This window comes from Podarcis raffonei, chromosome 18 (genome assembly GCF_027172205.1).
Source record: "Podarcis raffonei isolate rPodRaf1 chromosome 18, rPodRaf1.pri, whole genome shotgun sequence".
In the NCBI taxonomy this organism is placed as follows: domain Eukaryota; kingdom Metazoa; phylum Chordata; class Lepidosauria; order Squamata; family Lacertidae; genus Podarcis; species Podarcis raffonei.
Window position 1 is genome coordinate 6,873,763 of NC_070619.1, and position 102,276 is coordinate 6,976,038.

At 46.6% G+C, this 102,276-nt stretch overlaps 2 protein-coding genes across 3 annotated transcripts; one reads left to right on the plus strand and one right to left on the minus strand.

The window, feature by feature from the left end:
• Nucleotides 1-2,355: 2,355 nt before the first annotated feature.
• Nucleotides 2,356-35,280, minus strand: ATCAY (ATCAY kinesin light chain interacting caytaxin). The gene is made up of 13 exons (XM_053372753.1): nucleotides 35,174-35,280; nucleotides 32,679-32,813; nucleotides 26,717-26,775; nucleotides 23,896-24,120; nucleotides 22,351-22,536; nucleotides 20,053-20,155; nucleotides 18,103-18,234; nucleotides 15,523-15,609; nucleotides 13,034-13,132; nucleotides 11,439-11,474; nucleotides 11,273-11,308; nucleotides 6,066-6,098; nucleotides 2,356-5,307 (listed from the first exon to the last, which is right to left on the minus strand). The coding sequence occupies exons 2-13, from the start codon at nucleotides 32,753-32,755 to the stop codon at nucleotides 5,298-5,300; spliced, it is 1,083 nt and encodes a 360-aa protein (XP_053228728.1). The 5' UTR covers nucleotides 32,756-32,813; nucleotides 35,174-35,280; the 3' UTR covers nucleotides 2,356-5,297.
• A 4,738-nt stretch (nucleotides 35,281-40,018) lies between these two features.
• Nucleotides 40,019-64,226, plus strand: LOC128405790 (radial spoke head protein 3 homolog B-like). 2 transcript variants are annotated; one of them, XR_008328356.1, is made up of 10 exons: nucleotides 40,019-40,208; nucleotides 43,165-43,252; nucleotides 44,209-44,350; nucleotides 46,721-46,866; nucleotides 48,075-48,278; nucleotides 50,849-51,011; nucleotides 55,403-55,489; nucleotides 56,225-56,622; nucleotides 61,603-62,600; nucleotides 62,776-64,226. XR_008328356.1 is itself a non-coding variant. In XM_053372746.1 (9 exons), the coding sequence occupies exons 1-8, from the start codon at nucleotides 40,075-40,077 to the stop codon at nucleotides 56,599-56,601; spliced, it is 1,341 nt and encodes a 446-aa protein (XP_053228721.1). In that variant the 5' UTR covers nucleotides 40,019-40,074; the 3' UTR covers nucleotides 56,602-56,622; nucleotides 61,603-64,226. The 2 variants fall into 2 exon arrangements, 1 of the variants encoding a protein (XP_053228721.1); XM_053372746.1 differs by having other exon boundaries at nucleotides 61,603-64,226.
• Nucleotides 64,227-102,276: the final 38,050 nt, after the last annotated feature.

Sequence of the window (102,276 nt, forward strand, 5' to 3'; positions counted from 1 at the left end):
ATAATGGCATGCTCTATTACAAGGAATATACAAAAAGAAAAACCCCACATATATTTACATTTGTAAATGTCGAACATTGATTTTTTTCTCTCTCCTCTGACATATACATCACACCTGTAAGCAAAAGTCTTTGAGGCAAGAGGAAGAAATGAGAGGTTAGGAATTGTACTGAGGTATGCTCTAAAATAGTACACCATTTTCCATTTTATGGTACAGCAGCAGAAACCTATCTCTCAGGGTTGTCGTGAGGGAGAAAGTGAGAGAAGAAGAGAATTACACATGCTGATTTTTGCCCTTTGGAAGAAAGGTGGTTTGCAAATGTAAGGGATGAATGGAAAGAAATAGATTGCACAGCTTTCTGCCAGGGAGGGGGGCATCAAACAACATTATGAAATCCTAGTGTTTATATATCAGTTTTGGATTTCGACCTTTGCAAATCGGTTAACACTGTCGCTGTTTCACCACTGTGTGACACAGCAAGACATCTTGTGGCTCAAAAGCCACCCGTTTTATAACCACCTTATTTTATCCGCATCGTGGTATTGCTTAAAAAAAAAAAAAGGATTTTATCTCTCTATCGCAAACAGATATGTTTCTGATATTAGGTCAATACGGAGGAACAGAAAGCATGAAACAACTGTTTCCTGTTCCTTAAACACATGGGAAAGCGTTGCTCAGATTGTTGAGCACTTAAATAAAATATCTTACAGTATTGCCATTCCAGTTTGATGCAAAACATTTTACTGTGTGAAAGTGCTTCTTTAATCAAGTCTGCCCATTATAATTCTCCATTATTAGAACTATAGTCCTTTTTACATTTTTCAGTGATGGATTTGTACCATTATACTTTATTCATAGAAAGGCAATAGGTCCTACTTTTTACAGTCCATTTAAACACCTGTCAAAGAACAGTTCTCTGTTTATTAAATAGAGTATGTGAAGGGGAAAGTCCTAAGTCTATCTGAAAGATAAAGAGTCCTACGAAGGGAGAAATGAGGGGCGTTGAAGTTGTGGCGCATGCAGGTAACTTGGTCATAGCCTTCCCCACCGTGGTGAGATAGACTGCACTTCTTTCAGCTATTCTAAATTTAGGTAAAGGTTAAGGGACCCCTGACCATTAGGTCCAGTCGTGGCCGACTCTGGGGTTGCGGCGCTCATCTCGCTTTACTGGCCGAGGGAGCCGGCGTACAGCTTCCGGGTATGTGGCCAGCAGGACTAAGCCGCTTCTGTCGAACCAGAGCAGCGCACGGAAATGCCATTTACCTTCCCACTGGAGCTGTACCTATTTATCTACTTGCACTTGGACGTGCTTTCTACATTTCTAAATTTACAGCTATACATTTAAATCAGCATATGCAAATTTTCCCCCACTTCCCCTTCATCATTCAATCGACTAATTTTAGCTCAAAGCAAAATCCAATTTACATTCCCTTATTGGAGTCCCACCTATTCCACCCCACCCCAGCTGCAAAAATGTCTCAAAACCGATCAGAGAATGTGGAGTAAAAGCGCAATTGCACAAATTCAGCATTTGGTTAAGGAAAAGCTAGGTTTTTACAAACCTGTGCCTTGCTCTTCCAGGGGAAGAAAATACTTTATGTGCCAAAAATGTAGCAGTTTTTGATACATGGAGGACAAAAACCCCCAAAATGTTTACCGTATTTTTCGCTCTATAAGACGCGCCAGAGCACAAGATGCACCTAGTTTTTGGAGGAGGAAAACAAGGAAAAAAATATTCTGAATCTCAGAAGCCAGAACAGCAAGAGGGATCGCTGTGCAGTGAAAGCAGCAATCCCTCTTGCTGTTCTGGCTTCTGGGATAGCTGCGCAGCCTGCATTTGCTCCATAAGACGCACACAAATTTCCCCTTACTTTTTAGGAGGGAAAAAGTGAGTCTTATAGAGCAAAAAATACGGTACATAGACTTCAGGTAAGTACAGCACCTGGGGAAATTTTCTGTAGAAGCCACGTTGAATTCAGTTTCTGAATTTTGGTGTGGCTTGCCTTGGACGTTTAGTGGGTTGTCCCCTGTGTTCATTCTGTAGTGCCTTTTTGTTTTTTAAAAACTCACCCTCCCAAGTGTTGACCAAAAGACCTGATATTCTGCTTTGCAGCATTCAGCCAATATCGCCTCAGTTCACACATAACACTGGGTCATGGTTTAAACATATGAACCCAGCCCAGCAGACTAACCTTGTTTTGCGTTCTGTTAATAAACCACGATGTGAAGCCGTTTTGCTGTTGGCTTATGAACCATGGCTTGTTTCAAACTAGAGGGTGGCATTACATGGAAACCCAAGAACCTTGTTTAACCAATGTTTTGTATGGACACCCTACTTGCAGAGGCCCAAGACCAGGAGAAACAAGCCATGTTTCTCTGCTTTCCTGTGAGACGGCTTGTCGTTTGTTGACGAAACCATGGTTTAGCTGGCCAAACCATGGTTTAGCATGGCTTTAGTCATGTGCAAATGTGGCCTGTGGCCTGTTTCACACGCAACAGCAACCCAAAATTTGGCCCTGGTGCCCAGACAGAAATCACGCCCGCTCTGCTCCTCCTCAGGTCCTGATGCCATGTTAAATCTGAGTCCCCCAAATAAAACATGAGTGCTAAACCAAGACCGAACTTTGGTTAGAACTTAGGTCTTTTTTGGGAGCAAGAGAAACCACGGAACATCAACAGTTGGTCGCAGGAGGAGAAAAGCAGGCAGAATTTTCTCTTTGGGCACAAGCAAGCTTGTTCATTCATAGTGAAGCCGATGGAGAAATAAAACCTGTAAAAGCCACTGATAGATCATCCGTAGAGATTTCAGATATAGGTTTGGTTCAGTAAGTTTACCCATTACAGACTATGATAGTAGATGTGATTAAGGCGATTTACCCAAACCTCTCTCATTTCAGTTTGTGGGTGGGGACACATTTCCTCCTCTTTAGCAGTAATCCAGGGATAGGGGAACACCTGACCCTCCAGATGATGTCAGACTGCAAGTCACAACAGCTTTAGCCAGCTTGGGCAATGGTCAAGGATGATGGGGTATGTAATCACAGCATCTGCAGTGCCACAAATTACCCATCCCTGCTTCAAAACCAAGCAGCCCATATTCTTCCCTCTCGTGTCCATGATTACAAGGCAAACACACCCTTTTAAAACCAAGCATAGAGAAACCGGCAAAGATATCGCAAGGAATTGTCACCCCATTTGTTTCCAGAGAAGGTTGTGCAAATCTGTGGTCCTGAACGAGTCTCTTTGGAGACTGCCAATACGTCCCACGTTTCTCTTTGTAGAATGGTGGAAGAGCATGTAAACACTCCTCAATGCACTTCCCAGCGTATCCTGATATACACGTGTCAGCTGTCATGTTTTCTACCCCTCCCTCCCAGCTTAAAATGCACTTTCAAAAAATCCAGTTGAGACTATTTCGTATCCAAACTGATAGATGTCTTTGCAGCTCTTTTTGCTTTTATAAATGTTCCGTCCACGAAAGAGAGAGAGAAGTTTTTTAGAAATGATTGCGAACCATACATTTCCCAGATGTTTGATCATTTGCAGTTGTGAACACATCTGCTCGTAAGGTGACCCCATAGGGCTCTATGGGGTATGGGTTCTACTTCCATTGTCAGTAGAGAGGTATGATTGAAGTGTTCAGGAACTCACGCATTCTGCTATGCAAATAAGACATTCCCAAAGCTTCCGCAGATAGGGCTAGATTCCTTTCTTTCGCAAACGAAACAGACCGGTCCTTTAAAGCCATTGTTGAAGATTGACCCCCATTACGTCGCAAGCTCTCCTACCTACTTGTTCAGGGTTAGGTGTTACGTATCAATGAGAAGAAAAAGAGGCAAGCCAACTGTTCCACGCTCCTCTGCAGACACACGAAAGCAAAGGAAGCCTTCTGTTAGGCTGGCATTTGGAAGACTCCCCGGAAAATCAAGCTTGCACATGTAATTTTGCCACTGCTGCCCTCTGGTGTGGAACTGTATGGACAACCAAAACAGCAACTATCTGAATGTGGACTTCAAGGTTTTCTGTTCTTCTTGGATCGAAATGACTGGGTCACATTTTAAGTGCATAGATTAAATCTAAGTGTGCGCATGGGCGCGCAAGCATTGCCTTTTCTCCTGATCCCAGGATTTTGTGTGAGTGAATTGCCTTCCTGTCCTGCAATGTCAGGATCGTGTGATTCTAACCACAGAGACCTGGGTTCAAATTTCTATTCAGCTGTGATCTTTCAACCTAACCTAAATGTCTTGCAGGGTTTTGTTGTTGTTTTTCTAGGATAAAATGCGAGCCACTCCCATGTTCATTAGGGCGGAAGATGGGTATACATATGTGGCTTTAGAAAAAGTGTTTTTAAGTCATGTTGCGTACTCATTTTCCTGTTCTAAATGTGTGCACTTTCTAATCTGACCATCTGACTCAAGTTCTCCTTGCTTGAGGAGACGTGGACTGTGTTTTCATGTGCTTGCATCTTGCCTCAGATGTTTGGAGGCAGAATTCGGGGGGAGGTGATTGTCCAGTGTTCTGAAACTGACTAAAACTGTGCAAATCCCACCGCCCTGTGAGTATATTTGCATCTTTACACTGACTAGTGTATGAATGGGCATTGTTACAACACTTGCGATATTTGGTACCCAAGATTCAGGGACAGAACCATTCAGGAGAGAGGACGCGAAAAATAAAAGCGATCTGTACATCATTTCCCGAGTGAGAATTCACCATGAGCTCAAGTGGTAAAAAAAAATAGCGCCAGGGGTGCATTTGGGAAACGGATGAGGCAAAAAAACCCGGGTAGGTGCTCTGTATCTGTACTGGAACAGGCATGCAGAAACTTCATTCAGAAGGGGACGAAAGTTTGCTTCCGCAGTTCTTCCTGGCCCAATGAATGCACAGAGCAACAATTTCCTTTCAGATGCGTCCGGCAAGAAATTAAGAATGGATGTGTGCTTTTCCATCCCGATGTCGCTGTGCTGACCTGCAGCAACCCAACGGAAGAGGCTTTCGATGTATAAACCGGAATTCTCCATTTTAGGCTGGATTTTGTAATATCCCGACGTTGTTGCTTTTTAAAGATGGAAGGTGCTTGCATGTCTCAGCAAGGGGTTTGCCACTCAGAGCCTTTGTTGGAAAGTGCTGTTTGTTCTTGTGTGCAATGGAATACCTTTTAGGCAAAGACAGAAAGGCTCATTCCTTGGTTGGATGGAATTGAGGATGGTCGTGCGGGCTTAACACCAGGAAGGTCATTTTACAATGGGTAATGCATCGTTCTGGATCGTTCTGTATGTCTGTGTTCTCGCCTTGATTCAGGACATGCTAAAAGGTGGGAGGAGGGAGGAAGGAGAGAGAAGAAGAAGAAGAAGAGGAGTTTGGATTTGATATCCCGCTTTATCACTACCCGAAGGAGTCTCAAAGCGGCTCACAATCTCCTTTCCCTTCCTCCCCCACAACAAACACTCTGTGAGGTGAGTGGGGCTGAGAGACTTCAGAGAAGTGTGACCAGCCCAAGGTCACCCAGCAGCTGCATGTGGAGGAGTGGGAAGCGAACCCGGTTCACCAGATTACGAGTCCACTGCTCTTAACCACTACACCACACTGGCCCAGTGAATACTTAAGAGACTGCTGATTGTCAATTATCAAGGGCCCCTCCAGACTGGTGATTTATTGTGGGTGTATAGGTAAAAGGTGAAGAACCCCAGACCATTAGGTCCAGTCGTGGCCAACTCTGGGGTTGCGGCGCTCATCTCACTTTATTGGCCAAGAGAGCCGGCGTACAGCTTCCGGGTCATGTGGCCAGCATGACTAAGCCACTTCTGGTGAACCAGAGCAGCGCACGGAAACGCCGTTCACCTTCCCGCCAGAGTGGTACCTATTTATCTACTTGCACTTTGACATGCTTTCGAACTGCTAGGTTGGCAGGAACAGGGACCAAGCAATGGGAGCTCACTCCGTCACGGGGATTCGAACTGCCAACCTTATGATCGGCAAGCCCAAGAGGCTCAGGGGTTTAGGTAAGCAGTAGGTAACTAAATTCTGAATGTGATTAAAAATAAATAAATAAAACAAACCCACACCTTGTTTCCTGATCCTCTGCTGGCAATGTAGGCCTGTTTGGGAAGACAGACAAAATAGTAAATACATTTAGAAAACGGTGTATGCTTGTTAAACCTCGTAGTTCTGCATCTGAAGAGGCAGAATATTACAAGCGGATTAGTAAACCTGGATGTACACTTCCAAAATATAAGATAAAAAACAAATAAAATAAAACCTACATACAGCAACAGTGTTTTGTGTTGTGTTGGCTCCTATGATGTAAGTCACGTGCCCCGCCTGCTAGCCTGCTCCCTAAAATATCACTCGTTCGCTCATTTCTATATATAGGGTGCCTACATTCTGCATGGACTGGTTGCACGGCCACATGCGCAAATGGCTTGAGATATCTATGAGGTCCATAAATGACCATATAGCATATATTCAACACGGCGACAATTTGTTGTTGACAAAGGACAGCTGGACATAGAAAGGGCCCCGTTACAGTGGTGCCTCGCAAGACGAAATTAATTCGTTCCGCAAGTTTTTTCTTCTTGCGAGTTTTTCGTCTTGCGAAGCACGGTTTCCCATAGGAATTCATTGAAAATCAATTAATGCGTTCCTATGGAGACCGCTTGCCAGGCTGGTGGTGCGGAGAAGGGCTTTTCTCCCCACCGCAAGCCTTCAGGACAGGTACGGGAACAGAGGGGAAGGCGCGCAGCGCTTCTCCTCTGTTCCCGGGGCTTGCGGTGGGAGGAGGGTTTCTCCTCCCCATCGCCAACATTCAGAACAGCATTCTGAATGTTGGCGGTGGGAAGGAAAACCCTCCTCCCACCGCAAGTCTTCAGGACAGCCTTCCGAAGGCTGGCGGCGGGAGGAGGTCTCTCCACCCCACCGCCAGCCTTCGGAGCAGCCTTCTGAAGCCTGGCGGCGGGAGGAGGTCTCTCCGCCCCACCGCCAGCCTTCAGAGCAGCCTTCCGAAGGCTGGCGGCAGGAGGAGGTCTCTCCGCCCCACCGCCAGCCTTCAGAGCAGCCATCCGAAGGCTGGCGGCGGGAGGAGGTCTCTCCGCCCCACCGCCAGCCTTCGGAGGAGGTCCGAGGACAGTGGGGAAGACGCGCTGCGCTTCCCCGCTGTCCCGGAGATTTCCCTATGGGCTTTCGTCTTGCGAAGGAAGCCCATAGGGAAATTCGTTTTGCGAAGCGCCTCCAAAACGGAAAACCCTTTCGTCTAGCGGGTTTTCTGTCTTGCGAGGCGTTCGTCTTGCGGGGCACCACTGTACCTTCGGTAGCTTAGGGCCTCATCAAACCGAAATCCAGCCCTGGTGTGCTCTAAGTAGAATTTAGTTAGATTATGCCCTCTATTAATTGTTGTCCTGCTGTCTGCTCTGGCTGAATTTTACATAATTACTTATGTAATCAGTACATTATTCCACACCTTTCATTTCAACACAAAGGAAACTCCATGCAAATTATGCAATGCAGTTATGTATTGTTATGTACAGTTTGCAGACGGAAAACTGCAACAATGAACAACGATCATATCTGCTGTATTGAGTTCCGCAAATGGGACAAATAAGTAGACTTCAGCAATTTCCTCCTGTTTCTGTTTTCCCCCAACATCCCTCCTGGCAGCCCCACATTCCCCAAGCAGAAATCTTTGAAGATCCCTAGAGCTGAACCAAATTGCCAAAGGCCATATCTCAGCCATTTCATTCACTTGGAAATTCTGTTTCGGGGACATTCCGGGGTGGGGTGGAATTCTTTTTGGGAGGAGTGGTTTGTCTCCCCCCAGAAAGCCCTATTCTGAGATCCCGTGATTTTAGGAAAGTTTGCTGCCATAAAAGACAACTGAGAAAGACACTCCCGATCTAAAGAGGGGGTGGGGTTGCGGGCGCACGCCCCCATCACCTTCTCGCGGGGCTAGGAAGCCCCGCGGGTCGCGGGAATCCCCTTAGCTAATTATTATTCAGCGCCCGTGCTGCCAGCCAATCGGCTGGCGCCAGGGGCGGGCACTTCGGGGTCTTCTTAAGGTCAGGGCAGCCCTGCCTCGCCCCTCTTGCTCCTTCTTCAGCCCAGGATTTCCCACCCACCCACCCTTTAGGCTTACTTTCTGACTTTGCTATGGGCTTCGGCTGGTCGCCGCAAGGGGCCTGGTAGGAGTTTTTCCATTTGGCTAATTGGCTGTATTTTGACGCCACTTGGTTTTTTCGCCTACCTCGTAGCAAAACGTCACAACTCCTTGGTTTTGGCGGTTAGGCATTGGCAAGGGGTATTGTCATGCAAATGTGGTCGGGGGGGAGGAATGCCATCCCCTCCCCCAAATCTTGAAGGGTGGTCTGTTAAAGGACTCCGAGGGGCGTCGCCTCGTCCGAAACCTACGGAGGCTAGGGCCTAAAGAGCGCTCCCGAGCGGTAACCCCTTGGGGAGCGCTTACGGATGTACATCTCGGAGGCTCCCCCAGTTGGTGTTTAACCCTTCCCGGTTATACCGGATAGTCTGTTAGGGCCAATGCCTAAAGCCAATACCTCTCTTACCTGTAATCAATAAAGTTGTGGCCTTTCGCCCATTAACCTAAATTCTTGTGTCTGGTGTCTTTATTTACTTCTTTCACGGGAGGGGGCGGGAATTGCCACGCAACACCCATTATAATGAACAGCAGGTGAATACACTGGGGAACAATTTTTTTTTCATTTTCTGTTGCATGAGATTTTTCAGCTGTTCTTATATGTTCTTTCACTGCTGATTTCAAATCTGAAATCGATTTTTGTGTACATGCTATAGTTATCTTTCGATTTCCGACTTTTGCCGATATGTTATATTGACACTGGAGATAAGTAGACACTGACACGTTGATCTACCCTGGGTAAAGGTAAAGGGACCCCGACCATTAGGTCCAGTCGTGACCCACTCTGGGGTTGTGGCGCTCATCCCGCTTTATTGGCCGAGGGAGCCAGCGTACAACTTCCGGGTCATGGGGTCATGACTAAGCCGCTTCTGGCGAACCAGAGCAGTGCATGGAGACACTGTTTACCTTCCCGCCAGAGGGAAGGTAATTTATCTACTTGCACTTTGACGTGCCTTCGAACTGCTAGGTGGGCAGGAGCAGGAACCGAGCAACGGGAGCTCACCCCGTCGTGGGGATTCAAACCGCCAACCTTCTGATTGGCAAGTCCTAGGCTCTGTGGTTTAACTCACAGGGCCACTCGCGTCCCCTGGTCTACCCTAACCACAAACTTTTGCAAACTTAATTTTTCTTTATTTTTATAGTTTTGTAACCTAAATATTTGTATTTTTCAGATCGGACCATGGCTTCTTCAAGTAGATATATAAACATAGCTGTCAACCTTCCCTTTTTTTGGTGGGAAATTCCCTTATTTCAGCACCATTTCCCACTGCTATCCCAGATTGTTAGATATCGCGTAGACTGTCCCCGGGACGGGTGAGGCTGCTGATCCCTTATTTTCAAATCTGAAAGTTGACAGCTATGTATATAAAGGTGCTGCTATCCAAACGCTCAGTGTATGAAAATTCACTTATCCAAACAACAGAAAGTTGGTACCCAAACCTAGCTATACACACCACAGTTTCAGATATCCTGATAAACAGATATTCAGATAACCAGATCTGCAGATAACACTGCAAACAAATAAGCAGCCTTAAACAAGTCTTAATATTTTTGTGTTTTGCTAGTCTGTGGCAGCCATTTCGCCAGAAATCATGGAATTGGGGGATCGGACAAATAAGAGAGCAATTTTTCCCCTTCCTTGTTTTCCTTTTGCAAGGTTTCAGAGGGTTTTTCTGGGTATCCCCCTGTTTCCCCCGGTCACTTGGAGAGTAAAATTGGGGGTTAAACTCTGTGGTCGTGACTGCATTAGAAATTTCCCCTTAAGATTCTTTGAAGAAACACTACAGCCAATCGTGGGCAGGATTCGAGATAGGAACAGCGGAAGAAAAACGATAAAGTAATTGCATTAGACAGATTTCTGTAATAGATAAGAGTCTGATATATAATGTGGCTGGAAAGGGTTTGAACACTGTGCAGGGAAGTCAGTCTACGAAACAATGTAAGCATTCAATTTAAAGTTCATTTATAAAAAACTGGAAGTTCAATAAAACTTGACACCTGGCTTGACACCTGGCTTGAGAGCAGTACATGTGAAAAGGATCTAGGAGTCTTGGTGGACCACAAACTTGACATGAGCCAACAGTGTGACACGGCAGCTAAAAAAGCCAATGCAATTCTGGGCTGCATCAATAGGAGTATAGCATCTAGATCAAGGGAAGTAATAGTGCCACTGTATTCTGCTCTGGTCAGACCTCACCTGGAGTACTGTGTCCAGTTCTGGGCACCACAGTTCAAGAAGGACACTGACAAACTGGAACGTGTCCAGAGGAGGGCAACCAAAATGGTCAAAGGCCTGGAAACGATGCCTTATGAGGAACGGCTAAGGGAGCTGGGCATGTTTAGCCTGGAGAAGAGGAGGTTAAGGGGCGATATGATAGCCATGTTCAAATATATAAAAGGATGTCACATAGAGGAGGGAGAAAGGTTGTTTTCTGCTGCTCCAGAGAAGCGGACACGGAGCAATGGATCCAAACTACAAGAAAGAAGATTCCACCTAAACATTAGGAAGAACTTCCTGACAGTAAGAGCTGTTCGACAGTGGAATTTGCTGCCAAGGAGTGTGGTGGAGTCTCCTTCTTTGGAGGTCTTTAAGCAGAGGCTTGACAACCATATGTCAGGAGTGCTCTGATGGTGTTTCCTGCTTGGCAGGGGGTTGGACTCGATGGCCCTTGTGGTCTATTCCAACTCTATGATTCTATGAAAAAGTATATTATTTTTAAAAAAGATTCCCCCCCCATAAGAATCAATGCAAATCATCGACTTGCTATGAGAATGCTCACCTAACAAATAATTTCGGATAGCGGAAACACCGTACTTTCCTCCCTGTTTCCTGCCTAAAATGATGGTTTCCCTGTGGCCCCAGTCCTCCCTAGAAATGGGTGAATCTATCCATTTTGGTTTTTCTCTGTTTTTCATGTTTCCAATCTAAAGTTCATCTCACTTCATTTCCACATTACTTTGTGGGTATGTGTGTTTAAAAAATGAATCCTCCTGAATATTCATCAGCATTTTAGGGGGGGGAACCCTAATAGACGTATCTGTATGCAATTTTGCCTAATATACAGAGTTTTGAAAACCATTTCCCCCTGATATAATGCATCTGCAATAACATGGAAAGAGACTTACCTCTCTCTCACAGTTGTGTCCTGTTTCTCTTCTGCCCTGTTAGGGATAAATTGCATTTTGAAATAGCCGGTTTTGCCTGAAGGAACAATGTAAAATAACAATATACCCCGGGCAACTGTGTGATAATGGCCTCTTTCCTAGCATACACAAAAAGGGAAAAACCTACCTTTCTTTTCTCGCTCTGTTCCGCTCTTCTTCAAACCTGAAACAAAGTGTTTAGAACTGTGAAAAAAACATGGTTCACAACTGGCTTAAAACCAACAAATTCCCAATAAGCGACAAATTGCAAATGAACATATTGCCAACGAAAGAAACCTCTTGGGGACGTAAGAAGCCTGCGATCTGAGTTTGTCGCAATCGACGCTTTCCCTGTTCTTCTGCATTTCGGTTTGTGTGAAGTACTACGTTATCTGTCTCGCTGTCCACTGTTTAATGTGACTTAAAGGTAAAGGGACCCCTGACCGTTAGGTCCAGTCGTGGCTGACTCTGGTGTTGCGGTGCTCATCTCGCTTTATTGGCAAGCATGTGGCCAGCATGACTAAGCCGCTTCTGGCGAACAACAGCAGCGCACAGAAACGCCGTTTACCTTCCTGCCGGAGTGGTACCTATTTATCTACTTGCACTTTGACGTGCTTTCGAACTGCTGGGTTGGCAGGAACAGGGACCGAGCAACTGGAGCTCACCCCGTCGCGGGGATTTGAACCGCCGACCTTCTGATCGGCAAGTCCTAGGCTCTGTGGTTTAACCCACAGCGCAACCCGCTTGCTTACGTAACTTAAATTCATTCCAATGTAAAGCAAAGGACGAAACAAGATGCGTTGACTGGTTTCTGTTCCTAATCACGGATGAGCATGGGAACTGCTTCTGCTACCTTTTCCATTTTTTGTTGGAATTCTCTGACCTTGCACACTGGATGAAATACAATTGCCTCTGGTCTATTTTTTGTGGATCCTGCAACGTGTTTAAGTTTTTACTCTGCTAACTCTACGTTGGAGTTCTGCTTTGGATCAATAAGAGTAGAATTACATGTCACATAAGAGTAGAATTACATGTTGCATACATGTCACATACATGTCCAGGCCCCTCTTGGCCCCTCCAACCACCCTTCATTGCATATGAATCACTGATATTAGTTCGCCTGTCTTCCCAAGTGATCTGCAAGATTTTTCGGAGACACCGTTGATGGAATCTTTCGAGAAGTTGGAGATGGCGTTTGTAAGTGGTCCATGTTTCACAAGCATACAGTAAGGTTGGTAGTACAATAGCTTCGTAAACAAGCATTTTGGTTTCTCTGCAAATGTCCCGGTCCTGGAACACTCTGCACTTCAATCGGGAGAAAGCTGCACTCGCAGAGCTCAGGCGATGCTGGATTTGGGCATCAATGTTGACCCTTGTGGAAAGATAACTGCCCAGGTAAGAGAAGTGATTGACATTTTCCAATGTTACACCATTGAGTTGGATCTGTGGCGCTGCAGAGGGGTTATTTTGTACTTGTTGGTGCAACACTTTGGTTTTTTGGATGTTGAGCGACAGGCCAAGCTTTTCGTACTCAGAATGCAAGGGAGAAACGTGCTAAGAGGAAGGCACGCTTGGCAAATCCACACCGTGATCCCAAACTCCCGCCCGGAAACCAATATTATGGAAGACAATCTTACTCGGCGACGAGTGATCGCCAAAGAAGAAGAAGTATATGAATCACAGAATAAAAGGAAAGGCAGTGCAGGAAAACAACGCTGTTTCAAGGTATCGCCCAATACTTACTGTAGGATACAGTCCGGAATCTGGACATGTTCCATGGGGATGCTCTGCGATAGTTCCTCCAAGGTGTGAACGTACTGGATTTTATTGATGAATTTCACACTAGGAAAGAGTATTTCCACATGTTAGGCACAGCTTCTCCCACAGCCACACAATTTTCTTTTTTTAAAATCTAGCTTAGTGTGTGTCAGGGATCGTGCTGAGGAGAGCTGCACTGAGGAGGAACGGTGGGATCCACCCTCTCCCCTGATCCTGATTCTTCCCAGGAGCAGGAGGACAATATAGATCTGGAACAGTGGTTTGCAGAGGGGCATAGTTCAGAAAGCAGAAGCTGGGGAATACAGGATGGGGAACAGCTAGCAGAAGAAACACTAGAGGAGAGTTAACAGATTCACAGTCTCTGTCTGGACAGCATCCACCCTCCTTCTCCAAAAACACGGAGAGCTCAGAAAGTGTTAGAACAGAAAGCGCAGTGGGTACAAACTCAGATTACAAGACATAGGAGTGACATAGATTAACAGGGATGGCAAGGGGTGGAATCCTTAATTGGGAGCACCGCCATTTCTAGAAGATGTGTTCTTTGTTCTTGCACTGTGATTATTAAAGATTATAACTGGTAAGACGTTCTTTTGGTTTGATCTTTTGTTTACTGCCATGGGGGCCACAGTGTGGCCTTTGCAGGGTGTTGCAATTAACCCTGGACCCCCTTGAAAGTCAACCACTTGGGCTGGTGGCGTGAAACTGCTTTCATAGAGAGAGAGAAGTTCAGAACGGGTGTCATTTGCAGAAAAAGGCCTGGTAACCCTTGTTCTAGAATTTCTGGAATACAAATGTTATATTTAGCATCCAATGATACGGAACCATCCCCACCTGGTTGTTGCCAACGAAGCCCTACTCAGAGTAGACCCACTGAAATTAACGTCTTGTCCATCAATTTTCGTGGGTCTCATACTAGGACTAACATTGAATCCAACCTATTATTATGATCATTGGGCTGAATCCAATGGTAATCCTACTCAGAGTAGAGCCATTGATGGACACGGCCAACTATGGTCCCTTAATTTCAATGGGTCTACTCTTGAGTAAAAATAGTTGACTGCAACTCATTATGTTATTCCTCTTAGTATTCTATCCTGATGGCTTCCCCTATTTATCTTCACAAAACAGGTTAGTCTGAGAAATTGTGACTACACAGAGTTTGAACCTGGGGTTGTCTGGGTCCGTCTCTGATTCACTAAGCTACTATGCTACCTTGGTTTGAAAGATTGTACATGCGGGTCGTGGGTTTGAGCCCCATGTTGGGCAAAATATTCCTGCATTGGACTAGGTGACCCTCGCGGTCCCTTCCAACTCTGCAATTCTGTGAAAGAGGTCTGAGGAGATTTCACCCCTCCCATATCCAAGAATCTGCTGATGTTCTCTGCTGATTCTCCAGAGAGGAGGGGGCGGTTTCTGCTCTCTACTTATTCCGCTCCAGCCTCACATCAAAGAGAGAGACAGACTGAGTGTTAGAGAGATCGTGTGTATAGATAAGGTTGCTGCTAAGAGCAGCTGCAGACACTTAGTGCAGTTCAGCATTTTCGCTTAGACCTCATTTAGCTCTGTACATAGTTGTGTATTATAGTTGTAAATAGAATAAAGAAGATATTCTACAGAGCTGCTCTCCGAGTCGTTTATGCTCTGCTATACTCTGCTGTGCGACAACTGTCTTCTTGTTGGAGTGAATCTGGTGCTCACAACTCTAAGCTGTGAGTCCACAGCACTTTGACCTGTTCCTGTCCAGAAGGTGGTCTCTGGAAGTGCTACTCAGCTCACCTAGCCCAGTCGGGGCTGAAGTGTGTAAGTCCAGTTGGTGGCACTGGCTCAAGGGCGATGCTGACAAGGTCATCATACGAAAATTCACTTATCCAAACGTGAGGAATTAGTACCCAAACCTCACTTTACACACTGCAGATTCAGATATCCAAACAACCAGACCTGCATGTAAATAAATAAGCAGACTTAAAACAAGTCTTTTGTGTTTTGCTGGTCTGCTGAAACCGTTTTGGCAGAAACTCCTGGGAGGAACAGGGAGAGAGCGGGAGAATAAGAGAGCATTTCTCCCTTCCTTGTTTGCCCTTTACAAGGTTCCGGAGGGTTTCCCAGGGTTTGCCCAGGTTTTCCATCATTTTGGGGTCAAAATTCCACGGTCGGGAACGCATTAGACATTTCCCCATAAGAATCAATGGAAATCGTTGACTTGTTATGTGAACACTCACCTGACGAACCATTTGCCTTATGTTTGGATAGCAGGACCTGCATCCATCATGCTGGGACTTCTCTTAGCGGTCTTTGGAGCATGAGGGGTGGGCTAAATTTAGAGAAAGATGTTTTGGACTACAACTCCCATCATGTTGGCTGGGGCTTGATGGGAGTTGTAGTCTAAACCACCCAGAGAGGCGTCAGACATGTTTAACTGGCTTCAAGGCAGCTATCCTTTCGGCTGCTCATACCTGATGAACGGCCTCGATATAGCCAGGACCGTTCGAATGAACCACGACGGGTGAACGATTATCAGCGCTTTCAGGTTTTTCCGCAACCTGTAATAAAAAAGAGAAGGCAGGGAGGTGTAAGAACAGATATGAGCAGTTGCCTTTGGTCGTGCATTAGTTCTGCACCAGATACAAACCTTCATACACAAACACAATATCAATTTAATTTCTCATCTCCTCTCCCTCAGATTCTGGAAGCTTTCTATTTTACAGTGTAAAAACAAGAGGTGTTTTTTTAAAAAAAGCTAGTGAATCTGTATGTCAGATGTTGTTGGATTCCATCTCCCATCAGCCCCTGCCAGTATGATCAATGGTCAGGAATGATGGGACTTGGAGTCCAACAACATTGGTGACCCTTGCCATATTTATATATATATATATATATATATATATATATATATATATATATATATATGTAAAGGGACCTCTGACCATTAGGTCCAGTCGTGGCCGACTCTGGGGTTGTGACGCTCATCTCGCTTTATTGGCCGAGGGAGCCGGCGTACAGCTTCCGGGTCATGTGGCCAGCAGGACTAAGCCGCTTCTGTCAAACCAGAGCAGCGCACGGAAACGCCGTTTACCTTCCCACCGGAGTGGTACCTATTTATCTACTTGCACTTTGACGTGCTTTCAAACTGCTAGGTGGGCAGGAGCAGGGACCGAGCAACGGGAGCTCACCCCGTCACGGGGGTTTGAACCTCCGACCTTCTGATCGGCAAGACCTAGGCTCGGTGGTTTAACCCACAGTGCCACCCACGTCCCATCTATCTATCTATCTCTAAATCTATCTATCTATCATCTATCTATCTATCTATCATATTTTTTGCTCCATAAGATGCACTTTTCCCCTCCTAAAAAGTAAGGGGAAATGTGTGTGCGTCTTATGAAGCGAATGCAGGGGGGAGGCAGGCAGGAAAAGTCCCCTCTCCCTCCTCGTAGAAAAGCCCGCAGGAGCTGCGCGCTCCTCAAAGGGTGCGCAGCTCCTGTGGGCTTTTCTACGAGGAGGTGGGGGTATTGCCATAGCTGCGCGCAGCCTCTCCCAGCCAGAGAGGTTGCACGGGGCTAAAGAGGAAGCCAAGACAGCGAGAGGGATCCATCCGGCTCGCAGTCTTGGCTTCTTTGCTCTTGGGGCTGGGCGGGGGGCAAACCCGGGCTTCCCCCGGCAGCCCCGAAAAGCTCTGGGAGAAGCAGACAGGCTTCTCAAGATTTTTTTTCTTGATTTCCAAATATGTATGTATATGTATACACACACACACACAATTTCTCTTGCATATCTTTGCAAGTAATATTTGAACCCTTTCAATAAGTTTTAAATCAGGGTTTCCCAAACTTGGTCTCCAGCTGTTTTTGGACTACAAATCCCATCATCCCTGACTACTTTTTTTTTAAAAAAACCCATTTTTATTAAATTTTCCACTTTAACAAGCCAATCAAATCGCATTAAATATTCCAAATTAGACATATGCATATCAAATAATCCAAATATTCTGCCAAATTATACTTTTTTTAATAGGACTTTCTATGCTTCAAATTCGGAGGGTTCTGATCATCTCATATCTCTACTGCCATCACCCCTGACTACTAGTCCAGCTAGTTAGAGATAATGTAGTCCCAAAACAGCTGGAAACCTAAGTTTGGAAAATCTTTTTTAAATAATAGTTGTGATTTCCCCTTCCCTCAATTTTACTGTTTTATCTTTTTTTTAAGCCCTCAGAGTTATTTATTAGACTTCAGCAAGGAGGCCATACATTGCAAAACCTAGAAAAAACACCTTAAAAACTTGAAGATAAAATTAAAATAAACCAATATTAATGAAACTTAAGCCAAAACATAAACCAGTGGACAGGGCAAAAGTTGGAGCGCCAGTTTGTTTAAATCAAAGTGCATAAATGATTACATGCAAGAAATCCTACTGTCTTCAGTAGGAATGGTTTCAAATTTCTAAGGCAAGAAGTAAAACTAGGTCACATAATAATAATAGTACAGTGGTACCTCAGGTTAAGTACTTAATTCGTTCTGGAGGTCCGTTCTCAACCTGAAACTGTTCTTAACCTGAAGCACCACTTTAGCTAATGGGGCCTCCCGCTGCTGCCGTGCTGCCGGAGCACGATTTCTGTTCTCATCCTGAAGCAAAGTTCTTAACCTGAGGTACTATTTCTGGGTTAGCGGAGTCTGTAACCTGAAGCATATGTAACCTGAAGCGTATGTAACCTGAGGTACCACTGTATTTATTTATACCCCACCCATCTGGCTGGGTTTCCACTCAGGACAGTGGAAGACTCTGGTAAAGAGTTTACAGCTGCATAAGCGGTTGGGAATCTTGAATCTCCAAATATTACTAGACTTCAGTTCTTACAATATATGTGTTTTTTTTGTAAACCGTTTTGAAGGTTTGTTTGGTGTGTTTTTTTACAGACTAGTGGTGTATAAAATTTATGAAATAAATAAATTGACGCACGCACAAACACACGTATGTAAACGGTCATCCTCATCCTCTGTAAAATGTGGCCCATTGTCATGGACTCAGTCCACAAACCTCACCTTCTGTCAATCATCTGGTAGCATTTTTTCAACCAGCCGATCCCTGGCATTCTCCGGCGTGGCGTGGCACCGTTCATGTACACAATCATATAATCCTCTGCCACTAGCAACTCCAAGCTGCTTATCACATACCTGTTAGAAAACCAGAAGCAGATAACTAATAATAAGAATAATAAGAAGAATTTATACCCCGCCCATCTGGCTGGGCTTCCCCAGCCACTCTGGGCAGCTTCCAGCAAAATATTAAAATACAATGATTCATCAAATATTAAAAGCTTTCCTAAACAGGGCCGCCTTCCAATGTCTTCTAAAAGTCAGGTAGTTGTTTATTTCTTTGACATCTGATGGGAGGGCATTCCACAAGGCGGGCGCCATCACCAAGAAGGCTCTCTGCCTGGTTCCCTGTAACCTCACTTCTCACAGTGAGGGAACCACCAGAAGGCCTCGGAGCTGGACCTCGGTGTCCGGGCTGGACGATGGGGGTGGAGATGCTCCTTCAGGTATAAAGGACCAAGGTCATTTAGGGCTTTAAAGGTCAACACCAACACTTTGAATTGTGCTCGGAAACGTCCTGGGAGCCAATGTAGGTCTTTCAGGACCGGTGTTATATGGTCACGGCGGCCACTCCCAGTCACCAGTCTAGCTGCCGCATTCTGGATTAGTTGTAGTTTCTGCGTCACCTTCAAAGGCAGCCCCACGGAGAGCGCGTTGCAGTAGTCCAAGCGGGAGATAACCAGAGCATGGACCACTCTGGCGAGACAGTCCACGGGCAGGGAGGGTCTCATCCTGCGTACCAGATGGAGCTGGTAGACAGCCGCCCTGGGCACAGAAGTGACCTGCACCTCCATGGACCACTGTGAGTCCAAAATGACCCTCAGCTGCGCACCTGGTCCTTCAGGGGCACAGTAACCCCATTCAGGACCAGGGCGTCCTCCATTTCTGTGTGTACATACACGAAGGCACAGATAATGCATTTGCTGACCATGATGCTCAGCACAAAGGATGAAAACACAGTTGCTCTAAATGGACTTGTTGTTTCTCTCTGAATTATGAAGATTATTATCATTATCTAACTTAGTGGTTAGGGGAGAGGTGACAGCAGAGACAGAAAAATAAATAAAGGATGTTGAAAAGGATGTTTAAAATAACATTTGTAAAAACAAACAAAACCCAGAAGCTTTTCTTTTGGGAATTCTATGGACAGAACTAACCAAACTGCATAGAAACTTATTAATGTATACCACTACAGCGGCAAGAATGTTACTCACTCCAAAATGGAAAGAAACAGAAGCCCCAGCGAAGGAGGAATGGATACAAAAACTTACGGAATAAGGAGAAATGGTGAAACCAGAAAAAATAAGACACCGAGATAGCAAACTTTTTATAAAAGAATGGAAATGGCTTACTGAATATTTGCAGATAAGTTGTAAACACTGAAAACACTACCAGGGTTATTGTAATAATAACCTGCAGTTTTATAAGAGTGTATATTTAAAGTAGATGCATAAATGAGTAAATTGAGTTAATTTGGAGATGCAGAAGATATTAAAAATTGTTTTAAGGAACTGCAGAAAGAGGAGGAAGGAAGCCGAGTTTCGAAATGTTAAAATGATTTTAAAACTAGTGAAATGTATAAATTTGAAAAGGATAAATAATTTTTAATAAAAATAAAAATAATGTTGGGATGAGGATTGGTGAAATCGCCGGCTGTAGCCAAGTGATGACTTTTGCAGAGCTTGGCCTTGGGGGGGGGGGCAAAAGTGTTTCGAATGAAAAGAGGGCAATTTCCAAAATGCCCCCCAGCACTGCCACCCTTCCCGATTTTAGCAAATCCATCTTCACCCTGACGTGGCCAAGCAAAGGAGGTGCGAGGGAAATTAATCCAAACGGAGCTTAAAAGCGAGTTTCCCCTGCTCCATTCCAAGCAGAAGGCAAGAAAAAGTCACTCACAGGAAAAGGTTCTCCATGATGTAATGATAATCCGGCAGGCTGCTGTCCGGCAGGTAGCAGGCAGCAAAGACGATGATGGCGTTCAGTCCTTCTCCGTAATAACCTGAGAGAGAAACAGACAGGAAAATAATAATAATAATAATAATAATAATAATAATAATAATAATAATAATAATACAGTGGTAAAGGTTAAGGTAAAGGGACCCCTGACCATTAGGTCCAGTCGTGACCGACTCTGGGGTTGCGGCGCTCATCTCGCTTTACTGGCCGAGGGAGCCGGCGTACAGCTTCCGGGTCATGTGGCCAGCAGGACTAAGCCGCTTCTGGAAAACCAGAGCAGTGCACGGAAACGCCGTTTACCTTCCCGCTGGAGAGGTACCTATTTATCTACTTGCACTTTGACATGCTTTCAAACTGCTAGGTTGGCAGGAGCAGGGACCGAGCAACGGGAGCTCACACCATCACAGGGATTCGAACCGCCGACCTTCTGATCGGCAAGCCTTAGGCTCTGTGGTTTAACCCACAGAGCCACCCGCGTCCCCTAATACAGTGGTACCTCGGGTTAAGTACTTAATTCGTTCCGGAGGTCTGTTCTTAACCTGAAACTGTTCTTAACCTGAAGCACCACTTTAGCTAATGGGGCCTCCTGCTGCCGCCGTGCCGCTGGAGCACGATTTCTGTTCTCATCCTGAAGCAAAGTTCTTAACCTGAAGCACTATTTCTGGGTTAGCGGAGTCTGTAACCTGAAGCGTATGTAACCTGAAGCGTATGTAACCCAAGGTACCATTGTAATAATAATAATAATAATAATAATAATAATAATAATATAATTTATTTCTATCCCGCCCTCCCCTGCCAAGGCCGGGCTCAGAGCAGCTAACATCATAAAAACAACACAATATGCATAAAAACAGACATCAATTAATTAAAGTGGGTTGGGGAGCTGAGCTGGACATGGAATTGGCTGGCAAAAGGAGTTTGTTTTGTTCTTGTTTGTCCTGAGCATTTATATACCACTTTGTGGGTATGCAACTTCCCAAAGCAGTTTACAAAACGCGGTAACAGTCTGCGGGCAGGGAGGGTCTCATCCTGCGTACCAGATGGAGCTGGTAGACAGCTGCCCTCAACACAGAATGGACCTGCGCCTCCATGGACAGCTGTGAGTCCAAAATGACTCCCAGGCTGCGCACCTGGTTCTTCAGGGGCACAGTTACCCCATTCAGGACCAGGGAGTCCCCCACACCAGCCCGCCACCTGTCCCCCCAAAAACAGTACAGTGGTACCTTGGGTTACAGACATTTCAGGCTAAAGACGCTTCAGGTTACAGATGCTTCAGGTTACTGACTCCGCTAACCCAGAATTAGTACCTCAGGTTAAGAACTTTGCTTCAGGATGTGAACAGAAAACTCATGGCGGCAGTGGGAGGCCCCATTAGCTAAAGTGGTACTTCAGGTTAAGAACAGTTTCAGGTTAAGAACGGGCCTCCGGAACGAATTAAGTTCTTAACCCGAGGTACCACTGTATTTCTGCTTGTCAGGGATCAACCTCAATCCGTTAACCAAACCGCCATCCATCCATCAAATCTATATCTGGGCTGAGTTGGCTGCTGATGCTGCTTGCTTGGATACAGTGGTACCTCAGGTTACAGAATCTTCAGGTTACAGACTCCCCTAACCCAGAAATAGTGCTTCAGGTTAAGAACGTTGCTTCAAGATGAGAACAGAAATCGTGCTACGGCGGCAGCAGGAGGCCCCATTAACTAAAGTGGTACCTCAGGTTAGAACAGTTTCAGGTTAAGAACGGGCCTCCAGAACGAATTACGTTCTTAACCCGAGGTACCACTGTACTTCTGTCTTGTCAGGGATCAACCTCAGTCTGTTAACCGCCATCCATCCATCAAATCAATATCTGGGCTGAGTTGGCTGCTGATGCTGCTTGCTTGGATACAGTGGTACCTCGGGTTACATACGCTTCAGGTTACATATGTTTCAGGTTGCAGACTCCGCTAACCCAGAAATACTACCTCGGGTTGAGAACTTTGCTTCAGGATGAGAACAGAAATCGTGCTCTGGCAGCACGTGGCCCCATTAGCTAAAGTGGTGCTTCAGGTTAAGAACAGTTTCAGGTTAAATATGGACCTCCGTGACGAATTAAGTACTTAACCTGAGGTACCACTGTATCTGGGCTGAGTTGGCGGCTGATGCTGCTTGCTTGGATATTGCCAAATGCGCATCTTAACTGACCCAGCGACACAAATCTTTCCCCCCCCCCATGCAAGCCTCCCCTTAGATTCCTCACCTCCGTGCGTAACCACTTTCATGTACGGCTTGATCATCTGCAGGTCAATTCGGTGTTCCTGCTCCCCAATGATGACCGTTCTCCACAGGCGGCCGTTTGTGGCGCTGCCCCCTTCTACGGCTCCATCTCCAAATAAGTCCGCGCTGTCTCCCGGCATGTTCTTGGCTGTGGCCACAGGAGTGTCGTCTGAGGGGGGAATTCACAAAGACCATCCCTAGCAAGGCTCGATTGTACAGAAAGTGTGCATTGCTCGTGCCAAGAAAAAACTTGGTCTCTAAGGTGCTACTGGACCTTAGGGGCTCTACACATGGAATGAGGGTGGCGCTGTGACCTAAACCACAGAGCCTAGGGCTTGCCGATCAGAAGGTTGGCGGTTCAAATCCCTGAGACGGGGTGAGCTCCCGTTGCTCGGTCCCTGCTCCTGCCCACCTAGCAGTTCAAAAGCACGTCAAAGTGCAAGTAGATAAATAGGTACCACTCCGGCAGGAAGGTAAACGGCATTTCCGTGCGCTGCTCTGGTTCTCCAGAAGCGGCTTAGTCCTGCTGGCCACATGACCCGGAAGCTGTACGCCGGCTCCCTCGGCCAATAAAGCGAGATGAGAGCGCAACCCCAGAATCGTCCGTGACTGGACCTAATGGTCAGGGGTCCCTTTACATCAAACCTACAAGCTTTCTAAACACCTGGGTAATGTGTTTAGAAAGCTTGTAGGTTTGATGTGCTTCAATTTATTTTACTGCGGTTTCAACTTTCTGTATGTTTTAGATTTTTTTTAATGATTCAACTTTTTTTTTTTGTCAAGTACTCTGATGTTCTTTTGCTGTTATACAAAATATAAATTTTGTAAAATAAAGAAAAAGAACATGTGGCAATCCACACATCTTGTGGTGAAATTCCACAACCCTAATATTCTCCCCACTTCTGCAGAGGGAAGAAGACTCTGAAAGCCTACAGGGACGATTTTAAACACAGAAATAACCAAATTTCTTCCCCATCACTACAGGTATTTAGGACTATAAAGGTAAAGGGACCCCTGACCATTAGGTCCAGTCGTGGCCGACTCTGGGGTTGCGGCGCTCATCTCGCTTTACTGGCCGAGGGAGCCGGCCTACAGCTTCTGGGTCATGTGGCCAGCATGACTAAGCCGCTTCTGGCGAACCAGAGCAGGGCACGGAAATGCCGTTTACCTTCCTGCCGGAGTGGTACCTATTTATCTACTTGCACTTTGACATGCTTTCGAGCTGCTAGGTTGGCAGGAGCAGGGATTGAGCAACGGGAGCTCACCCCGTCGCGGGGATTTGAACCGCTGACCTTCTGATCGGCAAGTCCTAGGCTCTGTGGTTTAACCCACAGCGCTACCCACGTCCCTCTATTTTAGGACTATAGGGGGTACTAATAGGGTGGGGGGTGTCTGTAGGTGATATTCCATCTATTTGCATGCCCCCCCAACTTTTTCAGCTCCTTCTTGCCCTCAGCTATCATCTCGAAGCCATATGAAAATGCATAAAATATTGTGGAGGGTTTTTTTAAAATTCCCCTTTACTTACCCTCCCATTCCAGTTCGTTTCCGTTCCCAAGAAACTCAAGAGAATCGGTCTCGTCGGGGGTCTCGATGTCATCGACATTGATGTCCAGGTCGTCCGGGGTGTCCAGGAAATCGTCTGACAGGAGAGAGCCTTCGCTCTGGTCCAGGGAAATGTTGATTTCTGGGGCGACGAGTGTCTTCCGCTTGTGATGAGCCCCATTACTAAAATTTAACGTGTTTGGAGGAGCTGCGGATTTACATTAGGAAAGAGGGGCGAAAGAGCCAGTTGAGAAGTAACTTGTACAGCGAATCAACGTCTTAACCATTACAACCACAAAGTCTCGTTCTTGGTCCGACACCTACAATGCAGACCCCGGGAGCATGAAATTCACATTTCTTGCCCCTAAACTACAATCAAAAAATATAAAACATTACATTCTCCTTAAAAAAGGAAAAAGAAGAAGGAAAAATAACACCGAAAAAGGAATAAAGAGACTTCTAACTAACTAGGTTATTATGTTTATATCCTTGTAATTTTGCTTTCGTATTTGCTTCTGTTTTTGCATTATTGGTTCGTTTTATTCAGTGCTTCTTTGCATGATGTTTAAGCATAAATAACAAGAAAGAAAGAAAAGAAATTCGTATTTCTTGCCCCAACGTGCATCAGTTCACGGGAGGCCCCATTAGCTAAAGTGGTACCTCAGGTTAAGAACGGTTTCAGGTTAAGAACAGACCTCTGGAACGAATTAAGTTCGTAACCAGAGGTACCACTGTAATAATAATAATAATTTATTATTTATACCCCGCCCATCTGGCCGGGTTTCCCCAGACACTCTGGGCAGTTCCCAACAGAATATTAAAAACATAATACAGCATTAAAAACTTCCCTAAACAGGGCTGCCTTTAGATGTCTTCTAAAAGTCAGATAGTTGTTTATTCCCTTGACATCTGGATGGGAGGGCAGGTGCCACTACTGAGAAGGCCCTCTGCCTGTTTCCCTGTAACTTCACTTCACATAGGGAGGGAACCACCAGAAGGCCCTCGGCGCTGGACCTCAGTGTCCAAGTAGAACGATGGGAGTGGAGACACTCCTTCAGGTCTACTGGGCTGAGGTCATTTAGGGCTTTAAAGGTCAGCACCAACACTTTGAATTGTGCTCGGAAACGTACTGGGAGCCAATGTAGCTCTTTCAGGACCGGTGTTATGGGGTCTCAGCAGCCACTCCCAGTCCCAAGTCTAGCTGCCGCATTCTGGATTAGTTGCAGTTTCCGGGTCACCTTCAAAGGCAGCCCCACATAGAGCGCATGGCAGTAGTCCAAGCGGGCGATAACTAGAGCATGCACCACTCTGGAGAGACGGTCTGCGGGAAGGGAGGGTCTCATCCTGCGTACCAGATGGAGCTGGTAGACAGCCGCCCTGGACACAGAACTGACCTGCGCCTCCATGGAGAGCTGTGAGTCCAAAGTGACTCCCAGGCTGCGCACCTGGTCCTTCAGGGGCACAGTTACCACATTCAGGACCAGGGAGTCCCACACACCTGCCCGTCTCCTGTCCCCCAAAACAGTACTTGTCAGGATTCAACCTCAATCTGTTAGCTGCCATCCATCCTGCAACCGCTTCCAGACATAATCTAGCACACCATCTGTCTCCCCAAGTGCCTTTGGTGTTTGTGTGTTAACTTGTGGTCCTCCATCCCCTGAATCACTATCCTGTGCTCTTGTGCTCAAAATTCTAGCACTGCACAGGGCTGGGCTGAATGACCCTTAGGATCCCTTCAACTCTGCAGTTCTCTGCCACCCCCATTTAAGTTTCCGTCCGTTATATCATCTACCGTATTTTTTGCTCTATAAGACTCACTTTTTCCCTCCTAAAAGGGAAGGGGAAATGTGTGTGCGTCTTATGGAGCAAATGCAGGCTGCACAGCTATCCCAGAAGCCAGAACAGCAAGAGGGATCGCTGTTTTCACTGCACAGCGATCCCTCTTGCTGTTCTGGCTTCTGGGATTCAGATTATTTTTTCCCTTGTTTTTCTCCTCCAAAAACTAAGTGCGTCTCGTGGTCTGGTGCGTCTTATAGAGCGAAAAATACGGTATCTTCATCCCAAACTAGTTCTATATCGTGCATCTATATTGGTTTCATAGTTTTGAACCTGGCAATATATTGCGAATTAAGACGCGTGCTCAGGGCCGGATTTCGGTTTGATGAGGCCCTAAGCTACTGAAGGTAATGGGGCCCTTTCTATGTCCAGCTGTCCTTTGTCAACAAATTGTCGCTGTTTTTGTGTGTTGAATATATGCTAGATGGTAATTTATGGACCTAATAGGTATCTAAAGCCATTTGCACATAACAAAATAGCAGCCTACACAACACAAAACACTTGGCTTCTTGCAGTGAGGGAACTGCCTGAAGACCCTCGGAGCTGGACCACAGTGTCCGGGCTGGACGATGGGGGTGGAGACTCCTTCAGAGGTCTAGTACTGTGGCCCTACCTTATTTATGTACCCCTATGATGTTATAGTTTATAATTATTGTGTAATGTTTTATTTCTGACTATCGGTCGAATAAAGTATTTCAAATAAAACTCCTTCAGGTCTACTGGGCTGAGGCCATTTAGGGCTTGAAAGGTCAGCACCAACACTTTGAATTGTGCTCGGAAACGTACTGGGAGCCAATGTAGGTCTTTCAAGACCGGTGTTATATGGTCTCGGCCTTGTTTTTCTCCTCCAAAAACTAGGTGCATCTCGTGGTCTGGTGCGTCTTATAGAGCGAAAAATACGGTATGTCTCATTTGTTCCAATGTGTTGAGAGAGAGAGCAGTTGGGCCCCACCTGGACCCGTACTTACAAAGGGCATCTTCAGCTGGGCTTCCCAATGACTCCATCCCTGCCACTTCTGGGAGAGGTCTATAGGTTGGATGATGAGGGAAGGAGAGAGAGAGAGAAATTTTAAAAGTATTTCCAGGTCAGTCTTATGCTTTCTTTTCGTTTTCAATTAACAATTGGTTGTGAACACCAGATAGCACACAGATATTTCCTTTCAGGTGGTGTCCAACGCCCTTTTTCTGAAATTATTATTTTTATCTGCAAATTTTACAAAGAAAAAGAAGGGTGGGTGTGTGGAGATAATCAAAGACAATAAACAGAATAATATTATGTCAAAGTATACAAGGTGGAGTAAAGGACCAAGATAAGGGAAATTAGAGACATAATAAGTGGAAACATATAATTATAAATGAGGTTTGAAAGAGGGCTAGAATTTGCTGAATTTGACGGAATAAAGAGGAACACAAAAAAGGGAGATGTGAGGAGGTCAGGAAAGAGGGATATGGAATCTTGAAACTTAAAAGTGGATTTTTCTTTTTTCTTTTCTTTGCTAAGTGTGTATTTTTTGTTTTTTGTTTTCTGTTTTGTTATATGTGATTGTTTGATTTATGTGATTCTATGATTTCTATGTTTTGTAAAACCCTAATAAACATTTATTTTTTTAAAAAAAACCACAAAGACAATAAACAGTATATAATTATTAATAGTAACAACAACCCCCCCATCCTCGGTGCACCTTACAGCCATATTTCAAAAAGTAAAAATCTGGACACAAAGTTGTTGAACTTTTTTTTTGCAAAATCTCAAAAAAGAAGAAGTTTGTGAGCTATTTTTAATGAATTTTGACAAAACTGACACTTCTGACATGGCTGCCGTACGTCCAGATTTTCCTGGACATTTCAGCGATTTTTGCCCGGACACTGTTTACAACAAGGGCAGAATGCCGGCTATGTCTCGTAAATCCCAGACGTATCTTAAGGTAAAGGTAAAGGGATCCCTGACCATTAGGTCCAGTCGTGGCCGACTCTGGGGTTGCGGCGCTCATCTCACTTTATTGGCCGAGGGAGCCGGCGTACAGCTTCCGGGTCATGTGGCCAGCATGACTAAGTCGCTTCTGTTGAACCAGAGCAGCGCACGGAAATGCCGTTTACCTTCCCACCGGAATGGTACCTATTTATCTACTTGCACTTCGACGTGCTTTCAAACTGCTAGGTTGGCAGGAGCAGGGACCGAGCAACGGTAGCTCGCCCCGTCTCAGGGATTCGAACCACCGACCTTCTGATTGGCAAGTCCTAGGCTCTGTGGTTTAACCCACAGTGCCACCACAGTAAACATAAAACTGATAAGCTCCTATCATTCCTAACCATTGGTCATGCTGGCTTCAGGGGCTGATGAGAGTTGAGAATTCAACAACATTTGGAGCCTAAAGCGTTAAAAAAAACCATATACAGACATGGAAGAAAATGAACACAAACTCGAAATTGTTCAAGGTTTTATGCCCAAAGCAAACTTAATTCACATTTTTGGCAATTCCTGGGGGGGGGACTAATTCAGCGAACTTTGTTAACCAAACTAGTTCACATTCCGAGCACTGGAGATATTTAAAAGATGATGCTCAAATGATTCCAAATCTCTACCGGTCAGGAGGGTGGGGAAATCACGCCCCACCCAGCCCTGATAGAGTTAAAGCCACAAAGGGCAGCACCTATCCTGCCCTTCTTTCGCCAGGCCTCAGCATAAGGCTGGCAGAAGCAAAATAAATGATGCAATTACATGGATTACTGCATAATCCCACCCTCCGCTTCCTAAACCAGTGGTTGTGTGTTACGAAATATGCTTGTTTCAAAAGTGCATTCATTTTAAAACAAAACAGCAATTTTCCTTTTACCCCCATCTCTGCAATAACGTAGAAGGGGAAGCACAAGATGAGAAATTGTAAGCACACAGGCAGGTTATTTAGAGGGGCAAATTTGACCTCTATGCTTTTAGCATCCAAGCAGCAGCAGCAGCAGTGTCAATAGACGCATCTGTCTTGGCTCTGCACAGTATATGGAAGGGGAGATTAAGGCTATAAATGGATGCAGAGGATGAAAAGAGAGGCTTCTTCGTTTACCTTACCTCCTAGACAAGTGCAGCTCTTGACTGAAATAACTCCCAGTTTCCAGCCTCAAAAGCTTCGCCGCTCCTTTCGGCCTGCGCTTATACCTATCCTCCCTCTCCGCCCCTCTCTTCTCCTCTGGACTTTCTTGAATCGACCCAGCTGATCATGTGTCACCATTTCGGGCTGCGCTGATCATATGATGCTTCCCTCTCCGCTGCTGACTGAGCATGCTCACTGCATCCCAGCATCCGTGAGCATCACTCGGGCTTGATATTAGAGCCGGCATCTCTCAGGCAGACAAGACAGACACTTAATCTGCTTTTGGGGTGGGATCTTTCCACATCTGTATGCCTCCCCGGAACATGTCATTCTGCACATCTCCTCTGCATCTGGTGGGGGCCGGGGGCCGGAAATGTCCTCTCCCCCAACCTACCCCGTTTGTTAGACGCTCTATTAATTTTGCTCTGCTTTTGGCAAACGGCTCAGTTTGCCTCATCTCACCGTACTGGCCACTCGGGACCTGCGCGGCCAGATGGATTAATATCTGCTAAGCGCATGAGCACATACGTCCGGGAGGTGCTGATGTAATTACACAAGCTCATTTGCTTTATTTTGGTTTTCAGAAAGGGAAAGCCTCCCTTTCCCAGAGACATCGTTTTCCCATCTCAAAGGCATCCTGACAATCCGGCCGTTAAAAATGTCTGACCACATGGCTTATAAATTATTTTATATATATATATATACAGTGGTACCTCAGTTTAAGTACTTAATTCATCCCAGAGGTCTGTTCTTAACCTGAAACTGTTCTTAACCTGAAGCACCACTTTAGCTAATGGGGCCTCCTGCTGCTGCTGCCGCTGCGCCGCCGGAGCCCGATTTCTGTTCTCATCCTGAAGCAAAGTTCTTAACCCGAGGTACTATTTCTGGGTTAGTGGAGTCTGTAACCCAAAGCGTCTGTAACCTAATGCATATGTAACCCGAGGTACCACTGTTCGCAACATGAAAAGCCCGCAACCTGAAGTGCAGTATCTGCACAGGTGCGCAGCGCAATTTAGCACTTGTGCGCATGTGCAAGTGGCGAAACCCGGAAGTAACCCTTTGCAGTAGTTCCAGGTCGCTGCGGGACGCAACCTGAAAAAACGTATCGTGAAGCAAATGTAACATGAGGTATGACTGTATATAACGTATATAATATATATAATAAATAATAAATTATTATATATTATTATTTTTAATATCATTACAGTTGTACCTCAGGTTAAGAACTTAATTCATTCTGGAGGTCCGTTCTTAAGCTGAAACTGTTCGTAACCTGAAGCACCACTTTAGCTAATGGGGCCTCCTGCTGCCGCCGCGCCACCGGAACACAATTTCTGTTCTCATCCTGAAGCAAAGTTCTTAACCTGAGGTACTCTTTCTGGGTTAGCGGAGTCTGTAACCTGAAGCGTATGCAACCTGAAGCGTCTGTAACCCAAGGTACCTCTGTACTTTCATTTTCCTACTCATTTTCCTACTTGAAATACTGCCCCTCAATGAGGCCAAACTTAGATTCACAAAATGTTTAAGGGGATGCGTACCCCCAGAAAAAAAGCACGGGCCACGTGACCCGGACAAAGGCCGGCTCCCTCGGCCTGAAAGCGAGATGAGCGCTGCAACCCCATAGTTGCCTTTGACTGGATTTAACTGTCCAGGGGTCCTTTACCTCTTTTTTAAAAAAACACCTTTGCTCAATCACAGACATCTTTTGCCCCAAGGGGAAGAAAGGCAGGATATGAATTAATAAATAGCTGGAGGTGCCCAGGATTGAACTCGAAATATTCTTCATTGCAAAGCCCATGCCTTCCCACTGAATAACAGGCCCTTCCCTGCCATAAAGGTAAAGGGACCCCTGACCATTAGGTCCAGTCATGGCCAACTCTGGGGTTGCAGCGCTCATCTCGCTTTATTGGCCGAGGGAGCCGGCTTACAGCTCCCAGGTCATGTGGCCAGCATGACTAAGCTGCTTCTGGCGAACCAGAGCAGCGCACGGAAACACCGTTTACCTTCCTGCCGGAGCGGTACCTATTTATCTACTGGCACTTTGACGTGCTTTTGAACTGCTGGGTTGGCAGGAGCAGGGACTGAGCAATGGGAGCTCACCCCATCGTAGGGATTCAACCCCCCAACCTTCTAATTGGCAAGTCCTACGCTCTGTGGTTTAACCCACAGCGCCACCTGCATCCCTCTTCCCTGCCTTATTCTTGTTGTTGAGTAGTTTAGTTGTGTCTGCCTCTTTGTGACCCCCTGGACCAGAGCACTCCAGGCACTCCTGTCTTCCACTGCCTCCCGCAGTTGGGTCAAACTCATGCTGGTAGCTTCGAGAACACTGTCCCACCATCTCGTCCTCTGTCGTCCCCTTCTCATTGTGCCCTCCATCTTTCCCAACATCAGGGTATTTTCCAGGGAGTCTTCTCTTCTCATGAGGAGGCCAAAGTCTTGGAGCCTCAGCTTCAGGATCTGTCCTTCCAGTGAGCACTCAGGGCTGATTTCCTTCAGAATGGAGAGGTTTGATCTCCTTGCAGTCCATGGGACTCTCAAGAGTCTCCTCCAGCACCAGAATTCAAAAGCATCCATTCTTCGGCGATCAGCCTTCTTTGTGGTCCAGCTCTCACTTCCCTGCCTTACCAGTGACTGAAAAAGGCATTTCTTAGTCCCTTCTGCAGCTGTGCCTTTCATAGACAGAGCACTCAGCTAATGATGCAGTGAAAAGGAAGACAGGAGATGGCGTGACTTGTTGGTTCCATCTGCTGCAGTGAATTTTGCCTTGGCAGCTGGCACTAGACAGGGAAACTAGTGTCTTAGGAAGACAGAATCACTGTGGCCATCAATAGCATCTGAGTGAGAAGTGTGCTCCATGCAGAAGTGATGTTTTTACTCCCCTGGGCCATGTTAGAGTACAGCTGCTGGTGCCCATGCGCCCTCGTCGAACCCATTTCATTTTAATAATAATAATAATAATAATAATAATAATAATAATAATAATAATAATTTATTTATACCCCGCCCTTCCTGGTTCAGAAAACCGGGCTCAGGGCGGCTAACAACAAATTTAAAACACTTAATTGATGCAACAAAAAACAGCATAATTTATTATTATTATTATTATTAAACAGCTATGTATAGTGAATACTTATCTACTTTAAAAATTTTTCACCTATGATCCTTTTCTTTTACTTCTTTATTTTTTCTTTCTTCTTTTTTTCTTTTTTCTGATATCTTATCTTTCATTTCACTCCTTTATTGTGAATAGCATTTTATAGAGGTATAAATAACTGTAAATATGAAAAGAGGCAAAGTATTCTCTAATTTCCCCCCCCTTGGTTATATGTATTTTCTTTTTCCTTTGTATTTTCTTTTGTTGTAAATATGTATGTTTTCTAATTTGTACTTAATAAAAATTATTAAAAAGAAAAACAAAAAAACCCAGCATAAAATACAGCATAAAACATGAATCACAATAAATTCAGAATTCAAAAATCAATTTAGGGGGGAAATCCACCCAATAAACATTAGATGATCCCCAGGGCTAGCTGGCTAAGTTAGTCCTATTTGGGCCAGCGAGGAGACCAGGGGAGAATTAGCTGTGGGATCCCAGAGCGGGGAATCTTCATAAAAAGGGGAGGGGGAGGGAAGGGAAGGAAGGGGAATAAAAGATCATGCTAAGCTCACCCCATCGTGGGGATTCTAACCGCCGACCTTCTGATCGGCAAGTCCTAGGCTCAGTGGTTTAACCCCAAATTTTGAGTATAGCAACGGCTACTTGCATATTTTTGAATGGGGAGGGCTTGAGCCGTTTAAAGCATCTTAAATAAATTAAAAATAGCAAACAGCCGCAGGAACCAACCTGGGGAAGTCTTCATCCTGCCATTCCTCTTTCACATCCACGTTTTCCATGCGCAGCGTGGCCTCGGTAGTCCCCATGTTGCTTCGGATAAAGGATCCAGAAGCACAGCAAAGTTAACTTGCTGTTGAGCTCAGTCTGCAAAAGAAGATGCAAATATTTTGGGGGGGGGGATAATAGAGAGGGGAACCATTTACTTTACCCTGGGGGTGCATTCCTTCGCAGGCAATGCTTGGAATAATAAGTTTAGTATTTATTAGATTTGTATACCATATTTCCTTTCATGTATGCTCAAAGCGACACGCAACAGAGCAACAAAGAATGGAAGTCAATACATATTTTAAAAACCCAATATTGGTAAATCAAATGAATAAAGGAGGCGGCGGTGAACTTTGCTCAGTATCCTCCATTGTGGCTGCACAAAACTCAGAGGTTTCTTGGAGAGATGCTGCCAGTTGGTGCAGACAGTACCAAACTAAATAGACCTAAGGTTGGATTTGGTATAAAGCAGGCAAAAGTGGGGGGGACTCCCTGGTCCTGAATGGGGCAACTGTGCCCCTGAAGGACCAGGTGCGCAGCCTGGGAGTCACAGCTGTCCATGGAGGCGCAAGTCAATTCTGTGTCCAGGGCAGCCGCCTACCAGCTCCATCTGGTATGCAGGATGAGACCCACCCTGCCCACAGACTGTCTTGCCAGAGTAGTCCATGCTCTGGTTATCTCCCGCTTGGACTACTGTATGCGCTCTACGTGGGGCTACCTTTGAAGGTGACCCGGAAACTACAGCTAATCCAGAATGCGGCAGTTAGACTGGTGACTGGGGGCGGCCGCAGAGACCACATAACACCGGTCTTGAAAGACCTACATTGGCTCCCAGGATGTATTGGAGCACAAGTCAAAGTGTGGGTGCTGAGCTTTACAGCTCCAAATGGCCCAGTATCCCTGAAGGAGCGTCTCCACCCCCATCGTCCAGCCCGGACACTGAGGTACAGCTCCGAGGGCATTATGGCAGTTCCCTTCCTATGAGAAGTGAGGTTACAGGGAACCAGGTGGAGGGCCTTCTCGGTGGCGGCACCCACTTTGTGGAATGCCCTCCCTTCAGATGTCAAGGAAATAAACAATTATCTGACTTTTAGAAGACATCTGAAGACTCATCTGTTTGCTACCAGCTAGTGTAGACACGGGTGGTGCTGTGGTCTAAACCCCTGATCCTCTTGGGCTTGCTGATCGGAAGGTCAGTGGTTCAAATCCCCACGACGGAGCAAGCTCCCATTGCTCAGTCCCTGCTCCTGCCAACCTAGCAGTTCAAAAGCACACCAGTGCAAGTAGATGAATAGGTACCACTCCGGTGGGAAGGTAAATGGGGTTTCCATGCGCTCTGGCTTCCGTCACGGTGTCCCGTTGTGCCAGAGGGGTTTAGTCATGTGGCCACATGACCCGGAAAGCTGTCTGCGGACAAACGCCGGATCCCTCTGCCCAAAAGCAAGATGAGCGCCGCAACCTTATAGTCACCTTTGACTGGACTGAACCATCCAGGGGTCCTTTACCTTTACCTTTCTTAAGTGTAGCAATACTTAGCTAGATGGTCTGGCAGCTTCCTGCGTTCGTATTTAACAAAGGGACTTTGTTAAAGATGATGAGGACTAGAATCTTTGGGGGTCCTCCCGACATTATTTTGCATGCTGGTGATGATTAGCACTCCTGATGCTATTGGGGTATCTGTGCCTAATTCCATTTTCAATACTTGCTCTTGCAAGGGTTTTGGGGCAGCCACACTCCTTTGTTTCCTGCCCTGCGACTTTCTGCTGAAACCCTACACCTTTTTCACAGCACATAAGCTTGGGTTTATTTCTGGGCCCCTTGGGCGCGCTACAGCCCCTCCAAAAAGCAGTGGTTTTTGGTAGCATTGGGGAAGTATTCCAAAACAGAACCAGCCCACGACTAATACATTATGATTCTCGTGCCAAAGACATGTTGCAGACCACATCAGCCTGGAAGGGCTCTGCCTCTAGAGAAAGCTGCTATGCTTTAGCAGGAGATCACTGGCATTACTCAGAGGTGGCCGAGACTGAAGCATTCAAACGCACCAAAATGGGCCATCTTAAATGCTCAGCGTGGCTGCGCTGCGCGTCGCGCAATACGGCCTTGATTCATTCCCTTTTCTTCCGGGCTGTCTGTCTCCCTGGACAGAAAACCGAGCCGATTTATAACCATCCTTTCCCGGAGCGGAGAGCTCCCTTAACGCTGTAAAAGCAAGTGCCATCTTATCTCTTAGAAGGCATCTTCCGCCAATCCTTTTCCTCCCTCCCAGCGACATCTCAGGGTCTCCGTTCCGACAGCTCCACGAAGATGCTCGGCTGAAAAGCCGCAGAGCTCCCCGTACCCCACAGAATCATCTCACAGCTCCCCTGCCATCATCATTGTGCTGGGTAAAGGGGGGGGGGCATTTGCACAGCCACCGCCATGCCGTTATTCCCAAAGAAGCAAACTTCTCTACTTACTGCCTTTGACGCTCAAAACGTTCTTTCCAAATCCCAGCGGCGCATCCTTGCTTTACGCACAAAGCCTCTCCTTCGGGTGCCAAATGCCTGAGCTCCGAGAAGCAACGAGCTGGCTGCATGTGCGGTACCCGATGAATCCAACCCGGCCCTCATCAGCCTTGCTTCTTCTTCGCCCCCATCCCCGCCACCCTCCCTCTCCCCGGATAAATCGATGTCTCTGGCTAGGCGCCCCCAACTAGCCGCGCGCGATGACTTCGCTTCCGCGCGGCGTCGCTCTCCAAGGTATTTTGCGCTTCAATTTCCAACGCCGCGCCCCGGTGGCGATCTGCAGAAAGCTTAAACCCACCGAAAGCCGGCTTTAATTGCTTTGCTTTTGTGCGCCGCCGGGGATGGGGGAGCAACGAGATACGTGGGTGGGGAGGAGGTGTTCGGCCCCATCCGTTTTAATTAGAGAGATACTGAGCATCCGGTCCAGGAAAAGCCTGGAGGAAGGAGGGCGCGTTTGTTTCCCCCCCTCGTTTCGTGTGTGTGTGTGTGTGTGTGTGTGTGTGTGGTTTTTTTTTTTAACCAAATGGCATCATTTGCTAAAAACAAAGGTTGCTTCACCAACTCTTTCTTTCCTCTTAGCAGATACCTCGCAGGGAAATGGAAGCGATTGGAGTCAAGGAGGGGACACAAGAAGCTTCGAGAAAAACGGCTGGCAAATAAGATAAAAAGCTGGACGTTTTGTGAGCCGAGGACTCTGGTTTTCAAGAGGGGGGAGGCAGATCTGTTTGCCTACACTCAAGTCTTCACGGAGCAAAAGGTTGAAAAGTTGAGGCAACCTGTGACGATTATAGTGTTGTTTTGTAAAATTGAAAACACAGAGCCCAACTTATGATCGTGAATGGCATGTGTGGGGTAGAGGTTTTTCACCTTATCCCATAAGAACCTGAATTTGGAATTCCCCCAATGAAATGCATGGGTCTTTAGATCATAGCTGTCAACTTACTGATTTGAAAATAAGGGACCAGCAGCCTCGAAAATAAGGGATCAGCAGCCAAAATAAGGGATTTTCTGTGAGAGAGAGATATATATAATGAACTGAAGAAGGTATTTAAATTTACCTTTCCTAAGAAACCAGAGGCCTTCCTTTTGGGCATAGTCGGCCAATTGGTGCCAAAGAAAGACAGAACATTTTTTATGTACGCAACAACAGCAGCAAGAATACTTCTCGCTAAGTATTGGAAGACACAAGATTTACCCACCGTGGAAGAGTGGCAGATGCAAGTGATTGACTATATGGAGATGGCAGAAATGACCGGCAGAATCCGTGACCAGGGAGAAGAATTGATGGAAGAGGATTGGAAAAAGTTTAAGGACTATTTACAAAAATATTGTAAAATGTTTGAGTGCTAATATGATGTGAGATGTGAAGGTAACATGGTATTTGGGATATGGTTAAAAGAGTTATGAAAAGAAGAATTTTAAAAAGGAGAAGGGGGGTATGACTAGAATAATATTATGTCAAAGTATACAAGGTGGAGTGAAGGACCAAGATAAGGGAATTTAGAGACATAATAAGTGGAAATATATAATTATAAATGAGGTTTGAAAGAGGGTTAGAATTTGCTGAATTTGACGGAATAAAGAGGAACACAAAAAAGAGAGATGTGAGGAGGTCAGGACAGAGGGATACGGAATTTTGAAACTGAAAAGTGGATTTTTCTTTTTTCTTCTCTTTTTTTCTTTGCTAGGTGTGTATTTTTTGTTTTTCTGTTCTCTGTTTTGTTATATGTGATTGTTTGATTTATGTGATTTGATGATTTCTATGTTTTGTAAAACCCTAATAAACATTTATTAAAAAAACAAAAAACAAAATAAGGGATTTTCTGGGCACAGGTATGTTCAACTTCTGAGCCCCTCCGAGCCAAAGGCAGAAAGCCCAGCCAGCAGCCAAACGAAGCCTCATCAATAAGGGACAGCAGTGGACATGGCACTGGGATAAGGGACTGTCCCGCCAAATAAGGGACGCTTGACAGCTATGCTTTAGATGTAGGAAGGCTGCAAAGGAAAACACTTCTTCAGGAATTCCACCACAAGATCTGGTGATGGCCACAGGTTGTTTTTTTAAACATTTTCTTTATTTTTACAAAATTTATATACAGTGGTACCTCGGGTTAAGAACCTAATTCGTTCTGGAGGGCTGTTCTTAACCTGAAACTGTTCTTAACCTGAGATACCACTTTAGCTAATGGGGCCTCCCACTGCCGCCGCACAATTTCTGTTCTCATCCTGAAGCAAAGTTCTTAACCCGAGGTACTGTTTCTGGGTTAGCGGAGTCTGTAACCTGAAGCGTCTGTAACCTGAAGCGTCTGTAACCCGAGGTACCACTGTATACCGCTGGATTGCAGAAGAACATCAAAGTACTTGGCAAAAAAAAAAAGTTGAAGCAATGAAATGATCATTAAAAAAAAATCTAAAACCTACAGAAAGTTGAAACCGCAGTAAAACAGACAAGCAAATCAAGCCTGCAAGCTTTCTAAACACCTGGGTAGGCTGGTCTTAAATAAGAGCGTCTTCAGCAGGTACCTCGGTCCAGTTCTGAAGGAGCGTCTCCACCCCCATCGTTCTACCCAGACACTGAGGTCCAGCTCCCGAGGGCCTTCTGGCGGTTCCCTCGCTGTGAGAAGCCAAGTTACAGGGAACCAGGCAGAGGGCCTTCTCGGTGGTGGCACCTGCCCTGTGGAACGCCCTCCAACCAGATGTCAAAGAGAAAAATAACTACCAAACGTTTAGAGGACATCTAACGGCAGCCCTGTCTAGGGACGCTTTTAATGTTTAATAGGTTATTGTATTTTAGTGTTCTGTTGGAAGCCGCCCAGAGTGGCTGGGGGGACCCAGCCAGATGGGCGGGGTATAAATAAATTATTATTATTATTATTATTATTATTATTATTATTATTATTATTATTATTATTATTACCAAAAGGAATACAGTGAAGGCACCTAACTGGAATCAATAGGCAGGGAGTTCCAAAGTTCCAGCTAAACAATTGAGTTCCTACAAGATGCAGAACGGGTATTCGATGGCCCTTGGGAAAATGCCAATTCTGATGATCGAAGCGGTCAAGTGGTCACATGTGGACTGCAAGAAGATCAAACCTCTCCATTCTGAAAGAAATCAGCCCTGAGTGCTCACTGGAAGGACAGATGCTGAAGCTGAGGCTCCAAGACTTTGGCCACCTCATGAGAAGAGAAGACTCCCTGGAAAAGACCCTGATGTTGGGAAAGATGGAGGGCACAAGGAGAAGGGGACGACGGAGGACGAGATGGTGGGACAGTGTTCTCGAAGCTACGAACATGAGTTTGACCAAACTGTGGGAGGCAGTGGAAGACAGGAGGGCCTGGCGTGCTCTGGTCCAGGGGGTCACGAAGAGTCGGACACGACTAAATGACTAAACAACAAGAAGAACATGCAGAATAGATTCAGAATAGATAGGCCAGTGCGATCTCGTTGCTACCCCAACGGCACAGTCACCTGCCAAAGGGCAGAAGAGTCGAGCAATCCGCCTCATCTCTGAGGGTTTCCAGCAAGGGCAGGATCCTGTAGCGTACTTTGGCGACAAAAAAATCAAATGGAGGATCTTAGCTACTGTCTTGGTGAGCTCCTGGTCTCTCCCCTGTAATAAGAAGCGCATAACCACCGTCTCTGGTTTCCATGTTGGAATACATAGATGGTCTAGAAATTGTTGGCAGAGATCATCATACATTTTACAGTTAAGGGCCACGTGAGCTAGAGTTTCCACTAGGTGGGCAGATCCTATCTCCTTCTGCCAAACCCGCAAACCTACCCCAAAGGAGGTTAGAAGGATTAGAATTGAACCTAGCCAGCGGAAAGGCCCTTCTTTCTTGCGGATTAAACAAAAATTGTAAATAATTAAGGTTAAATTCCTGAGTCGAAAATAAAGAGGGGAACATGTTTTTTCCGCAGCTGAGATTAGTTCCTGGCGATCTATGTCCTACAGCCTAGTTTTTAACATGGTCTTGGCGACTGAAATTTACATACCGCCCTCCACCTGACAGTCACAGGGCGGTTTGCAGCATAAAAACCACAAACATGTGTTGCACCCTATTAAGAAACGACAACAAAAGTAACACAAAACACCCCTGCTTTGCAGGCGGAAAATCACAGCGCCACCATTTTGTAGCCGTCGCCAGTTGGTGTGTAGACATTGGGCCGACAGCCTGACTCCAATTGGGGCCATTGAGTTGCCCATTTGTTTTCCTTTGAGCCCCATAGCCCCAGATAATAATAATAATAATAATAATAATAATAATAATAATAATTATTTTATTTATACCCTGCCCTTCCTGGCCAGAGCCGGGCTCAGGCCGGCTAACAACAGTAAAAATTACAGTAAAAACATAATAGGAAAAAAAACCCCAATTTAAAACACAGGTTAAAATGCAATTTAAAATGCACTCTCATTTTTATTATTATTATTATTATTATTATTATTATTATTATTATTATTACTATTATTATTATTATTATTATTATTATTATTATTATTATTATTTATATCCCGCCCTCCCCAGCTGAAACCAGGCTCAGGGCAGCTAACAACAATAAAATAATACAACATTCTAAAATCATTTCATTATAAAATTAATTAAAGTAGCCCATAAATCAAGTTCCCTTTCGTGAACTCCAAGCTCCCTGCCATAGTTATGCTTCCTTGGACGGATGCCAGCAAAGGCAGCTCCCGGCTGGGTCAGGTGGCAGGGCTCAGTTTACCTTGGCGACGGTTGCCAGGGAACGGAGTCCGTGTCGCCCGGCGACGGTTGCCAAGGAGACTCTCTCGGCGCTGCTGCTCCCAGCCCAGGCCTCTTGGAGCCAGAGGCTTCTGCGAGCCGCCATGGCCTCCACGTCGGTGATTCTCAGCCGGGACGGCACGGCGGCGGGACCCTCTGCCACCTATTCGTACTGCAACCGTCCCAGGCCGTTGCCGGGCAGGCAGAGGTACCGGACCTCCATCGATGCCAACGAGACGTGAGTACCTTTAGGCTCCCTGGCTGGACCAGGGAAGGAAGGGCCCGACCCGAAAGAGTCAAACCGACATCCGTGATAGACTACTGCAATGCGCTCCCTGTGGGGCATCCCTTGCACTCAGCCCAGAAGCAGATTGCCGGCTGAGGCCTTGCCAGTGCATTATGCTAATAATTATAATTATAAATATAATTATAATTTATTTATACCCCACCTGCCAACCTAGCAGTTCGAAAGCACGTCAAGTGCAAGTAGATAAATAGATACCGCTCCGGCGGGAAGGTAAACGGCATTTCCGTTCGCTGCTCTGGTTCGCCAGAAGCAGCTTAGTCCTGCTGGCCACATGACCCGGAAGCTGTACGCCGGCTCCCTCGGCCAATAAAGGGAGATGAGCGCCGCAACCCCAGAGTTGACCATGACTGGCCCTAATGGTCAGGGGTCCTTTACCTTTACCTCACTCATCTGGCTGGGTTTCCCCAGCCACTCTGGGCGGCTTCCAACAGAATATTAAAATACAATACAGTGGTACCTCGGGTTACAGACGCTTACAGACTCCGCTAACCCAGAAATATTACCTCGGGTTAAGAACTTTGCTTCAGGATAAGAACAGAAAGCCAGCCAGATGGACGAGGTATAAATAATAAATTATTACTACTACTACTACTACTACTAGATTCTTATGCTGGTGCTACAGGCCTTCTAGCCAAAATGGGTGGTGCTTGGTCGCAGAGGACAGCATATCAGAAACGGAATAATAATAATAATAATAATAATAATAATAATAATAATAATTGCACATGAACTGAAGACTAGCCAGAAGAAACAAACAACACACATGTTTGCAAGAGGCTGGTGTAGCGTCACTTCTTTTTTTTAAAAAAAAATATTTTTTATTAAGGATTTTCTTGTTTTACAGAAGTGTAGTGCCTCGTATTTTTTCTTCTTCTTCCATGTAACATTTTTACAAATCCGTTTCATTTGCTGAGGCATTAGGGGGAGAAGAAAAAAGAAAGAAAAAAGAAAGGGGGGGTGGAGAGAGGGAAGATGGATGGGGGTGGGGTCGGGTGGCGGTGTTTCCATTATGTTTAATGTATGTAGAGTTTGGTGTCAGCGTTGCTTGTGTTGTTCACTTGTGTTCCTTTGGTGGTGAGAGAGGTTGGGGTTGGCCAAGGGTGTGATTGTTTGCTTGTGGTTGGCTGTGGTGGTCTTTGTTTTCGTGTGTGAGTGGGGTGTGTGTGTGTTTTGGATCAGGTTAGCCATATTGGTTTGTATGCTGTTGGTGGATTATTGTCATTGTCCTGTTGGGCTGTGTATGTGATAAAGGGGAGCCATACCGGGGTGAAGGCGTCTTCTTCTGTTTGTCCCCGTGTCAGTTTCAGTTTATTAGTTAATTTTTCCAGTAGGGCTGTTTCCCATACTATTTGGTACCATTGGTCCAGGCTTACTCCTGACAGGTCTCTCCAGTGTCTGGTTACGGTGTTTCTGGCTGCTGAGAGCAGGTGGGTTATGAGTTCTTTGTGGTGTAAATGGGCATTGTTGTCTTGGAAGATGTTTAGTAGGGCCAATTCTGGGGTGATGTCTATTACTTGCTTAGTTATTTTACATATTTCTTGTATGGCTGTTGTCCAGAATAGTTGAATTTTGGGACACTCCCACCACACTCCAGCATTTTGGTGAGGTTCTTGGGCGTATTAGCGTCACTTCTTATGTAACTACTTCAGACAACCCAAACACTCCCAATATATGCGTTTGTTACGTGTTTGCTTTTGGTCGGTTTTAAATGCTGCACCTCCGCTTTTGTTAGAAAATGGAAGCGTTTTTGTTTGTTTCAGTTGGGAATGGTCTTGATATTGTAATGTTTTTTTCTCCCCCCCCCCTCTTTCTGGATAATTTTTATATATGCTGTGAAATTTAAGAAAGCGCTGGAAAGAAAGAAAGAGGTGCAAAGAACAAACTTGCTGCTGCTGTCGTTTGGGTTGTTGTTCTTAAATGTGTGCGGCTGCCCAGTTGGTTTGCAGAGGAATCATAGAATGGTAGATTTGGAATAGGGACACCCAAAGGTCCTCTAGACCAACCCCCTGCAATGCGGGGATCTCAGCTAAAGTATCCATGACAGATGGCCAGCCAACCTCAGCTTAAAAGTAGAGTGTTTTTAAAAATTAAAAAAAATAAATCTTCTTCTCCTTCTACAAAATAAATACAAATCCAATGTGTGATTTTTCTCTTCTTGCAGAGTTAGAACCAAACAATTCCCAGTTCATTTTAAAACCACGCAAAAAGAGCAATAAGAACGCTCTCTGTGTTAGCTCTCAAACTACAGTGGTACCTCGGGTTAAGTACTTAATTCATTCCGGAGGTCTGTACTTAACCTGAAACTGTTCTTAACTTGAAGCGCCACTTTAGCTAATGGGGCCTCCTGCTGCCGCCGCTGCACGATTTCTGTTCTCATCCTGAAGCAAAGTTCTTAACCTGAAGCACTATTTCTGGTTTGCGGAGTCTGTAACCTGAAGCGTATGTAACCTGAAGCGTATGTAACCTGAAGCGTATGTAACCCGAGGTACCACTGTATGTCATTCCCATTTTCGCTGGGAGTTGAATACAAAAGCACAATTTCATGTCCTTTTTAGCTCACGTTTTTAAAGAACACATTTGTTTCAGGGAAGAAATATCATGGCACTTGTATTATTATTATTATTATTATTATTATTATTATTATTATTATTGCTATAAAAAGGCCCGGAACTCTGTAAGAATTTTTATCACAAAATCCCACTGGGCACAAATACCTCTGACAGGTTTGTAAACTTGCAAATTAAGGAGAGCTTATTTATTCTCACATAGCCTTGCAGATTTAGCAGCAGGAACGGGGACAGTGACACCCTGCTCTCTTATGCTTCGTTGCTAATTTATGCTAAGTGCTGTTTTCGAATCCTGTCCCTCTTTATGTTCTCTCTTCCAGAGAGGAGGAGCCTTATCACTATGCCAACCTCATGTATGAGAGGCGAGTCGTTCGGGGTAATACCTATGCTCTTCACATCTTACCATGGGTGAGTTTTCCTTTTCCCGTAAACTTTGACATATCTATGTATCTGTTTCGATTGCACATTCCAGGCAAAAGGAACAATGTGCAGTTAACCAGTGGAACCAGCTGCTGCAAGATGCAGGGCTTGGGGATGAACTTTGTCAAGGATGAGAGGTCTAGTGATGGATATTGCTGTCACCTTCAGACTTCACTTCCCACCGGCACATCTGATCAAGCCACTGGGCTAGGGGGGTTTTGGGATCTGGACATGGGTGGCGCTGTTGTCTAAACCACTGAGCCTCTTGGGCTTGCCGATCAGAAGGTCGGCGGTTCGAATCCCCACAACGGGTGTGTTATGTACTGAAGTTCTCACCCTGGGCCAGCAGGGGGATACTGTAGATAGTTATGCAAATGAAGGATCGAAAGTGACGTTCAGTGATTGGATAGTTTTAGAAAGTTGCTACAGTAACATTGTACTGGAGCTCTATATAAGCAGGCTGACTGAGCCCTTCAGTTCAGTTCTGTCCTGGCCTCTGAATAAACAAGAGCTGTTTGAAGAATCGCTGTGTCGTCTGATATGTTCACCCACAACTTAACAGGCTGAGCTCCCGTCGCTCTGTCCCAGCTCCTGCCAACCTAGCAGCTCGAAAGCACACCGGCGCAAGTAGATAAATAGGTACCACTGCGGCGGGAAGGCAAACGGCGTTTCTGTGCGCTGTGGTTTCCGTCACGGTGTCCTGTTGCGCCAGAAGCGGTTTAGTCCACATGACCCGGAAAGCTGTCTGCGGACAAACACCGGCTCCCTCGGCCTGAAAGCGAGATGAGTGCCGCAACCCCATAGTCGCCTTTGACTGGACTCAACCGCCATGGGGTCCTTTACCGCCCTGAGTAGCTGTGGGTTATAGGCCAGCGTGCAAATCTAATAAATAAGATTAAGGACACCGCACGAACCGCTTTCTCTCTGTCCGTCCCCTCCTCCAGAGCAGCGAACCCGATCCTCTGGAGCTTCAAAGGCAGCGGGAAGCCCAGCGTAAAGCGTTGGCCAGGAGAAGAGCTAGGGATCAGCTTCAGACGAGAACCCCGGAACCTTTAGAAGGCAGGAGGCATGTCGACGTTCAAACAGGTAATACACCAGGTGGAGAGGGAGGGCGAAATGCTTATCTCAGGAATACTGGGGAATAGTAAAATAGAAAGATTATGATCTTAGCTGGTATGCTTGTTATTGCATCAGGGTGGGAAGAAAAGGATAAATGGACAATGGAAAAATGACTGTGTTTTTGCATATACCGTATTTTTTGCTCTATAAGACTCACTTTTTCCCTCCTAAAAAGTAAGGGGAAATGTGTGTGCGTCTTATGGAGTGAATGCAGGCTGCGCAGCTATCCCAGAAGCCAGAACAGCACGAGGGATCGCTGTTTTCACTGCGCAGCGATCCCTCTTGCTGTTCTGGCTTCTGAGATTCAGAATATTTTTTTTCTTGTTTTCCTCCTCCAAAAACTAGATGCGCCTTGTGGTCTGGTGCGTCTTATAGAACGAAAAATACGGTATACAATCTGACGTATTTGAACAGGTAATGATGGAAGATACATGGGAAAACAAATGTCAAAAGATTTTGAATAAATGGACAAGCTATAGGAATTGGAGGGACACGGGTGGCGCTGTGGGTTAAACCATAGAGCCTAGAACTTGCCGATCAGAAGGTCGGCGGTTCGAATCCCCGCGGCGGGGTGAGCTCCCATTGCTCAGTCCCTGCTCCTGCCAACTTAGCAGTTCGAAAGCACGTCAAAGTGCAAGTAGATCAATAGGTACCACTCCAGCGGGAAGGTAAACGGCATTTCTGTGTGCTGCTCTGGTTCACCAGAAGCGGCTCAGTCCTGCTGGCCACATGACCTGGAAGCTGCACGCCGGCTCCCTCGGCCAATAAAGCGAGATGAGCACCGCAACCCCAGAGTCGGCCATGACTGGACCTAATGGTCAGGGGTCTCTTTACCTTTACCTTAGGTAATTTGTAAATTTCTCCCACTCCTCACTAAAGCTTTTCTTTTCCTGGTTTCTGATTTTCCTGGTCATTTTCGCCATTTCGGCATAGTCCATTCATCCTCATCAGTCATTCATCTCTGGTCAGGATTTTATTTTCTTTCCATCTGTAGGCCAGTAGTATAATGCTGCTGTCGTCGCGTACATGAATAGTCATTTCTGCTCCTTTGGTATCTCTGCACCTAAAATTCCTAGTAAAAAAGCTTCTGGTTTTTTCACAAACATTATTTTAAACATTTTCCCCCCAACTCATTATAAATCTTTTCCCAGAATGCTTTTGTTATCTTGCACATCCTTCCCAACCTTAAATTCAGTCCTCCACGTTAGTGATTCATATTGTGGTGAGGTTTTCTCTCTCTCTCTCTTTGGTGTGTGTGTGGGGGGGGCATGTTAGTTTTCACAATGCCCAAGTCCCTTCTAATCCCCAGGTTTAAAAAAATCTAATGGAGGATTCCATCGTTGAACTAGCCAAGCAGGTTTCCTTGTGAGTAGGGCTGGGAGATATACCATATTTTTTGCTCTATAAGACTCCCTTTTTCCCTCCTAAAAAGTAAGGGGAAATGTGTGTGCGTCTTATGGAGCGAATGCAGGCTGCGCAGCTATCCCAGAAGCCAGAACAGCAAGAGGGATCGCTGCTTTCACTGCGCAGCGATCCATCTTGCTGTTCTGGCTTCTGAGATTCAGATTATTTTTTCCCTTGTTTTTCTCCTCCAAAAACTAAGTGCGTCTTGTGGTCTGGTGCGTCTTATAGAGCGAAAAATACGGTATCTTCATCCCAAACCAGTTCCATATCGTGCATCTATATTGGTTTCATAGTTTTGAACCTGGCAATATATTGCGAATTAAGACGCGTGCTCAGGGCCGGATTTCGGTTTGATGAGGCCCTAAGCTACTGAAGGTAATGGGGCCCTTTATATGTCCAGCTGTCCTTTGTCAACAAATTGTCGCTGTTTTTTTGTGTTGAATATATGCTAGATGGTAATTTATGGACCTAATAGGTATCTAAAGCCATTTGCACATAACAAAACAGGAGCCTACACAACACAAAACACTTGGCTTCTTGCAGTGAGGGAACTGCCAGAAGACCCTCGGAGCTGGACCACAGTGTCTGGGCTGGACGATGGGGGTGGAGACTCCTTCAGGTCTACTGGGCTGAGGCCATTTAGGGCTTGAAAGGTCAGCACCAACACTTTGAATTGTGCTCGGAAACGTCCTGGGAGCCAATGTAGGTCTTTCAAGAGTGGTGTTATGTGGTCTCGGCGGCCGCTCCCAGTCACCAGTCTAGCTGCCGCATTCTGGATTAATTGCAGTTTCCGGGTCACCTTCAAAGGTAGCCCCACACAGAGCTCAGGAGTCCCATTTCCAGCCTAATTGTCCTCCGTGCAGGAGATTTGCATTGGGGTTGGGAGAGCTGCAAAACTGCCCCTACACAAGAGCATCCCAAATGCCGTTTCAGAACTATACCTGGAAGAGCTTGCGGACCGTATCATCGAAGTGGACATGGAATGCCAAACGGACGCGTTTCTGGACCGGCCGGCAACGCCTCTGTTCATCCCCGCAAAGACCGGCAGAGATGTGGCCACCCAGATCTGGGAAGGAGATGTACGTTAGAACCATAGAACCGTAGAGTCGGCAGGGACACCCAGCGGTCATTTAGACCAAGCCCCTCCGAGCCAAGCCTGGCAAGTGTGTTTCAGGCTTCCAGAACTCTGGTCTAGGCAGGACTTTGGATGGAAGCGCTTTCCTCTGCCTTGCCAAATTTCCAGGGGGGGGGGGGGCGGGATCTGGACTGTGCCCAATGCCGCGTCCAATGCTTCTAGGGGCGTGGGTGGTGCTTTGGTCTAAACCATGGGTAGACAAATTAAGGCCTGGGGGCCGGATCCGGCCCAATCGCCTTCTAAATCTTGACCATGGATGGTCCGGCAATCAGCGTGTTTTTACATGAGTACAATGTGTCCTTTTCGTTGGACAGTGTTCTCGAAGCTACCAGCATGAGTTTGACCAAACTGCGGGAGGCAGTGGAAGACAGGAGTGCCTGGCGTGCTCTGGTCCAGGGGGTCACGGAGAGTCGGACACGACTAAATGACTAAACAACAACAACAATGTGTCCTTTTATTTAAAATGCATTTCTGGGTTATTTGTGGGGCCTGCCTGGTGTTTTTACATGAGTAGAATGTGTGCTTTTATTTAAAGTGCATCTCTGGGTTATTTGTGGGGCATAGGAATTCGTTCATTTCCCCCAAAAAAATATAGTCCGGCCCCCACAAGGTCTGAGGGACAGTGGACCGGCCCCCTGCTGAAAAAGTTTGCTGAGCCCTGGTGTAAACCACAGAGCCTCTTGGGCTTGCCGATCAGAAGGTTGGCGGTTCGAATCCCCGTAATGGGGTGAGCTAGAGCATGGAACTCTTATTGTTCCATTTCTTCTATGAACCACTTTCTATAAAGCATCTCCAAACGATTTCACAACAAAAACTTGTATTTCAAAAACTGCACATATAAAGACAGTTAAAACCATTGTATAAGGGGAGCACATGGCGCTGTGGTCTAAACCACTGAGCTTCTTGGGCTTGCCGATTGGAAGGTCGGCGGTTCGAATCCCAGCGACGGGGTGAGCTCCCGTTGCTCGGTCCCAGCTCCTGCCAACCTAGCAGTTCGAAAGCACACCAGCACAAGTAGATAAATAGGTACCACTGCGGCGGGAAGTTTGTCTTGATGTGCAGATTTACGCTTTAAAGAAAACCATTTCTCAAGACGTTCCCTTATGTCAGCCCACCTTTGATTTCTCCTCATTTTTTCGCCCTCCCCACCAGCTTTTCGATTTTGATATCGAAGTGAGGCCGATGCTGGAGGTCTTGGTCGGCAAGACCATCGAACAAGCGTTGTTGGAAGTCATGGAGGAAGAGGAACTCGCCGACCTGCGGGCGCATCAGTACGCGTATCACGAGCTGCGCCGTGCGGAGCTTGCTGAGGTCCAGAGACTTGAGGAGCAGGAGCGGCGGCACAGAGAGGAAAAGGTACAGAGACCGGCGCTGCTAGCTGGGTGGGGAGGTGAAAGAAGCAGTGGTTTTCAACCCGTGTGTCGTGGCCTTGAATAATGGTGTTGTAAACAAAAATTGCCCTTTTCCCTTATGGGGTATCCAAGAGCCCATATAGAGTCCTTACATAGGTTCCCTCTTGGTAGGAGAAGATAACAGAGGCCAACCAGAGAATATTGAGAAGCAAAGCAGCTAGTAAGCTTGATCTTTATTGATCTGTTGCAACAGGGTGCTCCCCTCACATGCAGGAGAGGAGGAGGGACCCAGAAAAATAGTGTGCAAAGCCTTATAAAGACTTTTGAAATTGCCCTCCTGTAGATCAAGACCACCCCCAGAAACATCATACATACATCACAGAAGGGGTGTAACCTCAGACCACCCCTCAGATACATCCCACCTACATCACAGAAATTTAAATGTTGTTTTTCTCTTGTCCTTGTTTATCTCCTGTCTGGCAGGTTACTTGATTGGATTTCCCGGGGAGCCTGGCCATTCTTTTGTAGTGGTAAAATACTTATTTCCTGGGCCAGGTCACAGGCTCACACCTTATTCATATCTTAAATGTGTCCTTAAGACAGGATTTGTGAGGAAAGAGACAATGGGGAGACTTTTCCAGTTTGACCTTGCAGAGAAAACATTTGGTCAGTTTAGGAATCAAAATGGTTCCAGGTTGGCCTTCCTGTGTTGATCTATGTATGTGCGGTTATGAACATTGCCATATATCTAAGACCATAAAATTCCTATCTTTGGGGCGAGGGGGGCGGCTCAAAGACCAGGGGCGGCAGCAGCGGCTGCCCAGAGGTCTCCCCAGGAGAGGGGCAAGGAGGCTGAGGGAGGGTGTTCAAAAAGGGGTGAGGGGCTTCCAGCTCTGCAGGCAAGGGGTGACCTAACTGTGAGCCAGTGTGGTGTAGTGGTTAAGAGCGGTAGTCTCGTAATCTGGTGAACCGGGTTCGCTTCCCCGCTCCTCCACCTGCAGCTGCTGGGTGACCTTGGGCCAGTCACACTTTTTTGAAGTCTCTCAGCCCCACTCACCTCACAGAGGGTTTCTTGTGGGGGAGGAAGGGAAAGGAGAATGTTAGCCGCTTTGAGACTCCTTCGGGTAGTGATAAAGCGGGATATCAAATCCAAACTCCTGAGCCCCACAGGGCTGCGACAGACAACACTGGTGTCCACAAACAACACTCTGATGCCCTCTGGCATCTCTGCCTCCCAAAGGCTTGCACAGCTGTTTGTTGCAGCAGCCCTGGCTGCAAGCTCCCCGTGCGAGTGGTGCCTCTGGGGCTGGCCAGGGGGCGCTGGGTGCCAGGACCTGAGACGACCTCGGAGTAAGCAAGCAAGCGGGCGAGGGAGCCCAGTCCACCAGCCCTTGCTGTTGGGAATGGGCAGACACGTCTGTGGGCCGGTGCAAGGAGGTGCCTCTCTTTGGGGGGCAGCTCAGAAACCAGGGGCTGCAGGAGCGGCTGCCCAGAGGACCCCCAAGGAGAGGGGCAAGGAGGCTGAGGAGGGTGTTCGAAAAGGGGTGTGGGGCTTCCAGCTCTGCAGGTAAGTGGGGACCTAACTGGTCTCCTGAGCGCCACAGGGGTGCCGCAGAAAGGAAGTGCAAGGGAGCCATGGACTCAAAAAGCTTGAAAACCTCTGGGCTAAGGTATTGGGGTGGGGGATTTCCAGTCAAGGAAAGAAGGTGACCGTCACATCAGTTTCTGAAGGGATTACATGGGCTCCCTGTGGTGTTTCCAAGCCCAATTCAAATTTCTGGTTCTTGTCCTACAAACTCTCCAAGAATATCTGGAGGCCACAGCTAGTAGATTTATTATAAGATCACCTCACACTGCATGCGTTCATGCAACAACAACAACAATTTTATTATTTATATTCCGCCCATCTGGCTGGGTTGCCCCAGACACTCTAGGCGGCTTCCAACAAAATATTAAAACACAGAAAACTTCCCTGAACATAGGGGACATAGGTTTCTGGGTGGGAGTTGATCACGGTGTGATCAAGCGTGCCTTCCTCTTAGCACGTTTTCCCCTTGCGTCCTGAGTTTGCGCGTCTTCAAAACCCATGACACCTTTGGCAAAGGCTGTTCTCCAATTGGAGTGCTTGCAGGCCAGTGTTTCCCAATTATCGGTGTTTATACTGTCGTGGTGCCTTGGAAGTCAAACGGAATCCATTCCGGAAGTCCGCCCGACTTCCAAAACATTCGGAAACCGAGGTGCGGCTTCCGATTGGCTGCAGGAAGCTCCTGCAGCCAATCGGAAGCCGCGGAAGCCATGTTGGACGATTGGGTTCCAAAGAACGTTCACAAACCGGAACAGTCACTCCTGGGTTTGCAGCGTCCGGGAGCCAAAACGTTCGACTCGCAAGGCATCCAGGATCCAAGGTTTGACTGTACGTACATTTTTTTAAGATTTGCCTTGAGAGAGTATTTACATCTCTTCTGTTGACCAGCAGCTACCTGGTCTGGTTCAAAGTCTGCTGAAATGGCTTGGGAAATAGACCCAAAACAAAACCCAGAAGTTCCACAACCGCTGTTTTCTTCTCTCCCGCAGGAGCGTCGTAAAAAGCAGCAGCTACAAGTCCTTCAGAAAGAGAAAGAGACCTCAGAGAAGATTGCAGCTCGGGCGTTCGCTCAGCGCTACCTGTCAGACCTTATTCCTTCCGTCTTCGGCAGCCTTCGAGAGAGCGGATACTTCTACGACCCGGTGGAGAGAGGTGTGTGGCTTGCTGTGTCTTGGGATGGCAGGGGGAGGGGCCTCTCATTCTGATTTCAGGCTCCCCAAGTGTTAAGTTGTGGGCGAACACATCAGACGACACAGCGATTCTTCAAACAGCTCTTGTTTATTCAGAGGCCAGGACAGAACTGAACTGAAGGGTTCAGTCAGCCTGTTTATATAGAGCTCCAGTACAACGTAACTGTAACAACTTTCCAAAACTATCCAATCACTGAACGTCACTTTCGATCCCTTATTTGCATAACTATCTACAGTATCCCCCTGCTGGCCCAGGGTGAGAACTTCAGTACATAACACCAAGAAAGGCATCTGTCTTGCCAAATGCAAGGTGTTTTTTTTAAAATGAGATTCAGAGGCAATACAAACACAAGCGAGTGAGAAGATTTTATTCTAAACAGCAAGCAATACAGTGGTACCTCTGGTTACGTACTTAATTCATTCTGGAGGTCTGTTCTTAATCTGAAACTGTTCTTGACCTGAAGCACCACTTTAGCTAATGGGGCCTCCCGCCGCCGCCGTGTGATTTCTGTTCTCATCCTGAAGCAAAGTTCTTAATCTGAGCTACTATTTCTGGGTTAGCGGAGTCTGTAACCGGAAGCGTATGTAACCCGAGGTACCACTGTATATACATTACCAGCTAGACTAGTGACTGGGAGCGGCTGACAAGACCACATAACATCGGTCTTGAAAGACCCACGTTGGCTCCCAGTACGTTTCCGAGCACAATTCAAAGTCTTGGTGCTGACCTTGAAAGCCCTAAATGACCTCGGCCCAGTAGACCTGAAGGAGCGTCTCCACCCCCATCATCCAGCCTGGACACTGAGGTCCAGCTCCAAAGGTCTTCTACTTGTTCCCTTACTGTGAGAAGCAAAGTTACAAGGAACCAGGCAGAGGGCCTTCTCGGTGGTGGCACCCGCCCTGTGGAACGCCCTCCCATCAGATGTCAAGGAAATAAACAACTACCAGACTTTTTGAAGACATCTGAAGGCAGCCCTGTTTAGGGAAGCTTTTAATGTCAGATGTTTTATTGTATTTTTAATATTTTGTTGGGAGCCGCCCAGAGTGGCTGGGGAAACCCAGCCAGATGTAATTATTATTATTATTATTATTATTATTATTATTATTATTATACCAAGCAACACTTCAGTCTGCCACAAGACCCCCCAGGTAGCTTTCGTTTGTATGACCCTGGCCATCTGGTCCTCTGTGTCATGGGCTTTGAAGACACTCGAACTCAGGACAAAAGGGAGAAACGTGCTAAGAGGAAGGCACGCTTGGCAAACCCTCACCGTGATCAACTCCTGCCCAGAAACCTATGTCCCCACTGTGGAAGGACGTGGGGATCCAGAATTGGCCTCCACAGTCACTTATGGACTCATTGTTAAAACTCTGTTTATGGAAGACAATCTTACTCGGCTACGAGGGATTGCCAAAGAAGAAGTGCATGAAAATAGGGATAAAAGGAGAGTCCCCATTCTTTTCCTTGTTGCTCCAGAAGCTTGATCTTCTCAGTGTTTGGCTAGGAGAACTTCCAAACCACTCCCAGAACCAGATCACTTTCAAGTGTTTGTCCGAATACACAAAGTCTCAATCCGTGGGCCCGGACAGAGCATTCTTCGGCGATTCAGAGCATTCGCAGTCTTCAAAACTGACAATTTGGAAAGGCCCCAGCTTTAAATATTTATACTTTCTGGGTTACTGACGCATTCTGACACAGATTGCTTGTATTGGTTAAATAAGACAGGTTTGGTTTCTTTTGGCATTCGTTTTAACATCAGACCCACCTTTTGGGTCGAAGCGAGACTTAATTTGTCCATGGAGTTTTCTTGGCAGGGATACTGGAGTGGCTTGCCGGTTCCTGCTCCAGGTGGATCATGTTTGGTCAAAACTCTCCACTATGACCTGTCCATCTTGGGTGCCCTGCTTGGCATAGCTCATAGCTTCCCTGAGTTATTCAAGCCCCTTCGCCACGGCAAGGCAGTGATCCATGAAGGGGTGAAAGAGGAGAGCACAAAATATGGTCTGAAGCTCAACATCAAAAAAACGAAGATCATGGCCACTGGTCCCATCACCTCCTGGCAAATAGAAGGGGAAGAAATGGAGGCAGTGAGAGATTTTACTTTATTGGGCTCCATGATCACTGCAGATGGTGACAGCAGCCACAAAATTAAAAGACGCCTGCTTCTCGGGAGAAAAGCAATGACAAATCTGGACAGCATATTAAAAAGCAGAGACATCACCTTGCCAACAAAGGTCCGTATAGTAAAACCTATGGTTTTCCCAGTAGTGATGTATGGAAGTGAGAGCTGGACCATCAAGAAGGCTGATTGCTGGAGAATGGATGCTTTTGAATTCTGGTGCTGGAGGAGACTCTTGAGAGTCCCATGGACTGAAAGAAGATCAAACCTCTCCATTCTGAAGGAAATTAGCCCTGAGTGCTCACTGGAAGGACAGATCCTGAAGCTGAGGCTCCAGTACTTTGGCCACCTCATGCGAAGAGAAGACTCCCTGGAAAAGACCCTGATGTTGGGAAAGATGGAGGGCGCAAGGAGAAGGGGACGACAGAGGACGAGATGGTGGGACAGTGTTCTCGAAGCTGCTAACATGAGTTTGACCAAACTGCGGGAGGCAATGGAAGACAGCAGTGCCTGGCGTGCTCTGGTCCTTGGGGTCATGAAGAGTCGGACACGACTAAACGACTAAACAAGAAGAAGAAGAAGACTTAATTTTGCAGGGGGCATATCAGAAACCCTTTCCAAAGGGCAATTCTTGGAGGTGAGCCAGTAGGAGTTGAGTTTGAGAACCAAGGGTTCCAGCCAAAGACTAGGGACAGGGGGCACTTTTAATGGAAGCCGCTTTCCCAAACCAGTGCATGAACTCAGGGTTCATGCCTCGAAATCCACATTTCTCCGTGGACTTCTCCAGCCAAACACTGCGCATGGAAAACGTTGACACGAAACTGTTTATCTTGCAGAACACAGCGTACAAAACCAGGGGAAACAGCTTGCAAAGATGAGGATATTAGGCAAAAACGTGTGCCGCTGGATGTGCTTAGATGTTGCTGGGTTGTTGTTTTTTGCAATTTAAAAGGTAAATGGACCCCTGACCATTAGGTCCAGTCGCAGACGACTTTGGGGTTGCGGTGCTCATCTCGCTTTATTGGCCGAGGGAGCCGGCGTACAGCTTCTGGGTCATGTGGCCAGCAGGACTAAGCCACTTCTGGCGAACCAGAGCAGCACACGGAAATGCCGTTTACCTTCCCGCCAGAGTGGTACCTATTTATCTACTTGCACTTTGACGTGCTTTCGAACTGCTAGGTTGGCAGGAGCAGGGAACCGCCGACCTTCTGATCAGCAAGTCCTAGGCTCTGTGGTTTAACCCACAGCGCCACCCGCGTCCCTCTTTGTGCAATTTAGTGGCATGCAAATTCTGTTAAGTAAATGGAATAAACACAAGAATGCCTTTAATAGGAGAAATGTGCCTGGAAATGCAGAAGAATGTTCACGCATGCCTTTTTGAAAAACATGTGGCTGATGAAAACTTAAGAAACACAAGGAACCGGAATGGATAGATTTGGCTGTCCTCAGGAAAGGCTACCATTGCCCTGGAAAGTTTTGGCGAGAAATAAGTGCTTCCTATTAAGGAGAGTCCATGGCTCGTGGATCAGTTGCAGTCGGCCTCCAGATTGTAGAATCAAATAACTGTAGAGTTTGAAGGGACCCCAAGGGTCATCCAGTCCAACCCACTGAAATGCAGGAATCTTTTGCCCAACCTGGGGCTCGAACTCAGAACTCTGAGATTAAGAGTCTCATGCTCTAAACAACTGAGCTATCCCAGATGTTGCTGCAGAGGGGAACGCAACCGGTTTGCCTGCTGCAGGGGCACCACAACAATTACTTAGAATGTTCCCGCCAGAGTGGTACCTATTTATCTACTTGCGCTGGTGTGCTTTCGAACTGCTAGGTTGGCAGGAGCTGGGACAGAGCAACAGGAGCTCACCCCGTCGCGGGGATTCGAACTGCCAACCTTTTTAATCGGCAAGCCCAAGAGGCTCAGGGGTTTAGACCACAGCACCACACTGAAATTTGAAAGCCCAAAGTCGCCCGGTTGGTTGCTATGCTCCGGCTCCCACCAGCTCCTGCTTGCATAGGCAATGGTGAGAGATGATGGGAGGCACAATATGGCTCCCACAGGTGGGCCAAATCTCTCCATCCCTGGTCAAGACAAATGCTCAGGCCTGGCGCCCTTGTTGTACCGCAGAGTGGGTGAGCTCTTTCTGCTTCCAGCCTCAGCTGCTCTACCAAACAACAACCTTCCAATATTTCTCCATTCGGGTAATAATTTTTAAAAACCTCTCCTTGTATTTCACAGACATTGAGACAGGCTTCTTCCCGGGGATGATGTCGGAGATAGAAGAGATCATGGAAAACCGGGTTCTGGGCAGAACAATAGCCGACAGTAAGTTAAATTATCCGGGGGTGGGGCTTCTTCCCATGTGCAAATAAGGTTCGGTGGCTGTTGTTTTCTTACAAAACGACGATGCAAGATTATATATTTTTCTAAATAAAAACAAAACTCCTCCGTTCGTTCTCTGTCAACTGCAGCCACCGCCAGAAAGCGGCTCCCTCAGCTGCAAGTTGGGGGGCTCCTTGCAAATTACTGGGGGAGACCCGCAAATTATCTCCTAAAAGTTTTTTTGATTTTACCAACCAGCAGTTTTAATAAACCAATTTTGTTACGCAAAACATACAGTATTCATTTCGAACTGTAGTCGCAGGGCACCCTTAGTCTACGCGGTTGGTTTGGTTAAACTGGCCGTGACTGCCTGATTCCCACGCCGAAATCAACTACCATAGCTGGCTTTGGCCTATTAATTCCTGAGCATTTAGGAGGATACAGTGGACGCTCGGGTTGCAAACGTGATGCGTGCGTGATGCACATTCGCAACCCGCAGAGTTCGCAACCCGCAGCGGCGCATCTGCGCATGCACGGTTGCGATTCGGCACTTCTGCGCATGCGCAAAGCATAATTTAGTGCTTCTGCGCATGTGCGACTGCCGAAACCCGGAAGTAACCCGTACTTCTGGGTTTCAGCGGTCCGTAACTTGAAAAAACACAACCTGAAGCGTCTGTAACCCGAGGTATGACTGTATTACCATTTACAATTTCTAACGCGACACAACTTTCCTTGCAGACTTAATCCGAGACATGATGGAAATGAGGCTGGACTGTTACGAGAAAGGAGTGTTGCCGGTCCGGCCGGAGGTCGTTCTGCCCCCCGACCCGGAAGACGCTATGATTCCCTCCATGGAATTATTGTTGGGTGCGAGCCCGGATCCACAGGGAATCATGGAACAGATGGAATCCCTTGGCCAACTGGACGGCTTGGATCAGCCAGATGTTTTTGGCCAGTTGGAAGCCTTGGATAAGCTGGAAGCTCCTGGCCAATCCGAAGCCTCGGAACAGCCGCCGATTTCAGACCAGCCGGAAGCCCCAGATCAGCCGGAATCCGCTCCAGATCAGGACAAAATAGCAGAAGAGGCGGAAGCCAAGGAGCCAGAACCACAGTGATGTGATGACTAAATGAATCAGGTAGGGCGTGTGTGAAGTAGTTCTTCAGTCCCCAAAGGAACTATTATTATTATTATTATTATTATTATTATTATTATTATTATTATTTCATACTGCATCATGGTGTGGTACGCTGGTTTGATATCAACTGATAGGAAGTGCCTACAGAGGGTGGTGAACACAGCACAACATATTATGGGCTGTCCCGTGAATCCGCTGGATGAAATAGCGGAAGAACGTTGCCTCAGGAGAGTGAGGAAAATCCTCAGGGATGATTCACACCCTGGCCAGCACTTTCTTGATCTCCTGCCCTCAGGCAGAAGATATAGAAGCAGGATTAGTTGCACCAACAGGGTAAAGAACAGCTTCTATCCGGGGGCTGTTAGGCTGCTGAATGAAAAGATAACAACAGGGCAAGTGACTTTTGGGTTTGGTGGGTGTGCGTCAGTAAACGAGGGGAATTAATACTAAGAGAGCTGAGTGGGGGGTGCTGGTGTAATCTCACTGGGTACAAGTTGTACAAGTGACAATAAAGTATTTCAATTTCAATTCAATTTCAGTTATTATATCCCACCTTTCCCCAGACTGAAATTTAAGGCAGTTTGCAGATATTATTATTGTTGCAAAAGTTGGGTGCCACCTCCGCTCGCTGCAAAAGTGGGGGATTGAAGGGAGTCCCCAGCAAATTCATGGGACGCGTGTGGCGCTGTGGCTTAAGCCACAGAGCCTAGGACTTGCCGATCAGAAGGTTGGCGGTTCGAATCCCCGCAATGACGGGGTGAGCTCCCGTTGCTCGGTCCCTGCTCCTGCCAACCCAGCAGTTCGAAAGCACGTCAAAGTGCAAGTAGATAAATAGGTACCACTCCGGCGGGAAGGTCAACGGCGCTTCCATGCGCTGCTCTGGTTCGCCAGAAGCGGCTTAGTCCTGCTGGCCACATGACCCAGAAGCTGTACGCCGGCTCCCTTGGCCAATAAAGCGAGATGAGCGCCGCAACCCCAGAGTCGGCCACGACTGGACCTAATGGTCAGGGGTCCCTTTACCTTTTACCTTTTACCAGCAAATTCATGGAGCCAGCAACCTTTCCAAATTCCAGTTGCTGGAAGCCATAGAGGGGAGAGCTGGTCTTGTGTTCAAATCTTGCTCGCTAGTTTCCCACAGGCATCTGGTCAGCCGATGTGAGAACAGAATGACTGCTTAGATGGGGCCATTGGCCCTGATCCAGCAAGACCCTTTTTTTACCTTCTTAGGTTTGCCTCTTCCCTTCTTGTTTTTTTATACATTTTTATTGGTTTTTTTAACATATCATTTCCAACAATCATATAACATAACTTCTTATCTTATACAACGTTTTAGACTTCCGTCAACAACCTCTGATGATTTTCCGCTCTTTATCACTTATTCTGCATTTCTTAATTTCTCTATTACTCTTAATTGTCATTAACTAATAATTCTCCTCATAGTCTTTCTTGCAATTGTTGTAAACAAAAATTGCCCTTTTCCCTTATGGGGTATCCAAGAGTCCTTACATAGGTTCCCTATTGGTAGGAGAGAATAACAGAGGCCAACCAGAGAATATTGAGAAGCAAAGCAGCTAGTAAGCTTGATCTTTATTGATCTGTTGCAACAGGGTGCTCCCCTCACACGCAGGAGAGAGGAGGGACCCAGAAAAATGGCATGCAAGGGCTTATAAAGACTTTTGAAATTCCCATCCTGTAGATCAAGACCACCCCCAGAAACATCACACCTACATCACAGAAAAGGTGTAACCTAAGACCACCTCCCAGATACATCACACCTACATCACAGAAAAGGTGGTCTAAAACAGAATTTGAATATTGTTTTTCTCCTGTCGTTGTTTTATCTCCTGTCTGGCAGGTTACTTGATTGGATTGCCTGGGGAGCCTGGCCAGTCTTTTGCAGTGATAAATACTTAGTTCCTGGGCCAGGTCACAGGCTCACACCCTATTCATATCTTAAATGTGTCCTTAAGACAGGATTTGTGAGGAAAGAGACAATGGGGAGGTTTCCCACTTTGACCTTGCAGAGAAAACATTTGCTCAGTTTAGGAATCAAAATGGTTCCAGGTCGGTCTTCCTGTGCTGATCTATGTACGTGCTTGGTTGGTGCACTTATGAACATTACCATATATCTAAGACCATAAAATTCCTATCACATGGTCCCACAGGTTTCGAACCCTTCCTGTTAATTTATCCAGTTCTGCACAGTCCACCAATTTCACCCGCCATTCTTCTTTCGTCGGTAATTCTTCTTGCTTCCATTTTTGTGCCAATAATATTCTTGCCGCCATCTTCCAACCCCTTTCCCTTTTGTAAGACTGCCTTCGTAAAAACCGCTTGGAGAGTCTTCTTTTCTTTTTCTTTTTGCCAACGGGCAGAGCAAAAAAATAATAATACTTCAAATAAAATAGAATGTGGTTCAAGGGATACCATTATTGTTAGCAAGGGGGGAAACCCCCCCCCCCCGCTGATATTTATTGTCAGGAACGGATTTCGGTTTGATGAGGCCCTAAGCTACTGAAGGTAATGGGGCCCTTTCTATGTCCAGCTGTCCTTTGTCAACAACAAATTGTCACTGTTTTTTGTGTTGAATATATGCTATATGGCAACCGATGGACCTAATAGGTATCTAAAGCCATTTCCACATAACAAAATAAGTATTTTATCAAAGGAATTGTTGAACTGAAATACAATTAAGGAGAAGTATATTGATAGTGAAATACAATTAAGAAGAAGTATATTAATATAGACTTAAAATGATATTCTATTCATAACAAACTTAATGATGGAAACACATTGGCATTTGGTAATAACAAAAGTTCCTTTCGAAACACAATTTACAAAGACTCATAATCTAGTCTCTAGAATCTTGCTATAACATGAAATAATAATAGGTGTAAATATATGATGCCAACTACTAATAATTATAAATAGCAGAATGTAAGCATCTTATAGAAATGAGCAAACCAGTGACTTTTTAGGGAGCAGGCTAGCAGGCGGGGCCCATGTCTTACATACTAGGAGCCTACACAACACAAAACACTGTTGCTGTATGTAGCTTTTATTGTATTTGTTTTTTTATCTTATATTTTGGAAATGTAGTTTCCAGTTTTTTCCCCCTTTAAATTTTTTGGGCCCCCCCCCAAAGAGTGGGGACGTAAGCTACAGCTTGTTTAGCTTATACGTAAACCCACCATTGTTTATTGTGCGTTCTCCCCGCAAGATGGCAGCATTGCCACTGGGATGTGAACGAAACCAAAAGCATCAGAGCATCCTGTCTAGCCTGTGGGCTGAGATGCGAGTGAGTTGCAGTGATTTCAGTTCTCCTCCTCGGGAATCGGTTTCAGTTTAGAGCAAGGGTCAGCAAACTTTTTCAGCAGGAGGCCGGTCCACTGTCCCTCAGACCTTTTGGGGGGGGGGCGCACTACAGTGGTACCTCTGGTTACATACTTAATTCGTTCCAGAGGTCCGTTCTTAAGCTGAAACTATTCTTAACCTGAAGCACCACTTTAGCTAATGGGGCCTTCTGCTGCCGCCGCACAATTTCTGTTCTCATCCTGAAGCAAAGTTCTTAACCCGAGGTACTATTTCTGGGTTAGGGGAGTCTGTAACCTGAAGCATCTGTAACCCGAGGTACCACTGTATATGGTGGGGGAATGATTGAATCCCGATGCCCCAGAAATAAGATGCGTTTTAAATAAAAGGACACATTCTACTCATGTAGAAACATGCTGATTCCCAGACCGTCCGTGGGTCGGATTTAGAAGGCGATTGGGCCGCATCCTGCCCCCGGGCCTTAGGTTGCCTAACCCGGCCTTAGGTAGAGAGCTTGGGAAAACCCCCCTTTTAAGAAGAACTGGTTCCGGTTCAACATGTCTGCAAAGGAACTAATTCCAGTTCATGTCTGGTTCTCGTTCGGCCAGCGCCGGATTTACGTATAAGCTAAACAAGCTATAGCTTAGGACCCCGCTCTCTTGGGGGCCCCCCAAAAAATTAAAAAACAACTGGATGTACATTTCCAAAACATAAAAAACAAATAAAATTTATTAATCATTACTCCCTTCTTCCTTTTTTTTTTAAAAAAATAAATTTTTATTGATTTTTTAACATATCAGTTCCAACAGTCATACAACATATCTTCACCTCTTATACAATATTTTTGACTCCCGTCAACACCTCTGATGATTTTCCGTTCTTTATCACTTATTCTGCATTTCTTAATTTCCTATTACTGTGCATTTAATTATCCTTAACTAATAATTCTCCTCATAGCCTTTCTTGTAATATTTCAAGTAATCCACCTTACAAAACTTTTTGCAGTCCTACAGGTATATTCTGTTCATCACAATTGCTTTTCAAATACCGTATTTTTTGCTCTATAAGACTCACTTTTTCCCTCCTAAAAAGTAAGGGGAAATGTGTGTGCGTCTTATGGAGTGAATGCAGGCTGCGCAGCTATCCCAGAAGCCAGAACAGCAAGAGGGATCGCTGCTTTCACTGCGCAGTGATCCCTCTTGCTGTTCTGGCTTCTGAGATTCAGAATATTTTTTTTCTTGTTTTCCTCCTCCAAAAACTAGGTGCGTCTTGTGGTCTGGTGCGTCTTATAGAGGGAAAAATACGGTAGTTCATATATTTCCTACAGTCCTCTAAGAATCTCTGGTCCTGCAGGTTTCGAATCCTTCCTGTTAATTTATCTAATTCTGCATAGTCCATCAGTTTCATCCTCCATTCTTCTTTCTTCGGCAGTTCTTCTTGCTTCCATCTTTGTGCCAATAATATTCTTGCAGCTGTCATTGCATATAAAAACAACTTGCAATCCTGTCTATTAATATCCTTATTATTCTCCCTTCTTCCATGACCCTCTGCCATCTTGCCCTCTCGATTTTAGGCTGGTGTGCTGCTTTCACTTCAGTAAAAGTGATAAAACTCGTGCCGGCCATAAGAATTACATTTTATTTTATTTTTTTGCCGTTCTCTTTCCAGGGATTCCAGGAGGTCGCACCGACGCGTTTGTGCCAACTGACGAAATGCTGAATTTAATTGCTCCTGGTGCAAGCAATAAATTGAAAGCTGCGGTTTTTCAAAAATACGTGCAAGGTCTATGCTCTTATTAGTCCCCCCCAAAACTCAGCGCTGAGAAACATCCCACTAGTTTTCAACGAATTCCTCTTCTTTTTAAATTTGTGCATGTTCCCATTAATTGTTTGCAACTTAAATGTGCCTAAATAAATCCCAGACGGCATCTGGTAGAAGTTTGTTGTTATTTAAGTTCTGTTGAAGTCAGCGAGATACAATTTAGCCAGAGCTAAACTTGTTGAGTGGGTTCGATTTCAATGGGACTAGAAGTGGTGACAAAGTTCTGCCAGATCTGTGTGTTGACGTTTAGAAAGTTTTTAGCAACCTTTGCATTGTTTAACCATAGTTATTTGCATTATAACCATAGTATCTGCATTATTTGACCATAAAATGTGTTATTTTTTTAGAGAATGTTTGTGCGTATGTGCATGCCTATATATATTTTTAGAAAGCTTAGGATAATTTCATTTTTACCTAGTTGCCTTATAAGTCTGATTTATTCATGACTTCGGCAAAAAATGAGGTTTTTTTCTTTTTTCTTTTAATGTTATTTTCCTAGTACAAAAGAAATCATTGTGGAGATAAATAGATTGTTGTTGTTTTCTCCCCCCTCCAGTCTCCCACCTCTGAACCTGGTTAATTATTTCGTTTCAAAAGTTTCTCTTTGAAAAGCACTGTTTGTGTTTTATCCCCTAAAGCATTGCCGTTCAGTCGTATTCTTAAATAACTTTAATGCACTTCCATGTTTGTGTTTTACCTATAATTGTATCCATCATTTTAAGATTAATTAATTTTAATTCATTTAATTAATTAATTTTAATTAATTTTAAGATTAATTTGGTTTTGTTGCAATGGTATTATATGTAATATTTTTTTTGGGGGGGGGGGGTGAATTGACCAAGAGTGTTCTTAAATAATTTTAATGCATTTCCATGTTTGTGTTTTACCTATAATTGTATCTATCATTTTAAGATTAATTAATTTTAATTAATTTTAAGATTGATTTGGTTATGTTGCAATGTTATTATATGTAAGATTTTTTTGGGGGGGGGTGTGTGAATTGACCGAGAGTTCACCCAGATCTGCGCTTGGGCCAAGTCTAGAAAGCACAAGTCGAAGCGGTTTTCTGCTTGTCCCAAAACTGCCCTTCATCAATAAATCGGAGCAAACATCAACCCAACTGATGTGTGCTCTGATCCAGCAGTAAAGTTCAGGTTTCCCCGGGGGAAAGCGTCAGAGGCAAATGCGGACGAGCCCAAAGACTGCGAAATCTCCCACCCTTTAGTTTTCCTTCTCCTCGTATAAAACGAATCATTGAAGAGGCAGCCGAATGGCTGATCTTTGCTTCCCCTTCCTCCCTTCTAAGGATGCCGCATCGCTTGTCTCCAGCGGAGCTCTACTCAGAAGGAACCTGCCGAAATGAAACGGATCTGGCCCGTTTTATTTCAGGGGGGTTGACTGAATATGACCAGCGCTGGATACGAGCCCGTGCATCTAGTTAGAAAAAGTTCCTGCTCCCTTTTAATGTGATCTCTTAGGAGACATCCTGTTTAAGAAATGGGACCGTTTATCTTTTCTTCTCGTTTTTTTTCTTACCCCAAAATTTAGCACCAGTAAATGTGGCTGGGTGGGTGGGAAACAGGCTTGTGCGATTGCAGCTCTGAGCTCCCTGTGTAACCCACATTCAACGCGGCTCCTGAATGGTGGGACGTCAGATGCAATGCTGAAAGCCGCTCACGGCTGCTACTGCCTCCTCTAAGATGCCCATAGCTCTGGCAGGAGCTATGGGGCTCTTCTTCCCCCTAACCCTCCTCCCTGCCCCATTGCTGCCACCTCTCCTTCCTCTTTCCGGGGTACAAACGGTCCAGCGGTCAAGGTTTCTTGGCTGACCAGTCGCTGTGACCCAAACTCCCTCGAGGGACAGGCAGCGGCAACGGAACAGGTATCTATCTATCTGAACCCATCAACCCAGGAATGGCGGGGGTTTGGATCGCAGCCCCAAACCTTTGCCATACTTTAAAGAACTAGCAAAAGCTCTCTGTCGTCACGAAGTCCGTTGCGACGAATGTTTATTGTCGCGGGGAGCGATCTGCCTGTTCACAAAAAAGCACACCTGTAGCATTTCGGAACAGATGCTCAAACCGCTTTTCCGAAGCAAGGGAGGAGACGCAATCTCGCCTCCTCCCTGAGCAGCTGGATTTCCAAAGGCGGGGAGCTGTTTTCTTTTTCCTTGCACCAGGCCTCCGGAACCTGTGGCCCTCTCTGGGGAGAGGCTGCGGGACTCCAGAGACATCTGTAATCCAGAGACATCTGCTGGACCGTAGATTCCCTGCTCCCGCTTTGCACAGCGATTTATCCTTTCTGAAGTGCTACGGTCCGGCGCATGACTATTATTGTGTGCTTTTTCCAAAAGTGTAGATCAGCTCTGGAAACGTATGCAATGTCAAATCTGTTTTCCTCTTACCTGCTGCACCCTACCCCGCAAAAAGCATTTTGTGTGAACTGAAAATAAAGAGGATACCACAAAGTGATTCCATTGTCAAGTACTTCTTCGCAGCCAGCTAGGGAGCGTTGTAGGGGGAGAAATTGGGCTTTGCTTTTACAGCCCAATGGATTCAGGGTCCCCTAAGTCTGTTATCAGGGACGTGGGTAGCGCTGTGGGTTAAACCACAGAGCCTAGGACTTGCCGATCAGAAGGTCGGCGGTTCGAATCCCCGCGACGGGGTGAGCTTCCGTTGCTCATTCCCTGCTCCTGCCAACCTAGCAGTTTGAAAGCACGCCAAAGTGCAAGTAAATAAATAGGTACCACTTCGGCGGGAAGGTAAATGGTGTTTCTGTGTGCTGCTCTGGTTCACCAGAAGTGGCATAGTCATGCTGGCCACATAACCCGGAAGCTGTCTGCGGACAAACGCAGGCTCCCTTGGCCTATAGAGCGAGATGAGCGCGCAACCCCAGAGTCGGTCACGACTGGACCTAGTGGTCAGGGTTCCCTTTACCTTTTTAAGTCTGTTCTCGGGATGCGGGTGGCGCTGTGGGTTAAACCACAGAGCCTAGGACTTGCTGATCAGAAGGTCGAATCCCCGTGACGGGGTGAGCTCCCGTTGCTCGGTCCCTGCTCCTGCCAACCTAGCAGTTCGAAAGCACGTCAAAGTAGATAAATAGGTACCACTCCGGCGGGAAGGTAAACGGCGTTTCTGTGTATTGCTCTGGTTCGCCAGAAGTGGCTCAGTCATGCTGGCCACATGACCCGGAAAAACGCCAGCTCCCTCGGCCTATAGAGCGATCTTCCAGGGGCCACACATCCCAGCAGTCCGTGCCGGCCCACCCAAGAGGCGAGGCGAGGTGACTGCCTCAGGCGGCAGGATGCATGGGGCAGAAGATCTGGCCTCCAACGCATGCTTTGCCCGCTGCTGCTGGAGGCTGGTTCTGGAGTGTCTGGGGCAACCCAGTCAGATGGATGGGGAACAAAAATAAAAATATGATGATGGAATCGGATGTCCCTATTTTCACTGGAGAAATGTTTGGAGGATATTCTGTAGCTGTTCTTTGTGTTCCATTCCCAAGAATTGAAGATTAACTCATATCAGGTGCTGTCATGCAGCTCTAAAGCAGGCAGAGGCAAACTCAGCCCTCCAGATGTTTTGGGACTACAATTCCCATCATCCCTGACCACTGGTCCTGTTAACAAGGGATCATGGGAGTTGTAGGCCAAAAAACATCTGGAGGGCCAAGTTTGCCTAGGCCTTGTCTAAACCAACAGCCCCAGCTGTTTCATCCAATATCAAGAAGATTGGCTGAAATTTAAAGACTATTCGAATAAATATTGTAATATTAAAGATTTGTAACCACTTGAAAGAACGAATGAGGCCTAGGATTAAATTAGGATTAAATAAATAAATAAGGAAAAGTATGATAAGAAAAGTTAGGAAATTTGATTATGACCGGAATATTGTTATATGGAATAATGATATTGGAAACTGCTACATTTAATTACATGGAAATTCGGTTGGAAGAGATTAGAGGAAGTCAAGTAATATGTTTATGAAGTTGGATTTTAATTAATTAACGAAGTCTTATTGTATGTGGTGGTATAGGTGAGGTTTGAAACACTTTATTTCTTTTATTTTCTTTTTCTTTTTTCTTTTATTATTGTTTTTCTTTTCTTTTTCTGTTTATTAAAAGTTATGTTTTTGTATGAAATTTAATAAACATTATTGGGGGGAAAATAAAAATAAACCAACAGCCCCAGCTGGGCCTTGTATCTATTTTCGCCCATTTCCTTCCCCTGCTTTCCCTCCCTCCCGAAATATTTCATTCAGGCTGTAACCAAGCCCCACGGAGCGCCGCGGCCGTTCTTTGTACGCGTGCCAGTAGCCATAAAATTCATCACCCAGGTGAGGAAATCAAGGAAGTCGGACTTCACGGCCATCTGCCTTCTTGCAGCGTGAGAATTCCCTTCCAGGAATATCTGCAGACAATGAGATTACTCTGGCAAGTTGGGGGGGGGGGCGGAGAGGAAGGAAAGATGGGACCGCATGTATTTATCGCCATGGCAACACCCAAGTCGGAGGTATCTGCTAACCACAAAGCCCCTCTAAGCATCGTTCAGAAGTAACTAGATCTCTTGACGGGTTGGGAGATGGATTTTCTTCCTAAGGAAGAAAATTTGAGTGGAAAGGCGGGTGGGAGGGATGGAATAGGATTCGACCCCTCACCCTCCCCACCCCCCCTTTTAATTTTAGGATCGCCACCCCGCTCCGTGATGATTGAGTTCAAATCAGCTTTCTCTAACAGGAAATTGCTCCGTTAAAAATGAAGACAAAGTGGGAGTCAATTTAAATGCAGTCTTCTTGTTGACTACATGGAGATGGCAGAAATGACTGGCAGAATCCGTGACCAGGGAGAAGAATTGATGGAAGAGGATTGGAAAAAGTTCAAGAACTATCTACAAAAATATTGTAAAATGTTTGAGTGTTAAAATGATGTGGGATTTGAAGGTAACATGGCATTTGGGATATGGTTAAAAGAGCTATGAAAAGAAGAATTTAAAAAAAAGGAGGGGGTATGACTAGAATAATATTATGTCAAAGTATATAAGGTGGAGTAAAGGATCAAGATAAGGGAAATTAGAGACATAATAAGTGGAAACATATAATTATAAATGAGATCAGAAAAGGGTTAGAATTTGCTGAATTTGACGGAATAAAGAGGAATACAAAAAAGGGAGATGTGAGGAGGTCAGGAAAGAGGGATATGGAATTTTGAAACTTAAAAGTGGAATTTTCTTTTCTTTCTTTTCTTTTTCTTGTTAAGTGTGTATTTTTTGTCTGTTGTTTTTGTTCTTGTTTTGTTATATGTGATATACGTTTTGTAAAACTTTAATAAACATTTATTTTAAAAAAATGCAGTCTTCTTGCATGGGGTTTTCAGGTGGATTAATGCAACAACACGACTTATGGGTCAAGGGGCAGAAAACACGACTGACTGGTCAATCCCACGAGCCAGCAATACAGAGACCTGAATCAATCAATTCAGGATTTGGTCAACAAAAGCGTAATGAGAATAAAAATGTGTAATAAGTGTTGGAAATGTAAAGAAAAAGAAGGGACGTTTTTTCATATGTGGTGGGAATGTAAGAAAGTGAAGGGTTTCTGGGAGATGATATATAATGAGTTGAAGAAGATGTTGAAATATACATTTGTAAAGAAACCAGAAGCCTTTCTCCTAGGAATAACAGGAAATGAAATAAATAGAAAGGATTGTAAACTTTTCCAATATGCAGTAACGGCGGCGAGAATATTAATGGCCCAAAAATGGAAACAGGAGGAGCTAACGACCCTTGAAGAATGAAACTGATGGATTATGCAGAATTGGACAAACTAACTGGGAAGATCAGATATCAACGAGACCATAAGTTCATCGAGGACTGGGGGAAATTTACAGAGTATCTGAAAAGTATATGTGATGAACAAACAACGCTAGTGGGATTTAAAGAAGCTCTGTGAAAGTTTGAGGAGTATTGTAAAAAAGAAAACAAGATAGAAAGGGTATATTAAAAGGCAATATTAAATGTAGGGAATGCGTAGCAAAAAATTTAAATACGGATGATTGGCAGAGAAGCTGAAGGAAGTCCAAAAGATGAAATTTGTGAAAATTGTTTGATATGGTGATATTTGTATAATTGTATTAAAAACTTAATAAAAATTATTAAAAAAACAAAAGCGTAATGAGAACCCTGCAGTGTTAAGAACGTGGCACCCGAGTTTGCTTGCTTTCCTCTTCCCTCTCCAATCCCTTTTCCTTTTGTGCTGTACCATTTTTTATTTTTTGGTAAGCCTGAAAGGTAGGGACTGTGTTGTTTTCCCAATAGGCAAGCTGTTCTGCAGATGCTTTGCGTGGCGATTCCCGCCCCCCCCCCATGAAAGAAGTAAATAAAGACACCGGACACAAGAATTTAGGTTAATGGGCGAAATTGGCCACAACTTTATTGATTACAGGTAAGAGTGGTATTGGCTTTAGGCATTGGCCCTATGAGACTATCCGGTATAACCGGGAAGGGTTAAACACCAACAGGGGGAGCCCCCGAGATGTACATCCGTAAGCGCTCCCCAAGGGGTTACCGCTCGGGAGCGCGCTTTAGGCCCTAGCCTCCGTAGGTTTCGGACGAGGCGACGCCCCTCGGAGTCATTTAACAGACCACCCTTCAAGATTTGGGGGAGGTGATGGCATTCCTCCCCCCCGACCCCATTTGCATGACAATACCCCTTGCCAATGCCTAACCGCCAAAACCAAGGAGTTGTGACGTTTTGCTACGAGGTAGGCGAAAAAACCAAGTGGCGTCAAAATACAGCCAATTAGCCAAATGGAAAAACTCCTACCAGGCCCCTTGCGGCGACCAGCCGAAGCCCATAGCAAAGTCAGAAAGTAAGCCTAAAGGGTGGGTGGGTGGGAAATCCTGGGCTGAAGAAGGAGCGAAAGGGGCGAGGCAGGGCCGTCCTGACCTTAAGAAGACCCCAAAGTGCCCGCCCCTGGCGCCAGCCGATTGTGGGCGATGAATAATAAGTAGCTAAGGGGATTCCTGTCTCCTGAGAAATCTCTATGTGGGACAAGAAGCTACAGTTAGAACTGGATATGGAACAACTGATTGGTTCAAAATTGGGAAAGGAGTACGACAAGGCTGTATTTTATCTCCCTGCTTGTTTAATTTATATGCAGAATACATCATGCGAAAGGCTGGGCTGGATGAATCCCAAGCTGGAATTAAGATTGCCGGAAGAAATATCAACAACCTCAGATATGCAGATGACACAACCTTGATGGCAGAAAGTGAGGAGGAATTAAAGAACCTTTTAATGAGGGTGAAAGAGGAGAGCGCAAAATATGGTCTGAAGCTCAACATCAAAAAAACGAAGATCATGGCCACTGGTCCCATCACCTCCTGGCAAATAGAAGGGGAAGAAATGGAGGCAGTGAGAGATTTTACTTTCTTGGGCTCCATGATCACTGCAGATGGTGACAGCAGCCACGAAATTAAAAGACGCCTGCTTCTTGGGAGAAGGGCAATGACAGGCCTAGATAGCATCTTGAGAAGTAGAGACGTCACCTTGACGACAAAGGTCCGTATAGTTAAAGCCATGGTTTTCCCAGTAGTGATGTATGGAAGTGAGAGCTGGACCATAAAGAAGGCTGATCGCCGAAGAATTGATGCTTTTGAATTATGGTGCTGGAGAAGACGAGAGTCCCATGGACTGCAAGAAGATCAAACGCATCCATTCTTAAGGAAATCAGCCCTGAGTGCTCACTGGAAGGACAGATCGTGAAGCTGAGGCTCCAGTACTTTGGCCACCTCATGAGAAGAGAAGACTCCCTGGAGAAGACACTGATGCTGGGAAAGATGGAGGGCACAAGGAGAAGGGGGCAACAGAGGACGAGATGGTTGGACAGTGTTTTCAAGGTTACCAGCATGAGTTTGACCAAACTGCGGGAGGCAGTGGAAGACAGGAGTGCCTGGCATGCTCTGGTCCAGGGGGTCACGAAGAGTTGGACATGACTAAACGACTCAACAACAACAACAAGGGGATTCCCGCGACCCGCAGGGCTTCCTAGCCCCGCGAGAAGGTGATGGGGGCGTGCGCCCGCAACCACACCCCCTCTTCAGGTCGGGAGTGTCTTTCTGGCGGAAGATAAAATACGGCGAACGAGCGAAGAAATAAAGGAATGCATGAATGAAGACTTGGCTGGTGTTATTGGGACGGCCATCTGCCATGCATGCTTCAGTTGAGATTCCTGAATTGCAGGGGTTGGACTAGATGCCTCTGGGGACCCCTTCAAAGTCTACGATCCCGCGATTCTATTTTGAGCCGTATGGCTGACGCTGAAAACCGTTTAGGCCAGTTTAGAGCCAGGAATCGCTGGAGAAGGGATGGAGACTGGCGGCCGTTGCAACCCCTCTCCCCTGACTTCAATGATGACAAAAGCAAATACAGTGGTACCTCGGGTTAAGTACTTAATTCGTCCCGGAGGTCCGTTCTTAACCTGAAACTGTTCTTAACCTGAAGCACCACTTTAGCTAATGGGGCCTCCTGCTGCTGCCACTGCGCCGCCGGAGCACGATTCCTGTTCTCATCCTGAAGCAAAGTTCTTAACCTCAAGCACTATTTCTGGGTTAGCGGAGTCTGTAACCTGAAGCGTATGTAACCCGAGGTACCACTGTACAGTGAGGGAAATAAGTATTCGATCCCCTGCTAAATTTGCCCGTTCGCCCTCTGGCGAAGAAACGACCAGTCCATAATTTTAATGGTAGGTTTATTGTAGCTGTGAGAGACAGAATCTCTGACTTCTGTCTTCTGGGTTTCTGGGTTTTTCCCCCCTGTTGTTATTCTGTCTCTCACAGCTACAATAAACGGCCTCAGTCCAGTATACCTGAAGGAGCGTCTCCACCTCCATCGTTCTACCCGGACACACTGAGATCCAGCGCCAAGGGCCTTCTGGTGGTTCCCTCACTGCGAGAAGGCAAGTTACAGGGAACCAGGCAGAGGGCCTTCTCGGTAGTGGCACCCGCCCTGTGGAACGCCCTCCCACCAGATGTCGAAGAGAAAAACAACTACCAAACTTTTAGAAGACATCTGAAGGCAGCCCTGTTTAGGGAAGCTTTTAATGTTTGATGCATTACTGTATTTTAATATTTTGTTGGAAGCCGCCCAGAGTGGCTGGGGAAACCCAGCCAGATGGGTGGGGTATAAATAATAATATATTATTATTATTATTATTATTATTATTATTATTATTATTATTATATTATATTACCATTACAGTGGTACCTCGGGTTACATACACTTCAGGTTACACACTCTGCTAACCCAGAAATAGTGCTTCGGGTTAGGAACTTTGCTTCAGGATGAGAACACAAATCATACTCCGGCGGCAGCGGGAGGCCCCATTAGCTAAAGTGGTGCTTCAGGTTAAGAACAGTTTCAGGTTAAGTACGGACCTCCGGAACGAATTAAGTACTTAACCCGAGGTACCACTGTAAAATTGTGGACTGGTCATTTCTTCGTCAGAGGGCAAACGGGCAAATTGAGCAGGGGTTCAAATACTTTCCTCCCCCCGCTGTAAATATAAATGTACCCTTCCCCAGAAATCATGTCCCAGCCGCCGTGCAGAGATGTGAGAGCGTTACCTCGGCGCTTCGGATTTCAAACCTCACACTGTGAATTTGTACACGACCTCCCCCGTTATTTTTTAATTCTTTTGCAAAAAAAGGGGGTGTTAATCGGCTTCGGGCTCCCGGCAACCCCTGAACCACCCCCCCCAAGATTGTAAATCTACAACCCTGCCTTAAGGAAGGGACGGAGCATAATTGCTTCTTACTTCAGACCTGGAAACGGAATACTCAGAGGGGGGGGGCGTTGTTTGAAAAATTGTGAACGAAACTTGTAACGTATCCCCGGGGGCCAGGCTGCCTTGAGTCCGGAGTGATGAGACCCTACGCCTCCCCACCCACCCCCAACATTTCCCGATGACCACAAGGGATCTATAAATAATGCAAAGCAGCTGACAAGCGCGTCCCCCCCCCCAAAACAAAAAATCTGGAACTCGTTACAGACTCAGAACGTGCAGACTTTTCCTCAGAGTCGTCCCATTGAGCAAAGGGCTGAGAAATATACTTTCGGATCCTTCCTCTCCACTCTAATCCGTCAAGATCAGAATCTGGGGGTCTCCGCAAGTCTATTAACTTGTGTTTTAGTCAGATTAATTTATGATTCAGGCTGCAGGTGTTTCCAGATGAGCAAAAGGGAGAGGCTGGATGGGGGGGCAGAGATGGGTTTTGCTTCCAGGCAATGGAATATATTTTTTTAACTCCCAGCTTGGGTGGGAGGCCTTACATTCCTTGGGGGGTGGCTTGCGTGGTGTGGGGGGGCAAGGCCTCTGGCGAAAATGGGCAGAGCGACGGGCGCGACTCTGAAAACCGGGCAAAACGAGCCCTGAGAAAGCCAGAGTTCTGCTCACCCAACATCCAGGCATGGAAGACGTAACATTGCAAGAAACGATTATCACAGTTCGGAGACAGATTCCAGGCAGATAGTGGCTCTCAAAGTGGGGGCGGAGCCACACTGTTGAGGGGTGTGGCTTGAGGAGAGGAGGCGTGGCATGGCCAGAGTCCATTCCAAAATAATTTTTGGTTTTTTTACTCAAAACCTGACATTATTCATTTCACTTTCAGCATAATACAGTGGTACCAGAACTTATTTCGTTCTGGAAGTCCGTTCTTAACCTGAAACTGTTCTTAACCTGAGGTACCACTTTAGCTAATGGGGCCTCCCACTGCCACCGCTGCTACGTGATTTCTGTTCTCATCCTGAAGCAAAGTTCTTAACCCGCGGTACTATTTCTGGGTTAGCGGAGTCTGTAACCTGAAGCGTCTGTAACCCGAGGTACCACTGTAATCTCTTACATTTTGACTTCCCATCCTTGTGTCTGTGAGCCGGAGAACCTGCAAATGAATAACAGAGAGCGTTCTTGAGAATGTGCAAAAGGTAAAGGCAAAGGACCCCTGGACGGTTAAGTCCAGTCAAAGGCGACTATGGGGTTGCGGCGTTCATCTCGCTTTCAGGCCGAAGGAGCCGGCGTTTGTCCACAGACAGCTTTCCGGGTCATGTGGCCAGCAGGACTAAACCGCTTCTGGCACAACAGGACACCGTGACGGAAACCAAAGCACACGGAAATGCCATTTACCTTCCCGCTGGAGCCATACCTATTTATCTACTTGCACTGGTGTGCTTTCGAACTGCTTTCGAATCGGCTATGGGAAAACCATAGCTTTAACTATATGGACCTTTGTTGGCAAGGTGATGTCTCTGCTTTTTAAGATGCTATCTAGGTTTGTCTTATCACTACCCGAAGGAGTCTCAAAGCGGCTAACAATCTCCTTTCCCTTCCTCCCCCACAACAAACACTCTGTGGGGTGAGTGGGGCTGAGAGACTTCAGAGAAGTGTGACTGGCCCAAGGTCACCCAGCAGCTGCAGGTGGAGGAGCGGGGAAGCGAACCCGGTTCACCAGATTACGAGTCGACCGCTCTTATCCGCTACACCACACTGAATAAATACAGCTAATCAACTTCTCTCTTTTTTTATATATACATTTTATTGGTTTTTTTTAACATATCATTTCCAACAGTCATATAACATAACTTTTCATCTTATGCAATATTTTAGACTTTCATCAACACCTCTGATGATTTTCCGTTCTTTATCACTTATTCTGCATTTCTTAATTTCACTATTACTCTTGTCATTAACTAATAATTCTCCTCATAGTCTTTCTTGCAACATTTCATATAATCCTCCTTACAAAATTTCTTGCAGTCCTACTGGCGTGATCTGTTCGTTACGATTACTTTCCAAATAGTTTGTATATTTACTCCAGTCTTCTAAGAATCTGGTTTCGAATCCTTCCTGTTAATTTGTCAAGTTCTGCATAGTTCATCCATTTCATCCTCCATTCTTCTTTCGTCGGTAATTCTTCTTGCTTCCATTTTTGTGCCAATAATATTCTCGCTGCCACAGCTTGTCAACTTCTGAGCCCTGCATGCAAGGGCATCGACTTGCCCCCCCCCATAGCAGGGAGGCGGAGCAGGGCCACGGGATTTGGGGGGAGTCCAGCCCCCTCCTTGAAAATTTTGGGGGTGCTGAAGACCCCTCAAACCCCCCACCTGGTGTGCTTACCTGCCTCCATCACACATACAATCTAGGGGACTGGGAGGGGGGAAACTGAATTTCTGTTTGTTGCTTGTCTGTATCCTGACGTGTCCATGTTTTGAAGCCCGCCCTACCGCAGATCCCCATCTCAGAAAGCAGTTCTGAGACCTGGATGAAATCCTTCTCAGCACTTTGGGACCCGGGGTCTGGAAAAACCAAAGAGCCTGCGATTCCTTTCGTCTCATTAGAGGACGTGTAAACACACGGGCCAATTTGCCGCGGCTTTAAACAAAAAAGGAGAAACAACAACAACCAAAAAATAAAATACAAGAGCTTGCAGCTTCCCTTCCAAGAGCTCTGCTATTTATGGTGCAATTTTTCCATGCCCTAGTGCCAATCAAAATGAATTTTTCAGACTTCCACGGCCTCTTTTTTATGGTTCGTCATGGAAGAGGGAGCCAAAGGACAAGAGGGAAGCAGCCCTCGTCCTCCTCCTCTCGCTGGTTTTGAAGTCAGACGCAAACTGGTGGGTGGGCACTGGGGTTGTACAGCTGCTCTTTGAGACGGGCCGGTTCCCCCGGCTGCGTCTGGGGAGGACGGCGGAGGTCCGCTGCCCAAGCCCACTTGACAATATTACTAACAACAGCAAGAAGGAGGCCCCCCTGCATCTGTGGGGTGCTTAGCTGCTGTGGGGCGGTCCGTCCTCCCCCCGCCTTTTCCCGCCATGCACAGAGCCCGCCTTGAAAGATGCAGTCAAGAAGATGTATCACCCTTTTCTCAGTTTATGGCACATTCCTCATCGCTCTCCAATTTCCCGTGGAAGATGGCATGAGCGCCTGGCCTTGGGGGGAGATTCGGAAAAGGCCGAGAGACCAGCAACAGACCAGCTGCACTGAGAACAGGCAGATCAAGAATTTTCTCAGAGATTCCCCGGCTCCGTGGGTATTCCTGCATGGCCTGTTTTCCCCATGTTATACGGTTTTCTGCTTGCAGAGTCAGTTACGAAACTAAATACAGTGGTACCTTGGGTTGAGAACTTAATTCGTTCTGGAGGTCCGTTCTTAACCTGAAACTGTTTTTAACCTGAGATACCACTTCACCTGGGTGGCGCTGTGGGTTAAACCACAGAGCCTAGGACTTGCCGATCAGAAGGTCGGCGGTTCGAATCCCCGCGATGACGGGGTGAGCTCCCATTGCTCAGTCCCTGCTCCTGCCAACCTAGCAGTTCAAAAGCACGTCAAAGTGCAAGTAGATAAAGAGGTACCACACCGGCGGGAAGGTAAATGGCGTTTCCGTGCGCTGCTCTGGTTCGCCAGAAGCGGCTCAGTCATGCTGGCCACATGACCTGGAAGCTGTACGCCGGCTCCCTCGGCCAGTAAAGCAAGATGAGCGCCGCAACCCCAGAGTCGGCCATGACTGGACCTAATGGTCAGGGGTCCATTTACCTTTACCACTTTAGCTAATGGGGCCTCCTGCTGCCGCCGTGCGATTTCTGTTCTCATCCTGAAGCAAAGTTCTTAGCCTGAGGGACTATTTCTGGATTAGCAGAGTCTGTAACCTGAAGCGTCTGTAACCTGGAGCGTCTATAACCAGAGGTACCACTGTACAGAATTTTTCTAAACCACGGAACTTGGGAAGGTATAGCAGAAATGTGGCAGTGAGACTGGGGACTGGGAGCGGCTGCCAAGACCATATGACACTGGTCCTGAAAGACCTACATTGGCCCCCAGTACGTTTCCGAGCACAATTCAAAGTGTTGGTGCTGACCTTGAAAGCCCTAAATGGCCTCAGCCCAGTAGACCTGAAGGAGCGTCTCCATCCCCAACGTTCAGCCCAGACACTGAGGTCCAGCTCCAAGGACCTTCTGGCAGTTCCCTCCATGCGAGAAGCAAGGTTAAAGAGAACCAGGCAGAGGGCCTTCTCGGTGGTGGCACCCGCCCTGTGGAATGCCCTCCCATCAGATGTCAAGGAAATCAACAACTACCTGACTTTTTGAAGACATCTGAAGGCAGCCCTGTTTAGGGAAGATTTTAATGTTTGATATTTTGTTGTGTTTTTAATGTTCTGTTGGGAGCTGCCCAGAGTGGCTGGGGAAACCCAGCCAGATGGGCTGGGTAATAATAATAATAATAATAATAATAATAATAATATATGCTTTAGTAATACAAAAGAATAGGACAGACAGTTTGCGTCTTGGTCCCACCAGGTGGGAACGTGGAAGAGGGCCTTCTCAGTGATGGCTCCTCCCAGTAGATGGACAAAAGTGTCTGCTGTTGGGTTTAGTATGGGGAGAGAAGAGGCCTGGGGCAGAGTCTCAATGGTCAGGGACACAGGTCCAGAAGGCCACACTTGGCTCCCTTGTCTGAGTTTCCTCGCCCCTAAAATAGAGGAACTGTCAAGGATTGAAAATTCCACTTGGCTATCCCACGAATATGGCTTCCTTATTTTGGAGTTATTTGATACGGATTATAAAAAAGCTCTTCCTTGAACGGTTCGAAGACAAGCCACTAATGGAGTGATTACAAAATCTATCAAAGCAATCTTAAGATTTACCACCATATGTGTGTGTCTGTGTTATTTGTGTTTGCGTGTCTCTGAAAACATTGCTGGAAGAGAGAGAAACACAGGCTTCCAAGTTCCAGCTTCCAGCTGAGGTTGGAGCAAGTCTATAAAACTCTGCAACGGAAAACCGGCATCTCTCTTTAAGCATGTTGCTGTAATTTATAGTATGTTTGCTGGCTTGGCCACGGAGGTTTTGAGGCCAGATGTATTATTCCCTGCAGTTCTGGATCATCGCAATAGTCAAATGACGAACAAAGGAAGAAGATAAGCACATCAAGTGAGAGCTGGACCATAAAGAAGGCTGATCGCCGAAGAATTGATGCTTTTGTATTATGGTGCTGGAGGAGACTCTTGAGAGTCCCCTGGACTGCAAGAAGATCAAACCTCTCCATTCGGAAGGAAATCAGCCCTGAGTGCTCACTGGAAGGACAGATCCTGAAGCTGAGGCTCCAGTACTTTGGCCACCTCATGAGAAGAGAAGACTCCCTGGAAAAGACCCTGATGTTGGGAAAGATGGAGGGCACAAGGAGAAGGGGACGACGGAGGACGAGATGGTGGGACAGTGTTCTCGAAGCTACAAACATGAGTCTGACCAAACTGCGGGAGGCAGTGGAAGACAGGAGGGCCTGGCGTGCTCTGGTCCAGGGGTCATGAAGACTCGGACACGACTAAATGACTAAACAACAAAGCACATCGAAAGGGGTGTTTTTGTGAAGAATGACAAGACATCGCAGGCTTTTTCTGGGTCTGTCAATCAAGACCCCCTAACTGCGCTGCAATTTGCAAGATTGAAATGGCTGTCTCCTTCTTTCCACCCCGATCAAATGGGTTGGATATTAAGTCTCTCTTTTAATATATATATATATATATATATGTATGTATGTATGTATATATATATATATTGATACAGCAAGAAAAGAAAAAAAGAGAAAACACAAATACCGAATTACACACAGGAGTAACAGCAGATGCAAAATTTTCTTAACAAACAACAAAACATAAATTGGTCTTAACACTAAAGACCCAACCTCCTGTCTATTCCTTATTTTGATTTCATATTACTTATTGCCAATACACACTTTTATCATAATTTAACTTTTTCTTAATATATCTTAATTCTTATATCTACTTTGCAACTATTACTGAAGTTCCTCGAATGCTGCAACAGAGTTTAAGCTACTATATTTGTATTTCAAATATTCTTTGAAAACCTCCCATCTGGAGACAAATTCCTGTTTTGATTTAGTCTTTATTTTTTCTGATAGACCACCAAATTCGGCATATTCTGTCAGCTTTTGGATCCAACCTTATTGTTGTTTAGTCGTTTAGTCATGTACAACTCTTCATGACCCCCTGAACCAGAGCACACCAGGCACTCCTGTCTTCCACTGCCTCCCACAGTTTGGTCACACTCATGCTGGTAGCCAAAGTATTGGAGCCTCAGCTTCAGGATCTGTCCTTCCAGTGAGCACTCAGGGCTGATTTCCTTCAGAATGGAGAGATTTGATCTTCTTGCAGTCCATGGGACTCTCAAGAGTCTCCTCCAGCAACAGAATTCAAAAGCATCCGTTCTTCGGCGATCAGCCTTCTTTGTGGTCCAGCTTTCACTTCCATACATCACTACTGGGAAAACCATAGCTTTTACTATACGGACCTTTGTTGGCAAGGTGATGCTTTTTAAGATGCTGTCTAAGTTTGCCTCCCAAAGAGCAGGCGGCTTTTAATTTCGTGACTGCTGTCACCATCTGCAGTGATCATGGAGCCCAAGAAAGTAAAATCTCTCACTGCCTCCATTTCTTCCCCTTCTATTTGCCAGGAGGTGATGGGACCAGTGGCCATGATCTTAGTTTTTTTGATGTTGAGTTTCAGACCATATTTTGCGCTCTCCTCTTTCACCCTCAATAAAAGGTTCTTTATTTCCTCCTCACTTTCTGCCATCAAGTTGTATCATCTGCATATCTGAGGTTGTTGATGTTTCTTCCGGCAATCTTAATTCCGGCTAGGGATTCATCCAGATCCAACCTTGCGTAGAGTGAATTTCATTACTCTTCCATTTTGCCCAATAAGAACTCTTGCTGCCGCCATTGCGTATAAAAAGATACCCTTCCTTTTATGAAGGGATGGATATAAAGTCTCAACTGGTTGGCAATAAGGCTTTTGTAGCCCCAAGAATTGTTTGCCTCGGTGGAAGCTGAATTCTGCGGTTTCTGTGTCCAGAAACCTCTGGCTTTTCGATGGCCAGAGAAGTTGGCCTTTGAAAGAGGAAAGGAGGCTGGAATTTCATGTCCTGCCCACAAACAACCTAGCTTCCTATTTCAATACGCCCTTGATTTAAAACCATGAAGGCGACATTTTTCCACCTTCGCCGCATCAAGCAGTTGGTCCCTTACCTTTCCCGCCCCGACCTGGCCACAGTGATCCATGCGATGGTCACCTCCAGGCTTGACTACTGTAATTCGCTCTACGCGGGGCTGCCCTTGAAGCTGTCCCAGAAACTCCAGCGGGTGCAGAATGCCGCGGCGAGGCTCCTCACGGGGTCCCTGCCATGGGAGCATATTCACCCAGTGCTTTTCCAGCTGCACTGGCTCCCGGTGGAGTACAGGGTCAGGTTTAAGGTGCTGCTTTTGACCTTTAAAGCCCTTCATGGCCTAGGACCCTCGTACCTGCGGGACCGCCTCTCCCGGTATGCCCCACGGAGGACCTTAAGGTCCATAAATAGCAACACCCTAGAGGTCCCGGGCCCTAAGGAAGCCAGATTAGCTTCAACCAGAGCCAGGGCCTTTTCAACACTGGCCCCGGTCTGGTGGAACGCTCTGCCTCATGAGACCAGGGCCCTGCAGGATCTGATTTCTTTCCGCAGGGCCTGTAAGACAGAGTTGTTCTGCCTGGCCTTTGGCTTGGAGCCAATTTGATTCCCTCCCTCTCTTTCTTTTCCTTCGCCTCCTGCGATGAGGAATGTTTTAATGTTTCAATATTTTAATGTTGTATTTTAATTTTGTTTTTAAGTTGTAATCATTCAACTTGTTTTTATTATTGCTTGCTAGCCGCCCTGAGCCCGGCCTTGGCTGGGGAGGGTGGGGTATAAATAAAAATTATTATTATTATTATTATCTTGTTAATGCTTTTTGGGCAGGGGAGAAGCTTAGCTTAATGGTAGAACATCAGCTTTATCTGCAAAATTTACCTGGTTTGGCCTTCAGGTAGAAAACATGCCCATTTCAGTTCCTCTCCATTTCTCTCCCCTTCCCCCAATCTTAGATTTAGTTCTCCACATTCCACATCACTTTGAGATTACTAATTTTTTTAAGTCCACGTGAAAATTTATCTGCATTTCGTTGCGAAATTCTCCAATTATACACAGTTTTGCATGCAATTTTCCATAACATGCCCATTTATTTATTTTTTGCAAATCAGTTTGCCCTAATATAATACACCTTTCCATGTTATTTTCACTTGCACAATTTGGCTAGTAAATGCATTTTCATGCATGATTCTTGGCTGGAAAACCGCATTGCAACGTTCAGAGAAGTGTGAATTTTGAAGGATGGCTGAGATTTGGTGCATTGTTTCAAAAACAGGAAATTAGCCAAGCTCGCTCTTAAATACAAACTGAATTGAATCAAATGTAAAAGGTAAAGGGACCCCTGACCATTAGGTCCAGTCGTGGCTGACTCTGGGGTTGGGGCGCTCATCTCGCTTTACAGGCTGAGGGAGCTGGCGTACAGCTTCCAGGTCATGTGGCCAGCATGACTAAGCCACTTCTGGTGAACCAGAGCAGCGCACGGAAACGCCGTTTACCTTCCCGCCGGAGCGGTACCTATTTATCTACTTGCACTTCGAACTGCTAGTTTGGCAGGAGCAGGGACCGAGCAATGGGAGCTCACCCCGTTGCGGGGATTCAAACCGCCGACCTTCTGATCGGCAAGTCCTAGGCTCTGTGGTTTAACCCACAGCGCCACTCCATTGACTGTCAACCGCTCTCTAGGGTTTTAGATGGGGCCTTTCTCAGCGCTATGTAAACTGCACCTGGGGTGTTCTGCATGTCAATCAAAGACTCTTTTGCTAAGCTACAATTCCTCTCCCGAACAGACAACACTCTCCCTGTTGCTAAAGTGATATAGTCCTTTCTGGCACCTTCTCCTTCCAGGTGCATTTACAGAATCTTAGCTTCTATAGATCCAGGGAAGCGAGCTAAATATATTGCAGATATTAATATTGCACAGCATGAAGCGATTGGATTCAGAAAACAGAATCCTTTTGGAATAAAAAATATTCAGATTCAAAGCTTTACTAGCCAGAACTTCTTCAAAACAGGTACAAAAACATCAATGATACATCCATATAATTCCATAATATCCAAGCGCAGATACTTCTTCTTAAATATATGTAACATAATTACAACCAGAATAAAATTCAAATCTTTGTTTCTCCCATAGCTTGCATTAGCCTGCATCCAGCTCCTGGAGAAATGATCACTTCCGTTGTTGTTTCTGTTACGTCCTGAGAAAGACCAACAGGCAACTCCCTTCAAGATGGAGATTTGTAACTGAACACCTTAATCGCATGATCTAAGGTTAAACACTCCCGTGAAGGCCAGCAGAGAACATCAACAGTTCCTTATCAGCTAGAGATTAGAGAGAGCTTCAGCATGCTTTAATAGAAATAGAAAGATTCCACCTAAACATTAGGAAGAACTTCCTGACAGTAAGAGCTGTTTGACAGTGGAATTTGCTGCCAAGGAGTGTGGTGGAGTCTCCTTCTTTGGAGGTCTTTAAGCAGAGGCTTGACAACCATATGTCAGGAGTGCTCTGATGGTGTTTCCTGCTTGGCAGGGGGTTGGACTCGATGGCCCTTGTGGTCTCTTCCAACTCTATGATTCTATGATTCTATGAAATTTCCAATGTTAAACTCTTTCAGCGACATACATACAGACATTCTTCATTTTATACTTCGCAAAAAAACACCCTGCTAGCAAGCTGGGGTCAGCTGGGGTGCCTAAGTCTGGTCCCAAGACTTGGCTAGAAATATCTTCTCTTCATTTCTGCAGCGCCAGTAAACAGCCCTCGCCCTGCAGTTTGTGAAGGGAGAAGGCATCCAATAAAGGTTTTGCTAAGCGATTATCACACTGGGTGTCGTGTTTTATTAGCATGGAAATTTGGCCCAGAAATTCCCGGAGCCAGCCTCTGCGTACGTGTAGTAGCTGGTTTTTGTTCTGTTTTGACCACTATAGGCTCAAGACCCTGAAGTCAGGACTGGAGGCAACCCAAGAAGCAGACGGGCGAGAACTCCAAACCTTGTAAAAGTTTTTAACGCTCCTCCTCCAAACCTAAACTCTCCACGCTGTCCAAGCAACAAGGCAGCTCCTCTGGAGCAAAAAACCAGAGGTGGAGAGTTTGCGGCCACTCAGATCTTGCAAAACTTCAGTCCCAATCACCCCTGACCTGGCTGGTTCTAACCGGAGCTTGGAGTCCAGCAAAACTGGGGAGCACCAGTAGGGTGCGTCATTTTAGGGGGGCGAAACTTACTTTTTGCAGATTTCTTCAGTGAGGGGTCTTAAAAATACGTTTTTGGATGTGAGGAATTCAAATCTGCTATTATGTTTGTGACTGGGCAACATTCAGCTTGGTCGCTTGACGAAGAAGGATATCAACTGCTTTCGGAAAAACAAAGTATTACCATTTTACCTTCTGAACATCTCAGGTAATGAATAATAATAATAATAATAAATCTAACTGCAAGCACTTTGCAATAATTTTCAATGATTTCTACACGATTTTGCACACATTTTGCTCAACAAGCAAAAGCTAAATTGTGTGAATTTAACCAATATAACTTTTGATTTCCAAAATCTTATTGTCCCTGTTGTTTAAGGTGCCTGCCTGCCTGCCTGCCAGTCATGCAGAAAACAACCCCTCTGCAGCGCCACAAATCCAACTCAATGGCGTAACATTGGAAAGTGTCGATCACTTCTCCTGCCTGGGCAGTTATCTTTCCACAAGGGCCAACACTGATACTGAAATCCAGCATCGCCTGAGCTCTGAGAGTGCAGTTTTCTCCCAACTGAAGTGCAGAGCATTTGAGGACTCAGGACATTCGCAGGGAAACCAAAATATTCGTTTGCAAAACTATTGTACCACCAACCTTACTGTATGCTTGTGAAACATGGACCACTTACAAACGCCATCTCCAACTCCTTGAAAGATTCCATCAACGGTGTCTCCGAAAAAAATCACATCACTTGGGAAGACAGGTGAACTAATGCCAGTGTACCGGAAGAAGCAAAGATCACCAGTGTGGAAGTGATGATTCTTCAACATCAACTTCATTGGACTGGTCATGTTGTGCGGATGCCTGATTGTCGTCTTCCAAAGCAACTCCTCTATTTTGAACTTAAAAATGGAAAGTGTGATGCTGGTGGTCAACAAAAGAGGTTTAAAGACTGTCTCAAGGCAAATCTTTAAAAATGTAGTATAAACACCGACAACTGGGAAACACTGGCCCGCGAGCGCTCCAGTTGGAGAACAGCCTTGACCAAAGGTGTTGTGGGCTTTGAAGACACTCGAACTCAGGACGCAAGGGAGAAACGTGCTAAGAGGAAGGCATGCTTGGCAAACCCTCACCGGGATCAACTCCTGCCCGGAAACCAATGTCCCCACTGTGGAAGGACGTGTGGATCCAGAATTGGCCTCCACAGTCACTTACGGACTCACTGTTAAGACCGTGTACATGGAAGACAATCTTACTCGGCTATGAGGGATCGCCAAAGAAGAAGACCATTCCACTGGGAAAACTGTCAGCGCTTTGAACGGTGCCCCACTGAAGGTGAAGAGAGCTTCCGTCTCTCGAATCCAGCTCCTGCTCACCCTTCTTTTCCCATTGACCCCAACGCCCCTGCCTGCAGCCAAGGCCAACAGGGAGACTGCAAGCAGAAGGGAAATCTCACCCCCTTTGTGATAGCTTTCTCAGCTGCCAGCGAGGAATGTTGATTTGCACGCTTTGTGGGGTCGTTGCCTTGAGCTGCTCCTGGCAGACCAGCCTGGCTCAGCTCCAACAAGCAACGAGGCTAAATCCCGCGCATTCCCAAAGTCTTGGGAGCCGGGTGGCGCAGTGGGTCAGTGCACCCAGCTGTTGACCAAAAGATTGGTGGTTCGAGCCCACCCAGGGAACGGCCGCGGGCAGGATTCCTGTAAGGCATATTACACTGATCCTGGTCCAACTGCACTGGCTACCAATGAGTTTCTGGGCCCAATTCAAAGTGCTGGTTCTGACCTATAAAGCCTTAAACGGCTCAGGACCTCAGGACCTCAAGGACCGCCTCTTTCCATATGAACCTACCCAGACCCTGAGATCATCTTCCGAGGCCCTCCTTCGTGTGTCCCCTTCTCGAGAGGTGCGGAGGGTGGCAATGCAAGAACAGGGCCTTCTCTGCAGTGGCTCCCCATCTGTGGAATGCTCTCCCCAGGGAAGTTTGCCTGGTGCCTTCATTATTATTTTTTTTAAAAGATATTTATTGAAATTTTCAACAACAAAAAATAAAAACAAAACATAAAAAGACAATACATACAGCTTACATTTCTTACTGTCTATGACCAATTTCCGTGACTTCCCCGCACCTCCCCTTCTTGTATTCCAGTTCCAATTTTTAGCTCAGCAAGTTCTTGTCCCCAAACTTTACCTTGTTTTCTCTAATTCATTTTAGTTAACCAATTTTAACTTATAAACCTCAATCTTTATACGTCAATACTTATTCTTCAAAATCTTTTTCTAGGTTCACCCCCTCAATTTAATTAACCAATTTTAACTTATAAACCTCAATCTTTATACGTCAATACTTATTCTTAAAAGTCTTTTTCTAAGGTCGGCCCCAATTCCCTTCCCCGAAATCCCCGTTTTTATGTTAGTGGCAAAACCAAATTAATTAAAACAGAATATAGTTATACACCCTTTGGATTCCCAAAGCCCCACCACCCCCTTTCCCGGTTTCGAACCCCAACCAAAGTCCATCAGTCCATCTGCAGTCAGCCTGGCGACCTCACGTCCGAGGCTCTCAATTCTCTCTCAATTCCTCTCTGCCGGTTTTTTTGATAGTCCTTTATATTAAACTCCGAATCTCGAAGGAGCTCTGTCCCGCCTGGTGCCTTCATTATACACCTTTAGGCACCAGGCAAAAACATTCCTCTTTAACTAGGCATTTGGTTGATCCAATTTACACCCTATGCCCTTTGAAAATGTGGTTCTTTTTTGTGGGGTGTGTGTGTTATTGTGTTGTTGTTTTAATTTTGATTATATGTTGAAGGATGTTGGCTGGTCCAACATGGCCGGTCCAATGAAGTTGATATTGAAGAATCATTGCTTCAACACGGGTGATCTTTGCTTCTTCCAGTACACTGGGATGCTGAAACCTTGGCCTGATCTTTATGGAGCAGAAATCTACCAAGAACTCATAGCCATGATGACCACCTGTTTAAGGACAGCAGGCCTGATGGAGCAGGCCAAAAATAAAGAGAGGAAAGTCTATCGCTTCGATGCCATGTTTGCGAGCTGTCCACTCTTGGAAACAGGAAACTGGGCTGATGTGTTTTAGGCACGGCCATACAAAGCAGCTCTTATCTGCTTCCTTGGCTCTGTTTGCTGCGGCTTTTTCAACCGCAGAGGTGGCTCTCGGAGGCGTCTGCGCTCCCTTCCAATTTGTCAAAAGGAAACCCGTAAAAGCACATCAGTCGCATTGGGGGAAATACCCTTTTCCTCCCCACGGCTGACTTCACACGCCCTTGTTTTTGGCAAGCCTCCTGATTGCTCCACATTTGGGGCAGGAGAAGGCAAGTCCCTTGGCCCGGAAACACACCCAGTGTCACAGCAAGGAAAACCCTACAGTGCATTTTGAAGACAGGCTTGCCCTTTATTCAGGGTTACGCCTGATCCTCTGTTCCAGGGGTCAGCAAACTTTTTCAGCAGGGGGCCGGTCCACTGTCCCTCAGACCTTTTGGGGGGCCGGACTATATTTTGAAAAAATAAATGAATGAATGAATTCCTATGCCCCACAAAGAACCCAGAGACACATTTTAAATAAAAGGACACATTCTACTCATGTAAAAACACCAGGCAGGCCCCACAAACAACCTATTTGTCTACTTGCACTTTGACGTGCTTTTGAACTGCTAGGTTGGCAGGAGCAGGGACCGAGCAACGGGAGCTCACCCCGTCATCGCGGGGATTCGAACCGCCGACCTTCTGATCGGCAAGTCCTAGGCTCTGTGGTTTAACCCACAGCGCCACCCACATCCCACTGGCATTGTTAGAACCGTGCAAAAATCGCAAGGCACAGGCAAGCTGACCAGGAAGTAAGAAGGAGCAGGGCCAGCAAGCTCCCTGATGGAGAGGACGCCTTTGCTCATCCTGGATGCAGGATCATGACCCTATTGCAGGGATAAGAGGATTCAGTGCCTCCAAACCCAGGACGGAGAATTTGGGAAGTCTCCCCCTACCCGCAAGGTGGCTTGCACCAAGTTTATTTTTCTTCCACTTCAGGCCTGACAAGTGCCAATGTCCTAGTAGCCATCAATGGCAGAGCAGGGTAAAGAAGAAGAAGAAGAGTTTGGATTTGATATCCCGCCTTTCACTCCCTTTAAGGAGTCTCAAAGCGGCTAACATTCTCCTTTCCCTTCCTCCCCACAACAAACACTCTGTGAGGTGAGTGGGGCTGAGAGACTTCAGAGAAGTGTGACTGGCCCAAGGTCACCCAGCAGCTGCATGTGGAGGAGCGGGGAATCGAACCCGGTTCACCAGATTACGAGACAACCGCTCTTAACCACTACACCACACTGGCTCTCTCGACAGGTCACCCATGGCAATGTCGTCTCTTCACACTTGGGGAAAGAGGAGCAAGCGGAACAGTCTTGCCCCGAGGATATTGGCAGAGCGGAGGCAGCCCTGCCTTGAACACCTTTTCCAGAACACAACATCGCAGCCTGCCAAAATCTAATGTGTCTCTTGGAGCGGCTTTTCGGTTGCACAAGTCTCTGCAATCTCCCCGATCGAAAGTTTCCTTCCTCTGTTGGCTCGGGGCTTGCAAAGAGTCCGCTCTAAACTTAAGCAGGTGGGAGAGAGACCGAACTGAATCACAGCAAGAGAGGAGAGCTGCCCACCAGCCCATCGAGGTCAGTGTTGTCGGCACCAACTGGCAGCAGCATCCCAGCGTCTCAAGCAGAGGACAATGGCAAACCTTCCTGGTGATGCCAAGTTCTTGTCTTCTGCTGTGTTGTGTTCAAACACCCTGTTGATCGCAGCTAAGAAGCTCCACAGATTGAGGTTGAATCCTGACAAGACAGAAGTCCTGTTTTGGGAGGACAGGGGGCGGGCAAGTGTGGAGGACTCCCTGGTCCCGAATGGGGTAACTCTGCCCCTGAAGGACCAGGTGTGCAGCCTGAAAGTCATTTTGAACCCACAGCTGTCCATGGAGGTGCAGGTCAATTCTGTGTCCAGGGCGGCTGTCTACCAGCTCCATCTGGTACGTAGGCTGAGACCCAACCTGCCCGCAGACTGTCTGGCCAGAGTGGTCCATGCTCTAGTTATCTTCTGCTTCAGCTGGCTGGATCTGATGGTTTTGTGGGATGTGAAACACAAGAGCAGTCAAGTACATTCCTAGAGTGAACATGTTTACACATGGGGAGGAATGTTTGTCCAGCCAGCAGGTAAACTTCCTGTTTCCTTCTGGGCTGGGACAGACTTCCTCTGCATGTGACTGGAGGTGGGTGTGGCCTCACCTGTGCAGGTAATGACAAAAGCACAGGGCAGGGCGGCCATCTCTCTCTTTTTGACTACATGCATTGAAGAAGCAACATCTGCTTAGCCAAAGATGCTCTCTTGGCCAAGAGAGGACAAAGGGACTGTCTCTTTATGGGATAGTTTCCAGGTGTATGTTACTTTTCTAAGATAAGTCTGCCTTCTGGGATCCAATTGTAAACAGAATGTGAGTACAGTGGTACCTCAGGTAACATACGCTTCAGGTTACATATGCTTCAGGTTACAGACTCTGCTAACTAAGAAATAGTACTTTGGGTTAAGAACTTTGCTTCAGGATGAGAACAGAAATCCTGCTCTGGAGGCACAGTGGCAGCAGGAGGCCCCATTAGCTAAAGTGGTGCTTCAGGTTAAGAATGGTTTCAGGTTAAGAACAAACATTCGGAACGAATTAAGTACTTAACCCGAGGTATCACTGTAAACTGTTTTTATACTTTTATAGAAGATTGTGTCATGTCTTATCTTTTATGAGGGAATAAGGGGGAAATACCAGAACAGTTATTATAGAGGCTTTAGCGAGCCTGAGCAAACGCATCCGCTGTGAGTTTAAAAAGGGGAATGTTACTTTGCTAAACCCAGAGTCAGCCACGACTGGACCTAATGGTCAGGGGTCCCTTTACCTTTACCTTTACCAGAACAGTTATCATAGAGGCTTTAGCGAGCCTGAGCAAATGCATCCGCTGTGAGTTTAAAAAGGGGAATGTTACTCTGCTAAATTGTGAACTTGTTAACACAAGTTGGAAAGGCTATAACCAAACAATATATCCTCTTCTGCATCCCTGAACATTCCCACAGCTTTCTGGAGCCCCGCAACGGCACCTGAAGGCCACAGGCTCCTCATGAGGGCTTTCCAGTGTCGAGATATTTTGCACCGGCCCTGCCAGAACCACAGTGACCTTTGCGGCAGGCGTGCTCTCATGGGAACATGGTGGGTCTGCTAATGCAGATCAGCTGTAGCAGCGGTGATCTCATGGAAGACTGCCGGGTGATAATTAAAACGATTCCCTCCGTCACTTTATAAAAGTGGCTCGGGGCACCCACGCCCCATTCCCTTTGCGGTGTAGCCTTAATGACACAAGCATACCCATGTTTCTCCCAAAGCTGTCAGCAAGGTTTCGCGAAACACCCCAAGCCAGCTTGGAAGGAAAATCTGTTCGCAAATTTTATTCCCGCTCCCATGTCCCTCTTTGCCGCCTTTTAGGGGATTCATCAAGTGTTGTTTTGGTGGGTGTTGAAAAATGGACACATGCACACACCGCTCTCATGCACGGCAAAAACTCCAAGCAGTTGCCGAGATTGTTTGGCTACTCTACAAATCGTGTCTCTCTTTTGCCTTTTTTTTTTAACTGACAATACTTCGGAAGATGCTGACAATATTTTCGGAAAATTGATGCTTTTGAATTATGGTGCTGGAGGAGACTCTTGAGAGTCCCATGGACTGCAAGAAGATCCAACCTCTCCATTCTGAAGGAAATCAGCCCTGAGTGCTCACTGGAAGGACAGATCCTGAAGCTGAGGCTCCAAGACTTTGGCCACCTCATGAGAAGAGAAGACTCCCTGGAAAAGACCCGGATGCTGGGAAAGATGGAGGGCACAAGGAGAAGGGGACGACAGAGGACGAGATGGCTGGACAGTGTTCTCGAAGCTACAAACATGAGTTTGACCAAACTGCGGGAGGCAGTGGAAGACGGGAGTGCCTGGCGTGCTCTGGTCCAGGGGGTCACGAAGAGGCGGACACGACTAAGCGACTAAACAACAACAACACTTCAGAAGATGTTCGTTTACTCAGGAACGGAAATGAATTGTGTACCTTTCCCCCAGTGGAAAAGCAGCGCATGTTTGTATGTGCACGTGAAACACTTGCAGAGAGGGATGTAAACTTCCGTGCAGCCCTGGATTTGTTGCAATCGGTGCTGTTTCCGTTCAGCTGCAGTTTGGCTTCTGCAAATGCCCACATTGTCCATCTTTGCTATGGCCGAAGTGAATGTCATTCATTATGTAATTAACTTCAATGTAGCTCATGCAGTTAGACTGTGGTGCTGCTGCTTAGAGCAAGGTTGCAGGTTCGATCCCTGCATGGGACAGTTGCATTTAATGCATTTAATGCAAAACTTCATGCAACGTTCAAAATAATCCAGATTTACAGTCATACCTCGAGTTGAATGTGCTTCAGGTTGAGCGCGTTCGAGTTGCGCTCCACAGCAACCCGGAAGTAACGGAGCGGTTTCGCCGCTCGCGCATGCGCAGACGCTCAAAATGGCGTCATGTGCATGTGCAGAAGCGGCGAAGCACAACCCGCGCACACACAGACGCGCCGTCGCGTCTTGCGTTCCGTTCAGGATGCGAACAGGGCTCTGGAACAGATCCCGTTCGCATCCCGAGGTACCACTGTACTCTGTAAACCACCTTGAGTATCTGTTAGGGGAAAAGGTGCGATACAAATGATAATAATAATAATACAGTGGTACCTCAGGTTACATATGCTTCAGGTTACAGACTCCGCTAACCCAGAAATAGTACCTCGGGTTAAGAACTTTGCTTCAGGATGAGAACAGAAATCACGCTCCGGCGGCACGGAATGGTCTCGGGTCTGTGGGGTGCACATTTTTCTTCTGATTTATCTATGATTATTACTTTGTCAAAAAAGAAAGAAGATAAAACTCAAGTCTGTGGCCACAACTGGGACCTTAACAGGAACGGATTGCATGCTCTTGATTGTGTGCCATTAGCTAATCTCCTGCACACCAGCTCCGTGGAGGCGACCCGAGTTCTAGTCTTACGGAAGTCAGAGAAAATCTCTCTCTCCTGTTTATCCAGCCCAGGCATCATTTTATAAACCTCTCCCCAAAGTCATATTTCTCCTAACACCCCTGGGATCTTCCATGTAGGGCAAACCATCGATCATGTTGGCTGCTCCACCCCCCTGTGCAATTTTCCACCTCCTTCACCCCTTCTTCCGTGAGCCAGACTCTCCGGACATCGCCTTCCAAGATGGCCATTGCCAATCTTAGCTGCCTCCCCCTCCCCGGCCCACCCAAAGCCCCTCTCCGTTGTTATTGCTGTGGAAGACCTGGCGGCACTTTCCTGTTTTAAAGAAATAAGATTTATGAGACTCCAAAGATGCTTAATAAAATATTTACAGAGCGTGGCTTTGGATGTGGGAGAGAGGGCCTGGCGCTCTACCCGAGCCCTTTCTGCTCCTGCCGCTGTCAGAAATCTGGGTGGCACAAGGGGCGGTAATATAAACGGAACATTTTTCCATTCCCCTAAACTCTATAAATCTTCAGGGCTGTCTAAAGGCACTTTGTTTTCTGGGGAGGGGGAGGACGAAGGAAGGAAGGAAGGAAGGAAGGAAGGAAGGAAGGAAGGAAGGAAGGAAGGAAGGAAGGAAGGACACCTTCGCATCTTTTCCAGGGGGTCCACTTCCCTGGCCCCACGACATTCGCAATTCATATTGGAAGCCAAGCGTCTAGCCCTTAAGGTCTGAAAATCTTGGTGGTTCTGTAGCTCCCTGTGTGACTTGAGCTGTTGCCAATTCTGAATGCTGCAGTTTGCCTGAACGAAGTTCCCCGAATTAGTTCAAAACCCACCCCCTCTGAACTACACCCGAAAGTAATTCACAGGACTGACCGAATCGAGTTGGTTTGGGGGCAGAGGTTTGAACCATTTCTACTTAATCCAGGTCAAGGGAAGTAAGGTAAAGGTAAAGGGACCCCTGACCATTAGGTCCAGTTGTGGCCAACTCTGGGGTTGCGGCGCTCATCTCGCTTTATTGGCCGAGGGAGCTGGCGTACAGCTTCCGGGTCATGTGGCCAGCATAACTAAGCCACTTCTGGCGAACCAGAGCAGCGCATGGAAACACCATTTACCTTCCCGCCAGAGCAGTACCTATTTATCTACTTGCACTTTGACGTTCTTTCAAACTGCTAGGTTGGCAGGAGTAGAGACCGAGCAACAGGAGCTCACTCCGTCGCAGGGATTCAAACCGCTGACCTTCTGATAGGTAAGTCCTAGGCTCTGTGGTTTAACCCACAGCGCCACCTGCGTCCCTTTTAAGGGAAGTCATAGTTCCGCTCTATTCTGCCTTGGTCAGGCTACACCTGGAGTCCTGTGTCCAGTTCTGGGCACCACAATTTAAGAAGGATGTTGACAAGTTGCGAGGTGTGCAGAGGAGGGCATAGGAATTTGTTCATATTTTTTTTCAAAATATAGTCCGGCCCGCCACATGGTCTGAGGGACAGTGGACCGGCCCATAGCTGAAAAAGGTTGCTGACCCCTGACCTAAGCAATCAGAAGGACGGACTCTTACCTTTGCACCAAGTGAATGGCGCAGAGAAGGCTGATGGGCTCTCATTCCTTCTGCATCTAACCCTCTTTCGTTGGCGAGCTCCGATTCTGGCTCACGTCCCATAAGCAGGAAAGGGGGGAAAGCGATGCAATGGATGGAAAGAAGAAGAAGAAGTAGAAGAGTTTGGATTTGATATCCCGCTTTATCACTACCCGAAGGAGTCTCAAAGCGGCTAACATTCTCCTTTTCCTTCTTTCCCCACAACAAACACTCTGTGAGGTGAGTGGGGCTGAGAGACTTCAGAGAAGTGTGACTGGCCCAAGGTCACCCAGCAGCTGCATGTGGAGGAGCGGAGACGCGAACCCGGTTCCCCAGATTACGAGACTACCGCTCTTAACCACTACACCACACTGGCTCAGGAAAGGAAAGGATGAGTTGATTTCGGGAAAGGGTCCTTGAGCTTGCCAGGTGCAGCCGACATCACTCCTAGTGGCACTGCAATGAAACTGCTGCCACATTGGCAGAGCTAAGCAGGGTCCAGTGTGGTTTCGAATTGGATGGGAGACCGCGTGTTGAGATACCTGCATTGCAGGGCGTTGGACCAGTTGACTCTTGGCGTCCCTTCCAACTATGCTTCTATGCCCTTCGGGGTCCTTTCCAAATCTACAATTGTCTGTCCCTGGAATCTGGTGTTTCCATTGTCCTGCTTGGAAGCAGTAGGGAGAGAAAGTGGTTTTCTCCCCCTTCACTAGGTTGGCATGCAAAAGGAAGCTTTGCAGATCTCGGGGCTGGGGGAATGTTCAGGGATGCAAGAGAGGATATATTGTTTGGTTATCGTCTTTCCAACTTGTGTTAACAAGTTCACAATTTAGCAGAGTAACATTCCCCCTTTTAAACTTGCAGCGGATGCGTTTGCTCAGGCTTGCTAAGGCCTCTATAATAACTGTTCTGGTAAAGGTAAAGGTAAAGGGACCCCTGACCATTAGGTCCAGTCGTGGCCGACTCTGGGGTTGCAGCGCTCATCTCGCTTTATTGGCCGAGGGAGCCGGCGTACAGCTTCCGGGTCATGTGGCCAGCATGACTAAACCACTTCTGGCGAACCAGAGCCGAGCACGGAAATGCCGTTTACCTTCCTGCCAGAGTGGTACCTATTTATCTACTTGCACTTTCACGTGCTTTCGAACTGCTAGGTGGGCAGGAGCAGGGACCGAGCAACGGGAGCTCACCCCGTCATTGCGGGGATTCGAACCACCGACCTTCTGATCGGCAAGTCCTAGGCCCTGTGGTTTAACCCACAGCGCCACCCATGTCCCTTAACTGTTCTGGTATTTCCCCCTTATTCCCTCATAAAAGATAAGACACGGCACAGTCTTCTATAAAAGTATAAAAAGAGTTTACTCACATTCTGTTCACAATCGGATCCCAGAAGGCAGACTTATCTTAGAAAAGTAACATACACCTGGAAAACTATCTCATAAGGAGACAGTCTCCGTGTCCTCAAGCCAAGAGAGCATCTTTGGCTAAGCAGATGTTGCTTCTTCGATGCATGTAGTCAAAGAGAGAGAGATGGCAGCCCTGCACTGTGCTTTTGTCGTTACCTGCACAGGTGAGGCCACACCCACCTCCAGTCACATGCAGAGGAAGTCTGTCCCAGCCCAGAAGGAAACAGGAAGTTTACCTGCTGGCTGGACAAACATTCCTCCCCATGTGTAAACATGTTCCCTCTAGGAATATTGTACTTGACTGCTCTTGTGTTTCACACCCCATGGGGCTCCCTTCGTTGGATCTGCTCTGGCAGACCAGCTCCATTGAGTGTCCTCTCCCCACAAATGTCACCTGGAGGGGGCCATTCCCTCAGTGGGAAACACGGGAAGCAGCAGTGCTCACACTCCACCAGCTTTACTGGACACCCAGTTCCTGCCCCTGAATCTCTGGGTTGTGGGTTCGGGCCCCAGCTTGGGCAAAAACAACAACAATACTGTATTGCATGGGGTTGGACTAGGTGACCCAAACGGTCTTTTCCAACTCTACCATTCTAAGCTTCTATAACTGTGCCACCTGGTCAACGGTTTAGAAATCGAGTTTTGATGTTCCTCATCCTTCCCTGTTCCTTTTTCCTCGCGTGTTGTGTGATGATGATGGTGGTGGTGATTATTATTTTTCCCCAGATTGTAAGCCTGTGGGTAGAAACTGTCTTGTTTTGTATGGAAGCGACTCTGGGAGCCTTTTGGAGAGCAGGGGTAAGGTAAAGGTAAAGGGACCCCTGACCATTAGGTCCAGTCGTGACTGACACCGGGGTTGCGGCGCTCATCTCGCTTTATTGGATTAATTGATATGTATATGTATAATGTATGTATAATGTGATTTGATTGGATTGTTAAAATGGAAAACTTAATAAAAATAATTTTTTTTAAAAAAAGTTTGTTATTGGTATGAGCTTTCGTGTACATGCAAATGAAAATTCATACCAATAACAAACTCTCTAAGGTGCTACTGGAAGGAATTTTTTTTATGTTGTTTCGCCTACGGCAGACCAACACGGCTACCTACTTATATCATACTTCTCAACTATGAGCTGAAAGGAACATGGCAGGGTTATGGTTAACTATGCCCTACTCAAAGTAAAGGTAAAGGGACCCCTGACCATTAGGTCCAGTCCTGGACGACTCTGGGGTTGCAGTGCTCATCTCGCTTTACTGGCCGAGGGAGCCGGGGTACAGCTTCCGGGTCATGTGGCCAGCAGGACTAAGCCACTTCTGGCGAACCAGAGCAGTGAACGGAAACGCCGTTTACCTTCCCGCCGGAGTGGTACCTATTTATCTACTTGCACTTTGACATGCTTTCGAACTGCTAGGCTGGCAGGAGCAGGGACCGAGCAACGGGAGCTCACCTCGTCACAGGGATTTGAACTGCCGACCTTCTGATCGACAAGTCCTAGGCTCTGTGGTTCAACCCACAGACCCACTGAAATTAACAAACCTCAGTTCTTATCTATGAACTTCAACGACTTTACCCTTGTAGAATGCCACCCATTGTATCTTCATCCTGATGCAAAATCAACACACCACACCAATTGCTTTTGTTCAGTTATTCCTCTCTTTTTTAATCATTTCCCCCACATGTCAACATCGCGTTCGGTTCTTAATGCGTTTGCTTCCTCCTCCAAGAACTCGTATGCTTTCGGCCGAGAAATAAATGGTAAAAGAAAAACGTCGCTGAAAGGCAAGCAAAGGTTGACATCGTTTTGCACAATAAATTAGGAGGGGGGGAGTAAGATGGAGATGCCCTCAGCGCAATAGGTAGGATATATTTTAGGGTACCTAAATAAATATCATAAGTTACTTTGAATAAATAGAGCTCAGCATAATATACAGTGGAATTGCATCAACTTCTCAAAGTAAATCAATGGGCGGTGTTGACACCAGGTTTGGGAGACCCTCAAAGCTCCCTAGGAACACAGATTGTTGGCTTATGCCAGGTCCATCTAGCCCAATATTGTCTACACTGGACGGCAGGAGACCACGTGCTCTACAACTGAACTATAGTCCTTCCCCCAGCGCATCTTTAGATCGCAGGGAAATAATACATTGCGACAGCAGCCCTTTCTTTCCATGTTAAGAAATTTCTTAATGAGCACCAGTAGTCATCGATGGCTTTTGATGGCTGGTGGCAACTAGCTATGACACCGCTGCAGGTCTGGGACTGAAAGGAAATGGTTCGGAAGTTGGAATGTCACCAGCAGGGGTGCCAAGTTGAAGAAAATCTATAAAAGAGGGAAGATAGAGTGCAGCAATAATAATGTATTAAAAAAAATACCACGGAAAATTGAATGGGAAGTTGATAGAACAAACAAAAATAAATTATTATGTATTGGAATTTTATGTGAAATTTGTGGGAATTTAATAAAACTTGAATGGCAACGCCCATCAGCTGGGGGGCTCAAATATTTTGTGGCAGCCAGCAAGGCATAATAATAATAATAATAATAATAATAATAATAATAATAATAATAAATTTATACCCTACCCATCTGGCTGGGTTTCCCCAGCCACTCTGGGCAGCCCTCAACAGAATATTAAAAACACGTTAAAACATCAAACATTAAAAACTTCCCTAAACAGGGCTGCCTTCAGATGTCTTCTAAATGTCAGGTAGTTGTTTATCTCTTTGACATCTGGTGGGAGGGCGTTCCACAGGGCGGGTGCCACCACTGAGAAGGCCCTCTGCCTGGTTCCCTGTAACCTCACTTCTCGCAGGGAGGGAACTGCCAGAAGGCCCTCGGAGCTGGACCTCAGTGTCCGGGCTGAACGATGGGGGTGGAGACGCTCCTTCAGGTATACCGGGCTGTTTAGGGCTTTCAAGGTCAGCACCAACACTTTGAATTCTGCTAGGAAACATACTGGGAGCCAATGTAGGTCTTTCAGGACGATGTTATATGGTCCCAGTGGCTGCTCCCAGTCCCCAGTCTAGCTGCCGCATTCTGGATTAGTTGCAGTGTCCGGGTCACCTTCAAAGGTAGCCCCACAGAGAGCACATGGCAGTAGTCCAAGCGGGAGATAACTAGAGGCGTAATCCCCAAGATAAGGGGATTCAGAGGGGGGAAGAATCTTTGATAGTGCTTTGATACCATCTCCAGAACCAGGTGGGGAAGCGATGGATGGGAGGAAAAGCTGGTGGGGAAGTGGAGAGACAAAACACTTTCCCCCCTCCCAAATAGTAAAGGTAAAGGGACCCCTGACCATTAGGTCCAGTCGTGGCCAACTCTGGGGTTGCGGCGCTCATCTCGCTTTATTGGCTGAGGGAGCCGGCGTACAGCTTCCGGGTATGTGGCCAGCAGGACTAAGCCACTTCTGGTGAACCAAAGCAGCGCACGGAAACGCCGTTTACCTTCCCGCTGGAGCGGTACCTATTTATCTACTTGCACTATGACATGCTTTCGAACTGCTAGGTTGGCAGGAGCTGGGACCGAGTAACGGGAGCTCACCCCGTCATTGCGGGGATTTGAACCACTGACCTTCTGATTGACGAGTACTAGGCTCTGTGGTTTAACCCACAGCGCCACCCACGTCCCATTCCCATCCCAAATATTTTCTCCAAAGAACATTTTTTTGGAGATGTCGTCCTGTTCGTGGATGCAATCCTGGCCTGCGGTTTGGACCTCTCGTTGTCCAACAATGGAAGCGCTCTGTGTGTTGATGTCATCTGGACGTTTCTGGGCCAGCGGAGCCAAAGAAAAGACAGGAACCTGGAAAGGGGCCTTCACTACATGGCTACTTTCTCCCAAACATCTGTATCGGGGCTCTTATTGAACGGAGGCCTTTCCTGGACGACGATTAGCAAAACAAAACAGAATAGAACGTGGGTGGGGTGGGGTGGGGGGACAAAAAAGGAAAGATGGCAAGAATAAAAGGGAGCCTTTTCACGTACAGATGTTTTTTCTACCCGCCTCGGATCTCGCTTGCGCCGACCCTTTGGAAATTTTAGCACGGTGGAAGCGGTCCATTTTCAAGCAGAAGCACAGTCCTGGGTAAGGAAGATTTTGTGAGAAAGGGGAATCTTTAAGGAAAAACTGCTGTTGACTGGGAAATGTCCTCCTGGCCGGCTGAATGGAGAGACGGATGGGAGGAACTCAGGGAGAGGGAGAGAGAAAGGCCCCTGAGCTAAACTGGTGCAGAAAGGATGGAGAAGGCAGAGAAATGGCCTGGAAAACAGCTACAGGAGGGGTCGAAGCACACTGGGAGAGCAATTGCAAAAGCTCCCAGGTTCAATGTATGACAGTATTTTAATATTTTTTTGGAAGCCGCCCAGAGTGGCTGGGGAAGCCCAGCCAGATGGGCGGGGTATAAATAATAAATTATTATTATTATTCCAGTAGTGATGTATAGAAGTGAGAGCTGGACCATAAAGAAGGCTGATTGCTGAAGAATGGATGCTTTTGAATTCTGGTGCTGAAGGAGACTCTTGAGGGTCCCATGGACTGCAAGAAGATCAAACCTCTCCATTCTGAAGGAAATCAGCCCTGAGTGCTCACGGGAAGGACAGATCCTGAAGCTGAGGCTCCAATACTTTGGCCGCCTCATGAGAAGAGAAGACTCCCTGGAAAAGATCCTGATGTTGGGAAAGATGGAGGGCACAAGGAGAAGGGGACGACAGAGGACGAGATGGTGGGACAGTGTTCTCGAAGCTACCAGCATGAGTTTGACCAAACTGCGGGAGGCAGTGGAAGACAGGAGTGCCTGGCGTGCTCTGGTCCAGGGGGTCACGAAGAGTCGGACACGACTAAACGACTGAACAACAACAACAACAACATTATTATTATTGTTGCTGTTGTTGTTATTCAAGACCCAACAACCATGGACAGAATCTGAGCTAGATGAAGAGGTTATTTGGTTCGGTAGCTATATCTTTGAGGGGGAAGACTGCAGCCCAGTGAGTTTGCATGCAGAAGGTCCCAGGATCATATCGCCAGCACCTGCAGGAAGGGCGGGAGCAACTCCTATCTGAAATCCTGCACAGCTGCTGCCTGTTGGTGTGTTTTGGTCCAAACAATCCAGGTTTGCATCAGAATGCACCGGTGCTCAGTGATAACGTTGCCCCTTGTGTTTTATGGCTCTTCAACAGCGGACATCGTGCAGCCCCCTAGTTCCCTCACAACCCTCCATGCCTTCTAGCGGCATGTGCTTGTGCGCTATTAGCACTTACATGTGCCTTTGCGTGCTTACACATTGGCACATGCATTGCTTGTGTGCTGCAAAAATATGAGAGGTGCAAATGTCAAATGTCTCCACCCCCATCGTTCTGCCCAGATGCTGAGGTCCAGCGCCGAGGGCCTTCTGGCGGTTCCCTCATTGCGAGAAGCAAAGCTACAGGGAACCAGGCAGAGGGTCTTTTCGGTAGTGGCGCCCGCCCTGTGGAACGCCCTCCCATCAGATGTCAGAGAGATAAACAACTACCTGACATTCAGAAGACATCTGAAGGCAGCCCTGTTCAGGGACGTTTTTAATGTGTGACATTTTAGTGTATTTTTGGTCTCTGTGGAAGCCGCCCAGAGTGGCTGGGGAAACCCAGCCAGATGGGCGGGGTACAAATAATAAATTATTATTATTATTATTATTATTATTATTATTATTATTATTATGTGTTTCGGTTCTCATGAAAGTGCAAGTTGGCTAAAGGGTGTCTTTAAAATGCAGACCTAATCGAATCTCTCCCCTGTCCCCTTAACCCCAGACTGAGAAAGTTTCCATTATCCGGCCGCTGCATCCACAGATGCCATGAGATTCGGCTGCAATTCACGGCCCTTATAGCTTTGAGCAGGTAAAGGTAAAGGGACCCCTGACCATTAGGTCCAGTCGTGGCTGACTCTGGGGTTGCGGCGCTCATCTTGCTTTATTGGCCGAGGGAGCCAGTGTACAGCTTCCGGGTCATGTGGCCAGCAGGACTAAGCCGCTCATGGCGAACCAGAGCAGCGCACGGAAACGGCGTTTACCTTCCCGCTGGAGCGGCACCTATTTATCTACTTGCACTTTGACGTGCTTTCGAACTGCTAGGTTGGCAGGAGTAGGGACCGAGCAACGGGAGCTCACCCTGTCGCGGGGATTCGAACTGCCGACCTTCTGATCAGCAAGTCCTAGGCTCTGTGATTTAACCCACAGCGCCACCCGTGTCCCTCATCCAGCGTCCCTAGCTTTGAGCAAGTACTCTTTTATTTCCAAACTTGTTTTCAGAGCAGCGTTGGACAAAGAGCTCTGCGATAGTCAGGCAGCGTTTCACAGCAATGTCACCGTTGTTTACTCTGGAAGGATATAAATGAGCCCTCGGACTTCTGCCTTGGCCAAGCCAACTTCATTTGTCTCCTGAAAGAGCATTTCTCTCCCCCCCCTCTCTTTCTTGGCCGCCTTCCCGGGCCAAGGAAACAGAAGGACTAACTGTAAAGTCCTGCCGCCCTTCACAGGCGGGAGCAAAGAACGTGGAATGCAAGCAAGCCCTATGGATCAGGACAGCTGCCCGCTGTCCAGCCAGGGTAGACAACTAGGGCAAAACGCACACCGCGAAGCAGAACAAAGGTTCCTATTTGTGCCGAGAGGGGCATTTCCTTCCACACAAGCAACAATTCCACACTGACCTGCGAATGAATCAGGCCCGAGTCCCTACAACTGGTGCAACTGGCTCAATCCCAGCCTTCCCAGCAAAAGTGAGGCTGCGATCAAAGGATGCATGGCTGCTGCTCTCTCACAGGAGACCAGGGCCCTGCGGGATTTTGACATCTTTCCACAGGGCCTGCAAGACGGAGGCCTTTGGTCGGTGTTCAGTTGGTGTTCTTTTCTTTCTGCATAAGAACAAGCATTAAAGAGGCCTCCTAGCCCACTCACAGGTCCTTTATAAGACCAGTGGTAACAGGTGGCCCTGGAGAATATTAACCACTCTCAATTTTACCCGTGGACTGCCATCTGTCCAGATTTTAATTTGCTCTGAACTAATTTTAAGATAAGGGACGCGGGTGGCGCTGTGGGTTAAACCACAGAGCCTAGGACTTGCTGACCAGAAGGTCAGCGGTTCGAATCCCTGTGACGGGGTGAGCTCCCATTGCTCGGTCCCTGCTCCTGCCAACCTAGCAGTTCGAAAGCACGCTAGCGCAAGTAGATAAATAGGTACAGCTCCGGTGGGAAGGTAAACGGCGTTTCTGTGCTCTGGTTCGCCAGAAGCGGCTTAGTCCTGCTGGCCACATGACCCGGAAGCTGTAAGGCGGCTCCCTTGCCCAGTAAAGCGAGATGAACGCTGCAACCCCAGTCATCCATGACTGGACCTAATGGTCAGGGGTCCCTTTACCTTAATTTTAAGATGTATTTTAATTGATTGACTGCCTGTTTTTATGTTCTTTGTATACTGTGTTAGTTTTATGATGTTAGCCGCCCTGAGCCCTGCTCTGGCCAGGGAGGGCAGGGTACAAATATTATTATTATTATTATTATTATTATTATTATTATTATTATTACACCTCCCTCCGCGAGCTGCTTTGCAAGTTTGGGATCTGATCTTCTCCCCTACGCTATGCCCCTGTTTTAGAGCATTGCTGCTGCCTCCAACTGCATGTTTAGTAGCCACTGATAGTCCTCTCCCCTGTAATTTTGTCTAATCTTATTTTAAAGCCATCCAAGTGGTTGGTGGGGGGGATATTTTGGCAGGCGTCACAGGTTCGGGGAGCTGTTTACCTGCCTCTCAGCCCCCCAAACCCTCTACTCCCTGCAGCCACATTCCCCTTTATTGGGTTTGGATCTGGTCTCTGAGACGAGACTGGAGGGGAATGTAGCCAGAGAAAGACTGGTGCAAAGACTGGTGCAAAACGGTTAAGCTCCTTCCATCTGCCAATTTGGTTCCTGCCGTGCCAGAAGTAAAGGTAAAGGGACCCCTGACCATTAGGTCCAGTCGTGGCCGACTCTGGGGTTGCGGCGCTCATCTCGCTTTACTGGCCGAGGGAGCCGGCGTACAGCTTCCAGGTCATGTGGCCAGCAGGACTGAGCCGCTTCTGGCGAACCAGAGCAGCGCACGGAAACGCCGTTTACCTTCCCGCCGGAGCGGTACCTATTTATCTACTTGCACTTTGCCGTGTTTTCAAACTGCTAGGTTGGCAGGAGCAGGGACCGAGCAACGGGAGCTCACCCTGTCACGGGGATTCGAACCACCAACCTTCTGATCGGCAAGTCCTAGGCTCTGTGGTTTAACCCACAGCGCCACCCGCATCACTTTCGCCAGAAGTATGGATGGGCATCTATGTCCCGTTTCTGATTATTATTTTTCCCAATCTTAAGTTCGGTTCCATCATATTTCCGCATTAGTTTGCAATTTTTCCTGGGGGAAAGTCCTCATGAAAATTAATGAGTATTCGATTGCAAATTTGGAACATCCCCCTAATAGATGCACCTTGTGCAATGGATTTTTGTACATCATATGCATTAGTATGCACATTTAACCCTAGATATGTATATTCATTTGCAGTTTACTTCCCTGGAGAACAGAATTGCAAAATTCGGAGAAGTGCACATGTCAAAGGATGGCTGCTTTGGCTCCCATATTGTTTTGGGGACGTGTGAATCCAGTATACCTGAAGAAGCGTCTCCATCCCCATCATCCAGCCCGGACACTGAGGTCCAGCTCTGAGGGCCTTCTGGCGGTTCCCTCATTGTGAGAAGTAAGGTTACAGGGAACCAGGCAGAGGGCCTTCTCGGTGGTGGCACCCTCCCTGTGGAACACCCTCCCATCAAATGTCAAGGAAATAAACCACTATCTGACTTTTAGAAGACATCCAAAGGCCGCCCTGTTTAGGGAAGCTTTTAATGTTTGACATTTTAACGTGTTTTTAATATTCTTTTGGGAGCCGCCCAGAGTGGCTGGGGAAACCCAGCCAGATGGGTGGGGTATAAATATTAAGCTGTTGTTGTTGTTGTTGTTGTTTTGCCATTAAATGGTAACTGAAACAAATTTATCTCCCTCCTCATCGGTTAGAAGCAAATGCCTCTTAAGGCTGAATATCTGGGGAATTGTCATCGCGCCACTCCTTGGTGTGTGGAGTGCCTCAGGGTGCGATTCTCTCCCCGATGCTTTTTAACATCTTTATGCGCCCCTGTCGCCCAGCTTGTCTGGAGTTTTGGGCTGGGCTTCCATCAGCATGCTGATGACACCCAACTCTATCTGTTGATGGATGGCCATCCTGACTCGGCCCCAGACACACTGAC

Excerpts from the sequence above, each read along its gene's own strand:
- ATCAY (XM_053372753.1), bottom strand. The coding sequence starts at position 32,755 with ATGGGGACTACCGAGGCCACGCTGCGCATGGAAAACGTGGATGTGAAA. Across the intron at positions 26,776-32,678 it reads CAGGATGAAGACTTCCCCAG|ACCTCTCCCAGAAGTGGCAG; the intron begins GTTGGTTCCTGC and ends TCCAACCTATAG. Across the intron at positions 6,099-11,272 it reads GACACAACTGTGAGAGAGAG|GCCTACATTGCCAGCAGAGG; the intron begins GTAAGTCTCTTT and ends CTTCCCAAACAG.
- LOC128405790 (XM_053372746.1), top strand. The coding sequence starts at position 40,075 with ATGGCCTCCACGTCGGTGATTCTCAGCCGGGACGGCACGGCGGCGGGA. Across the intron at positions 44,351-46,720 it reads GCATGTCGACGTTCAAACAG|AACTATACCTGGAAGAGCTT; the intron begins GTAATACACCAG and ends ATGCCGTTTCAG. Across the intron at positions 51,012-55,402 it reads CTACGACCCGGTGGAGAGAG|ACATTGAGACAGGCTTCTTC; the intron begins GTGTGTGGCTTG and ends TGTATTTCACAG.